Source organism: Cavia porcellus, unplaced genomic scaffold (assembly GCF_034190915.1).
Source record: "Cavia porcellus strain 051 isolate PalLab524CR breed Dunkin Hartley unplaced genomic scaffold, mCavPor4.1 scaffold_16, whole genome shotgun sequence".
NCBI lineage: Eukaryota > Metazoa > Chordata > Mammalia > Rodentia > Caviidae > Cavia > Cavia porcellus.
Window position 1 is genome coordinate 15,986,388 of NW_026947499.1, and position 144,179 is coordinate 16,130,566.

Here is a 144,179-nt window from a genome sequence, read left to right on the forward strand (position 1 = left end):
GGAAAGCAAGGACACGAAAGGAAAGTCAAAATCAGCCGTCTCCAAGATGCCTTTTATGTAACCAGTCTGGGAGTGGTCAGAGAGCCCAAGACAAAGGAGCTGCTGATGGGATTCTGCTCGGACCTGATTTTCTCCTGATTCATCATTAATTTTTTTCTGGATTTCCTACAGTGTTCATTAGTTGGCTTCATTAACAATAATAAGATCTTAAATGTGGAGATTTTCTGGAAATATGTGCTTGGATAGGGAGATACATTAATCAGTGTCAGCAGGAAGTGTAAAGATCTAAGGACTGGGGATCCAAGACAAGCAAGTTCTGATGGAGGCCAAGGTGGCTCCCTGAGAACTAACACATAAAATGCTTCCTATAGGAAGAAACTGAAATATGTAGGATTCTGGATACCCTAGAAACATGGTTGTTATATTTGCAGCTGAAATGCCCCCCAAAAGCCCATGTGTTAAAGCCTCGCCTTCCTGCTTGGCACTACTGGGAAATAGTAAAAGGCAAGTGAGAGGCACTAATAAAAGGTGGGGTCGAGTGGCAGGTCTTCTGATCCCTGGGGGTGTGTCCTTGCAGCCAAGACAGAGAACCTACCACCTCCCTTGTTCTCTGTTTAAGTTCCCCACCATGAGGTGAGTACTTTTGCACCACGTCCATGAGTGCTACTCCAGTAGAGGCCCAAAGCAAAAAGGCTCATCCATCATTGACTGACCCTCCCAAATCTTTGAGCCAAAATGGATTTTTTCTCTTTATAAATTGATTGTCTCAGATAATTGTAATAGTGAGACAAAGATAACATGGTGGTTTTTGAGAATGACTTTGGAGGAAGAGAAGGATCTATCCCAATTCTGGACTTATCTTAAGCCACGGAAAACTCTAAGAACTTCAGACTTTGGAACAAAAGGAACAACCGAAGTTACCATCTGTGAGGGGGGACTTAATTAACTTAGAGGGAGGGTAACTACATAGTACAAAAGCCACCTAGGGACATGGCATTTGCCTAAACTATAACCCCCTAATCATCTGCTTTTGGTGCTTGTTTCCATTTCTTGAAACCCACAGAGAAGAGATTCTTGCAAATTATGCTCCCCAGGTACCCTGATCAGGGACTTCCAAGAAGGTTCAGGGAAAAGGTGGTAGCGGAAAGCAATTGGAGGTGGGAGGAGAGGAGAAGCCAGGGAGTCTCCTCCTCCTCTCTCACTCAGCACCTGATGCACCAGCACTAAAAGTGAGTCTCCTCAGAGTGTGATCTCAGCCCAACAGCCGGATTCCAGGGCTGGCGGAGACTTCCTCTTCCCTTGGCCTTTGCAGCCCTGGAAGTGGCTTCCTTGGTGTTTACTGACCTCTAGCTTTTCTCGCCATCTCTATTTGATTCTTCAGGCTTTCCAACACCTTCGTAACTGCTCTGCACTATTAAATTCTATCTATTGAACTACCTGACACGAGCTCCAATTTCCTGCCTAGACCCTGCCTAATACAGTGTGTTAAAATAAACTGTTAACTTACATCATTCAAGACACTTAGATGACTCAATTTAAATCATCATTAAATATTTATACTTTGCCTGCACTGAGAGAAGTAGTCAAAACTGCTGTGCAAACATGAAAAACACTATTATTTTGTTAGAATAAATATAAATTACATCAAAATTAGGAAAAAGCATAACCAAAAAGTCTTTTAATTACTTACAATTCCACATCCTGTAGAACATCCTTATAAATGGCTTTCACTTCCAGTTTATTATATTCCTGCATAAACCCCTTGTCATATATCAAAATTTCAAAGCACCATTTGAAGGAGATAGAAGTTTCTACAGGGCTTACGAATATAGTCTTAATACTCTTGATGCTCTAATTTCTTTACATTTTATGACATGCATTTTTCACTTCAAATAATATTCTGTACCACCTTTCTACATCAATAAATGAACACGCACAGAAATATTGTGATAACAACAAAATTCAAATATTTCATATGCCATTGCCAGGCTAGACCATCGCTTATCCTCCCAGCGCTTGTTGCTGGACATTTAGGTGTTTTTCACTCTTCACACTGCAGTGATATACATCCTCATGGGTAATCATTTCATCTTTGCTGCATTGCTTGGATAGAAGTAAAATTACTGGGGTATGGAGATATATAGAGTTATGTCCCGCTTAATGGTAGAGGCACATTCTGAGCAGTGCAGTTAGGTGATTCCGTCATTGTGTAGGCATCACAGAGTGCCCTTGCACAAATGTAGATGATGTAACCTATCACACAACTAGGCTATGTGGTGTGTCTGTGTGTGTGTGTATGTGTGCCTGCGCGTGGTACTAGGGTTTGAACCCAGGCCCTTCACAATGAACCACAGCTTCAGCCTTTCAGTGTTTTTATCTAGATGCAGCATCTCATTCAGTCACTAAAGTGCCCAAACTGGGCTCTAACTTGCAGTCTTACTGCCTCTGCCCCTCAGAGGCAGACACCACTATGCCTGGTTTATCCTCCCAGGTAGTGATGCACAGTATGGTCCTGTAAATGCACAAAATAATAATGTAATATTTTATTACCATTATGTACTATACCTAACTGTTATAGCATTATGTACTATACCTAACTGTATGCACTTGACTTTTATACAGCCAGCGGCCCAGTGGGTTTGCTAACACCAGCAACACCGCGAATGAGTTGTGCACTGCACTGTGATATCGCTATGCAACAGGACTTTTCCAGCTCCGTTCTGGTCTCATGAGACTGCCAGTCAGTACATGGACTTTCCTTGATTTGAAGGTCACTAGATGGCAAATGACTGCTTTTTAAACTTTGGCAAGCATACTCCAAATTGCCCTCTAGAGGGGTGGTAGGAAGAGGAATTTTTGGGATGTTTTGTAAATAATTAATTTTGTTAAATACTGTTTGCAAGTGTCTTAATAATTAAGACTTTCATTCAATGCCAATTGTTACAACTGTTTATTATCAATATAATTAAACATCGTTCACCTCAAAATTATCTTCGTGAGAGCACACTAAAATGCTGATGTAATCGTAGTTTGTGGACTAACTTTGTTTTGCTAAATTTTTATGCAAATTATCCAGCACCAACTCAGATCCACACAAATTCACTCTTACACAATGATAAGAAAACCCTGACACATGGGCAACTATTATTACGTGATGTCTGAAAAAAAAATCTTGAAAGTTAGACACAATCATATCATCTCATGAGAAAGGTGACACTGAAGGTGTTTAACCCACGATAGTTATTTCAGTCTGGTACCCAGTAGGGTTTCAACCATGTATCTTTAGATTATCTTGCAGGAAAATAAGTGCTTACTTTTCCTTTGTTCACAAATAGGTTTAGTTCCCAACATCTGTTAAGAAAGTTACTTTGTTTCTGCATGGAAGGTCTAATACTCCAAAAAAAAAGTAAGATTAACAAAGAAAGTCAGTCTTGATTTCTAATATTTGCTGTCAAGGTGGCCAATCCCATTGTTTTTGCTACAAATGTAAACAAAAGACAGCTGATCTTGATCTCCCATGATGGGTAGAGGAAGGGAAGAAAGACTGGTTGAAATAGTTTTTGGTCTTTTGCTTGTCTCATCATTCCCAAGGAAGGCACACAGCTCAGATACAGATCTTGAGTTTCCAGGGAATAAAAGACCCAGTTCATGCTGCTTTAAATAATAAAGCAAAGGTGCACTTAAAAATCCAAGTTCTAAGTTTGGTCACTTAAACAAAGCCTCCTGAGACTGATTCTCCTCTCTGTCTCTTCCCACATCTTCTTATTCCTAGACAGGTTCTTCTCATGCGCACAAAGTGTTGCCAGCAATTTCCAGTTTTCACAATCAGTAAAGAAAGACAACATTTCTACCCGTGTCTCCTAGAGTATCTTCAAATTAACCTTCCAAAGAGCTTCTGGAAAATGTCTATTGCATCTCATTGCCCAGATTGCATCGATGACCAGCCCTGAACCAGCTGCTGTGCTGAGTAGTACTGTGGGCTGTTTGGCCTCAGTCAGTCCTTCAGGGTCAGCCCTGCTACTGGCACCTTTGTGTCCTGCTTATAAAAGTTTTGAGAAAGTTCTCCTGCAAACCTTCATATGCTTCCTTGAAGACAGTTCTCTCTGCCATCTTCACCCGTCTCTCCAGATGAACACTGGGGGATTTTCCATCAACTCTCAGCCAAAGGATTAAAATACTTAGTGTACTTAGATGAGCAAAATATATCACCCTGTAATTCACTGCTAACCACAGCTGAAGAGCTAAATGATTTCACTGTTTCACATCCAGTTGAGCTGATTCAAGTCTGCCCCCACATACTTCTGCATCCAAATATAGATGTTCCTCAACTTACAGTGGAGGAGCATCTGATTAAACCCATTATAGATTGATATATCATAAATTGAATGTACATTTAATACACCTAACCTGCCAGACATCCTACATTAAATGTGCTCAGAACACTTACATTAGCCTAAAGTTGGGGAAAATCATCTAACACTAAGCTTATTTTATAATAAAATGTTGACTGTTTTATGCATCATATTGAATCTGGACTGAAGGAGATAAATACAATGGCTGTATGGTTGTGCCTTCACACCATCATAACATTTTTAAAACTCTTAGGGTAAACCATAGTAAGTCAAGGATCATCTGTACTTTGTGGAGGGGGTAAGAAATAGTTGTCATCACAAATGCATTAGGAAATTACCATGGATTCTTCACTCTGAATCTCATCTTCCTTGCATGGATTATGTGCTCCTTACGAGGAAAATAGAGGAGAATGAGGTAGACCAGACAGTCTCCACCTTCCTCTTTGTCCCACTTGTCATTTGCCATTTACCTTCCAGAAAAGCCATTCAGCTTTGATACAACTACTTATCTGCTTTCCAAAGCAACAGGCATCAGAGCCCCGTTTCCTGACATCATCTGCAAAAAAAAATCATTCCACCTCCTCCCACATGATGTAGAATTTCCATTAGTGGACACCCAACCACCTCTCACCTTGCCTTCAGAAATCACTGTTAGTTCAGTACAACCAATCAGCTTTTGCCAAATTTCAGTTTGCTATTTTAAAAATATCTTCTTTTATTATGTACATGATTTATACTTATTGCAAAATCATACAAAATACAAATCACCTGAAAAGATGTACTACAACTTGCTATAACCCTGTTTTCAGAGAGATTTGCTACATTCGGTGGCTGTGATCATTAATTGTGATGCATCAGTGTAACTGGATTAGGGAACACCCAGGAGATTAGACATTTCTGGGTGTGTCTGGATGGGTCATGGAGGCACGACTCTGCATGGTCTGTGACCCCTTCCCTCCAGCACTGCTCCCCTACATGCTTCTGGACTGCTATGGACTAAGCAGATTTGTTATGCTCTCCTTCTCTGTTGTTTCTGCCTTAGAGCCTGTAGACCATGGACCAGATTCTCTGAAACCATGAGCCAAATAAATCTCTCCTTCTTTAAATTATGGATTTTTCCCAGCAATGAGATAGTTGAATAACACAGGGGTTAAGTCCTTCTATGATTCTTCTTGTGTATATCCACATAGATCACTTTTCAAAAACAAAAGCACAATCATACTAAAAATATTATTTTGTGAAATGTCTTTTCACTCAAAAAACTCAAACATCTCAGTATATCAATAAATACACTTTTGTTCTTGCATTGCTATTAAAATTCATTGTTCCATAGCATTCTATTGTTTAGATTCTTCATAACTGTTTAGAATTTTATATTATAAGTAGCATTATGGTTAACAACTTTGTTGATAAACCTTGGTGCCCATTTAGGATACGGTAGACATTAGCCCTGTGTGCCAGCTTGCCTCTAAAAGCACTTGTTATGCATGATCACTGGTCCTTCTAACAAACTGACACAATGTATTGTCCTAGCAGCATTATCTGAGAGTGCTTATTTTTCCCATAGCTTCATAATATTTCTTTCTTATTTAAAATAATTTTAAATGCAGAAATTAATTCCAAGACAGGATAATCGATAATATTCCGGTTAATGTTTCTGATAACCGGGGGAACTAAATAAAGTGACTTATACTAAAATCTGGGTAAGTAAACTGTCTTCTTTATGTTGACTTGGTATCAATCTCTCATTGACGAAGTTGTGAATTGAGAGATTTCCCCTAGCCCTAGTCAATGAAAATAAACAGGAAAATAAGGGAAAACCTCTGAACAACTGACTGAATAATTCCCTCCTGAAGTCCTGCTATGAGGGAGCAAAAAGGGAGAAAGTATACTTGTAACATTTTGGTGACCAGATTCAGCACTTTAAGCTGCCAGTGACAATAACAATAATAATGGTTTTAGGTGTAATATTTTGCTTTTCTTTAAGCAGAGTGCTAATGAGTCACTTCCACTTCTTATCATGTGCTTGTTATGAGTCAGGACTGGAGAATTCACTTAATCTTACAGCAGGGTAAACATTATTCCCTGTTCTACTGAAGAAACTGTGGCCCAGAGAGCTTGAGTAATTTGTCCAAGGCCTCACAGCTAATTATTGAGCAGAAGTAAGATCAGAGCCCAGATTCACTTGTCCTGAAAGCCCCTGCTATGTCCCCTGTCACCTGGCTTGTCTTGATGAAGAGAGGGACTCCGCAGCCCAGAACCCTCAGACTTGGTCAGACATAGCTCTGAGTAGGATGTTGAAAATCCCCCCAAAGCTCGTGTGTTAAAGGGTTGGGCCACCGAGTGGTACTGTTGGTGGAGGCTTTAGGAAACAGGGCCTTGTGGATGGATGATCTTCAGGCCCCTGAAGGTGTGCCTCATGGAGGATTGTGGAGCCTTATCTGTTTCTCTTTCTCTCTTTTGCTTTCTGGCCATGAGGTGAGCAGTTTTGCTCCCACCATGATCTGCTACCTCAGCTATTGGTCCAAAGCAATGGAATTAACCAATTATGCATTAGATTCTCTAAAACTATGAGCCAAAATAAACCTTGTCTCTGTATAAGTTGATGGTCTCAGGAATTTGTCACATTAATGGAAAGCCACTAACAGAGACATCACAGATGAATATATCAGGCTCTGTTGCTGGATTCTGTTTGGAACAACAGCATTAATATTTCTTTTTCTCTCACTTTTTCTCTTCCCATCAGGCCTCAGACCAACCATTGAAGAGCATCAGATATATGGACAAGGAAATAATTAACCTCAAAAAAGACCTTATACGAAGCCGGTAGGTAAGCCCCACAAGGAATGACTTAGGGACCACCTGACGGGGATGAGCAGGCTGTGGAAGGTGTCTCCAAGTCCTTGCCTAGTTCTGATGCTCCCTCACCCTAAATAGTCACCAGAAGACTTACAAGAGAGTAGCCTTGTAAGGAGCAGAGGGAAATGTCTCTTTCTTGGTTGTATGAGATTTGATCAAAACATACAGTGACTGTTTAAAAAACTTACTGTAGTAAAAGGCACATTGCCCCCTGGAAATACCCGCCCTTCCTCCAAACATATTTATCCTATCATTTTTTCCACTTTCTGAATAAGCTCTGGATATTCCCTAGTATGAGTGTCTTTACAAGTTTTGATTAAAAAATACATTGAAAGCCGCTGCCTGGTGCTATCCGATAAAAGGTAGGCTCATGAAAATATTACAGTGTGTGCTCATTCATACTTAATCAACAAACCTGGTACTGTGGGACTTCTGACTCCTCCCCAAAGTCAAGATGACCAGGAAAGCTAACCATTTTTAATTGATTCAAGACAGTGAGGTAGCTAAAGACTAAGACATTCATTAAAAAGACTTCTAGAACTGCTTCACAAATTAAGAATGAAAGGATAGGTGAATTCAAAGATAGGGGAGAGTATTCTGAGGGAGATGAATTCCAATGTGTCTTTTAATATTATATATATATATTATATATATATATATATGTTATATATATATATAATATATATATAATATATATATATATATATTGTACCAGAAATTGAACTCAGGACCTCATGCTTACCAGGCAGGCCCTGGGCCACTGAGTTACATCCCTGGCCCCAGTTTTCTTATAAAAATATAAACATTCACCATGTTTTGCAATGACATCACATACTTTTCAGAGAGAAACTACCAGACCTATCACCAGTGTCTGGCCTAGAACTCCTCTGCTTTCCCTTCTGGTCCTGAATCTAACTCAACAGGACTCCTACATGCTCCAGAAAGTTTCCCTTTTATACTTCAGGCCCACAGGATGATAGCAGAGTCAGTTAGACTAGGTATCAAATACTGACCCTTCCATCTACCACCTGATGACACAGGAGGAGTCACTGCACCACCCTGGTCTCCCTGTGCCTATCTGTAAAATCAGAATGAAATGAGGTTGTTAGAAGAAGAGAGTGAAATGACGACCATACGGATCAATTCCTGTGACCTGGAATATCCTTCCCCATCTCACTCCTCCTACCTTCTTTCCTTCCCTTATGGTGTGAGCAAATTGAGGTCCAGAAACAGGTTTTGTTCACCTCTGCATGGTGAGATGAGATTTTGTGTTTCTCCCCATCCTTCAACTCTTTCCTGGAAGTTGGAACGTCCAAAGGTGGAATCATAAGGTAGGGCTTCAGAAGATGCTACTGGGGGCAGAGTAAGGACTGCAGATGTTTTTTTCTTTTTAGCACAAACACACAAAGGTGTTTAGGGAGCCATGGTGCAGGCAAAGGGAAGGATCAGTATGTCTTTGATATCACCCATTCTGAGCCAGTCCACAGTGAGGGACACACTGGGACATTTCCTGTCTCCGCCTCCATCATCCAAACCCCACCCTGCCCTGTCCTGTCCAACGGAACAGCAACTAACTGATGACTGACCCCAGGAGAATGAAAGCAATTTTAATAACATTTTATTTAACCCAATATATCCAAAATACTGTTTTTCACCATGTAATCAATATAAAAATATTTAATAAGATGCTTTTTACCTGTTATTTGGCACCTGGCTGTAATCCCAACACTCTGGGAACCAAAGGCAGAACAATCACAAATTCAAGCCCAGCCTGGGCACCTGAGCAATTTAGCAAAGTGCTTTCTCAAAGTTTAAAAAGTTTTTGCAAGGGCTGTGGATATAGTTCCAGGTGAAGACCCTGTTTTCAGTCTCCAGTGCTGGAGGGAAGAGTGATGCAGACAGTGGCTTTTCTGCCACCCTGCAGGTGGCCAGTGCAGTCTGTCACTCCTGCCAGTGACATTTACCACAGCTCCAGAACAAGTCAGAATTTAACATCTTCATCAGACAGGACCAGTCTGTCCCACTGCTGGACGTGAAGGAGAAATGTGGAAAAGGACATCCAGAAAAGTCACAAGCGAGAACCCACAAAAGTATGGACAGAATACTCCACCTGACCGCGTTCTTGGATCCTACCGATGTCTAAAGAATCAGCAATTCCCCATCAGAAAGAAAAGTCTTGTTTACCAAGGAAAAATCACCTCTCAGGAGTGCAAACTGCCCCACCCATGGGCCCATCTTCCAGTATTAAATGAGGCGAGTTATTAGCAAAGAAGTTGTTGTCTTTTCCACTTATTGTTTTGTGAGTCCATTTCACCTCCTATTAGAATCTAGCCCACCTTGAACCACACACCCTGACTGTCTCCTGGTTTTTATTTAATACTTCAGCCCTCTTATAATTCAATTGCACCATCTCTGGTTTCATGGCCAATTTAACATGATGCTAAAAAGAATAAAACTCTAACTGCTTTCTTCCTCGCCTGTTCTGCCAGATGTTCAGTGGCACTAAGCATCACACTGTGCACTAAGTTGCTGAATTTCTGCTAGCAGAAGTTGATCATCGGGGCCTTTGCATGGGCCCTGTACTTGGCCCACTCTTGAAGTGGATGACATAGTTTCCTCTGAGGTCACCAGTGCTTGATACTGCACATGTCTTTAGAAAAACAACTATTTCAGCAACAGAGAAAAGAAAAATGTTGAACCGGAAGCCATGATTTACCCATGGCAAAGTTAAATTAGGTATAGGCATTGGCAAATAAACAGTGAGGAATTACCCGCCAAATCCCCTCCACAGCAAACTGTGTCAGGATCCAGTTTTGCAAGTATTTAGAGATGTGAGACTTTGCTTCCCAGCGGGACTTGATAGACAGCTGAAGCAAGGCCATTAGAAATAAGGAAAGTGGGATTTTTGGCAAAGGAAGCAACTACTTCTGGAATGTTGAGTTACACACTCCTCTCTGCTGTGGTTCATATGAGTATCCTCCAAAGCTTGCTGTGAGAGATACTTAAGATACCAGGATGTGCATCCTCCAAGGCACTTGGGTTTCTTCTTTTTCCTGGATCTTTTGCTTTCTTGGTCAGGAGACGAGGGGTTCTGATTTACCACACCTACCAGTCACGTTTTGCTGCCCCATCAAATGCCCAAAGAATGGAGCCTCAGAGTTGTGGCCTCCGAAACCATCGGCCAAAATAAACCTTTACTCTTTATAAGTCAATGCCTCGGATATTTCTCTATAGTGCCAGAAAGGTGATGGATACATTCTTGGTAACTTCTTATCCCTCGTGCTCATTCATTTTCTTCAACAAACATTTATTGACTATGAAGTCTTACCAGCTATATACCAGACATAGTTGCATGTAACAGAGACTTAGAAATGAACAAACCAGACAAAATTCCTGTCCTCAGGGAGTAAGTGGTATGTTGTGTGTGATGAATCAACTGTAGTGATGGGGGTTTATCAGAGGGACCGTGGGCTCACTGCCTGAATGGAGGGGAAAACGTTAGTGCACAGATACAGAGAAAGAGAGAGGCAGTATTTCAGAGAATAAATAGGGAATGGTGCCAAAGTTGGGACAAGCTGCAAATGCTGGAGGAACAGAAGCCAGGCAGAGGAGGCTGGATCAGAATGAGACAGGATTAGAAAATCAAGAGATAAGGTTGGAGCACTGGCAAAGTGCTGGTCCGTCCACGGCCTTGCAGGCTGGAGTAAAACATTGTGGTCTTAGTCTAAGTGCAGTCAGAACCCACTGGGAAAGGAGAACCGAGAGCAAGAGAAAGATGTGATCTAGTCTTTAAAAGAACATCCCCTTCACTGCATGGAGATCAGCTGGAGGCCACAGTGAGAAATGACGCTGTCTTGAATCGGAACTAGCAGGGAATAAGGAGAGGAAGGTGAAGTTGAGAGTTTTTTGGAAGTAGATCCCCTGGACTGGCACTAAATTGAATGCAGGAGCTGAGGGAAAAGTCAGCACCCATGTGCTACTATTGCCTGTTTCCATCTCTCCCTCCCTTGCTAAGATATAAGAGCTGTCACTGTGCAATATGAAGTGTGTCGTGGCCACTTTTATGGTCCTGGACAAGCGTGTACTGACAAGACAAAGTAATACTCTTATCCATCCTGAGAACTCAGTGTTTAAAGGAAGGAAGAAATTTTGTTTATTAACTTGAGTTTATGAGTCAGGAAGATAAGATGAATCAGAAGATGGTCCATCACTTGCAGCCTTTCAGGTCAACCTGCCAGCCTCTCCCTTTTCCACTACAATTAAAGTAGGATTATCCACTCCAAGTTACTGGTATCTTGCCTGTGGCTAGAAAGGGGAGCCATTAATGTGGAGCAAAAGCAAAGTCAACCTGTCCTGTGAGTCCCCAGGGTCTGGCTCAATGGTTGGCATAGAATAGGCACTTGAAATGCATTTGCTGAAATTCAAGTGTATATAACACCTTAAAATCTTCCCCAAGGCAGAAAAATGTCTTGTTACTGAATTTCTCCCGTGAGAAACTGAGACTGAGAAAACATCAGAGGTTTACTCAAAGTTGCCATGTCTATTAGCTACTGCTGCGTAACAAATAATCCCAGAAATATGGTGTTTTAAAAGAGTTAAGTATCTATTAGTGATTATGAGTCTGCAGTTGAGCTGAGGGTTTCTCTCATCTCTACTGGGCTCCTTTGTGCATCTGTAATTGGCTGAGGCAGGTGGGTGTCTCTGCTGATTTTGGCAGGCTCTCTTATATTTGAAGGTCAGGGGCTATATGGATGATCTTGACCAGAACAACACAGTTTCTCATTCTCAAAGAAGTGAGCTTAGTTTTGTTCTCACAGTGGCAGAGTCTTGAGAAAAAATGGAAGTTCATGGTACCTACTGAACTTTAGGTTAGGGACTGGCAAACATCACTTCTGCCATACTATTGTGAACAAAAGCAAGTCATAAATCCTGCCCAGATTATAGGCAAAAGAAGAGATTCTACTTTATGATGGAAAAAGTGGCAAAATCACATTGCAAAAAGATGGAGATGCAGTCCCATAGCTAATTCTGAGCTGGCTTTTAACATATGAGTTAATATCAAAAGGTATTGTGAGCCAAGTGAGGCGCAACATACCTATAATCACAGTAATTGAGGAGGATCACAAGTTTGAGGCCAAGTTGGAAAAATAGCCTCAAAATAAAAATTATAAAGATCTGGGGATGTAGCCAGCGGTAGAGTGCTTGCCTAGCATGCCCAACATCCTCAGTTTAATCACTGTTATCACAAAATAAATAAATAAATAATAAAATAAATGCCTCTTGCGTTGGCTAGCTTGCCAGCCAAGTATCCTGACTAAAATGATTTCCTGTCTCCTAAAGTGCAGAAAAATCAAGAGGAAATATAGCACTTTGATCATCCCATCCCATCCCATTTATTGGGCTATTTTATGAGTTAATAGCACTTTATAAAGTTAATGGCACTCACTTTGAGATATGGTTTACGGCTAGACTGGTAGACAGAGTGAGCTTCTGCCAACTATTTTTGAAACAGGAAGACATAAATTCATCACTGAACTGAAATAGACTCAGGATGTAAGGTATGTGGCACAAGAACCCTGAGGACTTTCTCTTGTGCCCATGGCAGACACCACTGGTGGATCACCACACTCTTGCCCTTCAAGCCCAGATTTGGTCTCAGACTCTCCAAGCACCTACCACTGAGAACTAGACTTGTGACATGAAATTTAAATTTATTTATCATCTCTAAATTATAGGACTCACAAGGAAACTTTGGTATCTGTAATGGCATCTTATTTACTCAAATTGAAGTTTGGAATGTAACAGAGGAGCAAGAGGAACAGACCTTCCCCAAATCCCTTTAGGAGTGAGGCTAAATTTATTTCAGTGAATTTAAGTAGTTGGAAAAGTTATGTTGACCTCAGACATTCACTGACTTCTCTCAATGGCTTCCAACATCTCATCATTCAATACTCCCCACCCACAACCATGGCCTGCAGCCCAAAACTTCATGGAGAAGTTTAACCCTGGTTCTTCCCACCGCTCCTTCTGTCAGAATGAAGACCTTCCTTCAAGCCTCAAAATTATTTCAGATCATTGGTTTACTTGCTGGTCAATAATCCAGATGAAGGCGTAGTGAAAGCTCCTGAATTTCATCTTTGTTGATGCTTCAAAGACCTATGTGACACCTACCCCACAGCCTGTAGCCCGTGAGTGGCCATTAATGCCCCATAAAGGTGAACACTTGGTCCCATGTTCTGAGCCCAGTATTGACAAACACCGATGCACAGCCAAGGGCTGGGACAAAGGTGAGAGCTAGAGGGAGCTTGGTCCAAGTCAACTGTGTTTTGTCATCTTGGAGATGACCCCAGTGGTGACACTGCCCATTTTCACTCTTTCTTGTGTCTTTGACACCTCTAGTTAACCTTGCTTCTAAGGCAAGTTTTCTTCTCTGCTTCTTCACACTGATCTCCACTAAGAATAAATATGTTTTATTCCTTTCCTTGTGATTAGGGCTGTCTCACTGGGCCCTACATTTTGAAAATGAAATTCACTAGAAAAACATGTTTTCACATTTAAGCTTCTAAATATCTTAGCCCCTTGAATCTGCTCTTGCATAAGGGTTTGCACAAAACTTTATTTTCTGAAATTCTTCCCTAGATGCCAAGCAGTACATACTATTTTTACAGCCAGGCTTGGGGATTACAAAGTTTAGTTGAAGGCTGTTTGCTTTGGAATCAGCTGTGAATTCAAGTCTCAACTTTATCAATTATTAATGGAGTAGTCACAAATAAATCAAATCTCCTCTCTCTACTTCGGTTCCTTTATCTAGAGTGTGAATAATAAGAGACCTATTTCACACTGTGCTTGGAATCTGTTAGGGATGTACAGTAGATAAATAAAAAGCAGTTGTAGTTTTAAGTTGGTTGTCCTGAGAATAAAGTATTCATGAGTGTCAATAACGAGTGTGAACCTTGGAGACAGAGACACAGCCCAGTATCTTACTGGATGGGTGACCCTGGGCTGGTCCACCACCTCGTTAAGTCTGTTTCTCCTCTTGGAATGGAATCAATGGCTTATTTCAAGATTTTTTATGTGTGGAGCCAAACATGAGACATGTAAAAGCCCTTATTTTCCTTCCATTCCTTCTTTTGGCTCCTGCCATGCCCTGAGAACAAAGGAAAAGCCAGATCCAAAGCCCATGACCCATATATCTCTGATGAGCTGCAGGACCTCAATCTAGCATCCTTCATTCTCTGGGCAAGGAAAACAGTCACCACTGCTGTGGAGGAAACGGAGGATGGCTCCTCTCTCTACAAATGCATCCTTCTCCTTCCTGTACAGAAATGTTAATTCAGTCCTTGTACTACCTGTAAAAATTTAGGTAAATGAGTCCTTTAGGTGAATATATACTGCTGATTAAACTGTGCCTGTTTGTGTGCGTGTGTGTGCATGTGTGTGTGCGTGTGTGTCTGCATGTGAGTGTGTGTGTGTGTGTGTGTGTGTGTGTGTGTGTGTGTGTGTGTGAAAAAGACAGAGACAGAAAGAAAGAGACACAGAGAGAAAGAAAAGAGAAACACTATTCCTCAAAACTCGGGGCTGGGTGATACTCAAGCCACAATTCAGTTTATTCATATTCCTACTTTACCAGTGAGAGAATGCAGATCATCTGGTCAGCAGAAAATGTTATAGCATAAAACATTGACATCAAATTACAATTACTACTCATTTAGTTTTCAGTATCATTGTAACAGTATTTACCTTTGTCACCCCAACATGAGCGGAAGGAGCTTATGACGTAAGGAGACACACTGGATTTTAGCGCTACAAGAAAACAGGTCAAGCAGGACACAGTGAAGCACAGCTGTACCCCAGCTACTCAGGAGACAACAAAGCAAGAGGGCCACAAGTTCAAGACCAGCCAGGGATATGTAGTGAGATTCTTTCAGAGAGAGAAAGAGAGAGAGAGAGAGAGAGGCATACAGGGAGACAGAGACAGAGAGAAGAGACAGAGAGAAGGTAGAGATGGAAAGGGAAACAGAGAGGGAGTGGGAGAAGGAGAAAAGTAGAATCAAATAAAGGAAAGTGGAGAAGAGAGGAGAGAAGAGGGGAGGGGAGGAGAGGGGAAGGGAGGAGAGGGGAGGGGAGGGGAGGGGAGGAGAGGAGAGGAGAGGGGAGGAGAGGAGAGGAGAGGAGAGGAGAGGAGAGGAGAGGAGAGGAGAGGAGAGGAGAGGAGAGGAGAGGGGAAGGAAAGGAAAGGGAGGAGAGGGGAGAAAATTTGCTGTATTCCAGTTTATGTTGAACAAGTCTCCCTTCCTGCAAAATGCAAGCGTATGTGTTCACATGTTTGAGAAATGTTGTGAATGGCATCCCTGTCTTACAGAAGCCTAATGCACAGCAATGTCTTAAGGCCCCAGAAAGTCCTCAAGAAGCCTATATGGCCCTGCATTCCCTAATTATGAAACCATGGGCTTCCATTTCTAGCTGTATGGCAGACCAAGCACTTTTAATGATCTTTTTAGGAAGAAAAAAAATCTAAACAAAAATCTAGATAAGATCCCCTGTTGTTCCTATGTGCTGTAGAATGGGTTCCCGGAGGAGCAATCTAAGATAAAGCCCGGGTGTGTGCAAGTGCCTTGCCGAGAACTGTTTTCAGGACCAACACCTGTGAGGAGGTGGGACATACGCAGAAGGAGAAATGGAACTGGGATGCAGCCACAAAGAGGCATAGGGCAACCCCAAAGGGAGCTCTAAAGAAAGGGTTGGCTTCAGGGATGTTCCACATTAACCCAAAGGAGTGACACCTCTGTACCCACGTACTTCCTAGGAAAGCTCTCAGGTGAGAATTTGCAGTGGGCAACATTCTTCACTGGTGGAAGATTAGATGTTTCCACTCTGGGAGGGGTATTTGAACAGTGTGACACAGTGTCCAATTCTAGTGCCCTTTCTGCTTCTGGCATCCATTTTGTATAATTTCATCCCCTTTGGGAACACTTTCCAGGACTCAGATCAATTTCTTTTTCTCGAGACATTTGTCAATAGTGATTAGTGTCTCATTAATTACTGTCCTCACCACTGCAGTTTGTTCTTTATAAAGTAAGAGTGTGAAATATTGTACCTGCCAGGGCACTTAACTTCCCCAGGTACCCTGATTCCACCACTGTCGAAAGTTTTAAAAACTGCACGGCTACAGCGTATCCAGTACCCAGTCTTCCACTAGAGGGAGGACCACTGAGTGCTGCTCATGGTTTACTCTCTGACTTCTCAGTGGGGGATTAAGTCTTGATATGTAGTGTGTGCTAATTTCTGAGGTGTAAGTATTCTCTCAATGGCCAATTACAAACCACCAATATGATGGTCCTGAGCACAGAGTTGGGAAGAGTTGTGCACAACTGGCTTTCACAAACCATTGCAATTTGTTTACTAGCTAATGGGTTGGATCTTCATTGCCAATGGGGACGGTGGCTAGTCCAGCTGCAAAATTCCCTTTTTGAGTCTGTTCCTGAGAATTGTTCCTGCACCAACTTTTATAGGTCAGTTTCCCTTGGAGATGTAGATTTATATGCAGATTGTAGATGTATATCCTGAGATGTAGATGTATATACAGATTGCTCATTGGGAAATGCTCTTAGGAGAAGCATCTGTGAACAAATACAGGTTGCAGGACTGAGTACAAGGAAAATTCAAGTTGAGACACAATCACAGAGTTCAGGGAGACCCACAAGCTGCTCCAGAGATGGCCCTGAGGTATACCAATCTGGGGCAAGAGGACCAGGCCTTTGTTCCCCTAAGGAAACCATCATGGGATGCAGGCTTTCCTGGGAAACAGTGGACAGGGGTTGCTTTTCTTGTAAAACAAAAGATACCAATGCAAGAGCTGTTTTTTCTAAACTAAAACCTCAATATCCAGGTTTAATTGCAGTGTTGGCACTTTGTGATAAGTTGGCACTTAGTGATAAATGAGTTTGGGGTTGCAGTTTGGACACTCGTCTGTAAAAGGTTCACCATCACTGCTGGGGAGGTGCACCCTTTACTGAAGCAGCTCCTTGCATTTAATGGAAGTTCCTGGGTTGAAGAACTCAGCTCTGATCCCTCAGTAGGCAACAACAACTTTGAAAATGAAGGCTTCCATCCAAAAAGAGAAATCTGGATGGCACATTCCAGCACTCACTGGAATATGTGTCAAGAAATAAAAGCTTAAGGAGGAAGGAGGAAGAAGTGTGAAAAACAACCAAAGTTATTTATTTGACAATGAAAACTTTTATCCTCATGCATAACAATGACATGGTTGTCAGTGGAAGCTACTCTGGAAACTGATGATGTAGTTTAAGGCCCTTGTGTTCCAAATAAGGAGGCCAAGATCAGAGACAGAGATGAATTGTCTTGTCCAAGACTACAGAGCATATCAGTAGCAAGGCCAGAAATTGCATGGACACCAAGGCCTTGGTTCCACATTCCACTGCTCCCTTAATGTATATAACTTGGCACTTTTGTTTAGTTATTTGACTAATGTTCATCTCCTACGCTAGGGTGGAGGCTCCATAAGAACAGGGCTATATGGGGTTTTGCTTGCTAATATATTGCCAATGTCTTGCACAGTGTCTGGGACTTACTTGGTGTTTAATAAATACTCGTTGAATGCGATGAATGAAAGCTTCAGAATTCTTTTAGCAGTTTTTAGGACTCTCGCTGAAGCAAGAGTTAGGAAAGAAGATGATTAGTTGCAACCCTGAAAAGAACAAGTAGTCAGGCTGTATCACAGAGGAACCTGGCAAGGATGGCCTAGCTTCTGTCTTCTGAGCGCATGCAGGCACTAAGCCAGGCTGCTTGGGCTCAAAACCCCAGCTCCACCACTTACAAGATTTGTGGTGATGAAGAAGATGCCTAATTTCTCTGATCCCCAAAGTGAGGATTGCAAAAATATTTTCTCCCTCTTCTGGGTCACTGTGAGGACTAATTGAGTTAATGCATTCCAAACACTTAAAGCAATCCTAACACATGGTAAGCGCGTGATAAACAGCAGCTGTTTGTACTCCATCATTCACATCCCCCGAGTGACTATAACTGTTTTACAGTATCATTCTTGTCTCCTAAATTTCTCTGTCACCAGTCTCAGGGCTACAAGCAGAGCTCAGTACCGATCCAGTGTGTTGTACCAGATCCCACATTCTGAACCATGGAGGTCCATGTTGTGAGGATAGCAGAAGCAAATACAATAGAAGAAACAAATTGTGGTGTTTATAAGTTTAGGCTGTGCAATTATAACTATTAGGACTGGATTTGCATATTAATTGTAAGTCTTTTTCTACTGGGATTACTGAACAACGCATTACACTAATAGATGTGACCACAGGCTTCCCAATAAAGCATTAGACCACCACTTAGACAATATACTGCATGCAGTAAACTCCTCTATTGTTTGGGTGTTGAATGTTTGTCAAAAGGCCCATGTGTTAAAGACTTGGTTTTTCGATTGGAGTACTACTGGGAGGGGATGGGGCCTAGTTGGATTTAGGGCAATGGAGACATGCCCTTTGGGGAATACTGGGACTCTGGCCCCTTCCGTTTCTCTCTTTGTATCCTGGAAGCCATGAGGTGAACAGGCTTCCTCCACTACACCCTCCTGCTAGGTTGTTCTACCTCCCTACAGGCCAAGGAAACAGGGCCAAGCAACCATGGACTGACACCCCTGAAACCATGAACTGGAACAAACATTTTCTCTTTTTAAGTTGATTACTTGTGCATTTTGTCATAGTGATAGAAAGCTAACAAACGTAAGCACTGTAATTTTCTTGAACTTTTCTTTAAAATACAGCATAATGTAAGAAAGTGCACAAATTATTAAGCACACAGGTCAATAAATTTTCTTTTTGTTTATTTATGAGAAGAAAACACAGAAAAGAAAAACAAAAAGCAAAAGAGACAAACAAACAATAACAAACCCAGAACAATAAGAGTATAAGTTTTACAGATGTAAAACCAGATGATAGGAATTTAACAGTAGTTGTAATATTGCACATTATTACCTTCAAAAGGGTTGCTTAGATTACCAGATATAGACATGTAAAGTTGATCTAATCATATGAGTATTAACTGTTCTTTTCCAAGAACTAATACAATTAGTAGCATAGTCATTTTAACTATTATATATATATATATATATATATATATATATATATATACACACAAATCAAGTCAATAAATTTTCATAAAAATGAACACACTTCTGTAACTTGCATCTGTATCAGTAAAAGGGACATGATCACAGTCTCAAAAAACTGCCTATGTCCACTTCTGCTCATTTATGTCCTAAAGAAAATCACTATTCTGACTTCTAACACTTAGACTTATCTTTCCTATTTTGAACACAAGGTGAACTGTGCAGTTGACATTCATTATGTCTATCTTCTTGGCTCAATGTTACTATTTTGAGATGTATCCATGAGATTGTGTTTACTTGGAGTTCATTCTGTCTGACTTGGTTTCTGTGTGGTAGTCACCATGTGAAAATAGCACAATTTACCTGTTTAGCATTGATGGGCACTGGGGTTGTTTCTACTTTAGGGTTATTATAAACAGAGCTGGTATGAATGTTCTTATCCACTTCTTTTGCTGAATATATGTATACAGTTCTATTGGAACCATACCTAGAGGTAGAATTGTTGGCCTATCAAGTTTACATATGTTCCACGTTAGCAGATACTGCCAGCTGTGCAAGCTCAACATTGAAAACAAACTTTCTGAAATTCACAAAGAAGACAGTCTAGCAAAACAAAAATGCAAGAACCCAAGTTTAAAATGTTTGGTAATTTTCTATGTGTACATTTCTACATGTGTAATATTTTGCAAAAAAAAAAAAACTCATTCTGAATATACTGCTTTGTGATACACTTTTTTTAATTTTCCAAAAGACTAGTATCTTTCAAAACTTTAAATGTGCATCCACAATTCACTTTAAAACATTTTAGTATGAATAATATAATAAACTGCTGGTTACTCACAACTCAATTCTTAGTAGATATTCTTTGCTTACACATTATACTCACCCTCATCATTTTGAGGTATTGTAGCATTTTACCAGTAAATATTGAAATAACTATACAAAAATGGAAACTTTTTAAAACTATAAACACAATGGCATATCTTTAAAACAATAATTAGGTATTATCAAATATATATGCACATATAATGACCATTTTAAGGATCATATTTCATTGTGAAAAAGCACTCTGATTTATCTACCTAATTTCTTATCATCAGATGTCTAGTTATTTTCAGTTTGTTCTCCCGTTATATAAACAACACATAGATGGAGTCTTCACCATTGTTTCTCTTGTTGCTGAGGCAAAATACCCAACACCCAAGTTCAATGGAGGAAAGGCTGATTTAGCTCACAGTTTGTGGAAGTTTCAGTCTGTAATCAGCTGGCTTCAAGACAGGGACAAGCTGGCAGAAGGCAGCAAAAGCAACAGGAACAAAAAGGGAAGAGCAAAAGAGGCAGCCTCTTTCCTCCCCTTATAGTGTATGCAGGCGACTGGCCCCACAATGGGTGTAGCATTCACACCTCTAATCTCAGCACTAGACGATGAATCAGTCACAAACACCAGATTTGGTCACCTCCAAAAAGCAACCCCCTGACAGCATGAGGCTTTGAATGGGCATCCAGACACAAACCATAACACTTCACTGTATACTTTAGCTCCTTATTGTAATCTCTTAAGATATGAGCTGTAGGTTTCTCAATCCTTAAACAAAGTCCTTCAGATATCCACAGTGTTTCAGTTGCTGAAAAGTAGCTCATTCATATGTGCTTGAAAGAAAAAACCTTTCTCATGAGAAATGGAAGAAAAGGAAGAAATATGCTCTAGTGGTTGAAAAACTTCAGATAGAACTTTTTGCCCTTGTCACTTTAGCATAGTCATTGTCAACCAGTAAACAGTTTACAGTGGCAAAATGAGAACAGAAAGCATTCATGAAAGAAACTCCCTTGAAATTTCCCTGGCAATGCCTAGCTAAGTCACAAAGTCAGTTTATATCCAAGATGTCATTTTCTAGTCCCAAGATTCTTCACCTGAAGTCTCTGTCCCAGAGACATCCTAGGCTTAAGGTTTTCTTTACTTCCAGTGTTTAGTCAGCTTCCTGTTATTATAACAATGTATCTGAGGTAATCAACTTTAAAGAAGAGGAAAGAAAACTTTATCTCACCCTACAGTTTTGGAAATTTCAGCTAGTGGTCTGTTGGCCCCTTTACTTTTGAACCTGTAGCAAGAACACATACCATGGCAAAACTTCCTGGCACTAAAGCTCCTCATAGAAATCAGGAAGCCAACAGAGGTGAGGAGTCCAGCTTCCTAATATCCTCTTCAAGATCATGCACCTGCTATCCCAAAGTCTCTCAGTAGGCTGTACCTTTAAATTTCCATTACTTCCCAGGAGCACCAACCTGAGGGGTAAGCCTTTAATGGATGGGCTTTTGGGGGAACATTCCAGTTCTAAACTATAGCACCTTGCATCCTCATGCCTGATTGTTTTCTTGATTTTCACTCAAATAAGTCCATTGTCAATGTCTATGACCCATCACCCATTCATCATGTCTAACAGGGGCAGTCTTTGACCGCTTCTTTCTCTGGATCATCTTTGTAATATTAACTGACATTTTGCAGTCAGTTATACTTAAAGTTATAAGTCCCCAAGCTAACCTTAGAACACCTGTGAAGTGCTCAGGTACAGCACAAGATACCAGACCAAAAAAAAAAAGTCACCTTCAGCCCACTGCGGAACACATGGTGCCTCTGTCAGTGATCCACTCCACAATCTAGAAACACAAAGTAATCACAGTAATAAAATAGCAGGCAGCTTGAACCATGTTATTCGCAAACTAATGCTTGTAAATATATTTCAAGAGGTATCCATTTCTTCCTCACTCTATTCCAAAAGTGCGTCATCCTTAAAAACAATTTCCTAATTCCCTGCCCCTCCATCCAGTGTGTGGATTGACAGGCAATGTGACATGGCATGGTTTTAGAAGCAATCTGAATCCTGACTCTGCTACCTAGTAGATGTCTGAATTCGGGCTAGTTACCTAATCTCTCGGAGCCTCACTGACCTCTTTTTAAAAATGGAAATAATAATAAAGTCTACCCCACAGGATTATTGTTAATCAAATGAATCATATGATGGTTTAGAGCTAAAATGTTCCCCCAAATTCTCATGTGTGTGGAGGGTGACTGGATCATGGGGCACTGTAGCCAGTGTGCTGCTGTAAAGTGAGCCTCACTGGAATTAGGGACCATGACATAGGAGGGGATAGTCTTATCCCCAATCTTCCCTTCCCTCTCTCACTCCTGGGTGTATGACATAATCAGCATTTCACTCAGCATATCCCACTGGCATCCTGTTTCTCCCTTGAAACCAGCTAAACATAGACTGAAACCGTGAGCCAAAATAAGCCCCTCCTCCTTTAAACTGTGGGTGTCGGGCATTTTGTTTCAGAGATGAGAAAGTAACTAAGGCCAACTGAGATGCATATGCCTGGGCTGGCACATGAATGGTGTAAGTGTGAAACACACACCCACCAGCACTCAATACTTCCGGTAACTGCTATTCATGCCTCACCCCAGGTACTTAGCCACCCCATGGATTTTATCTATTCTCCAGATGAGTTTTTTGCTTTGTAACACTTTTATTGTTTGTTTTTTGGCATTTGTTCAGTGACCCAGGGTTGTCATGTTCCTATCTGGTTGGAAAATCACATACCAAAGAGCACACGGCTTACACACTTAAGGAGCTATCATTTGTTCTTCATCTTGAAAGACAACAAGCCAGACATTTCTCATTAACTTTTTTTAATGGCACCGTTGGTTAGCACATAGGAGACGTTTAGAATGTGTTAGCCCTTGTCATTATTCATGTTCTTTCTTCTGTTGCTTTTACTGAAAAGGCAATGGTCGAATCAGTGGGAGAAGAAACAGCTAGATAGTTAAGGGCCAATCTATTTCCTTCTTCTGTACCACAATCCTCTCGTGGGCGGAGTGTGAGCAATTACGTCCTGAAGACCATTTCTTTCTCCTGTATCACGAACTGATACAGGCAAAACTATCATAAAAGCAAGCCACGCCTCTTTTATTTTTCCAAATAGCCATTAAGCCAGCCATGAATTATATTCAGGAGGTCTGGGGTTTCCCTCCAGGAGATTCACAGTCCTCTTGAATCGTCTAATAAACAGGTTTACTGGTGACTTTCCATGTCCAACCGGGAAAAAGCTGAGGCTGATGCATCCTCTGCTGCCATTGCTTCTCATAACCACTAGATGTCGCTGCAGAGAAGAGGCCTCCAAGGTTTTAAAGATTGGTCAGTGATCCACACCATTATAGCTGCAAAAGCCTGTACAGCATTCGGTGAGATGCCTTCGCCCAAAACCATCAGGCTACCTGCGTTAGAGAGGTGGCCTTTAGAGATTCCAGGATGCTCCAGTCCTACTCAGTCTGAAAGAAGGTACCCTAATATCCAACTAAAAAAAATCTAGACCTTTTTCTTGCTGAGAAATATACATGAGGAACATTTTTTTTTTCTGTTGAGATTCCTAGATATGTTACAAAAGAATTTCAGTAGGCTCACAGTGATGTGGAAGGAGATATTTTCCACAGCAAGAAATCAGCCTCGTCTCAGTTGCATCCCCTGTATCACTGGATTAAAAAGCCCTCTTAGAAATTGGCCTGAACTTTATCTACCCAAAATTTCCCATGAAAATGAGAATAAAATAAGCAAGGTTGCTCAAAACAGAAGAAGGAGAAGAAGAAGAAGAAGAAGAAGAAGAAGAAGAAGAAGAAGAAGAAGAAGGGAAATGAAACAAAATGAAAAGAAAAGAAGGAAAGAAAAGAGAAAGCACTGTTCTGTCCTACACTAAAAAAATCCAAGATAACTAAATCAAACAGCCCTAGAAGTACTAAGAACAATGTTTCAGCAAGTTCCCTCAGGTTGCATCTGAGGCAGACAGAGTTTGGAGAAAGGAGTTCAGGAAATTCTGATGACCTTGATGCCTCCTCTGCCAAGCCCAAGCATCCCACTTAGAGAAAGCACATGACTCTGCCCTTCAGCATATTGTGTGTTAAGCTTTAGGACTCATTCTGGTCAAATGAGATCCAGAAAGAGAGTTTCCTGGTAGGATACGGATACAGCGTCTTTAAAAATAGTAATTAAAACAAAACCAAAAAAGCCTCTGTAGGAGTCCTTCAAATAAAACCAGATTAAATCTAGGAGTCAATGAAAGAAGAATTGAAGTTTCTATCCCTACCCTGAGAGAGCTGACTATAGTTTACATCTAAAATGTCCCCCCAAAGGCTCGTGTGTTCAGAGGTGGGCCTTTGGAAGTGATCGTCTCATGGAGCTACTATCCTGATCAATAAATTAATCTCCTGGTGGTTTCAGAGCTGGGTGTGTTAGGAGGTGTGAACGGGTGGGAGAGGTGGGTCACAGGAGGTATGACCTGGAAGGGTATATCTCCCTCTGAGGCTCCTCTGTTGACTTTTTGCCTCCTGGATACTGTGATGTGAGCAGATTTCCCCTGCTGAACCTGTCACCATGCTATTTCTGACTTGGAGTCTGATGCCATGGACTGAAACTGTGAGCAAATAAATCTCCTCTTCTTTAAGTTGTGGGTGTTGGGTATTTTGTCCCAGCAATGGAAAAGTGACTGAGACACAGCTCAAAAATGCTCATTTGCTGAAAAGCAACCACTAGGTCACTTGAACTCTTCTTAGGATCTGTCATTACCCAAACATAAGATAGGGTAGGGTGGGGTGGCAGAGCTAGTTATATGTTTCAGGGCAGGGCTGACCCTGGATGGTAATTCTGGGGTGTTGCTCTTAATGTGTGCCGTAAGGTGAATGTCACCACAATTTAGAAAGTACAATGTCAAAAGTGCCCTGGGGTTGTGCAACTGAGCAGCTCCTTATTAATAGTTATATAAAGATAAAAACAAGACCATAAAGAGCTGGGGGGGGGCCTAAGAGATGGGGTTGAAGGAGAGAAAGAGGAGAAATCATAGACCAAATTATGAGTGACAGTGTCTAGGTATTTCACTAGACCCAGCTTTAGAAGGTATGTGTACCTGTGCAGGTTTGAGCACATTTCTACCTGCATGCTCCCTGTAAATTTTTTGAGCTTGTACTCTGAAAGCTTTTGAACTGGAAAAAAAAAACAGGAAATGTTCAGATTAAGGAATGTGAAGATTGGAGGGAGATATGCTAGGCAGAAAAAGTGGTTTTTCACAGGGTCACAGTCAGGGGAGGTCCTGGAAAACTGGATGAATTTAATAAGTTCCAGGCACTTTACAAAAACTGCTGGAGGGCCATCTCAAATGCAATAGCAAGATGACAAATAGTAGTTGAATCCTGGGCACCCAACAGTTAAGGGAATAGCTCAGTGGCCTTGGAGTGAAGAGGGAAGAACTAGTCATGGCCCTCAGCATCCCTGTGAATGGACCACAGGAGGACAAGGAGTGGCAGGCAGCCAGCCTGTGTCCAGGAGCATGGCAGCAGCCTTTCATAGTGATGGGCAAGGTAAGCTGTGAATTCAGAAAGACCGCCTCCAACTAAACCTGTCCCCTCCTTATTCCCTCACATTAGAACTTGTAGAAAAGTCATCGAGGGTTCCTGAGGAGGTCTGTGCATCCATCCAGTGGAACCGCCATCAGTCAAACAGAACACAGGTCCAATAATCATAGGCTGGTACCCTTGTGTCTTATCCCACTCTCTATTGTCCGTCCTGAAATTATAAACCAGAAGTGCTTCAGAAATTGTCTGTGTGCTCTGGAAAAAGCTTCTCTTCTTGCTAATGCATTTTTAAATGTCCACTTGGCAGATCTACCGGGAACAATCCCTCCCATCCATTTAGTCATTAAGCATAATAGGAATGGCAGGTATTTCAGGGAGGGGTCTGCATTCACATGTGTACATACGTGTGTATGCACCAGTTTGTCTCTAAATGCTGGTCTGCCTCCACGTACAATGTCACGCTGTGTCTTCTCATCGCAAGGCCCTGCCTGGATGCTGACAGGTGGCAGCAGTGGGAAAAAGAGACTTCTGAATCTAAAATAGTTGAAATTCTAGAAGCAGAGTGTCTTGTCACGGTCCTCATCACGGAGACATAATACCCAACACCCACAGTTTAAAGAAAGGAAGGTTTATTTTGGCTCACATTTATAGTCCATGGTCACTTCGCTCCAAGGCAGGAGCAGTATGGCAGAGGGACACTGCAGAGAGCTACTCATGTCATAACAGGCAGGAGGCAGACAGTCAAGGAAAGAGCTGGGAAGGGATATACACTTTTCCCTATCACATCTGTGGTGACCCACCTCCTCTAACAAGACCCTACCTCCTAGCAGCAAGTCAGCTGTCATGCCTGTGATCAGGTCACAAGTGCAAGACATACACACATTGTGTACATGCATGAATGCAGACCCCCTCCCGCAATGCCCATCATTCCTATTGTGTTTAAAAACTAAATAAAAAAGGGAAATACGTGATTCTGAATGTACTGGAACATGTCTGTAATCCCAGAACTCAGGAGGCTAAACCAGAAAAATCACGAGTTCAAGATCAACCTGAGTTACATAGCAAGTTTGAGACCAGCCTGGGCTATAAAGCATGACTCTGTCCCTAAAAAGAAAAGGGGAAGTGTATGAGGGGATAAATACATAAATTATGTTCACTGTGGTGGTTATTTCATCATATATATATATATATATATATATACATACATATATATCAGATCATCAAATTATATATCTTAAATACACACAATGTGGGGGGAGGCTTCAAGACCCTGGCATTTGTCACCTTCCTGTTTTGTGACATTAGGCAAATGACTTTAATTCTGTGAGCCTCAGCCTCCCATCTCTGAAATGAAAACACCATCACAGCAATGAAATGAGATATCAGGGAGAAGCAGGTCCCTGTGGAACACCTGGAACACATTCTCCTAAAGTGAGTTTCCAAGCTTGACCTTCCCCAGGGCTTTTGTCCTTAGGGAGATTTAGCTTCTTCGGCATTCTCCCCAACAAGCATAATTTACTTTCCAACATTACTAGGTTCACAAGAATGAGGTGGGGAGGGACAGAGAGCAGGAAGAGGCACATTAGGCTCCTTAACAAGGCCCACTTGGAGATGCTTGGTTTCCCTGAAGTGCAGAGCTTCTAACAGCAGTTGCCTAGAAACCAAAGCTGTGGTGGGCTTCTCTCCCTTCCCAAAATCACCCTAATTGGGATGCATATAGAACTGTTTGTTGACACTTGGCAGGCTTTAACTCTTCTTCCAGAGAAGATGCAGTCCTCCTGCACAAAGGCTGACTCACATTCATTAAACAGTGGCCGTGAGCCAAGGTACCTGTTTGCCACACAGAAGTCAGTCGGGTGGGGAGAGGAAGCAACACTGCAGCCTTGGACAGCACAGTCTAAAAAATGCTTGGTTTGGATTGCTGTTTCTGTGTCTGCATTTCAGGGGATAGGATGCTGTGTGTGTGTGTGTGTGTGTGTGTGTGTGTGTGTGTGTGTGTGAAAGAGAGAAAGAGAGAGAGACAGAGAGATGGAGAGAGAGAGACAGACAGAGAGAGACAGAGGGAGGTCACCAAGCTTACAAAGCCTGTGAAATTCTATCACCAAAATACAACCTGTGTCTGCTATGTAACCTGGCATTAAATACTGGATCTGCATTCCCTTTAGAAGCATAACTGCCACCTGTAGTTATGTAGCATAAGACAGGTCAGAGACTGCATCATGAGCTAAAGAAATAACTCTCCTGAGCAGCACATGGGAGCCTGTTTCATTTGATCACTTTGTCCAGAACATAACCATACTTTTGTTACCAGTTGAAAAGATTTATGTACTTCAAAGGCACCCATTTATCTCTATCCTGTCTGCATCATTCCGCTTCTGCATTTGTGGTTCCATAAACCATTCCACCCAAAGAGAAAGCAAACATACCACATTAGTGTGCGATTCTGAGACACAGAAAAGAGTTAGGGTGTGGTGTCGCATATCCCTGTAATCTCAGCACCTTAGAGGCTCAGGCAGGAGGGTCACAAGTTTGAGCCCAGCCTGGGCAATTTAGCAGCTTAGCAAGAAGCTGTCTGAAAATGAAAAACGTGGGGATGTAATTCTGTATGAAGGCTGAAGGGGAGGGAAAGAAAAGAGAGAGAAGGAAGAGAAGAGAAGAGAAGAGAAGAGAAGAGAAGAGAAGAGAAGAGAAGAGAAGAGAAGAGAAGAGAAGAGAAGAGAAAAAGAAATTAAAGAAGCTCTATCTGGTGTCGGGGTAAGAGGGAGGTGAGGTTGACAGGCAAGTCAACCAGGAATCCATGTGAACACAGCTCAGGGATGTCTGATGCATCCCAGGAAAAGCAAAGGTAGCTTACAGAGGGCATGGGACAGGGGTTCCTACCTGGGAAAGAGGATCAAGGCAAAGGAGGCCCATGAAGGGGGAGGAGCTACCTCGGGGTGAGGTGAAAATGTCTTGATTTAGTGCGGCAGCAGCCTGAGCGGGAAACTTTGACTATTCATCCTCACAGGGGAAAGCCAAGTCCAAGTTAAAGTGGGAAGGAAGTCCGTGACGGGGACATCAGTGGAGGACCGTGGGATGCATGTTCAGAGGATGTATATGTTCCCTTTTAGGAAAATAACTCTGCCACAAGATGGAAAATACCAGGGCATCAGATTGAGGAGGCTGAAAAATTTGGGGGATCCCAGTGCCAAGATTTCTGAATTCTAGCTAAACGGATACTGCTCTTCATTTCCTTGAGTATACTGAAATGGCCAGGGACCTGGGGAAAATAGACTGGCCCTGGGATCTAGAGACACCCTGCACGGCCATGACTGTCCGGGGTCAGCCTCTAGCTGCTACATGCTGCCTCTTCTCTTTGGTTTCCTGATCTGTAAAACAAGGATTTGGGGGCTTTCCAAGAGACCGTTTCACTTCCAAAATGTTCAATGTAGCTTCTAACTTGAGTCACAACAGCTCCTCGTACCAAGCTATGAACACAAGGATGCAAACTCTGGCCCCCAAATGCCAACGACAGTGTAAAGTTTCTGAAGGTAAAAGCCAAATATTAATGTTTTCATCTTTCCTCAGCCTTCCACAGCACCTTATGCACAGCTAGTGTCCAATAAATATATCAGGAAGGGAGAAATTAAATAAACTGCGTTTAAAACTAACAAAACATATGCAAAATTAGCAGAATAAATGCAAATGGCAAGCAGCGAAGAGATTTAAATACTCACTGACAGTAAATTTGTGAGTCATGAGAAATGTTGCTGGAAGCTGTTAGTCTCTAATTTTAGAGACAGATAAGAAGAAAGCTGACCTTCAACGCGATTCTATAATCAACATAATCCCTCACTTCTATTCAGTCAACTAACAATCTTTAAATTGATTATCAAAAATAATATTAGGTGTCAAATATATGCCAAAGAATGGAAAAGGAGATAGAAGTCATGAGTAAAATATGCTGTGTTTCACAAACGAATTTAATTTTTAGATATTTGTGTAACCAAAATTCAGATGCTATTTTGCATAGAGATACAAATTTTTTGGCATTGTAATTTTGCTCATTACCTACTCATATGTACCCTGCATTAATGGGAAGTCTTGTTTTTCTAACTATAGCCCTGGCAATCAGCAAACGCATGATTAGGTGGTAAGGATCAGTCACTTCTCTTTATAGAACAGTTCTGAATATTAAGAATTTCATCTTGTGTTCATATGGCATCATTAAAAACCTTCCCAAACTGCTATTTCCTCAATTTTCACCTTTAACAACAAGTCAGATAAGATAAGATAATATAGTCTTAAAGAACCAGCTGGGGAGATGAGCTCAGACTTGGGGAGCAATTCGAGTGCCACCCCACCTAATGACTTTGAACTTTATGCTTCAGAATTCTTGAGGGTCAATAACACTGCTAATAACTGTCTTGGAGGACTGTTTCAGAAAGCAAAAGAGATTAGTAGCTCTACAGTCTTTTTCACAGTTACTGGTGCAGGTAATTTTTCAGCTTCTAGTTGTGAAAATGAGGAAGAGGAGAAAAACAAGGAGAGGAGGTAGTGATGGTGGTGGTTGTGGTGGTGGTGTTGGTGTTGGTAGTGGTGGTGATGGTTGTAATGGGGATGGTGACGATAATGACTGTCATGGTAGAAATGGCTTTTTATTTCTATTTAACTGAACAGAGTGATTAATGGCTCTACCTATGTCATACAGTAACTTGTTGGCAAAGTTAGAATTATTATACAGATACTTATATGACATTGAATGACATTCCACTTTAGTTTGCCACTAAACCCAGAGATTTGATTGTAATCCACTGCTATAACCATGGTCTGCCTCTAAAACATCTACCAGGTTTAGATTCTTTATAGCTTTTCCTTTTCTTCTGAATTACACATTTTCCCACCCAAGAATACTTGACATCCTCAACTTAAAAGAGAGGCTATTTGGTTTGCAGTTTCAGTGGACTCAACCTATGGATGGCTGCCTCCAACGCAGAAATGGCATTGTGACAGAGGACAACAGCTCGCCCCATGGCAGCCAGGAAGTAGAGGGGAAAAAAGGAGGGGCTGAGGACCAGAATATGTACTTTGAGGTCACACCCTCAGTGATCCACCTCTTCCAACCACATCGTACCGCCTAATACCACAGATCTGTTGATGAGTATATGGCCCATAAGATCCAATTACTATCTAAAAGTCTCACTTCTAAATACATGAGATTTGAAGGAACTTTTTAGACCCAAAGCATAATATCTTTCTTCTTCACTTTCTTTAGTGAAGATCTGAGATAGAGATTAAATAAAGAACCCACGAAAGAAAATCACTTATAGTAATTAGAAGATTTCTGCATGTAACATCGTATTCAGCAGAGCAGAGGTTAATTCCCTCGCCTTTTAGCTTAATAAATTTCATTATTCACATGCTAACCAAGCATTCATCCTACCACCACTGTGCACAGCAGATCTACAGACCTTTATGAATTATTTTATAATGCAATTTACTAAATCCCAAAATAATTGCAGTCTAATTAGACCATTCCTGCCATCATCTGGGGAAGAGAACCCCCTAAGCTTTGCCACTTGAACCAAGTGCCACTTCCCAGAAGCCAGTGGGGTGGTTCACAGCCAAACCACCATCCTGACTGAGTGCACAGCAAGGGCACTGGAACAGCCATGGTTCATGGAGATGATGATCATAATGATGACCAAGAAGAAAACAATAATTGTTTCCATAGACTAGGAACCATCGGTGTGCTAGGCACCAGAGTAATTCTCTTACGTATGCTTTTCAATAACATCCTAGGATGGGTATCCATTTATATAGATTTTATAGGCAAGGAAAATGTACCTCCAAGGAGTGAACTGATTCATTCAAGGTCACAGATACTGCATGGCAAGGAAATGATGGCAAGTTAAACTAGCGCAGATTGTTTCCAAAACCAATGTGCTTTTCCCATGCAATACTTTGGAATCAGTCTGCCTGGGTTTACATTTCAGTTCTACCTGTTACTAACCCTGGGATCGGTCTCCTTAGCCTCTTTGGGACGTAGGTTTCCTATCAGTACAATGCTCACTTAGAGGGCTTTGGAGAGTTCAGGGAGGAAATGCATGTGGTGTTAGGCTTAGCGATCCATTCAGGCCACCACAACACAGCTCCTTTCACTGTTTAGACAGTGCCATTTCCCTCTAACTACAGCCGCCACCTCCCTGCCCTTCCGGCCATCTTTCCTAATGGACTTGGTCTTCCTTTCATCTATTTGTCTGCTGTCCCAGGCCCTCTCAGTGAAGACTCTCCCAGAACAAAATCTCTTGGAAGAGTTTCTAAGCTACTAAGTTTCCCTACCTCTTTCAATTTATCTAGAGCAAACCCCTCCTGACATCTGCTCTCTTCCATGGCCAGTGGTTTATCCAAGGATGATAACATTATAATTGTGAGAGTCATGTCAGTGTGATCCATCCAAAGTAGGGGAAGAAAGAGAGAAAAGGAGGAAGAGGAAGAGGGAGACAGAGAGATAGAGACAGACAGAGACAGACAGAGAGAGCATTTCACTTGGGATAATATCCTAGTGCATAAGAACAGAACCCTGAAATCACCATGGCTTCAGCAAGATAAAGGATTCCATCACTCACGTACCAATTTACTGCCTGGAGAAAGATGATCCAATAGTGGTATGGTGATTTCACTGTTATCTAGTACCCAGGTTCCCTCTATGGTTTAATTCATTATCCTCAGTATTTGTTTCCACTTGCAAGGATTCCTGGGGATTACAAAGTGGCTTCGAGGGCTGAAAGCACTATGGCCAGTTTTCAGGCATCGGGAAAGAAGAGAAACAGAGAATAAAGTTCATACACCATGCAAACCTATCAACTTCCCTCAAAGGATTTTCCCTGAAGCCTCGCCCAGTGTCTTCTGCTTGTTCTGCACTGGTCTGTCCTAGCTATAAAGCGAACTGGAAAATATAGCTTCATTTTGTTGTTTTTTTTTAAATTTGGGCAAGATAAGGTGGTCAGTCATTAAGGAAGCTAGGGAAATCAATATTTGGTGGATAACTGACATTTTCTGCCATTAAAAGCAAAGGAGGAAAGTTGGGAAGGAAAATGGATATTTCCCCTTTTTCAGGCACTGTCTTTAAGGAACAAACAGTCTTCTATGAAAGGAAAATGAGTAAACAGTCTGAAAATGAGTAAACAACTGTCATAGAGTGTGATGAGTGCAGTTGTGGGAGTACATGGGCACAGGGAAGCCATCAGTACCCCTGACCTGGCCTGAAGTTGGTGGGGGCTGTGGATATTGACTGATCAAAAGTTTTTCTCAAGACTTGAGAGACAGATGGAAACCAACCAAGTGAAGGAGAGAGAGAAGATGCTGCAAGAGAAAGAAAAGCATGTCCAATTTCAGGGACCAGAGAGATGCAAAGGGATGACAGGGTGAGTGGTCAATAGTAAGGCCCACATCTTGAGGATTTATTACTATGGAAAGGATGAAGGAATCTGGACTTGGCCTGAGGATAGTGTGGAGCTCTCTGATCAGAATGGAGACATTCATGTCTTAGTCTGGTGGACAATGGATTGGGAAAGGAAAAGATCAGGTAGGAGGTACCTTAAGGTAAATTAGGAGATAGTAAATGATGACTTCCAGTTGGTAGGCTTCTTATTAGTAGGGTGGCAGTATCAGCAAGCAAGTTAAGTGATGTTTAGGAAGTGGAGCTAACATAATTCTATGATCAATTGATTAGGTTGTAAAGAGGACAAAGGGGGCCCAAGAAAACTTATTTTTCAGGTAAAACAGAGTTTGACCACTCTAGTGATTTTTAAACAGGACACTTAATGCTGTCACAGGAAATATTTTAGGTTGTACCTTCTTTCTCCCAACTCAGTAGCAGTCTGCTACATGCATGAGTGCTGCCTGTCTGGACCTAACACATACCACATGAATTTTGCAAAGGAACCACAGAGAGCAAAACTGAAGCCACTCCACAACTCCTTAGTAAGATTCATGTTTTCTGTCCTGCCATCACAGTCCCCTCAGCATCATTTTGCAACCTGACTTAAAAATCAAGAGGAACCCATCCTCTTTGAGATGAGTCATTCAGAAAGGAGAGAAATCCCTCTGAGATTTTGATCTGAGAGGTGAAATCCTGATTCATCAAATCTTCCATTGTTGGACACTACAATTAGCAAGTGACCAGAGATGGTAAAGAGATGTTTAGGTATGATTTAATAAGACTGTGGTTATGATAAACGCTCAGAATATGTTTGCAGGCAATTTGCTGTATACACAATATGCTACCAAGCCAATCTTTTGTGTATGTGGTTGACCTTTATCTCTGGCAATCTTGTCCTATAAAGAAGAGTGAAATCCTCCATTGCAAATCATTAGTGCTCAGGAAATGGCTTTAATTTGCATGCTGACAAAGATATTAACTTGGAGGTGGGGGAAATAATACACAACACATCCTTTTGTCTGAGAGGCAGTTCAAAATCTGTGTTGTGACTACAGTTGACTGAAGTTCAATTACTGTAATAAATGTATTCCAAATTTCATCTCAATTGCATTTGCATTTTAATGAATGATTCTCACCTTCTTGTCAATTTGTCAGCCAGGCTAGATTTATTAAGTTATTGTATAAACAGGGCATTCTAATATGAGAAATTAAATGCAAAATATTTGCACGGGTGCATTTGAACTGGAGCTTTGTTATAATTTGCCTGTGCGGCTTCCCTGGAAATTCAAGAGTTTAAGGGTAGTGTTTCAGATTTCAGCGTTCTATCAGGTTTGCCCTCTGCTGTTCAGAAATCAATATGTCTGAGTAGGCTGACAAAGCAAGGCATGAACCAGTCAAATGAAGTGGGCTTTCCAAGTCTCCAGCCTCAACAAACTGGGAATAAACTGATTTATCTGCTATTATTTGAAAACAGTGAAATTTGTTAAGTGGAAATTTCCTATGTAGGCAATTCCCTCCTGCAAGAGCAGGGCATCCCTGAAATCGGATTGCCAGCAGTGTTTGTTCATCTTAATGTCATTCCGCCTTCCCCATCGAAGCACTCTTGGATTTATAGCCCCATATTTCTTGTAGGCAGAGACAGAGAATGTGAGTGAAAACCAGCTGGATGGGAAGCCATAATACCATTTAAAAAAAATTTTTTTAAGTGCATCTGGGCTGTTTGTTTTTAACAAAGTGATTTGAGGCAGTCAGTCCTATGCACCCCGGAATAGAAATGTTGAATGTGGATTCCTCTCACCGCCTCCTCGCACGCAGCTCACCAATATTCCACAGCTTCTTGCAGTGACCATGGCGGGTGATGTTCAGTCCCATCTACTTTAGTTCCCTTAGGATAAAAACTGATTCGGTTAATGCAAGATCTGTTGCAAGTCAAGTACCCTTGTGGGGTGAGAATGTTCAATACAGGTGTTCTTTAACAACTTCTCAGATGAATTGAGGGCTGGCATGTGTCAAAATTTTACTGCAGACTTGTAGGAGAAAAACCAGGCTTATCATAAAACCAGTTGGGAGATTTCTTGCTGGGAAATGTTTTTTTAGTGGGAGGGAAAATGTGGCTGGCTAGTCCAGCGCATCTTAAACTTCAGCCTGTCCTAGAATCCTTGGGGACCCATTTTAAAACAGTGTCTGACAGCAGGAGGTCTGACATGGAGCCCAGAATTCTGCAATTCAATGAGCTCCCACACGAGACTGAGGCTTCTGGATCACACTCCAGAAGCAAGGAACTAGATAGCATCACTTAAGGTGGGGATGGCTGGTTAAAATTTAATAGCCTTGTTACCAGTGTGAAGGGCTGGCTGTGTGAGTGAATGAATCTCACACTCCAGAAGAACTCAATCTCACAGGGAATATCAATCAGAAAATTGCTCAGCTATTTTACCTGATATCATACGTACTTCTCAGAAGAGGCTCTTAATTATTTTATGCCCCAAGTTCTGCTGTAGCCCATCTTTTCTCTAGTCCAAGGTGATTTTTTTTCTTAATATGTCTTATTAAGTCACTTTTTCACATTTTGGGAGGGTTTTCACATCTTTTAAAAAATAACTTGAAATGCAATGCACAATCACATCTTAATCTAACTGTCATGTGGTTTTCCTTTTGTGTAGTCCATAAACCAATGGTACCATTTTCATTTTCACCACGGGGCCATGTAACAAGCTGCCTCCCAAACTCAGTGACTTTAACATATTATTTTAATCTATAGTTTGTCATGGGTTGGGGTTTCTTGGTTCTGAAACATCTATTCCCTTCTTTTCTCACTCTTCTAGCTCTGGTAAGATATTTGTTTTGTTCTTATTATGGACCAACAAATTCATTTCACGCATCTTTTCAAGTTATATCTGCTACTAGCCCATCAAGCAAAGAAGTCACATGGCCAAGTAATGTCAGGGTGCTAGGAAATACATTCCACCCCTGAATGCAGGAGATGGAGAAGGAAGGGAGTAGTGGCTGATTACTGACCTTATCTGCCACCAATGATGTCTTGGATGGGGAAAAGCACGACCTAAAGGGGGAAAGTTGGGCCTCAGTGTCTGGAAGCCTAGAGAGATGACCTCAGCATAGCAAGCATTAGAGTTACCCAAACTCAAAGCTTGAAAGCTTCCTACTGAATGTACTTGCACTGGAGAATGCAGATGGAAAGACAAAAATTCTGGAATCAGTCCTACTGGCTTCTAATCCTTTCTTTGCCAATTTCCAAAAACTTTCTCCCTCTGTTTTCCCATCTATAAATTGCACTAACCTCTCTGGATGTTCCAGCAACTTGACAATAATAAAAATAGCACCCCGTTATTGGGTCTAATGTATGAGGCACCATGCTGATCTCATTATGCCCACTGCCTCATTAAGCCAGCCCACAGTCCTTTGAGGCAGGAGCTAATACTTCCCCCTTTGAAGATGAAGAGGTTGGGCTCCAAGCAATTTAAAACTCGCCTAATACCCATGAGCTTGGAGACTGTTAACATTAAGTGAAATAACTCAGGCACAAAAAGACAAATATCACATGTCCTCAAATATGCAGGAACCAAAATGTTGATCTCATAGACAGTGGGAATAAAATAGCTGTTATGAGAAGCTAGGAAGAAGAGAGACTGTAAAGTGTCGGGGTGGGGAAGAGTCTAATGTTTTGTAGCACGATAGGATAACTGTGATTGGCAACAACTAATTAAATATTTCAAAACACTAGCAGAATTTGGAAGTTCCCAGCACAAAGAAATGATAAATGTTGAAGTGATGAGTTTGCCATTTATCCTGATCTAATTATCACACGTGGTATATATGTATTGAAATGTCACATCACACCCCACAAATATGTATAATTATTATGTGTCAGTTAATTAAAAAAAACTGGAAACCCTACCAAGAGAGTGACAAAGCAAAGGCTGCACCCAGAGGCTGTCACCTTTAAAGCCTTACCACATATTGCCCCTGGAGTCCAAGGAGCCTGATTGTGAAGCCCCAGCTTCCTCCCTTCTGTTCCTGTGCTGGACCTCAGCTGAGCCCTACAGAGGCCCTCTATTGCTACAGCAACCACTGGGTACTCATCAGCTCCCACACAGACCCCTCTGCAGAGAACCTGTGTCCCTGAGAAAAAGAAGCACACCCCTCCCGTGCATTGGTTAAGGAGAAGTTGTATTGGGTAGAGGAAACTTTCCATTTTATAATCTGCTTTTTCCTCCACTTGCCTGGCGCAGTTAATTATCTTACTCCTCATCATCCCCTTGCGATGTCAGCCAGGGGAATTTTGCACATGTGCAAAGAAGTGAGCAGGAGGCCCCAGGTGAGTGGGTACAAAGCAAAAGCTGCTCTTCCCTGCAAATATCTCCCGTCACACAAATAGCCTGATAATCAGCAATAATGATGGAGAAAATGTAGGAAACATACAGGGAATTAAATGCGAAATTGCTAAAATTGTAAGCATTTTTAAATGGGCCACCGTGGTAGCAGGGAACAGTTCTGAGCTTACGAAGAACAACCCGCAATCTGAAGTTCCCGAACAGACTGCTGTGTCTGACATGAGGGCATAGACTCACTTCTCAACTTCGCTGATCTGTCACTGGGCCCTTCCAGAAGGTATAGCAGCTGGGAATCTGGCTGCCTTGGCTCAAGAAGGCCTAAAAACTTGCTTGCTAGATTCCTAAAATTGCCCAGCATCCACTCTCCACCTCTGTCTGTTACTTAGTTGATTTTTTTAAAAAGGCGTTCAGCACAGTATGTGCATTGAAGGCTTGTAGGTGGTTTTTCATATTATATTCCTGGTGTCAGTCCTGAAGAGGAATCTCTCCTAGTCTCAGCACGTCCTGCACAGCTCTTAAAAATGAAAAAGAAGGGGGCTGGGGATTTAGCTCAGCGGCATAAGCGCCTGCGTTGCAAGCAGGCAGTCGTGAGTTCGATCCCTGGTACCGATAAAAAGGAAAAAGACAAAAAAAAAAAAAAAATGAAAAAGACAAAAAAAAAAAAGCTACGACTTTCAGAAATCACTACCTTCTTTGCACTGGCTTCCAGGATGCTCCGGGCCAAATATATGCACCAAATCTTGTTCTGTGGTTTTGATAAAGGTCTTGCCTGATTTTGTGTTATCACTTTCCCTGCCTGCTGTGTGTCTCACTTTTTAAATTTCCTACCTCTAGTCCTTGTTGAATTAAGGACATAGATAAGTCTTCAAAGATCCCCTTAAAACCTATTAATTTTCACCAATAAAAGTAAATAACTCCAATGCAAACATAAAGAGGGAATTCTTTGAGGACATGTTCACCTCGAGAGCATCAGTGCCTTGAGGAGGGCAAGTGTTTATCGCAGAATCTGGCACATTATAAATGCCCTGTCCAGGTTATGGCACACAGCAGATGTTCAAATAATATTCAAGTGCTTTTTTATTTTCTGTGGCATGGGTCATCAGCCAGGCACTGATTAAGAAATTAATGCAAGAAAAATGTCATGAACCCTCACAATCAAAGAAAATAAAAAGAGGAGCCAAGCTCTTCTATTTAGACTGAGATAATCATACTGCATCCGTTGCTAAGGCCGCCTGAATAAAGCAACACAAACCATGTGGTTTAAACAAGAGAAACAGATTGTCTCACAGTTTTGGAGGTTGGAGGTCTATGATCAAGATGTTGGATGAGTTGGTTCCTTCTGAAGACTGCAAGAGAGAATCTGGCCCATGTCATTCCCACAGGTGCTGGTGGACAGCTGGCAATCTTTGGCATCCTTTGACCTGTGCATCCATCCCCCACCTCCACCTGCATCTCATGGTGTTCTCCATGTGTGTGTGTCTGTGTCCAAATTCTACTTTTTCATGAGGACACCAGTCAGAGTGGTAACTTCAGAGAGATATTTCACTAATTATTATATCTCTGACCACAGTATCTTCAAATAAGGTACCATTCTGAGATGTTAGAGATCCAGGCTTTGATATATGAACTTGAGAAGGATTCAGTGCAATCCTGTTATAGTCAGGGGTTACACAGAGAACAATTAGAATCAGGACATGGAGTTTATAATACTGTTTTATGATGGTCACCCAAAGTTAACACAAGAAAATGCAGGAAACACTATAGATTTAGAATATTTAGCCAAGGGCCTAAATCCCACAGCAATGTCCCACATGAGTCCAGATAAAGACCAGAGCTCATGACAGTGCCTCCCACGAGTCCAACTGGAGGTCTAGAGCCCACAACAAGGACTCACACCAGCCTCTTTTACAGATCCATGTTGGGAAGGCCCAAAGGTCAGCGGTGGAAGCTAGGAAGTCTATGCCAGCAGGGTGAAGGAGCTGGGCTGGTAGAGTTCTACGCTGGAGCTGAGAAGTCACACTCCCAACAAAGACCAGGGCTGTCCTAAAAAGCACCACAGCCATCCTCAGCGACAGGGAGGCCCCGAGCTCCTCCAACAACAAGTACAGTTGAGTACATGCCAGGAAGCCAGCGTGACGAGTTCATCCTGGAGACCAAGCAGCGCAGGTCTTCCTATCCAGAGCCAGGAAGCAATGCTTGATGTGAGGACCAGAGCTTCTCCAGGAGAACCAACAACTCAAACAGCAACTTGTAGGAGAACCTACAATGCCTCAACACCTCAACGCACCTCAATGTGTAACTTCTCCTTCACCACATCTCTATTTATGCTGGCAACTTTCCTCAGATAAAACATCTACACCCAGCGCTGTGCTGATGTAATCCAGCTGGCGTTAGATTGACCACCAGTTCTTATTCCATAACAAATCCCTAGCACATGTTTTGGCATCCTAGTGAGTCATAGCTGCTACAGAGGAAGAGAGAGACTCTTGTCCCAGTAACACATAGAAAGCAAAGCCCACAAGGTTGTTCTGTGTCCCTAGACCCCTCCTATTGTCATGTGCTCAGCAAGTATCCAACACAGGGATGCATCATTGTGATACCCATCCTGCTGTCCATCCAGGCAGGCCCTGCTCTGCCTTGGGTCCTGACAGATCTCTTCTACAGGCCTCCACTCTGGGAAATTCAGACTACAGCAAGGAAGGTTCACAGCTAAGGGGGAACCGCTGACACCTGACAGGCATTAAACAAACCACTGATGTGGGCCAAGCAGGCAGTGATCCATAAAGCCTTCAAGGTCAACAAAATGGCATTTGAAGACACAGGGATGGGACTTTCCAGTGGAGAAACTGACCAGCCATGTGGAGCATCATCCTGGAATTCTACCACCTGCCAGAAGCCATAACCAGACTCTGTGGTGTACCTTCTGCGCCTCAGACTGTCAGATTCCAGCTCTTCTCCTTTCCAACACTGTGACTTTGCCTTTACTTGCCTGAGTTTTCAGCTTCTTCATCTGAAAATGGACATTATAATAACATCACCTGTAATACAGAGTCATAGTGTTAATTAAGTAAGTTAATACAAGCACCCAAAAGTAGGAAGAATAGGGGGTGGGACACAGACATATCTGTGAGTAGCACAGAGTCCACCACACAAGGTAAATCCCACCATTGCCCAGGTCACTAAAAGGACCTCTAAGGCAGGCGACCTACCAGCTCAGGGAGAGGCTGAGAAGATGTTCAAAGTCTCATGGAGCCCAATGGCTATGGGCCCTTTACAGTTCTGTTGCTGGGATTCTGCACATGGGCATGTTAGGTTGAGTTATCAGAGATGAGATCCTTGACCACAATAGTAGAATCTAGAGTACCTGGGAGTAAAGATGTGGGGAAGCAGAAACCCTGAACATGTCCCCTGGTGCTTCTGTGTTTTTCCAGTCTAGGTCACACAGACTTTCCTCCCTTTATTCCTTCCTTTCTTCCCCTTCCCTCCCGTCCTTCTTCATTTCTTCCTTCTTTCACTCCTTCTTTTTCCTTCTTTCTTTTCTCCATTCCTCCCCCTCACTTCCTCCTCCCCTGTTCCTGCCTTCTTTCTTTCCCTCTTTTATTCCTTCTTCCATTTCCCCTTTCTTTTCTTGTTTTAAATTTTGCTTTAAAGACAGAAAGCATGTCAAAATACAAGAAAAACAAGAAACAAAAGAGACAAATCAACAACAATAATTAAAAAACCCAAAACAATAACCATATAGGCTATCTTTCTTTCTTCAGAGAAAAATATATCTCAGCTTCAAGTTTCACATTCAAAGTCCAGCTCTTCTATGTCTGTTTTCCACTTGGTGTCAACAATGTGTGGATGCAACATTTCTTAAAAGGATGCTCTCAGCCAGATATGGTGGTACGTGCCTCACTCTGCCTCCCAGCACTCTGGGAGGCTGAGGCAAGAGGAACACAAGTTAAACAGTATCTTCTCACTTTTGTGAGAAGATAAACCAATTTTTTAAAAAATATCTGGGGATGTAACTCAGTAGGAAGACCCTGAGTACAATCCCCAGTACGAAAACCTCAAAAAAGAATGCTCTGGGGGGGAGAGAGAACATGGCGGACAGACAGCAGCAGCTACTGAAGGCTCTCTAAAGGCTCGACTCAGAGACCAGGAATGATGCGGACTAAGGAGATACGAACCAGTAGAGATATGTTCTGCTGACTCAGGAACGAACTGGGCTGAGAGAATCTAACTTAGAATACAGTCCTGGCGCTAAAATAGGAACAGAAAAATCTCGGTGTGGAGGCTCGACCCCGCGCCATTGGAAATCGCGGTTTGGATTTCCCGCCGCCCAGCGGCTGGCTGCCTCCACAGCGGCTCGGCAAGGAGAGACGCGACCCCCGAGCTCTGGGAACGGGAGTCTGCGAACGGAGTCGGAAACAGGTAGGACAAGGAGGAAAACTGACTGGTGGCGAGGTGAGCAAGAAACTGATCCCCTACCACAGTTTGACTCCAGCGGAGGTTTTTCTGGGCACGGGCAGTCCTGTAAGAGCAGGGCGCGGTGACAACTCCAGCCGCACATTCCCCTCTCGGACGGGATTGGTGAAAGGTGCCTGGCCTGAGTGACGCTGCTGGCAGACTCCCTAGGCTGGCCTAACCCAGATCCCAGAGCCTGACGGTGGCCAGGAGGAGCGACCGACTCTCGCGTAGGCTGCCTCCTCCGCAACTCCCTGGGGCGCAGCGGTGGGCGGGAACAACTAGCCAGCGCAATTTGATCAGGCTGTGGCTGACAGGCAGGGAAGCCGGGCCTCCTATGTAAGATTGCATTTTATAAGGAACAGAAAATATGGGGAAGGGAAGCAACAAAAAAGGCTCCTCGGCCCCCAATCCTGAGAAACAGGCAATAGTGGACACTGCACCAATATACATTAAGCGCCATCTAGAGAGCCTCATAGACCAATTCAGGAATGAAGTTATCAATGACCTGAAGCTAGAAGTATGCAGAATAGTTAGAGAAATGCTAAGCACCACCCAGGAAAAAGCAGATGGTGGAATGGAAGAACAGAAAAAGAGGGGAGAATTGCTTGATGGAGAAAACAGAGAAAGCATTGAGTATGTGAAGCAGGTTCAAAGAGACTATCAAGAAATTAAGAAGTCTATCCAAGACTGGCATAACAGCTTGAAAGAAACTAAGGACAGACTATCTGAATTGGAGGGCAGACTTGAAACATGGGAGAATGAAATGAAAAACTTCTTAAAAATAACAAAGAAACACACAGCAATAATACAAAGACAAGAAGATGATAAGAGGATCCATAACTTAAGGATTAAGAACATAAAAGAAGAAGTAGGGACACAAACAAATGAACTACAAAAGCTACTCACAGAAATAATCCAGGAGAATTTTCCTAATTTAGAAAAAGGTAAAGATACTCAAATGTATGAGGCATACAGGACCCCAGCTACCTACAACCCTAACAGAGCAACACCCAGGCATATCATAATAAAAATTCCAGAAATTCAATACAAGAACAGAATATTAAAAGCTGTCAGAGACAAGAAACAGATCACTTACAGGGGAAGACCCATCAAAATTACAGCAGATTTCTCTTCACAAACCATCAAATCACGAAGAGCATGGGGAGAAATAATTCAAGCTTTGAAAGATAATAATCTCCAGCCAAGATTGATATATCCTGCACAACTGTCCCTGGAAATTGATGGAAAAACGAGGTGCTTCCAGGATAAAGAGGAACTGGGGGAATTTGCAACCACCAATTCAACCCTACAGAAAGTATTGCAGGATATTCTAAAAAAAGAAAAATACAAAGAACCCAGAAATAGTGGCGGGGAGGCCACAATGAATGGAGCAGAGAACAAAATGAAGAAGACAAACTGACAGCTACTGACAGAAAAAGAGCTCAACAGAAATGAGACAGAGAAGACTGGATGATAGGAACAGCTTTTTTTGGAGAAAATGACATCTTAATAGGTAATGCTGATTTAGTACCATCTTGTTTTGAAGTCTCATCTAGCTTTTGTTCTTCTGTCTCCAATGGTCTAAACAGGTTGTATCTTATTGGATTTTGTTATGTACGATAGTATAAGCAAAAACCTTTTAAGGACAAGGAGATTATACAGAGACCATTGTTCATTTTCTGTTAGTCGATTCTAAATACTCTATAATGCTGTCATTCTCTTAAATGGTTTTACATTGTTTTGATATACTTAATGCTACAGTATATGAAGTTGTACTCAAGGATTTCAGGGAGGGAGTCAATATGGTAACTATTTTTGGGTCAGGATTATCTGGTGGTGAAACACTATTCTGCTTAAATGGTTATGTTTTGATCTGCCCTGTTTCGCTGTTATGCCCTCTTTTTTCTCAATCTCCACTCCATTATTTACTTTTTTATTTTTATCCATTTAATTAAAGGGAAAAATATAGCAGGGTATAATATAGTAACCCACTTTGACATTCTATTATCTCGATTTGAAGCCCTGTGTTACTCTCACCATCTTGTTTTTGACTGAGGTTCCTCTATTCTGTTTTGCTGGACAGTATCAGGTTCGAAAGTTTAGGCATCAGCTGAGAAGATAATGAGATTCATTATAACGCCCATTCTCGTTGACTTTTATCTACTTTTGAAGACCTACAATGTCTCCAATGTTTTGGTTTTGTCGGTTTTGTTCTTTACGGTTTTGTTCAATTGTATAACAACTAATGATATAGGCAATTCTATTGGAAATAGCGGGAGGCATTATGGTAACCATTGTTGATCACCTTGTATTATGTTTTTTATATTATCTATTATGTCCACCCTTTTGACTTGACCGATTCTGTTCTGTTATGTCACATTTGGTTTTACTCTCTTCCAAAAAAGCAATAAGAACCATGGGAGCAATGAAACCCAAAATGTGCAATAGTCATTATACAAAAGAGAGGAAAAGAAAGTGCTCTAAACTATATAACTGCATGTATATTTAAATGTATAAGATAGAAAAAGATATCACAGAGTTTTATTGGATCATTGAACAGTATCATTGTTGGAATGTCCACTCTACAAGCTTTAATTTTGTGACTTGAACAATTATTTCTGGGATGGCAATATGTGGTCCATTGACTAGTGAAAAAAAAAAAAAGAATGCTCTGGACTGGGGGTGGACCTCACTGGAAGACTGGTTGCCTACTTGAGGCTCTAGATTGCATATAAAACAGCACTATAAAACAAAACAAAAAAGTGCACCCCATGATTGTCTCTAGGGTTTTCTTCCCAATTGCTGTTCCCAGTCTGAAAGTTTTGACACTAGCATTTTCATGATTTTACAAGAACATGTCAAAGGAAAAGACCCTTCCTAACCTATGGTCCAGAGGAAACTTGTTGACTGAAACATCAAGTGTTCAGTTGTGCAGACAGGCTACCAGAGTTACAAGCAAGTCTGAGCACATAGAAGCAGTGGAAGAAATGACATGACTCCCAACCAGCTGGCAATGACTGCGAGGCACAGTCACCCTCCTGCCCTTGCTCTGTGCTCTAGCAGAGCCCTACAACAATTCAACTTCAAGATCACCTCTTCATCTTTATGCCTGCTATTTTTGCTTCCTGGTGGGTCATTTCCCACCTTGTCCTGCTGCATTCTTAGATAGTCCAAATGTCACCTCCTCCCAGAAATCTCCCAGGGTTTCTCTAGGTTCCTGCAGTCCTTTGGAACACTGGGTGGAGATCGTGTTTGTGGATATGCTTTTGCCACTGTGAACTTGCTGGGGACAAATGCCTTTGCATCCCCAGCCCCCTGCACTGGTGACTGAAATAGCAGGTAACCCACAGAGAAATGAGTGAATGAATGAAAAGTTACCACTCAGCAGTCACTTGGATGATATGCTCTGAAAAATGCTGGGAAAGCCCCCTCACATCTGCCCGCATTTTCCCAGTGGGCATTTATAACTCACACAGTATAATTAAAATGTCCTTTATAGCACCTTAACTCTTACAAATAAACAGAGCTCAGTTAATCATATCAGAGCTGGCCATGGCAGCTGGCTGAAACTGTCCCCACCCAAAATTGAGCATAAGAGAGACCAGGAGAGAGGCAAAACTTACTCCAAAAGAGCAAAATAAAACATCATTTTCTCTAGGAAGAAATTTCTAGGCACCCTATCATCTGAATTAGACTTCCGCTCCACCACTCTGTGTTATCATTGACTCTTCACTCTTGCTATGTTAATTTCCATCACTGTGATAAAACAGCTGAGAAAATCAACTTAAAGGTAAAAAGGATGGTTTTGGCCCACAATTTCAGAAGTCTTAGTCCATGGTCCTGGTGGCTTTGGGCTAACAGTGAGGCCATTCTCATGGTGAAAGCTGATGGCAGAGGACAGCTGGTGGCCTCATGGGAGTCTAAAGGAAGAGACACAGATGGAGGGGGGAAGGAGCATGTACACAACTGAGAGAGCAGAGAAAAAATGCACCCGTCAAGGACGTGAGCCTAATGATCTTACTCCAGTGAGGCCCTTTCTCCTAAAGTTCCCAGCATCCCCAATAACCCATTATGAATTTGTGAATAGATTAACTGAATCATGAGGTCATGATACACTCACTGTCCAGTGGCTCCATCTTTGAACAACTGCTGCCTAGGGGCCAAGCCTTGAACACATGAGCTGTGGAGAGACGTCTCAGATCCAAATCGTAACACTCTGCAGGACTCAGGGTCTTGTTCATCACTATGTCTCCAATAGTCAGCCCAACACACATGGGTTGCTTATCAAATACTTGGACAATGACTGAAACTGAATTTCAGAACCAACATTTATATCAAGGGAGCATAATGGTAGTTAAGTACTGTGCCTTACAAGATCCAAGACAGCCAGACAGATGGACAGAGAGACACAAACACACCGCTGATTCACTCCTTCCACAGTGCTAACTCCAACAGTAAGGTAAAGATCAGCAACGGGGAACAGACAGACACCGGCCTCTCCCCATAAGTCAGCACCATTTGCAGACCAGAAGAGAGAACAAAGCCACACCAGCAAGCAAGCCCAACCTGGGAACCAGTGCCATGCATGGGCCACTGCCAGACTGGAACAGACAGATCCCAGCCCTTTCCAGTACATAGGCTGGCCAACAAGAACTACTAAGCCCACCTCCCAATGCCCATGCCCACTATAAGCAACAGGCTTATCTGGAGAAACACAGGCTGTGATGATAGCTATGGAGGTTCAGAAGATATTGGTATGCAGTGTCTAGGAGGGATCTCCTTCTGAGGGTTACAGCCATTGTGGATTCCCTATGGTCTACCTTTGAGGTCCTATATCATTTCCATTGTTTTGTTGGGTTGGATTTTATTCTCTTTTGTTTTGTTTGATTATGCCAAATCTGATGGCAGGAGCAGCTATTTCAAAGATAGCAAGATATATTATGGTAGCATTTTTGGGTTTGCTATTGTGCTTTGAAGTCCTTTATTGCATTCATTGTTTTGTTTTTATCATTTGTATTTTATACTGTTCTGTTTGATTTTTACTATGTCCAAAGTTATCTGCAGCTATTTTGAAGACATCAAAAGGCATTATGGCAACTATTGTTGATTTTGTAATGTTTTGAAGTCCTGTATGTTTTACACTGGCTTACTTTGATGGGTTTTATTCTGTTTTATCCCCTTTTAACTAAATAAATAAATAAGATCAGCAAAAGGAAGTGTGTGAACCATTATAGCACAAGATATTTGTGAATGAAGCTAATGTCAAGACTATTTAGGAAACAGTGAACTTGGCAAGAAAAAAATAGTAATAAAGTCCCAAAATATGTTACTTGACATAGTGCTTATATGTGCTCACAAATGTAAATATTCAGGCAAATCAAAGCAAAGGCAGCCTCGAGCAAGAGCCTAGACCCAGTAATACATGCTCTGTCATTCACGGACATGAGGAGGAAGAAGGCCCAGTGTCAGGCACCTGCTGACCCTTTCCATGCATGAAGGTCTTCACTCCTGTGGGCAGTGAACTCTTTTGCACATTTCATAGTACTTGGCAGAGTGCCTGGTGATAGCATGCACTCTATATATATGTGTTGCTGAGTGATAGAATGAAAAAGGAAATGAGTTTCAGAGAGAATAAATGATTTATCCAAGGTCTTCAGCAAGACCTGAATCTAAAATTCAAGCTAATGTCTGGCTCTGGAACTCTACAGCTGGAGGTTTCCACCCTAAGACATGGGAGATGGTTGGCCTCAGAGATGGTTGGTCCCAAGACATTAGGATACTGTCTTAATAAAGTCAACTTATCTTCTCTCTCTCTGTCTCTCTCTGTCTCTCTCTCTCTGTCTCTCTCTCTGTCTCTCTCTCTGTCTCTGTCTCTCTCTGTCTCTCTCTCTCTGTCTCTCTGTGTCTCTGTGTCTCTGTGTCTCTCTCTCTGTCTCTGTCTGTGTCTCTGTGTCTCTCTGTCTCTCTCTCTGTCTCTCTGTCTCTCTGTCTCTCTGTCTCTCTCTGTCTCTGTCTCTGTCTCTCTCTCTCTTTCTCTCTCTCTCTCTCTCTCCCCTTCCATATCTGTATTTCTATCTTTTTCCATCTCCCCTCATCCCCTTCTCTCTCTCTAGGTTACTGGTGCAGTACGCAAAGGCTGGGCGAGGATACTTTAACTTTCTTAAAGAAGAGTCCGCGACAAAAAGGAAGCAACAGCAACTGCAGAAACTGAAAGAGGAAGAAAGAAATAAATTCCAACCAGCCAAAAAGTTACCTGAAATCCATGAGGATGCGTTGCTGACGTAAGTGGACACAGCAGCTCTGGTGCCAAGGGTCTTGGGAAGAGCCATAGAGAGACAGCCCTCCTAGGCTGGGTTGAATGTGTGGCAGCTCGCTCAGGACAGAACCTTCTTCCTTAGTGTGAGTATCTCATGCCTTTTATTTTGATCCAACCTACTTTACCATCTCTGCCTTCTGGTATTTGGTGAAATAGCTTCTGCTGTACATATCTGTCCTGATATCCTGTCATGATAGTCAGCTTTCTGTCACTCTGATAAAATGTCTGGGAAAAACAAAGACAGAAATGTTTATATTGGCTCATGGTTTCATACAGTTCATCTTCAGGCTGCTCCAGTGCTTTAGGCCTTTGGTGGGGAAGAACATCACAGTGTAAGGACATAGCAAAGAAAACTGGCTCGCTTCGTGGTAGCCAAGAAGCAGAGAGTGACACAGCCAGACAGAAAGAATCTGGGAAGAAAATATACCCTTTCCAAGCTAAGCCCTCATTGACTTGCTTCACTCCATTAGACACTACCTCCCAATAAGCCTATTGAGCTATGCGTGAGTTTATTAGTGAGCTAATCCATTGGATGAAGTCAGAGTCCTCATGGCCCAATCAGTTTCCAAAACACCCATGAGCTGAAAACCAAGCTTTCAAACCTTTTGGAGACATTTTTAGACCCCAAGCACAGCACTGACACTAAGAAACTTTGCAAGTCCCCAATGTACCTATTTCCTTCTCCTTCCTAGGCCTTTTCCCATGTTGTATCTTGGGACTTAGAAACCCTTCCCCCACATCCTTGCTGACCAAATTTCTCTACTCATCATGAAACACCCAGTTTACAGGCTACTTTCCAGTAGGCACTCGCTGGGTTTCAACCAGGATGTCCCGCCCACATTTGCATTCCAGGTCCTCGTGGCCTGTGTTGTGTGTTGGCTCACTGTATTCCACTTCAGTATCTCAGTTCTAGGTGTTCAGCTGCAGCTCCAGAACCTAACTCAGCATCCATATAAAGTATGTGCACAAAAAATGTTTGTCTCTTTGTTGAGTAAAGTCTCTGCCTTTTTTGTAAGACTTTCCCCTGACTGAGAAAGAACCATCAACAGATAGGTCCATTGCAAATGCCCATGACTATAATAACAACAACAACCATAACAATAAAACCAATGATAAAGATAATGAGTGTTTGCTATGTGTTTTATGTACATCTATTTATTTAAACTTCAAAACAAAATTTCTATAAAGCAAGAACTTATTAGCTCTGCTTTAGAATAAGTCTTAGCGATATATTGATTTTACTCCAGGCTCATTAGTTAGCATTCCTGAGTACCAAACTCAGAGGCACCAAATTCCACAGATCTTACCGATCATCGTGCATAAACCTTAGGACACTTAGTTTGTGCAGATTGAATGAGGCACACATCAGGGATGGAAAGGGGAGCAGAAGCAGACAGAGAAGAAGTGTATCATAGAAATGGCCTACGGTTATAATTCTTACCCTGATAGCACAACCATCTCAATCCTTGCTAGGCATTAGAATATCTTGGAGAATTCTTTTAAACTGCAGGTGCCTATGCTACACTCCAGGATGGGCTCTGTGGGGATATTGTACATTCATAGTATTCTTTAAATTTCCCCTGGGAGATTTCAGTGTGAAGCCATGCTTGAGCAGTCAAAATTCCAGGTTGTTTGCTAAAATTAAAACAGAAACCAAGGTCAGGCATGGTGGTGCATGCCTGTAACTCCAACGCTTGGGAGCCTGAGACAGGAGGATCACTGTGAGTTCAAGGCCAGCTTGAATTACAAAGTGAGACACTGTCTGAAAATTTTTTTAAAAAATGGAAACCAAGGCAGACACTTCTTCCCCTCTGCACCATTGGTTAAACTCTGTCCTTTAGAATGTTAACTTAAAGAAATATTAACATATAACTTTTATGATCAAGGTCCTATTGATGGAATTGCATGATATGCGATCTTCTTGTGTTGGCTTCTGCCACCTAGCACAGTGGGTTTGAGGTTCATCTTAGACAGAAAGTTAGTTGGTGGTTACCAGGGGCTTAGAGGGAGAAGGAGGAAAGGGATTGCTTAATGCATGTGAGGTCTTCTTTTGGAGGTGATTAAAGTGTTTTGAAACTAGATAGAGGCGATGGTGGCACAACATAGTGGATGTATTACATGTCATGAAATTGTACCCTTTTGGTTAATTTTATGTTATGTGATTTAAGTAGAACAAAACTTCAGGTCTGTGAGGCCTTGGGTTATTAGGTGGAAGAGAGGACTGGACTCTGCTGGTGTCCTTAGAGCTCATGGGTCCAGAAGATGGACAAGAATGCAGCCTGCAGGACCATGTCAGGACTGGCATGCTTCCACTGATCTTCCTCTGGGCTGTGACCCTTGGTGTCCCTGTTTATTGTGGATAGTGTCCTCTTTGACTCTCCATTAGAATGGACCTTGGGTTGTGATTTCTGTCCTACCCTGTGAAGTGGTGAAGCAGGTCCAAACTGACAAATGTCCTCCTGCCCAAAGCAGCAACCACACTGCCATTTAGCTCTGGTTTCTATTCTCCAGTTTGAGCCCAGAGAACTCTGCTTTTTGTCAATGGTTTGCCACTTTTAAGGGTTTGTTGTTGGTGTTCTTGTGGTTGTTACTTCTGCTTTTGTTATTTTGTTTTGACTTGGTTTTTATTATAGTTGCTGCTGCTGTGTCCGGAATTTGTGTTACTTATACCCAAAGGGTTGATCTAAATGAACATTTGTGTGCCCATTTGTGAGTGGATTTTTTCATTCTGGGATGAGAGAAGATAATGATGATGCTTTCTCTGTGCCTACTAAGGGGTGGACCTCCTGCGAAGGAGCCTTGTCCGTTGAGCCAGGGGCATCTGAGTGAATGTGATTCATCCAATACAGAGGAATCAGAAAGTGGTTCCCCTCAGAGACAGGACAGAAACCTCCACAAGATGGCTGAGATAGAAGCCCAAGAAGAGAAGCAAAAAGAGGCAGGCCTCACTGGGAGGAAACAGATTTGTCAAATATGAATTTTCATGAGTGTTTGTGTCATGCTGTGAGATTTGAATCCATTCCTCTGCTTCCCCGCAGGTCTTTAATAAAATATCAGTGGTTCCCTAATATATCAGTGTTCAGACCTTTAGGTTGGTCAGATTCAAAGTCCATGTGAGGGCAATAAAGACAGTCTGTCTGGATCTGGACTCATATTCATGGCCAAGCTGCCATGATGTATGGAAGAACAGACTTGTACAGCCTAGCGTTAGCAGGAAGACAGGAAAAGAATGAAGACAGAACCTCTACCACAGGCAGAACAAAGAAATAAACACCACAGGGGTTACTCCAAAGTGCCCCTTTCTACCCCATCCCTTCCAATCGAAGAAGTGAAAAAGGCATCTAGGAAAAGAGAAAGAAAACAAGAAAACAGCAGTGTGATTATTGAGCTTGCAGGACGGTTAGTGCTAAATGGCTGTTGTTTGAGTGATACCAAGAGGCAGTGAGGAAACCCATCACCATCAAGGGCGGACGGGAAGTCTTGCGGTCTTTGAGTCTGGTTAAAGGCAAAAGCTGGAAAAGGATCATGGGACTGTGTTGTGTTCCTAAGAAGATTTTTAAAATTTTAATTTGCACAGTAATTAGGCACATTGTGGCACACAATGCCTAGATGCAATGTGCAGTGGTCAGATCAGGGTAATTGTATATTCGTTACCTTGGCTCTGATCACTGCTTTATATTAGGAATGGTCAAAATCTTCTCCGCCTGCTATGTTGAAATATACATGAAGTTGTGGCCAACGTATTGTGCTACTAAACATTGGAAATCATTCCTCCTAGCTAACTGCACCCCTGTGCCCATGTTATCTTTTGCAAAATGTCATAAACATGATGTTTAGAATCAAAATGATTAAATCCTCTCATCACCCCTTCAAGGAGTATAAGAGCCTGGAGATTTTTAATTCTTCCATGAGGATCCCCAGAGCGTGCCGTGAATTCTGCCTTCCAGCCCGAGTCCAGTGGCTCTCACAGTTGGGTGTTTACAGTGATAGTAGCAAGCTGACAATCTTTCCCTGGGATAAAGAAAGGGAGGGAACTCACAGCTCTTTTTTTGCAGGACCTACGCTGACACTAACAGGCTCAAAAAACCCATGCTGCAGGAAAAAGATGATATTAAAGATGCTCCCGTGCCTGTTTAAATGGTTCAGGTGGAACATGCCACTTACTCAGATAGGATTGTTAATCCACCTCCAGAGAACACAATTCTCCCTTCTCTGACCCGTGTTTCAGTGGTTTATTTAAAGTTTAATAAATTTAAATATACATGAGGTAGCTCCTTCTCATAGACATTGATCTGGTTATTGTTTTATCTGGTAGATTCTGTGAGCTATACAAGGTTGGCTATTGAAATAAAACTACAGGCCATTATGACAATGTACACATCAAAAGTGAGTGGGGAAGCGTGTTTTTAAAAGCATGACCAAGAGCCCAAGCCTTGAAATCAGTCAAGACTTAGATTCAAGTCCTTGCTTCCACTATACAACTGTTTCACTTTGAACAACTCCTTCTGCATCCCCGAGCCTTCTTTGTCTCCACCTACAGGAATGGTATCAAACCCCTAAACTTGTCATGAGGCTTATCTAAAATGAGGCTCAGCACTGAATCAGCATATGAGACCCATTCTGAAATTATTAACTATGATTATGCAATGCAATCAAGTGAATTTGATTTTCCTAGGCCTCCCTTACCTAAAATCTTTAAATCCAGGCCTAAAATAAATCTTCATTGTCATAAAAGCTGGGGAACATCCCGCATCTAAGAGTTATGCTTCTATAAATACAACTCAAACCCCTAAAAGTACAAATACACAAATATTCATGTATAAATACTTTTAAACCAAGTATTTGATCTTGCGCCCTATAAAAGCAAATGGTATTATTTTTCACCATCCCCCTCCCAAGATATAAGACCAGGGAATATTTTTTATTAGATACAAGTCCTAAGTCTGGCACACTACACAGGCAAAAAAGAAAATTAGGCATGTCCCAGAAGATTCCCGCCTGCAAGCAGTCTTTCTACTGCACTCAATGACCTTATTTTTCAGCTGCAAATTCAGCTAAAAAGGTGAAAAAAACAGTGCGTAGAGTTTGTTTTATTTTTGTGGTTGAGAAGACATAAAAGCAGAGTTCAAGAAGTGGAAAAGCTCGGTTAATTTCTACATTATTCTAAACTACCGGGAGACAGAATTGAGCCAGTAAGGTGGGACAGCAATGTATTTTCTTGTGGATTTCCTTTTTTTTCAGCTCTAAGGCTGAAGAGAATCCCTGGAAAGGAAAACTGAGGGACCAAGATTTGGATTCTATATCTTAGTTGACTCCATGACCCTAGAATTGTTCTCTAGTGCTGTACCCAGGGAGATGATAAATTCCTCACCTGAGTGCCAACATCGTCTCCTCTGGTTTCTAACTCATTCCCCGCACTACACCCAGAATGTTCTTTTCAAAATATAAATTTCTCACAGCACAGGATGCTTGGGAGCTTCCATTCCTCCACAAGACAAAAATCCGAGCAGGGGTTATAAGGTCCTCAATGGTCTTGCTCTTGTCTGCCTCTCCGGCCCCTGCTGATAACCCCTTCTAACAAATTCTGCTCCATCCACACTCTCTTATGTTCCTACTCATGATAATACCTTCTACCACAGGGCCTTTGTGCTTGCTATTCCATTCAAACAGAAAGTCTTCCTGCTTCCTCATTTTGCCTAGTTAACTCCCATTCCACTTTCAAATGTTAGCTAGAATCTGTTTCCATTATTACTGCCATGAACAACCACTCCAAAACTTACTAACTGAAGACAACAAACACTTCTTTCTCTCACAAATCTGCAATTAGAGGGGAAGGATTAGTTCTGCTCCATATGGTAGCAAATGGAGCAGTTCAATGGATCCATTTCCAGGCAGTTCGTCGTGGTGGTGGCTGTTAGGTGTGAGCTCCGTTCCTCTCCCCATGGCCATCTTCATGAGCTCCTGGCTTCCTCTCAGCATGGCAGCTGGAAGTGAGGAGCCAGCCTCCCAGGACACAGGGAGAAGCTGCCCGTCCCTGGAACGTGGTATGTTGTCACTTCTCACGCATCCCATTAGGTGAGCCAGTCACAGAGTCCAGAAACAAGAGGAAGAGAATACAGACCCACCTCTAAATTGCAACACTATCAGAGAAGTTAAGGGTCATGTTTCAGAAACTCCTCACTTTGGGCTACCAAAGCACCATGTCTACTTCCTCTGCACGCTTACCCCAAGTGTGTGTGTCACACACTAGACTCTAAGCTTGGGGGCAGGGTTTGCATCGGTCTCATTCATTGCCAGATCTGCCACCCCGAGCACAGAGAAGATGTTTGGTAACTATCGGCACAAGAGACCAAAGCAGAGAATCCATCAACAAGTCCGTGATGAAGTTTCTCTGACTGGGGCTATGAAATAAAAAGGCCTTCAAGGAAACAGGCAGATAGCATGAATCAGGAAGGGAGCTGGGGAGAAAGCAACCAGGGGTGACTGACTCTGGGGTGCATGCTTTCTGCACAGTGGGGAGTGAGCCTCAGTCCTCCGATCCAGCTGAGTCTCCGCAGTGGGAACACAGCCCCAGGGTGACTAGAACTTACAAGATTTTAAGAGTCAAAGCTTTTCAATTTTTGCATGAAATCTATCAGTTTTAAAATATAGGCCACACACACATAGAAAGCTAATTAAAACATGTCTGTGGGCTCAGTCTTGTTGCTTACGTGTCTTATAATACAAACCTGCTCCCCAAAACTTATTTTCTATAACTGAAATGGTCTGTCACTTACGTATGGTGTTACATTTCTTCCCTTAGAATACACTTAAAATATTTATCTGTTTTTTTAAGAAAATATTTCCAGCCCTTTGTTTATATCCCAGTATACCACACAAATTACCTGTTTTTCTTATTTATTCCCTTTGCTCTTCCAGTAGGATAAGCTCAACAAGGGAGGGGGTTGTCACTGTGCTCTGTTTACAAACTGAATCCGAAACCCTCATCCCTAGAGTTGGATACATAGTAGGTGCCCAGCAATATCTTCCCAGCGAGAGAAGAAGGTACTTAAAGCCATGTTGTGGCTTAAATACAAAGTATGCCCCCAGAAGTCTGATGTATTGAGGACTTGCTCCCCAGTACAGAAGTGTTCACGGGTAGGGGTTTAGAGAGGTGACGGGGCTATGGAGGATCAATCTGCTGATGAGTTCGTGGCTGAACACTCTCTAGGAGATGGGCCCAGTGGTAGGAAGCAGGTCGCTGGGCGCGTGCCTTGGAGAGATGTCTTGTCCCCGCCGTCTCCCTCTCTGGGTCTTCCCCTCTCGCTCTGCTTCCTGGCTGCCATGGAGGTGAGCCACCTTCCTCCACCATGTGCCTGTAGCAGGATGTTTTTGCCTTGGATCCATTCACCACGGACTAAAACCACTCTGCAACCATGAGCCAAAGTAAATCTTCCTTCCTTAAGCGTGTATTCTAGGCATGTTGGTCCCGGCAATAGAAAGCTGACAAGTACAAGTGTTTCCTGTTGTTCACTTGGTCCCTATCTTTGTGCGTTTCCTTTAGCACCTATGATGAGGAGAAGCCGAAGAAGGTGGAGGCCGGCCCGTTCATTCCGATCTACAACTGCATCCTTCTGCCCTTGCTGCCCAAGGCTCACATGTAAGCAGCCTCACCTCCTGTCCTTGCTAGCTTATAAGTGGACATTGAGTTCAAATGACTCCACAAGCTAATGAGCTGGGAGCCGCTGAGCTATTCCTTTGTCCTCTTCAAAGGACTTGGAGCCTGAAGCCAACAAAACTGTGACGTATAAAAAAATAACAAAAAGTAGGCACGGTGTTTTAGACCTAGGTAGCAAATCCGCAGGGACTGGCTCATCCCTTTCCTTACCAAGCCAGACACTGATGTCAGATGCTTTTTAAGGCCTGATAAAATCTGTCTGCAGCCCTTGCCAAGCCTGTGCAAGGCTGTCTCAGCCAAAACTCAGGGGACATGATTTTCCCTCAAGAGTTGAGGAGCTATTTTCCCGAGAAGCTTCTATGGTCTGATGCCCCAGGACATGAGCTCCTCACTGCACGGTATACAGAGGCTAATCAGTTCTCTGAAGAGCGTTCTTGCTTTCTAAAACCTTGACATCTCGTTCCCTTGTGTCTCTTCCAAAGAATTACAACTCCAATTTTTTTTTTCTTTTCCACTAGTTGGCACTTTTCAACCGGAAGCTTCACAGCATAAGCTTTTGACTTTTGGGCAGGGTTCTCAACCTCAGCACCACTGGCATTTTGGAAGCAACAATTCCTGGTCATGAAGAGTTGGCCTGTGTGTTGCTGGGTGCTTAGCACCCCTGGTCTCTAGATACCAGAAGCTCCACTCCCCCAAACCATGACAATCTAAGGATCTCTAGACACACTGAAGGGCCTCTAGGTGCAAAACTACTCCCTTGAACCCCCCAATGAAAATCATCGCTTTAGGGCAATAAATTCCTTTAGGCCAGTAGTGCAATGGATTCCAGACTTTTCCATCTACTCATCTGTCAGGTTATTATTGGGCTTTCCAGGGTGTTCATAGTAATATGGTCACTGCTGACCCCCCCCCAAACATCATTGCATTCAGTGTTCTCAGCACCCCTGTTGTGCAGGTATTTTATTAACCCTTCTGCAGGTGAGGAAGTAGAAACTCAAAGAGGCCTACTTACCTGCCCCTGGGCACACAGCTCAGTGCTGCACTGAAATCGGGCTTTTTTTTTTGAAAGGTAAAGGACTTAGGTAGTCTTTCTTGAGAGATGCAAGAAGTTTGTCACAGCCATTCTTTAAGCTAACTTAAATCAAACAACAATCTTAATATGTAAAAATACTGATTTTTTTCTGTCTATTAACTATTGACATACATTTAACATCTATCTCTAATTGAATACTGTCATTTCTGGGCTCATTTCACTATATTCGTAACTACCTCTTTCCCTGAAAATAAGACCTCGGTGGCAAGTGATCAGTCTTGAAACCCAGAGATCAAAACTGTGAGCCCCAACCAGCCCATCTCCCCACCACGTTCACTCTTCTCTTGCTGGATGATTCCTCTGGAAGGAAGAGCCAAGACAGTGCCAGGTGGTTGGAGCCAGCATGTTCAATCCCCAGTTTTCAAAGGTGACCATTTCTCAGCCAGGTCTTTTTTTTTTATTGTTTATTGATACCATTTTGATACACATAATGATCACATGAGAAAAATTTTAGCCAAGTGTCCCTCAGACAAAGGACTAATATCTAGAATATATAAAGAACTGAAAAAAAAATCAGACCCTTCCCCCAAATTTAAAGATACAGTTGGGCTTTAAGCAGCTTGGTCTGGCTTTAGACACTAATTTTTTATCAGCGCACACCACACAGAAAGTGTTTCCCAAGCGCTTTCCTGCGATGAGCCTGTGAATTATCTGGAGAGCCAAGAACCCACACTGAAAGAGAAAAATCATGCCAGAGTGAAATCATAAGACAAGATGGCAGGCAAAGGAGATCATACGGGACACTGCCTCGTCCTTCCCTAACAGTCCAGGCTGTGGCGAGACCCACTGCTCAGCACTTTCCTCCAATCGATTTTTGGTACCAGGAATCCAACTCAGAACCTTGCACTTGCCAGGCAGGCACTTGTGCCACTGAGCTAAACCCCTGACCCCTATGATTGGTTTCTTGGTAGACCTGTTTATTCTGTGTCATTCCACCTGGCAGCCTAAGCTCGATGTTCTAACAGCTCCTTGTAAAACCAGGCCTTGTGTATCTCAGAAGGTTCCTAGCAGTATTCCCTGCCTCTCTCCTGCACAAGCTAAAACCAGGGAATTTTCATTTGCATCTAAATCCTCTGAGGATGGGATGGGGGTGCCTGAGAAATCCAAACACCTTCCCCATCCCATTTTATTCACTGTTTGTGAACACACTCAAACTTAAATCAGCTGTGAAGAGATTGGGGAAAAGCAAAGCCCAGAGAGGAGCAGAGCTTGCAAAAGTCTCACAATAGGAATCGTGATCTTATGAGTCCTAAGTCAGATGTTTATGAGGTTTATTAGGTAGGTGTATCCATCAGATTTTCTATCACTGGACACAATACCAAACTCCCACAACTTGAAGGGCAGAGTTAATGCGGCTCATGATTCAAGGAATTCAGTCCATTGTCTACTGCTTCCAAGGCAGAAACCTCATCGTGGAAGGACGTGGCAGAGGAAAACTTCTCACCTCACTGCAGCCAGGAAGCAGAGAGACAAGAAAGGAGCTGGAGACAAGAACACATCCTTCCTGGTCACAACCCCAGTGCTCCACCTCTTCTGGCCAGACCCCACCTCCCAGCAACACACTCAGTTATGAACTCATGAGCCGAACAGTGAATGCAATGTCCCCTGTGATCCAATCACCTTCCCCAAGCCCCACCTCCCACCACAGGAGACTTTGGGGGCACATTCTAGATCTAAACCATAACAGGAGGCTGTTCTTGGTATTGTCATTATTACAGTGGGTTGTTTTTACTTGTTATGTCCTTAAAGGGCCAGACAGTAAATATTTTAGGCTCTACAGACCAGAAGTTAAATACTTAACCTTGCTATTGTAGCTTAAAAGCCACAGTGACAGGTTGCATTGGCCATGTTCCAATAAAGCTGTCTTGATAAAAACAGATGTTGGAACCCACTGGTAATAGCCTGCCAATGCCTGCCCTAGGCTAGAGACCGTCCTTTTCTTCTTCTTAGCTGTACAAAGGCCTTGGCCTCGTTTGATGACTGGATGGGTAACCTATTGCTGTATTCCAAACCAGTTCAACTGGAAATGCTTAAAACAAACCCTTCATCATGACTCCCAAGACTTCTGGTTGGCTGGCTGGGTGTCTCTGCTGGTCAAGGCTGGCTTGGCAGCTCCAGGCTGAGTTTGCTTAGATGTGTGCACTGAGCTGATGCATGAGCTGGGAGTTGCTGGTCTAGGATGGCCTTGTTCACATGCCTTTGGACCTTCGGTTCAGAATACACAGAGAGGCCCCAGACACAAGGAGTAAGAAAAAACCCACCTGTTGATGGGAGAGCACAGTAAAGTCACCCTGCAAACTGTGTAAAGGTGAGAGGGATAGAGGATGAGCAGGACATTTTTTATGGTCTACCAAAAAACATCAAGACAGGCCCAATCTAGGTAGCTATGGAACTGTATCTGTCATCACGTCAAACATGAATTAGAGCCTTGTCAGCCCTTCAATCCCAATGTGACTGATCCCAAAACTGACTAATAATTCTGAATACAGCCAAGTGTAAAGGTTCATGCCTGCCATCTCAACACTCTGGGAGGCTGAGACAAGAGAATCTCAAGTCTAAACTTAGCCTGGGCAATTTAGCAAGACAGTATCTCAAAATAAAAAATGAAATAAAAAATTAAAGGTGGGGGGGTTATAGCTCAGTGCAAAGACCCTGGTTCAATCTCCAGTTTGGAAAATAATAACTATGATAATAATAATAATCCTGAATGGATTCTTTAAGATGGGGAGGAGATGCTACATGGGAAGGGGACACTGGTCCTTGTTTCTCCTCTCTAGGGGTGACATAGCTGTCCCCATGAGCGTTTTGTGAACAGTTGTGCAGGAAAAGCAATGCTTGCAGCCAGTGTCCAGATTTGCCCTTGGCCGTCAGCGTGGGACAGTTGGAATGGCTTTGTCCGCAGCGACTGTGTTCCTTCATACGAGAAAAGAATGCTGGTCTCTTCACGGGTGTTCTCGCCCACCACTGTGCTCTGATTGCTACAGCAGCTTCGATAACGAGGCTGCTCTGCCGAGCTGACCCCGGAGCGCCCACCGAGTTCTGAGCTCCAGTGCTGTGCGGCAGGCTGTGTGCATCTGTCTCTCATGTTTTCTCCTCATCTGCCCAGCATTTCATTTGGTAAAAATCCAAGATATCGTGCTATGACCTGGCACATGAACAATCCTTAGGAGAAAGGACTCGTTTCTATTAAGAATGTTTCTGGGAGGATTTTGTTTTGTTTTTGTTGTTTTTGTTGTTTTATTGTTTTGTTTTTTTCTTGCCTTCAGTCTGTTTCATCACAGATAAGATGAATCATCACCGGGTTTCAAATTCTTTATAAACTGAGAAAAAGATGCAGACCCATCCAATGAAACTTGATGAAAAAGAAAGTCTCTGCCTAATCACAAGAGGCAACGTTAACATTAAAGTCAGAGCACAAATCTGGGAGCCAAGTTGGAATGTGGACTCTGATTCCAACTTGACCAACTGCTGGCTTTTGTGCCTTGACAAGTTCATGACTTTGTGCCTCAGTTTACTTATCTGCAAAATGAAAATAATAATGGCAACTTTAGAGAGATTTTTTTAAAGGATGAACTTAGTCCAAGGATGTTGAGCATTTAAAAATGCCCAGGAAAGTCAGCACCGTATGGGAAGTATTTACTATTACTATTATAGTGGTTGTGCAATAAGCATGGTGACCCCCATGTTAACAGCCCAGGACGGTATTTACTATTACTCAGTGGTTGTGCAATAAGCATGGTGACCCCCAAGTTAACAGCCCAGGACAGTGTCAGATCCAAACCAGTTCATCCTGACCATCTTTTATCCAGCAACCAAAACTATGTTGAGCTCCATCTGTGCCCAGTATGCAGAACCAGAGGGTCAAGGTAGGGTAACACTGTGTAATTTGTAGGTTCATGGGCTGGAGGAACAGAGAAATAGGTAGTCATAGCAGGCCAGTGTGGGGACAGAGGGACACACTGCAGGACGGGGGTGCTATAGAAGATCCTCAAAGGGAGCCTACGGATATAGAGAAATCAAGGAGGGCTTCCTGTTAGAAGTGATACCTGAGCTGAAGCCTGGTCGCTGAAAGCCAGAGAAGGAGGAGGAGGGGAAAGACAGGCCAAGAACAGGGAACAGTGCTGCACCCTTCACCGCACCCTGACCCTAACCTGACGAGGCAGGCACTACCATTGCCACCACTCTGCAAAGAAGAGAAGTGAGACTCCAGGTAGTTAAGTGATTTGGCCAGGGCCATGTATACCTAATCAATGGCCAGGCTAAAACCCTAATGCAGAGGCTGTGGTGAGCTCAAGCACCTGAGAGGGATCATCCTGGGCTGCAGATGGGAAAAGTGGACGTTGGAGAGGGGTCCAAGAGTCCCGCACGTGACAGCAGGTACAACTAGCTGGGACTGCAATAAAAGAGTGCCAGAGCGGGTAAGTTAAAGGCCTGAGGGTTGCAAGTGCAAGATGGAGGTGCTGTCAGGGCCTCTCTCCTCACCTTCAGTGTTCTGCCCTTGTCCTCGCCTGGGCTTTCTCCTGCCTGCAGTCCCTGTGCGTCCAGATTCCCTCGTCATACAAGGACACCTGTCACTGAGTCGGGGCCACTCTAATACCTTATTTTAAATGAATCACCCCCTTTTTGTGTACTGAGGCCTTTGCACTGAACTACATCCCCAGCCTCTTGTTTTGTTTCATTTGAGACAAGGTCTTGCTAAGCTCCTAAACTGCCGGGGCTCCATCTTGCAATCCTCCTCTTTAAGCTTCTGTCTCCAAATATGGCCACACCTACGTGTACTGGGGCAAGGACTTTAATATAAGGATGTTAAGGGTTCACAATTAAGCCTGTGACAGATGGTTTGGGAAGTCAGAAGACACTGATCAAGGGAAGAAGAGAGTCGGGTTTGCACCTATTTGTGTCACCTACAGAAATGAACCAAATGGTCACAGCTCCATGTCACCCACAACCAAATAGACCCCATCTCAGCAATTGATTCCTTCTGCTTCTTCCCTGTCCTGCTGTAAACATCACAAAGCCCAGGCCTACATGGGCTCTGTGTGGTGAAACGAAAGAGGGGCCTCTCCCCTGATCCTTCAGTTTTCTGGGGTTGCAGGGAGAGCGTAGCAAAGTGCTCTCACCCAGTGCCTCATGCTTGGCACACGGAGCCTGCTGGCTACATACTGGATATGCCCATGTGCCCAGAGCCACCAAGACCTACAGGTCCCCAGATGACCTGAGGGAGAGGAAAGCAACAGTAGCAGGAAGAGCCAGAGCTTTAAATTAGAAGTGGGGGAACAGTAGATGCTTACTGAATAATTTGTAGAAAAAAGTTAGCTTGTTTTTCTCCAGATTTCCAGCGAGAGAGGGAGAAAGAGAGAGAGAGAGAGAGACAGACAGATTGACCCTTAGTCTTCCTAAGATCCCCACAGGCACAGCCACCCCAGGCCCAGGGTATAAGAAGGGTGACCACAGCTCCCTTTTATGCTGAGTAAAGTAGACGCCTTCTCTCGGGAGAAAAGCAGGCAAATCTGGGTCAGCTCCATCCTTTGGCCCAGCACACAGGCTTACAGGAAACAGGGAAGGACAATGCCTTTCTGCTCTTGTGAGCATCAGGCCTGGGAACCCAGGGGAGACCGGGTGAAGGTGGGTGCAGTTTCAACTAAGAGCAATCACACAGCTCAGTAATGGAGGCCCCTTATCCGTAAGTGTGAAAGGAGAAATCAGGAGGAGAATGAGCCAGCCAAGACTAGAACTTGTTTCTAGGAAAGACACAGGCAGCAGGTTAACCCTCTCCTGACCTTGCTCTTAGAGTGACCACCACATTGGCTTCATCGGCCCTTAGAGCTCAGTCCTTCAGGGGTTAATTAGACCTCGATTCAAATCCTTGCTAAGCCCAGCTGTGTGACCGCAGGTAACTCCTTCACCTCTCTGAGCCTCAGACCATACCTCTGTAAAGAGGAGGTGGGAATAGTACCCTTCATATAGGAGAGTCGAGAAGATTAAATGAGATACTCAAACAATGCCTCTGTCACTAGCAAGCTGTGTGACATTCAGCATATTAACTGATCTCTCAGGTATTCATTTCTCCTCCTATAAAATGTAGGTAATAATTCATAGCCCAGTAGATTTGTGGGAAATTAAATACTATAGAAAAAATACATTAGTCATTGCTTGGCCCACTGTAGATATTTAATACAGATGTCTAAGAAACAAAAAAAATACACATTACTTCTATTTTCCTTTGGTTCTCTGAGACAGGATCTTACTTTGTAGTTCAGACTGGCCTTGAACTCACTATGTAGCCCAGGCTAGCCTTGAACTCACAGCAATCCTCCTGCCTCTGCCTCTGCTTCTGCCTCTTGAGTGCCAGGATTATAGGCATATGCCATCACGCCTGGCCTTAGATACATTTTTATCAGTGCTTTAGTTATATTTGTAAGTAATACGTGTAATGTTTTCTTCAATATCCAGCTACATTTTAAAGCAAAATTCTTAAACATTTAAAACAATGGGTCCAATTATTAATCTGAAAAAATACAGTTAATACACTAGCCTGCCTGTGTTTCCAGATTTTCTTGCACCCTTAATTTATTTTCTGCTTATATATCAAGTAACCAAACTGACACCCAGAGGATATTCATTTTTTCCAATTTTCTCATTTGTCTGAGTAAGGATCTGCAGCCTGGGGAACCCTCCAACAATGTCCTCTCGCTACACACACAAACTCCCAGAGTCTGGCGTGGAATCATTTTGTTTCAAATCATGGCTCAGCCACCTGCTGGCCCAGAAACTGCGGCGTGGCTCCCCACAGTCCTCGGAGCCCAGAGCCCTTATTTGCAAAGTGGGACGATCCCTTTGAGAAAGGGTGAATTTCACTGTGTGTGCAAAATAAAAGTTTCTGACTAACAGCACAACTACCACCTTATTGCTGTTATTTTGAAGATTATTGTTCTAACAGGATCCCTCTGTGTTTGCAGCGAACCTCTCTTCCGCCAACTGTGCGCTCTCCACTGGCTTCTGGAAGCCCTGACCATTGACCACACCCACCACATCATGAAGCCTGTGATCACCTGCTTCAATACCAAGTATGGCTCTGCAGCCCCTCAACTGACCATTAATTAACAGCCTGGGTAGGGAGGAAGAGGCTCCCATCCAGTAGCCCTCTCCTCTTGCTATTTTTCTAGGTGGGTGCTTTATGAGTTTTGGGTGCTCTGCATGATTCAAACAGGGTTGAGCTGCAGCCAGCTCACACAGATGCATGACAGCCAATAAAATCTATGCCTCTCCCTCAAGCATCTCTCCCCAGATCTGCATCCAGTGACATCACACTGGTATCTTGAAGTCAATCAGCTGCAGGGGGAGCATTTACACCCCAGAAATGCAGGAGCTATGCCAGCACACCATGGATGCACGGCTCGAGTTCTCGTCCACCCCTTTCATGGCCTGTGTCTTCCCCACAGTGTTTGTTTTGTTTTGTTTTGTTTTGTTCTCGCCTCTTTTTTTTTCTGATTCCACTTTTTCTTTTTATTCTTCACTTTCTCTTTGTTATGGTTTTCTACTTTACCTCATAATTTTATTTTGTCTGGTTTTATTTTTTTACTTTAAAAAGAATAATACAGGGGCTGGGATTTAGCTCAGCAACATAAGCACCTGCCTTGCAAGCAGGCGGTCGTGAGTTCGATCCCCGGTACCAAAAAAAGTTAAAAAAAAAAAAAAAAAGAAGAATAAAAAACAAAACAAAGCAGATCAGAACAAAACAATGCAGAGAACACAGAATTTCAAAACAAGATAACAGGAAATCAACAGTGGCAACCATAATATCTCTTGTTTTCTTCGAAATAGCTGTCCATACCTTCACACGTATTGTGTTGGTTAGTTTTCTCTCAGTTCTGGGACAAAACACCTCACACCCAACTTGAAGGAAGGAAAGGGTTATTTAGCTCATCGTAGAGGTTTCAGTCCATAATCAGCTGGCTCCAAGGCAGGGTGGCAGGACACTGGATAACACTTCAAGGCAGTAGCCAGAGCAAAAAGGAAGAAAACAAACCTCTCCTTCAGTATATTGTACACAGGCTGCTCCCACCCCTCCAAGATAGGTGTAGCACTCACAAAATCTCCTTGCCCTCCTTTACACAGATGAGGATATTTACAAAGTAAGAACCCTGCTTCCTGCTGAGTCTCTCAGTTAAACTTCTCAACTGCTGAAGTTAACACGATGTATCAATCATAACACATACGGAAATCAAATAATAGAAAACAAATCAAAACAAACAATAAATGCATTATTAGACTTCAAAACAAGATGAAAGAAAATAGCAGTGACTACTATAATGTCTTGTTTTCTTCAAAGTAGCTGTTCATACCATCGCTCGTAATAAAATCAATTATTATAAATTCTTTAGAAGTTCTAGGCATGTATAAGGCTCTACATGTACACCTATCCTTTCTGTATTAGAGAAAAAAATAAAATACAAGCAACAAAAGTGAGACAAATAATGACAAACAAAACAATAACAATATAGGTTTTCAAAAGGAAATGTTAGGAACATAACTAAGGTTGCATAGTTATCTTCAAGAGAGTTACTCAGAGTACCAGATATAAACATGCAAAATTGATTTAATCCTATGAATGTTAAGAACTAATACTGTTTTGTTCCAAGAATTAATAGAGTTAGTAATACAATCATCTTAGCTACCTTCAGTGTATATATACAAATTTCTTTTTTCTTTTCCCTTCCTTTTCCTTTCTTTCTTTTCTTTTTTCCCTATGAGTTATTTTTCCCCTTTGAGCTATTTCTTACCCTTTCACAATATTTATTGAAGATTTTATATCATATTTACTCTTTAGTTTCTTACACTAGGCAGATAGTACAGTATTTACACATATGAGTTTGATTTTTCACTCACGAGTATGATCTCAAATCTCATCCATTTACCTATAAAAGCCTTCTTTATAGCTGAGTAGTACTCCATTGTATAAAAATATCACATCTTTTTATCCATTCCTTAGTTGATGGGTATTTGGGTTGTTTCCAAGATTTGGCTATTACAAATTATGCTGCTATAAATATGGATGCACATATATCACTGTGGTCTGATGTTTTCGGTTCTTCTGGGAATATTCCCAGAAGTGGAATAGTTGGGTCAAATGGGACTTCCAATCCCAGCCTTTTGAGGAACCTCCAGAATGATTTCCACAGTGGTGGCACCAGTCTACACTCTCATCAACAATGCAGAAGAGTTCCTTTTTCCCCACAGCCTCTCCAGCATTTGTTATTGATGGTTTTCTCAATCCTGGCCATTCTTTCTGGGGTAAAATGGAATCTCGGTGTTTTTTTAAATTTGCATTTCTCCAATGACCAGAGATGTTGAACAGTTTTTCATGTATTTATTTACCATTTGTATTTCTTCAACTGAGAAGTGTGGTTTCATCTCAGATGCCCATTTTTGGATTGAGTGTTTGAATTTGATGTTTTAAAATTTCTTTTTATGTTCTAGATAAAAGTCCTTTGTCTGAGAGACAGTTTCCTAAGATTTTTTCCCAGTTCATGGGTTTTCTTTTCATTCTATTAGAGATTTATTTTGACAAGCAAGAATATTTTAAGACGATGAGATCCCAGTTATTTTATTTTAGATATTTTTCTTCTTTTGTATTTTTTTTGATGCTGCTATGATGGGTATGGTTTTTTATTTCTCTCTCAGTGATTTTATTGTTTGTGTACAGGAAAGCTATTGATTTTTGAGTGCTGACTTTGTATCCAGCTACATTACTAAATTTAGTTATTACAGCTACAAGTCTTTCAATGGTGTTTTTGGGGTCTTCTATGTAGAGTATCATGTCATTTGCAAGTAATGATAATTTAACTTCTTTCTTTCCTATTCTTATTCCTTTTATTTCTCTCTTATCTAGTCGCTCTGGCTAATATTTCCAGCACTATATTGAATCGGAGTCGTGATAATGGTCATCTTTGCCTTGTTTCTGATTTTAGAGTGAAAATTGTCAATGTTTGACCATTTAATATGATGTTGACTGTTGGTTTGTCATAGATGGCCTTTATCAGATTGAGGTAAAAACCATCTATTCCAATTTTCTATCGGGTTCTTATCATGAATGAGTGTCAAAAGCTTTACCTGCATCTAAAAGCTTTATCAAAAGCTTTTTCTGCATCTATTGAAATGATCATGTGATTCTTATCTTTGGCTCTATTGACATGCTGTATTACATTTATTGATTTGCATATGTTGAACCATCCCTGCATTCCTGGGATGCATCCCACTTGTTCGTGATGTACGATGCTCTTGATGACTGGCTGCATTCTGTTTGCCAGTGTTTTATTGAAGATTTTTGCATCTATGTTCATTGGGAGATTGGCCTGTAGTTGTCTTTTTTGGTTGAGTCTTTCTCTGGTTTTGGTTATTAGGGTAATACTTGCTTCCAGGAATGAGTTAGGGAAAATTGCTTCAGTTTCATTTCATTGAATTTGAGAAGCAGTAGAATTAAGTCTTTCTTGAATTTCTTGTAGAATTCTGCAGTGAATCTATCAGGACCTGGGATTTTCTCTAGTACATTTTCAATTTCATTCATTGAAACTGGGTTATTCAGCAGTTTTACATCTTCTTGATCCAGCTTTAGTAATTTATATGTATTTAGGAGTCTGTCCATTTCTTCTGTGTTATCAAACCTAGAATAAAGGTTCTCAAAGTAGGTATTAATGTTCTTTTGTATTTCCACAGGGTCTGTAGTGATTTTACCCTTTTCATTCCTTATTGCATGAATTTGAGTTTTTTCTTTCCTTTTTTTAATAAGGTTGGCAAGAGGCCTGTCGGTTTTATTTATTCTTTCAAAGAGCAACTCTTTGATTCATTTATTCTTTGTATTGTTTTGTTAGCCTGTATTGCTTTGATTTCTGCTCTGATCTTTATAATTTCCTCCCTTCTTTGGGCTTGGGCTTGACTTGTTCTTCTTTTTCTAGATGTTTGAAGTGTAGCATAACTTTATTTGTATTTGTATTTGTATTGTTTATTTGTATTTCTTCTGTTTTCCTGATGTGGGAACTCAGTGCAATAAATTTTCCTCTGAGGACAGCTTTCACAGATTCCAGTATCTGTATCCCACAGATTCCAATAAGTTGCATTTGTATTTTCATTTGCTTGTAGGTATTGTTTAATTTCTTCTTTAATTTCTCCTGTGACCCACTGATTGCTCAAGGGTGTATTATTCAATTTCCATGTGTTTGTAGGGTTTTTGCAGTTTCTTTTATCATTAAGTTCTAGTTTCATGGTACTATGATCAGATAATGTGCATGGAATAACTTCAATTCTTTTGTATTTACTTAAGCATGTTCAATGGGCTAGTATATGGTCTATTTTACAGAATGTCCCATGTGAAGCTGAGAAGAATGTATATTCTGGTGGTGTTGGGTGAAACACGCTGTACATATCTACATATCTAAGTCCTTCTGTTCACAAGTTTGATTCATTTCTGTTATTTCTTTGCCAATTTTCTGTCTAGTTGGCCTGTCTCTTTGTGTCAATGAGGTGTTAAGATCTCCCATTATAAATGTGTTATTACTTATTTGATTTTTCATTTCTATTAATATTTGTTTTATATAGGTTGGTGCTCCCATATTTGGTGCATACATATTTAGGATCGTTACCTCTTACTTTTGAAGTTTTCCCCTAACTGGTGTGTAGTGACCTTCTTTATCTCTTCTGATCATTCTTGGTTTGCAAACAGAATAGCTACCCCCTGCTTTTTTTTTTTTTTTGAAATATTGTCTTCCATCCTTTGACTTTCAGTCTATTAATTTCCTTTTAGGTTTAATGGATTTTTTTATACAGCCTATGGTTGGATATTGTTTCTTGATCCATTCTACCAGACTGTTTCTTTTAATTGGTGAAGTTAGGCCATTCACATTAATGGTTATAACTGATATATATTGGCTCATTTTTTCACATTTTTGCTCTACTATCAGTTCTTTACCTTACCCTTCTGTTTAATTGTTTGCCTTGCTTAGTGATTTTTCTGTTGGTATCCTTGAAGTTGTAGTTATTTCTATGTCTATCTAGAATATCTTTCAGTATTCTTTGCAGGGTTGCTTTGGTGGTCATGAAGTTCTTCAGCTGTTCTTTGTAATAGAAGTATCTTATTTCTCTATCAATTTTGAAGGACAGTGTTTCAGGGTACAACAATCTGGGTTGAAAGTTATTTCCCTTTAAGATTTGAAATACTTCACTCCATGCTCTTTAGACTTCATTGTTGTGGTGAGAAATCTACGGTAATTCTGATGGGTTTTCCTCTATAGGTAATCTGTCTCTGTCTCCTAACAACTTTTAATATTCTGTTCGTATGCTGAATTTCTGGCATGTTGATTTTTATATGTCTAGCTGTAGATTTATTTTGGTTATGGCTAATTGGAGTTCTATATGCTTCACTTATCTGTATGGCAGCTTCCTTTCCCATGTTTGGGAAATTTTCAGCTATTACTTCTATAAATAGTCTTTTTATATTATTTGTGTTGTCACCTTCTTTTTTGTTTATACCCATTAATCTTTTATTGTTTTTCTTTGCATCATCTTGTGACTGTTGAATTGTTACTTCCTTATTCTTGATTATTCTTCATATCTTTACTTTCTTGTTCACTAGCTGCAATCTTGTCCTCAAGGTCTAAAAGCCTATCTTCACATTCATTCAGGTGATTTTGCCAAGTTTCAATGGAATGTTTTATTTCCTGGATAGCTCTTTGAATCTGTTCCTTGCATTCTATTTCTTTCTTACATTATTCACTCAAGGTTTTCATCTTTTTGCAATGCTCCCCAGTTTTTTTAAACTACATCTTCTTTAGATGTGTTCAGCATTTCTTTTATTAAATTTATCATTTCTTCTTTTACCTGGGAGGTTATTTCTGATTGGAGCTCCTTTACAGTTTCATGAAGTTGTTTCTTTATTTCAGTTGCTGTCATTTCAGAAGTTTTAGGTGTATGGCTTACACTTTCTTCTATGTCCATGTCGCCTAAGCTTGTTTGGGATGAGCTGGAGGTTTGAAATTGCATTTTGCTCTTCAATTTTGTCATTTTCCTATAGTCCCCTGGGGAAGCCAAATGTAAGGTCTCAATTCCTTCCCAGGGTGACGATGTCTGTCCATACTGCAGGGAGTATCCCCAGTTGAGTGGATGTCATTAGGAAGGCTTACCAGGTCTCTATTGGCTCTTGAATGCTACTCAAATGAGGAGAGTATGTTGGACAGACCTTCAGCACAACCCATGTGGCACTCCAAAGCTCCCTGGCTGCTTAAGGTTGATAGGCAGGACTCTACCAGGTTCTAAGTGGCACACCAAGGCTGAACAGCTAGATGGAGTATGTTGTACAGTCCTTCAGCTCATGCCACATGGCATACAAAAGCTCTCCAGATGCTTGGGGTCACTGGGTGGGGCCCTAAGAGGTTCCAAGTGAGGTACCAAGATTGCACAGCTAGATGGTGCTCACTAGCAGGCCTTCCACTCACACCACTAAGTGCAGGAAGTTCCCTTGCAACTCAGGGTCACTGAGCTGGGCTTATCCAGGACCCAAGCAACCTATGAAAGCCCTCTGGTTATTTGGGGACACAGAGTGAGGCCCTACCAGATTCTGAGTGAGGTGCCAAGGTTGTATAGCTAGGCAGAGTTCACTGTGCAGCTAGTTTTATTTTCAGACTGTATTGTTTGGTTTGGTTTGGTTTTGGCTATGTTGTGTTTTAATATAGATCAGAGAATATTTCTCCACTTGGACCCAAGACAGTACTTGGAATTTGAGATCCTGGAACAGCTGGGTTTGCTCAGACAGAAGCTCCAGAACACATTATCTATGCCAAGAAAAGTGTTAGGAACATTATCACTAGGAGGCCTCATGCAAAAGCATTTAGGTCACTATTCCTAGAACAGATTGCATACTCAATGTGAAACAGGGAATGGACATACATACAAAGACATTGCTTCTTTGGGAAGTCAAGTTGCCTGCAAGAGTGAGACCTCCCCAAAAAAAGGGACAGAACCTTGGCTTGAGGAATTGGATTTGTACCATGAGAATCACAGACGGAGTTAAATAAAATAGTTTCCCCACTCCTATCCCCATGCTAACTGTCCTCATCCAGAGGCCCTGGAATGTTGCTACTGGGGCCCTGGCAAAGCCCTGCCTTCCAGCTGAAGTTGATGTTATTCCTTGTCCAAAATCCTGAGTCTTAATTAATTTTTTCCTACAGAAGACATTTAACCACCCATCCCTGAAATCGCTCCCATACCCTCACTTCATTTCTCGCACCAGGGACCCAACCAACTAACTTCAAGTGCAATCATAAATGTAACTCATGCATCTACTGACAGATTAGTGACTTTAATTTATTTGGTGATTTTGGTTGGGATGAATTTAAAACCATCACACAGTGATTTACAACTTTTTCAAGCAATAGTAATCTGTTTTTAAAACAGAAATTCCAATCATGTAAAACAGATTTTTCTAATTGTAGGTTTTCTATGAACAAGTTTGAGAATCCTAAAAAACTTGGAATTTTTCCAGCTTGCTCCCAAAACACATGACACCACAGTTATTTCCAAAATATCTTTGTAGTTTCCAGAATTTGTTTGAAAACTACAGCCTTAAAACATTTCCCATGCATTATTTAGTTTTCTTTAAAGTGAAACTACTTGTAAGTCCAATTTACTCCTATGAAAATTTAGCAAAAAAATCACAAGTATATAAAGCATGGAAGTTTTTATTCCCTCTTTGAAATCCCCTTCTTAGAGAAAACCCCTTCTAAAGCTTTAAGGTATATCACTCCAAACCTTTCTAATGTCATCCCTTAATAAATAGGTACAAACACACTATATTTTTAACATGAATGGGATCACATTTTGCATATTGTCCTCTATATGATTTTCCTCCTTTAACAAGAACTCATAGGCATTTTTCAGTGATGGTACATGCAAAGCTCCCATACTCTTTTAATATTGAAAAGAACACACAGTAAGGTATTCTATTCTACAGATAAAACATAATTCAGATAATCATTTTTCTATTGACAGACATTGAAGCCATTCATAAAATGTTGACACTTCAAGTATTATTTCATGGAACGTCCTTATACATATCTTTTATGCCCCATTGCAACTATTTGCTTTAACTAAAGTCTGTGAAGTAGAAAACACAAGGTCAGAGTAACATCCCATTGATTGCTTAGATCCTGAACCCCTAAGCCAGTTGATCTCTGGTAGCACTTCTTCTTCCTAAGAAAGCCACCACCAGCACATTTTGTCTCCAAAATATGGCACTCATCTTCCCAGACCAAGGAAAAATATCGTATAGGATTTAGACTGAGGGGGGAAAAGGATTATATTTTTCCCTTTGGCTAGTTTTTCAAGATGTGCACAGAATGTGATCCCCAAAAAATTGTTTACTGCAATAAAAGCAACAACAACAAAAATGTATCAGTCACACTAAGAGTAGCAAATGTTCTACTATGAATCTATCAGGTATCACAGGATATCTGTCTCCAAGACCAGAACCAGAACCAAACCTGGCCAGATCTGAGAGAAAACTGTGGTTCCAGCAGATTCCCATAGGAAGTCAGAGTATTTGTTAGGCTTTGTTGTTTTTCAGTGGAATATTTCCTCCTGATGAGGGCTTTTAGTTGGGGGTCAGCACTGCCATAGTAAATGTTTAACAGTCAGTTCTCTGGGGTCTGGAGAGTCATGATTTGTAACAGTGCAAAAAATGCACAATGTAAATACACCTGCCTCCCCACCATGGCTAATTCCAAGTTTATCAACATGATGTTACTAAACTTAGAGTTCAGAAAAGGTATGTATCTGTCTCAAGAACAGAATCAAGAGGAAGCTAACCACTTCCTGTGCACCAGCTTGCCTATGGGCAGGGAGTCAAGAAGCATGCGCACCAACCCTCCCTGAAGCAACCAGCTGATTTGGAGAAACACAGGCACAGATGATAGCCACTAAAGTAAAAAGCAAAATGAAACTTAATGTTTGTATTGTTCGATTCACTTTGCAGGCATTAAGCCAAAAGTCTGAACATGTATTTACAGCATAACCATATGCAATGTAGCAACTATGGGAGATTTTCTTCTGAAGGTGGTAGCCATTATTAATTCCCTATTATCTTGTTTTAAAGTCCTATGTCATTTTGTTTTGTTTTGTTTGATTTTACTTTATCTGATGGCATGAGCAGCTATTTTGAAGGTAACAAGATGTATGATGGTTGTTGATTGTTTTTTTTACTTTATTTGTTAATATTAAGAAGAAAAGGTAAAACAAATTTTCACAACAAAATAATAAAAAAGTAACAATTGTTGATAAGTTACACATCATTATCTTTAGTCACAAAATATGGGCATAAAAATTTCTTCAATATTAGCACAAGATAGTTGTTGATTGTTGTTGATTTCCTATTATCTTGCTTCCCTATTATCCTGTATCTCTTTCATTGTTTTGATTGGTTTTATTCTGTTCTGTTTGATTTCATTATGTCAGATAATACAGACAGCAATTTTGAACTAACAAGAGGCATCATAGTAGCCATTGTTGACTTCCTATTACCTTGTTTTGAAGTCCTATAACACTTTCATGGTTTTGTTTTGATTGGCTTTATTCTGTTTTATTTTTGATAGGGTTTTTGGTATGATAAAAGAGAGAATATAAAGTAAAATAGCCTTTATTTTAAGGACGTGGAGAAGCACCACACAACCAGATGGCCGGGCTTTTTCTGATCGGGATGTGGGGTATAGGGATATATATATATATATATATATATATATATATATATATATATATAACTTCTGATTGGGGTTTGCACTTAGGGTGGGCATCGGTGATGCACAAGCAGCTGATTGGGACTTTTTTCACATCACTGGTAGAAGAAAACGAAGTTGTCATAGGGGAAGGGGGAAGTGACCTCAAGGTAAACATCCTTGGCCCCACCTCCCACTGTCATAATATCATATCTAGGGCAAAATCCTTTTGTTCCATCTTTTTATTGTTAGGAAAAGGGCAAAGTTTCTTACTACTTCCTGCTGAAAGGGGGCACCATATTGGGGTTTAGGAAGGTTGACAGGATGATTGTTGATGTCCATGTAGAAGCTGGTGCCAGGTGTTTTAGCCAGGATAACTTTATCATTGGTGAATGCCTCATGTTAGACTGGAAAACAAAGAGACAAGGTGCTATGAAGAGGCAGGCCACTATCATATTTAAGGACCCAGGGGAGGTAGAAGGAAAGGTGTCTTTGATTTAAATATGCCATTTCATCAGGACCACAGTGAGGTAGAATTCTGAAAAATAAGTGTGGCATTAGGAGAAGTGAAGTTATAAGAGGTGATTTTTTTTATCTGAAAGGATAACAGTTACAAGTATAGGTATGTAGGGCTTGTCTCTGGACCAGGAGTTGAGCTGAAAAGAATTAGAGAGGTGGGGAGGGCCATGGCTATGTCACTATAAGGGAGATAAGAGCCTACACTCGCAGGGACCTTACAGTTTGACTAAACAGATGAGGGTAGAGAGAACTAAGACAGTTGTTGTGTAGAACAACATGAAGACGATCTTATGCATGATGTGCATAAGCCTTTAGGAAAGATTGTTAAGAACCCTGCTGTAAAAAAGATAATTAACTAATAGAATATAAGGGATTAGGAGCCAAACCGGATAACAAAACATGACTTAGCCTGAGAGTTGTGGTTGTGAGAGCTTGGTGAGATGGAGATGAGTGGGCGATAGGATGGTTAGATTTAGGGCTGGGAGGGCACTGTTTGAGTGATGTGGAACCAGGATGGCAGTCCAGAAACTTTGAGTGCTGTTGAGGTTGCCAAGAAGACCAGGTAGGGACCGCTCCACGTTGGTTGTAGTTCTTTTGAGTGATCTGAGAATAAAGGCTGGACTGTTATATGACAGAATACTCTGAGGAAGACCAAATTTTAGGATGATTTCCTGTAACAGGACTTTAGTAACTACATTAGCAGTCTTCCTGGTTGTGGGAAAGGCTTTTATCTATCCTGAAAAAGTACAGGCAAAGATGAGAAGATATTTGAGAGATTTGTGGCAGGGCACATGTGTAAAATCTACCTACCAGTCCTGACCAGGGTTGTGTCTGTGAAATTGATGAATAGGAAAGGAAGGTGATGCTATGTGTCCCTGAGGGGAAGTTTTACTATAGAGATGACAGGTTTAAGTTGTTGAGACTTCAGAGTGTCTGGGTTAGTCTGCATAAACACAAAGGAATAAAAAAGGCATTTTAAGATCTATGACTATAAACTGAGTGGTAGAAGGAGAGATATGAGAGAGCATGGTATAAGGGTTTGGCACCACTGGGTGGATAGGGATAATGGCATTATTAATTTCCCCAAGGTCTTGCACTAGATGATAAGACCCATCAGGCTTGAGTACCAGGAGAATGGGAGTATTATAGGGTGAATGGTTAGGTTTAAGAAAACCATTTTCTAAAAGGTGCTTAATTATAGGTGTGAGTACCTGTAAATGTTTGGGAGCTATGGGATATTGGGGAACACAAGGAAAATTGAACGATCCCTGAGATAAATTAAAATAGGCATGGCATGGGTAGTGCAGGTGGGATTGGAGGTATCTCAAACTATGGGATTGACCAGAGAAGAAGGGAGTCTGGAACCTGCATGGACTAGGCCCTGTCTGCAAAGGCTGCATAGGTTGGCCATCAAATACCTGCTATAGAGACTGAGGACTTAATATAGCAGCCTGAAAACACAGGAAGAACACTATACATGGCCTCTATGTCCACAAGTACAAAGAATGTCTTATCTGAGATCTCCAATAGGACTTGGGGCTCTGAGAAGGATAAATTAATGGAGGGCTGTGGACCCCCAAGCCCTATCAGTCTTCAGCAGCAAGTCCGAGTAGATCAGTCAGCAAGAATCCGGTGATGATGAGATCTCCTATGAGGGCAAGGAGTTAGAGGATGGCTTACCTGCTCTCTGGTGGCTAGGACAGTCGCTCTTCTAATGACCCTTGAGATTGCAATAGGAGGAAGGCCCCAGAAGAATGCCAAGGGTGGGGCACTCTCTTGCCCAATATCCTTCTTTGCTGCACTTGAAGCATTGTATGGGAGGGACTCAGGCAGCTCCACCTGTGTTGGTTTACCTGTCTCAGAGCTCCAAGTGCCACTGCTAAAAAATCAAATTGTTATTTTTCCTTTTGATTTTTATCTCTGTTGTTGAAAACATGAAAAGCCATATTAAGAAGGTCTCTCTGTGGGGTTTGAGGGCCAAGTTTAGCCTTTTGTCTTGGGATCTGGCCCACAGTGGAAAGTATCTGTCTCCTCCACAGTCACGAGACATCTGATTTTTATCTTGGGTAGGTGTACAGCTTTAAGTCTAAAGGAGACAAAGACAAAGAATCAATTAAATATGCAGGAGTCAAATAATACAATCAACAGGGTATTTATGATTATAACTTTAGCGATGGCTTCCCATAAGGAGGATAAGGATAAGGTCTAAGGAATTTTAGAAACTGACACGTCATTCACTCGTCATTCACATGTTTAGGTTTTACAACTGAATAAGTATGTCTTATGCTGTTAGAATGTGTAATGCCATCTGATTTTTGGAGGATGGCCTGTTTTATTAATTTTACCTTTTTATTTAGGAGAGAGATCAGCTGCAGTGTCATTTAACACTATTTGAGTGTATTAATTATAGCCCCAATATGCATCATATAATCTTTTTTGGAAAATATCTGATGGATCCCAACAAAAAGAATTTATAATTATCTCTTAATTTTAGTTGTTGAATATCCAGAAGATTGATAACAGTACAGTGCAGTAGAGGCAGTATAACCTTAAATGGAACCATTATTTTGTATTAACCATGGGTGTTTTAACATTTGAGCCCTGAAGACATTGTGACATTGTTTGGACTGCTCACTATTTAAGCATCTCTATGTATAACATAAACATTACATAAATTTTATATAAAAATTATAAATTATAAATTGTTAAAATTGACTGGTGACCTCATGTTGGTCTGACCTGAATCTCCTGGCTGGAGCACAAGAAAAAGGCAGACATCTGGATCTGAAAGAAAATACTTGTCATCATAAACAATCCCAATTTTATACCATCAGATCAGCAACAGTGAATTGTCTTAGTCTTGTGAACTTTAGTTGAGGTAGCTCCCATGCGCTATGGAGATTATTGGGGCCTCCAATTAATGAACAAGAGCTGGTTAAAGTTACCAGATGGCCACTCTCTTGTTTAGCAATTGGAGTCCTGTCCAGTGTCTCCTCACCCCAAGGGACTTTGTTTAACCAATTTTAGCATCATTTTGACCAGCTGGCAACCTAGGTAGAAGCATGTTTTTTAATCTATAACCCAAATAAACCTTGATTAAATGATCTGAAAATGTAAAAGAGGAAAAATTGTTGAGCTCAAATAAAAAGAAACAGCTGTTTACAGAGCAGGCAAAGGGACAAACAGACAACAGATATATAAACTGACAATCATCGTACAAAATTACAGTGCACTCAAATATATTTGGCCAATTTGAACTATAATAAATAGACTAGTGTGAACCTTTTTGTAGATCAATTAATAGAGATCTCTTGAAATAAGAATACCAGAAAAGGAACCTAATTCATGACTGATCTGAGATAGCTCAGAAAGGAAGAAAAAGAAACATAAATATCAGAGAAAATGTCATCGCAGGGGAAGGGGACAAATAACCCTCTGACAACAGATGGCTCAGGTAGTGGGGAGAGAGGATGGCGCAAAGGAACCTCTGACTGAGAAGACTGTGGGGTTGGTATGAGAGATACAGGGGAGGAGTGGTAAAGACAGGAGCCACATCATCTAAAGCAGTCCAGTGAGGAGGGACAGAGATCCTAGTGGAGCAGAGCAAGCCTTAAGTATTTGGGCCATCACAGAAGACACAGTGAGAGACGAACACATCCTTAAAGTGAAAAAGACGTAAAGACAAAGGGTTTCTGCCAACTTGCCACCATTGTGACAAAAGCATAAATAAAAGATCAGCTTTTTGGTTTTTATAGCCTTCTAGGGGCCAAGAACACCAAGATTATGAACCAGGCACCCCAGAGGTATGTTTTTCGGAGGACAGGAAGTGGTCCCATGACCAAATTATAAGTGAGCTGAGAGAACAACTTTGCCTCAGGATGTAAGAGCTTTAGCTCCCCCCCCCCAAGGAATGTGGAAGCTGTGCTGGGTCACACTTAACAAAAGAGATCATCAGTATTTTGAAAGTGTGACATGGGAAAGTCCCAACACCCATTCTCCTCCGAAGGGTCACCTGAAGAGTGCAGAGCGGGATGCCAGTGAACAAAAATGTCAGTCTTGCCTCAGGCCATATGGAGAGTGAAAACTGGTACCCCTGTTGGGGTTGGGGGGGGTGGTGGCAGGATGGGTTCTCTGCCACAAGCCTGCTAAGGAACGGAAACAAAAAACCCCAGACGGCAGCATCTCACCTGTAGGGAGTGAGGAAGGTGGCTGTTGCATGCGGATTAGCTGCAACAAGTAAACAGTCACAGAGGAAGACAAAGATAGTCCTTAGGAAGGGGGACTCAAACTGGGAGAGGCCCCAGGAACCGCTCACTCTGGCTTCCCAATAGGGAACCAAATGATAGGGTTTTCAGCGTGATAAAAGAGAGAATATAAAGTAAAATAGCCTTTATTCTAAGGACATGGAGAAGCACCCGACAACCAAAGATGAAGCACTCACAATCAAAGATGAAGGACCCACAACCAAATATGGCCAGGCTTCTTCTGATCAGGATGTGGAGTATAGGGATATATATATATATATATATATAACCTCTGACCATGGTTTGCACTTAGGGTGGGCATTGGGGATGTATGAGCAGCTGATTGGGACTTTTTTCACACCACTAGTAGAAAGAAAGGGAAGTTGTCATAGGGGAAGGGGGAAGTGACCTCAAGATAAACATCCCTTGGTCCCGCCTCCCACTACCATAATATCCTATCTAGGGCAAAATCCTTTCAATTTTGATTGGTTGTACTCTCAAAAATAAAAAAAAAAGAGAAAGGTGCCTATCAAGCCTTGATAGCAAGTATGAGCCAGTTCCAGCATGCCACCATCGAGGATTCATTTTTTAAGCCCTTATTATCATTAATGGAGTGTAAGCTTCTTAGAAACTATCTGAAAACATCTTTTAAGTTAGCAAGAAAGCTGAGGAATGACTTCTTTTTAATGTTTAACCCATGTTTATGATGCTTTGACTTTGTGCCATAGTGTGAATTTTCCCAAATCTTTAAATGTACATTTTTTAAATTCCATATTGATTCCAGTGACTGAAAGCAAAATTTTTGGCATCTGATGGTCTTTCATATGAGTCCAGGCCCTTCCACTTACTAGCTATGTGATTTTTCTTGTTGGTACAATTCTGCTTGGTGAAGTATGCAAAGCGTTTAGTCTGATGTCTGGGAACACAGTAAGTGCTCACTAGATGATAGTTATTGAACATAAAAATCCCTCCATTAAAGAATACTTAGGCCTGTAATTATCTATGCTTTTAAGATTTCAGGGTCTGTTCAGCTCGAAGAAGTCTGATCGGTCATTGTCCTTACCCTTCAGAGCAGTTCGGGTTACTTCTTCAGAGGGGGGATTGTTGCAGGCAGCTGAGTTAGTCAGAAATATTATAGGCAGTGAGTCAGGGCTAGGTCCTCAAAGGAGCCAGTGCAGAAGCCAGGATAGTTTACAACTGTGGGGGAGACAGACACCTCCTGCTGTAGGCCAGGACTCAAAACAAAGGGTCAAACAAATGCATCTACATCCTGGGGACTGATAATCTAATTAAGTTCCCTTTTACCCTGGAGTCACTATCCATCCCATCCCTCTAGGGGAAAGCTCACAGCTCCAAGAATGGCCACTTCCTATGTGACTCGCTTTCCCATTTGTCTCCAATGTAATCATTTTTACCTGAACTATTAATCTTATTGGCTAACTATAGCTATGTCCCACCTTATGCCCATCTGCTTTGTGAGGTCCCAGGCTTCCCCTTGCTTTGAGCCCATGGTTTCACTCCATAAAAGTCCCAGGAAAAGACAGAGTCTTGGGTAACCCACTTGGTTCCCCTTCTGTCTCTCAGATAGAAGCTTTTTTTCCTCTCAATAAATATATTCTACTATTAAAAATAAAAGAAGAGTTTTCAGGGTAGAAGCTGAGCATGGTGGTGCATGTCTGTAATCCCAGTACTGCGGAGGCTGAGGCAGGAGGATCACTGCACAGTGAGACCCTGTTTCAAAAAAAAAGAAAGAAAAGATTTCAGACTAGAATAAATTTTTGAGCAGAATTTTACCAACAGGTAAGATTCACAGTCACTAGTAATTGGGCAAACAGACAGGGATAAAAGGGTACCTAAGTCAACCAAAATCTAATTTCAAAGAGAAAGAATCCAGGAAATGACCTCAAAAAGGACAAACCTAATCTCCAGCCCCTGACTGTGCTTATTTGAGTTCCAAAGCCAATCTGTCAACTCCTCCTGTTATTGACACACTTTGACACTTACATGCTGGACACTGACATCCATACGTGTTTTTCTGATCCCGGATGACCTGCACGGCTCCCAGAGGCTTCATTTTCACCAGGCATAATGACAGTAGTAAATCCTGTCCTTCTCATGATGGATTTTACAGCAACAAAGTGTGGAGGTGGTTCAATACCTTGACATGAGCTCTAGCAGCCAGATTTCACACATGGCAGCTGCGAGCAGGAGAATGATCTGCTGGTCGTCTGCGGATCTCCTATTCAGATGGCCCAGGGGATGCTGGGTGAATGGACAGATGACAGATTGCAGGACGTTATTGTGAATTGCTCCTGAGTCTCCACTTTACTTGGGAAAAAAGACAACTTTTCATCTTTCTGATTTTACCATGTGGTAAATACATTATCATTTTCTGGCATCTTTATTATTGCTTATAACAAGAGAGATTATCCCAACTGACAAAATGGACCGGGTTCACAACAAAAGGAGAAACTGAGCCAGTAATAATGAATGTGCAAATCCCTCTTGCTTGAGAAATAAAAGCTTTTAATTAGGTGAAATAAGACTTGATTTTTTTAATAAGATCCACAGGTCTTTATCTAAACCCTTTGGGGATAACCATGTTCCAGAAAAAAAATATTTTTTGAGGAAGAAAAGATAGGAAACACTTACAGAGGGCTCTAAAACAGCACCCTGTCAGCAAATATAATATTTCTGCAGGAAACAAAGAAGTGACTATTCATCCTAAGAGCATAATAAGAGTAAATAAAAGCCTTTCAGGTCATATTTTGCTTCCACAGAAGTTACTTAAGTTGCTTTTGATTTTCACAAACCCTCTGGGTTTGGGATTAAGATAAAGTAATAGGGGTCTGTACTGGTATTATTCTTATTACAGACAAAATATCCAAGGACTAAGTAGAAAGGAGTGTGTTCCTTTGTCACGTGAGGAGAAAACAATGGGAAAAATGCCTGGCCAAAGGGGATAGAGCTATCAGTTTACCTGCCAGGCACAGTCCCCGACACCCTGTGCTGCCCCCTACAGCCACAGGAGCAACTCGGTTGTCTAGGTCTCTTTGCCCTGGGCTGTGCCAGGAAGATGCCCTTGGACCCAGTCTTAATTGGTGGAGGCATCAAGATGGAATCTTGGCTTTTAAAAAACATAATGCTAATGTATATGTTTATTGCTTGACATTGTACAAAACATTTTCATGCACCTTAGTTCAAGGCATTTCCAATGATAATGTGCCTACGAAACACCTGGGATTTTGTTAAAATGTAAATTCTGATTCATTAGGTTTAAGTTAGGTAAGAATCTGTATTCCAGACAAATCCCAATAAACCTAACATTTTTTGAGAGAGGTCCAGGCACTCAATAACTGGTCTGCCACAGGCATAAAAAACCTTCCTTCCTTGGGAAAAAGTACATATAAGGAGAAAAGCAACTGTACTTTAGTGAGTCAAATATGATGCAAACAGCTAAAGTCATCTGTTTTATAATCCGACAGCTCCATTTGCACACACGCTATGTCGGACACGGCCCTGGGTATACAACTTCTTGTAACTCATTCCAATTTACCAGTAAGGAAACTGAGGGTCAGAAAATTTGTGAAATTCGCCCCAGTTTCCATAGTTAGCAGAAGATAAGTCAGGATGAGAACACAGCTGGCCTGGTTGCAAAGCTCAGATGCTTACCCACTCACTGAGAGTTTCCAGTGCTATATCTAAAGTCCAAAATCTTCAATTAATTTAGATAATAATCTGCTGCCTTTCTTTAAAAAAGGGGGGGGGGATGTCTCATTACAAATTGGTACATTATAAAAGGGGCCCTGGGATACAAAAGAGACCCACTTAACCAAGATTATATAATGCATAAAATTTCATTTTCTTTAGTCAAATAGTGAAAAGTGCCATTCTGCACATAGTGCTTTGCAATGGAACTTCTGTACTTAACTGAATACATGAGGAGCATCCCACCACAGCTGGGCCTCTGCTATGGCACTTTTACTGCATAAGAACTTCACCTTCAATAGCAAGTTTTGTGCAAGTTTTCATTTTCAGGAAACAATGCAGCCTCATTAACAACACACATAACAGCATTTTTTATTTAAATTGGTTTCCCCTTGTCATGTGGTCCCATCCCCAACCAAGAAAGTCTCCTTTTTCTCCAACTGCAATTTTTCCATGTCCTGCTGGGTTTACCACAGTGAAAAAAACAGAGCATGTCCCTGTTTTCTGAAGCTTCCATTCCCAAGAAGGAGCCAAGGGAGAAACAGATAATAAATAGGCAAGATTCAAGATAATTTATAACAGCAATAAGTGTCATGAAGGAATTGATAGGTGACATTATAGTGATGGGGCTAGAGACTTTGCTTCTAAACTGGATTATCAAGAAAAGACTCAGAAAGTGACATCTGAGAGAAATCTCTGAGCTCCACTGCTCCGTTCTTTGCACTGATTTAATTACTTCCCTCCACTCTTGCACTACAGTAACAGCCCAGGTGGGAAAGCACACAGTGTGATCAACTTATCACAACACAGACAGGATTGCTCGCTGGCCTAGGATATCAGAGAATTTTGACGTATGCCCCCTTCCTGGTATAAAATCATTCTGACTGTCAGCCACAGACATGTGTGCACATCCTAAAACCAACCAACTGACCTCCCAACCTGAGAAGCAGATGTTTTACCCCAAATTCAAGTCTCAAAACTGCGAGTTAAGTATTTGGGAAAATTGCTCTGATCACTGTTGTGGGTAGATTGCTTCGAGAGACAGCGGGAACAAAACGTACTTGGTAAATTCAGTTAGATGAGATGAGATTACTCAGAGCCCATTTTCCTTGATTTCTGGCCAATAGAAACCCCTAGAAATCTTTAGCAAGGAGATGTGATGGTCTAAAAATGATAATGATAGCTACTTCTTTCTCATCACTGGTTCCCCTGCACCATCTCCTCCTTGAAACAACTCTAAGAGCTCTGTTGGATAAAAGCATGTTATTGATGTGATTAGCTGAGCTGTACTGAGCTCCCTGTAAAAAGCCTCCACCAAACCTTTAGTAAGCCCCAGTTCTTTTCATTGTTCCTCCACTTTACAGAGAGAGACCCTGAGGCTCAGAGAGGCTGAATAACTTAACACAGAATCACACCTGGTGGGAGAAGAAGATCAGAGAAATGACTTGAACACCCAGCTTAACACTTGGTTAATTCTGATACTCTGAAAGAGTTACCCAAAGAGTCTCAGAGACAGTCAATAAGAGGTATCAGTTAGATAAGCGAGGCTTAGCTACCACAAATCTCAGCTGCCTAATGTCCCCATAAGCTGGTTTCATCCTCAGTCTATGGGTCCAGCATGGGACCTCTGCTCATTAAAATCGCACAGGAAACCAGGCTGATGGAGGCTCCATCTCAAGCCACAGTTCCACAATCAACAAGACAAAACAAGCAGTCTTCAGGACGGGATCCTAAAGCATCCACCCAAAGTGCCACAAGTCAATTGTGTTCATGTATTTTTGAACAAAGCAAGACACAGAGCTATACCTGACTTCAGGGAGCAGGAAAGATGTGGGGGAGGCTATTTGGTAAGTGCCACTAATGATTTCCCCATCTGGCTGCAGGGAAGGAACGCCAGCTTGTTCTGCCCTTCGTCATGAGGTGCATGGTGGACCACACAGCTCGGGAGGTCTTATTCTTTCCTCCTTCTATTGATCTTCCTTTTGGTTTATTTGCTACTGAAAATGAAACATCAGAGAGTGCGATTCTGTCTAACCAGGGCTTTTGTTCATCAGTGTCTTTGCCAGAGCCAGGGCTCGGAGCTTTTGAAGGTCTGTGGGAATCTTGAAGCATTTTCAACTTATTTAGCCTGTCTCTTGAAGTTGCAATAGATTTCAGGTCATCTTGGAAGTCAGCATTAGTGGAAAACTTCCATCTTCCCGAATATTTGGGCCTGAATATTTAAGATTTTGAAAGCTCCACCGGGACCAGATTTAATTTTGAAGGGAGAAGGGGGTTGCTTTTGAACTTCAAGAAGAAGGCTGGCAGCTCAGCAGGGGCCGCCTTAGCAAAGGGAAAAGCAAAAAGCCCTGTGGTCTTAAAAGAAACTCTGCTTCAACGCGGAAATGCTAAAGCTTCCAGTTGGTGAGCCTTAAATCAGACTTCAAAAGCGCTGCTAGTTTAAATATTGTTTAGAGGACTGAAGTACTGCTCCCTTTTCCTCTGGCTGGATTTTAAATATTCCCTAATTTGATTACTCGGGGGAGAGGCAAGCAGAACCCACTTAAATGAGCTTCTCAATTAATTATTCAGAGGACTTTTTATTGTGTAATCAAACATAAAGTCTTACAAAAAGCTTGGAGGCATGTTCTCACCCCATCCTTCCCAGCCCAACTTCCACCTTGGGGTCTGTGTGCCTTTCTTGTGTTCTGGTTGTGAGCTGGTAGGTGTGCAGCAGGGCCTTGCTTGTAAGGAAGGTACGCCCCTCTCCTCATGTGGGTTCCTAAAAGTTTATGGTTCTGTCCCTCCAACCCCCATGCCATGAGAAGCCAACCTTAAATTAGATTTTATCTCAATCACATTTTGCCTCCTATAGTTAAACACATTCACCTACCACCAGCAATCAGCAGCTCCTGACAAGTCTAGACCTCTCTGAGTGAGCAAAATTGGTCTGCTCATCTTCTCGTTTCAAGTCCTTCTAGGTGAGAGACAGTGAAATGATTGAAAAGATCCAAGCTATCTAAAACTCCTTTCTGCAGAGAAAGAGAGGACAAAAAGAAATGGACAGATGATGGATGGATCGATCAGTCACTCAACAGAGAGATCACACACTGAGACTCTTTAATTGCTTCTCAGTGGAGAGCCACCTCCACCATAGCCACAAGTCCAAAGTCTAAAGACTCTGAGAACTTAGCTTTTTCATAATTCAGTTAACAGAAAAATAGGACATGAACCAGATGATTTGGTGGCAAAACCTTACTTGAAGCTATTTAGAGCGTTTATCTCACTGAGTATAAATATATATGTATTTTATCACAGAAATATTATTACATGTGATTATAAAATCTTCCCATGGACCCTAATGGAAGGCTTATGGTAATGGGTGATATATGCAGCCTACTTTCTTTCTGAAATACCAAAATTATGAATTTGACAATACATTTGATGCCATAGGTTTCAGGTGAGGGAGTATAGGCTTGTCATAAACAGAGAATGCTGGGGTTTTGATTTCCCATCCAGAACGCTCCCAATTTATTCTAAGTTTTATAGAGCATAAGCTTATTTAACTGGGGAGGAAGGCATTTTTTAAAAAGATAAGATTACAATATGAAATTATTGGCAGAATTCTCAAGCAGGGGCCCACATAGGCAAGGGCCCCTGAAGCTAACTTCAATGGTTTCATTATAAATCTACTTGTGGCTGAGTGGCTTAAACCCCCAAGTTTGTTCCCTCCTCTGCAAAATGGGCTGATGATGACTCTGTCACAAGGTTGCAGTGACTGAGATGGTTCAGTGAGAACCAACACACAGAAGTGTGTTTTGCACATAACATTCCAGAGAACTTTAACTCCATAAACCTCAAGTCAGTGATTTTTCATAACCCACCCCACGCCACAAGCCTCACCCAACCTCACCCTGACATACTTACTCTGAGTCCCTCATAGTAGGACCTTAGTCAAAGGAAAAGGCAAAATGTTAGAAACAAGCACACTTTTCAGTTCAGTCCCAGGAATAATCTCAGATTGGCCATGGAGTTCATAAGAGAATCTGAGTCTAAAGTGCAAATAGATGTAAAATGCATATAAATATAACTCACTCCCTCCACCTTCTCTCAGTAAGCGGTGGTCTCTACCATCCTTGATTTTACTCCAAAAACTCAACTATAGAGAATAATTACTCCCCCACCACACACTTCTGCCAAAGTCTAGGAGCGAGGGAAGGGAGAATACCAGAGACCAATCACCATTCATTCTCCATTTATTGCATTTGTTAAAAACAAAAACTTATAATAAACAGAGGCTCTGCAAATGGAAAACTCATTAAGCTGTTTCTCACTCAGGGACCCAGGTGGAAGCAAGAGCTCAATAAAAAAAGTCAATAAGGACAAGTCCAGGGAACAGAGGTGGGAGCACTTCATCACTGCTTCAAAGGTAACCAGCGGCCCGGGATGTGCCATTTGGGGACCTGGCCCCCCGTCTGTGTCGGGGAGCACTGTTGCCAATCTTTTCTCCACTGAGAATTTTTTTTTTCCTTCTGGTTGGTTTTCTGAGTGAAGAAAAGTCAGAGCACATGCTGTTGGAGGGTTTTTGTACGTTTTAATTAAAATGGTTATCTGGGGATTATAGGAAAAGTGACATTTGGCTGGACGCTTGATGGAGAAGGGAGGGGCTGCTGAGCAGCTGCTTAATAAGATGTCACCAGAAGGAAATGGACTCACCTCGCTCTGTCTTTTAAATCAATAAGAATCCTCTCTCTCTCTCTCTCTCTCTCTCTCTCTCTCTCTCTCTCTCTCTCTCTCCAGTGAAATAATAAAAAGTAAGTGACTTGACAGGATTTTTTTACAAAAGAGAACTTGCATTTGGGTTAAGAAGATACTATATGGTATATTGTTTTCAACCCAAAGCTATTCATAACCCAAAATCTCCCTGCTCATCTGCTCAACAAACAAACATGTTCACTGTAGTAATAGCAACACACAACCACACAGCTCGAATGTTTGCTGAGCCTGTCCCTTACCCACAAAAGATGTGACACTCATCCCTACCTACTTCATGTTAGTGAAACCCACAAAAATGACACACAAACTCACTTTGAAAATAGTGAGCCTCATTGTGCTTATGTGACATTTTTAGAAGTCACTTCTCAGTGTGCTTACAAAGGGGCTGGGGTCTGTACTAAGGAAGCCCTTTAGCTGTAGTACCCACTTCTGCCTTCTAAATGATCCCACAGGGCACTATTCTTATCCTCTGATGGAAGGGGAAGAAGTTGGATCTCCAAGAGGCTAAGTGACTTGCATAAGGTCACCCAGCTGGGTTGGGATAGAGCCAGGGACTCATCCTGGTCTGTTTACTAATCACCAAGCTCTTCAAATGCCTGTTCTCTATGATACATGACTGTCACTGCCCTCACAGTGAGTTTCACTGTTTTCTTCCTTTTTCATCAGGCTGTTCCTAGACCTGAGACATAAGAGCCTTTGTTTTATCACAGCAAGTTGCTATGGAGATACCGTGTGCATCCATCTCCAGAGATGCACAAACAAAGCAGCAAGAGCCACAAACCTTAACAAATGTCCTTCAGGAATATTCACAACTAAAACCAGAGGCAGGGAGAGTGAATTGCTGGAGTTGAGCTCTTACAGAAAGAAATATGCCAACAAATTTATGGATCAAACCCTGGGCTGCAGTGTGGTCCTCTGGAGGGGGCACTAAATTAGGATGTGGGAGGCCTGGCTGCTGTGACTCAGTTCACTGTGTGACCTTAGACAAGTCTTTTCTCCCTCTCCCAACTTGTATTTCACCACCTGTAGGATAAGGTTGTGGGAAGCAGCTCTGACCAACTCCCACAGGCGCTGGGTGTACAGATCTTCCAGGTCCCAAGGCAGTAGGCAGTGTTCCTGAGGGACTGGAAAATTGTGTTAATGGAAAAATCAGGTTGGTGGAACACACTAGGGGATAGTGAGGTCTATAAAAACTGATATCCTCCAGCACGACTGAAGAGACGACATCTCCTCAGCTGGGCTTGTTTTTATAAATGAGAGTGGGAGCCTGGGGTTTATCATTTTCAAGAAAAAGCAAATACTTGGATTTTTATGTCAAAAACCTCCCAATCTGTAAAATTCTGAGTAAACATGTCTCCCCATAGGCTGTAGTTTGCAACCCCTACTTTGCAGGAAATGTAAGGAACCATTCAGGGAAATCTTTTCCACTGTTACCAAAAATCAGCCCCTACTGAGAGGAACACAGCAGCTGGTTAACATTGCTCCTGTGTGCTATATAAAAAAATTAGAGAAGCATTTGGAGATTTAAGTCAACTCAGGGAAAGTGGCTCAATAAAGGGCAAGCAAGATGCTAGAAACTGCCTGTCACATCTTCTCCTTGCATTTTATTTTTTTCTGCCACTCTCAATTAATCAGAAGTGTCAGCCCTTCACTTTGAGTTTCCTGCCTGGGGTGGTTAATTGAATTTAATTAATGTAAACTTTAGGAGCACATGATGAAATCCTAGCTTAAGGAAGATGTACACAGAGCTGTAGATGTGGAAGGCATTTCTAAGATCATATCAGCCCATCTCTTTCATTTTATGAGTGAGGAAACTGAGGCAGGAAACTCTTGCACAGGGTCCCTTAGCTCTGAGTCCAGAGCTCACAGGCAGATTCCAAGCTGCCCTTGTGACACAATCTGTCCAGCTTTCAAAAATGATATTGATCTGAAGAGCTTGATTTCCAGCACCCAGAATTCATGTTATGTGGATGAAGCAGAAAGAGATGACCTCCAAATTCTGATATCATCCCTTCGCAGGGAAGCAGGGAGTCCGGGGGTGTTCTGTCAGTCTGGCAAGCTCTTGGCTAGGTACAAAGTCAGGACAGAAGGAGCCTCATACAGGACTCCTAATTTATCAGAGTAGAGAAAATGCTAACTCTGGTGTTTACTTTTCCTTCTATTCCAGTCATTTTTTAATCCTCGTGTCTTCTTGAGAGTTCACTAAACCCTAGTTAAACTCTAATTCTCCAGTCTGATACATCCTGAAGAATTTTGCCATTTGTGTAGAATTTTACTAAACATTTGGGGGAAAGTGAACCAAAACCAGAAAGAGATCACAACTTATACTGTATAGCATTCCTCTCTCTCTCTCTCTCTCTCTCTCTCTCTCTCTCTCTCTCTCTCTTTCTCTCTCTCTCTCTCTTTCTCTTTTTCTCCCTCTGACTCTCCCCCTCCCCCCCCCAGCCTGTTTTGACCTTTCTCTGGAGTAGCCAGGGCCTAATAATCAGCGTGGGCATTAACCTCAGTTCTGTTTGGATCTTGGCTCTGCCACTTGCTGTTGAAGTGAAAGAAGCTCCTCAGAAATTGGCTCATGAGTCTAACAAGAACATGACCTCAGTCAGTCCATTTAGAAGTGACACAAACCATGAGCGTGCATGCACACACACGTATGTCCTTAAACAGTACTCTCCGGCTCCTTCCCTCCCCCAATCCACATTCCCCTCACAGGACTTCCCTACCTCTCCCCTCCCTTCCAGGGCTTGCCATCCAGTCCCACCCACCCACTATAATCATGGCTCCTGCCCCCAAGAATGCTGCCCCTCCAGAGAAATCTTCTTCCCCCTACTACATTTCCTCAGTAATGTTCTCTATCTTGGATTCTTTTAAAAGCAGCAAATACAAATCATCGCCCTTAAGATCCAGGCACCAACTCAATGAGGAAGAACCTAGTATATATCATTCAGGATTAAAAGGATGACTAGCTAAACACACTCATCCCATTTTTTGGCTACAGTTAGAAGTCAACTCCAGTAGTTATTACAAAAGAAAAGTCAAAACCAGTTCCAGAAATACACACAGGACTTCCTGAGCTGAAAGGCTGGGTGCTCATTCAGCACAATAAATCTTGTCACATTTGCTTCAAATCACACACATTGTTAAATTATCTCAATTGTGACAAAATGTTACTCCACATTGACAATGTCCTGCACGATATGTGGAAGGGTCCAGAAAGAATTCACACCCAGAGCCAGGTTTGCTCACTTTTTCTTTCCTACTTTCCTTCCTTTCTTCCTTATTTCTTTTCTTCTTTGCTTCTTCCTTCCTGTCTTCTTTCTAATCTCTTTCTCTTCTGCCCTCTTCCCTTCATCCTTCCTTCTTCCCTTCCTTTTCCCCTCTCCATACCTCCCTTCTCCCCTCTTTGATTTCATCCTTTCTTCTTCATTTCTGAACTCTCTCCTTCTTCCGTCCTTCCTTTAGACCACGAAATTCAAACTTCCTGTCATACGAAACACCACCCACAAGCCAAGCCGGCGTGGCTCTGTACTCAGCCTGTCTCGGGCCAGCGGGGGCTCCTCCCCGCAGAGCAGCATGATCTCTGTGAATCCTGGCTCAGATGAGCCCCAGAGCTTGATCACCCAGGGGACTGGCAGCAAAGACATTGAGGATAACGAGTCTTCTTCAACCAAGCCAGATGAGGAACCTCTTCACATCTGTAAGTTCTCCCCAAGATGTACTTCCTTCCTATAGGTCTTTACAAGCTCGCCCCATGCCACCTCCACTCGCACTCATTGAGTGGAGATACAGAAATCCTCAGCCCTGCTCAACCTTTTTGGATCCTTTTTTTCCCAGCAGAGATCAGAAATACACTTTATAATTTGTATTACTTTGAACCTTCTTCCTAAGTTGGCACTCCGTGGCCATTTGTTGACCTTTTTGAATTTTAAAACTGTATTTTATTTGCCCTGAATTTATTTAGAATACTATCATTTTGATGTTTAATCAATATAAAATTTAGTGAGATGATTTAAATCATTTTTTCACACTAAGTCGTTCAGATTCAGTACCCACTTTTAAACAGCCTTGGTGAGGGATTCTTTGCATACCATAAAATTCACTCATTTTAAATGTACAATTTGCTGATTTTAGCAAGTTTACAAAATTGTACATCCATCACTACAATCTGATTTTAGGACATTTTCATCAATTTAAAAGAAAATCATGCCCATTACCATTTTCTCTCCCTCTCCAGCCATTTCCAAGCAGCCACAAATGTGCTTTCTGTCTCTACAGATTTGTGTTTTCTGAACAGAGATTCACTTGTCTTTTCTGTGATCCCTGTCCCTGAAACAAGCCTTTTCAATAGCCCACAATGTTGGAGGCACAGATCCTTTTGAACATCCATTGAACATTATAGGCCCTGGCTTAGGAAGAAAATTCACACACACACACACCCATGCACACACGTATCTGCCTACATGGCTAACATTCTTTCATACTATCTTCATTGCATGTGATAAACGAGGATGGGAAGAGCTAACAAATATTAGGTGTAGCATAGATCCAAAGAGAGTGTTAAGGAGGTCAAAATAGACCAAGAGTATACACAGGACTGTGGGAGTCAGGTTCAGAGGTGGGCAGAAATGCAACCACCCAGAAAGTGGCTAGGACTCTGAGTAGAAATGGCAGTAAGAGAATCCCACCACCTTGCCTTGTCAGCAAGGGGTGAGAAAAGTCCCCAAGCCATGAAAAGCTGTTTTCTGAACACAAATATAAAAAGGACCTAAGTTCAACCATTCACAGATATGTGATTCTTCTGGATTTCTTGAATATGGCTTTCCTTCAGCACCTGTTTGTGGAACACCTGCTATGTGAAGGGAACTGAAGCATAGTATGTTTTAGAAGAAAGAGGAAGACTATAGGCAAGAAAACCAGAAGCAACAACATAATTGTAGATAGTGCATGCTCAGAAAATAATAAAACTGAGTATCGGGCTGAAGAGAGACTACTGGTTGGAATGGGGATGATGCTTCCAGGATGGGCAAGGGAAGCCTCCAAGCTGAAGCCTGAACAATTGAAGCTGAGGAGGGAAATAATAATAAAGTTCTGTCTCTTTGAAGTCACTATAATAATAAACATAATAATTCTCTAGTCTCCTTGCTCCCTGTCCTGCCTCCACCCATCAATTTTTCTCTCTGTTGTGCATCAGAGAACTTCCTAAATTAGATGTTTGACCTCGTACTGTCCATTTTAACATCTCTCAATGACTCCTCGTCGCTGCTAAGGCATTGCTTCTGACCTTCTCCCAGACTTCCGGTAAGTGGCTCAGATTTGGCCACACCATCCCTTAGACAGGGAAATACAACCTCACCACAGAATATTCCTCTTTTTAAACAATCCATATTCATAAATAATTTACTTGAAATTCTCTTTCACCCTGACTCTTGAGGCTGGTAGATGCCAACTCAACCCTCGAGGCTGAACTCACATGTTCCCTCCTTTCTGAAGCCTCCCCTGACTCCCCTGGGATTTCCACTTTTCAAGTCTCTTAGAATTTTATATTGGTTTTTATTGAGTACTTAATTTTAATCTAAAGCTATATCTCACTGTATCAAGTAGGAACTTCTTTTAGCTAATACAGAGATCTGAAAAATAGTGACTTCAAAGAGACAGAACTTTATTTTTGAAAGTGAATCCAGGGGTTGTGAGGTGAATCCAGAAGATAATCGTGGATCCTATTTTCCTCTATTTTCTCTGCCATCCTCAACAGAACTCCTGATCCAATATGGCTGGCACATTCTAAGTTTAAAACAGAAAGAAAGTAGACAAATATAAAAGTGCCCACACAGCTGGACAGGGTGGTGCACTCTTGGAGCCCGAAAGAAGAACATTGCAAATTCTAGCCTAGCCTGGGTAACTTAGCATCTATCAAGACGCTGTCTCAAAATTATAAAAGAAAATTTTGAAGTCTGAGGATATATTCAGTGTAAAAACCCTGAATTCAGTCTCTAGTACTGCAAAAAAAAAAAAAGTGCCCACATTCAGGTGTAGTTGAGCAGCCTTCTCAGGAGCTCCATACGGCACTTCTACCAAAATCTCATCACTCAGAAACTTCATCACCAACTGCAAGATTTTGTCCAACTGCAAAGAATCCTGGAGAAATTAGCTGGTAAATCTTTCCTCCCACTACATAAGAAGAATTACCATTCTATTGCTAAGGAGAAGTGGGGAAAGGAATATGAGATCTGTGCAGGCATGAATGAATGTCTTACCTTCAGCATGGTATAAAATAATGGCATTTCCATCAGAGATGGAATGCATTTCCATCAGAGACCTGCTTCTAGAAAGAAAAGTCCTACTGGAGTCCTCTCTTCCTTCATTTATATATTAACCTCCATCCTATTTGTCAGAGCCTTGACAAAAGTAGATTAATTTCCTAGTCTCTCACTGCCTTATAAAACTTCCTCAAATTGATTCTGAATTCATGAATCCTATTCTGAGAGATGCACCATTTAACCAAGGTCTAATTTCCAGGGTGAGCTGTGTAATGAAGTCTTTGTAGGTGCGAATCACTAGGGATATCAGGTTATGGCCTCTCTGTGAACAGATACCTTCTCCAAATCAATGGCAGGGGAATCCCAAGAAACTATTGCTATTCCTTCTACCAATTTTGGAACTATTAGAGGAGAAACTTGCTTAAATAGCAACTCAAAATGTGGCCCCTATACTGTACAGTGTTCCCTCTCAAACCAGCTCTCTTATTTTCCCCAAAGGAGAAGAAAAAAATGAATTCAGTCATTCAAAGGTTAGGTTGAATTCTTAGACAACCAGAAATTAGAAGGTAGATGAAGAAAGTTAGAATTTCTTTTCTTGGATGACATGATTTGGCATTTGAGAATGTGACATGTGATTTTCTCTAAGCCAAGGGTCATAGAACCCCACACTTCTACGAACTGAGAACTGAGCAGGTCCCTCTGTGTGTAAGCATCCACCATGAGATGACCTCTTCCTCTGGGAAACTCCACATTGTAACGTCTGCAGCCTTCCCAAACAAATCCATTCTCCAGGTAACAATGAGAAGTCCTGAGATTCTGTTCGATTTTGTGCATGTCCAACCTCAGCTGCATGACACATCGTCCTTCATATTGGTATCATTCCTGCTCAGAGGCATGTATCCAGCAGGAAAAATATCTGTGGTTTGCTGAGCACAAAGCCTTACATGTAATTCCCTAGTGGCATTGCCCAAGGCGCCAGGTCACTGGGGCCATTTGCTATATCCACCCATCCCTTGTCTGGTTTGCTTTTGTATAGCAGGAAGGGGAACAATGTCCATTGTTGCTACTGGGTTCCTACGTGAAAAAAGGAAGAAAAGGAATCAGTTACCACTCCCTCACTTATAGGCTTCTATCACACCTCCCAAGGATTCTAGGATGTGTGATGGCAGTGTATGTGGGCATGAAAACACCAAGATGAAAGCTAGATTCAGACAAAATGAAGATAGAGTGGGAAATGGTTGTATCTTGATATTTATCACAGCAGCCTAGATGGTACCAAAGTGACTAAGAATTGGCACTCTGTCTCTAGCACCCAGTGATTGCACTTATAAACAAGGCTGGGCAATTGATCCTGGGAAGATTCAGGCCTTGGGCCTCCCTTCCAAGTATGGCTTTTAAGATCTGAGCATGATTTGACTACAGGCACCCTGTAAGGGATTAAAATGTGTTGACTAGCATTACTTTCCTTCAGGAACACCCAGATACTAGCTCAGTGTTCCCCAGATCCCTGAGTTTTTGCCTCCTTTGTTCTTCCCTGATCCATTCTGCAACTCTTGACTGAGATTCCACATTCCAAGAACTCTAACAGTGTTACCAACAGAAAGACAACTAAGATATGACTCCTGACCACATGAACTCACAGGCTAGAAGTAAAGGCCCACAGGTGAATCAGAGATTGCCATCCCATGAAATCAGTGCTATCTATGAAGGCGGTGAGGAGAATGGTGACCTGAAGGAGTCCACAGCAGGCACATTGCCAGGTGTGGGGATGGAGAAGGAAGAGAATATGCTTTCAGCATCCAGAGAAGGAAGAAACTGAGAGAGGCCTATCAAAAGTTTACAAATGCAGCATCAGCCCCTCTACTCTCTATTCTGAGACAGTACAAACACCACCAGTGTTTCCCATCAAGATAAAAACTAAAAATCAAAAATTAGTTTTATTCTAGCCATGTAGCATGGAGCTAGCAATATAAACAGCCACGTAACATGTTTGCTCATTTCGAGACCCAAACAGATTGCATTGCTAGTAAGTAGAATGTGTCTAGGACTCACCCTTGAGTTGCTTAAATTCTATTAATTGCCAGTGTAAGATTTTTTTGCTTCTCAATTATTCTAAAATTATCTCTGTTGTCCCCTTTTTTTATTTCCCAGGAAGGCTCTGATCTTCCAAAACCTGTCTGCATGTGTAGCTCCTCCTGTCCTTGTCCTAAGCCACTGCTGCTGCTCCTTCTTCTTCTTCTTCTTCTTCTTCTTCTTCTTCTTCTTCTTCTTCTTCTTCTTCTCTTCTTCTTCTTCTCTTCTTCTTTTCTTCTTCTTCTTCTTTCTCTCTCTTTCTCTCTTTCTCTGTCTCTGTCTGTGTCTCTGTCTGTCTCTGTATCTCTCTGTCTCTCTGTGTCTCTGTCTCTCTGTCTGGCCCTCTCTCTGTGTCTCTCTCTCTGTCTCTCTCTGTCTCTCTCTGTCTCTTTCTCGCTCTCGCTCTCACTCTGGCTCTCTGTCTCCTTCCTGAATCGGGGGAGAAATCCTGGAGAAGACATTCACCACGTTACAACCTGCCACGTGTGTTGTTTCAGGACCAAGGATAGCTCCCAACTGGCGGGAAAGGAAGTGCTGAAGCCCCAGGTTTTCTTCCATCAAGTTCCAAGATAGGGAGTAGAAATAAGTGGAGGGACTAGAGATTTGCATCTATATATGCACAGAAAGCATGACCATTTACTACCAATTTTCACTTTCTTAAAAAACATAGTTCATATTTCATTTTTCAGCTTCTGAAAGTGTTGGTACATTAATTTCCTAACAGAATGCCACAGCACAGGTGGATTAAAGCAACAGAAATGTATTGCCTCAAAGTTATGGATGCTTTAGGTCCAAAATCAAGGTACCAGCATAACCATGCTTTATCTGAAATCTGTAAGGGAGAAGCCTTGCTTGAGTGTTCCAGCTTGTGGTAGTTGCTGGTAATCTGTGGCTTCTAGATATATCACTCCAATCCCTGCCTCTAATATCACATAACCCTCTTTTCCCTGTGTATGTTTCTCTCTCTTATTAGTATAACATAAATCATAATGTATTAAGGGCCTATTGTACTCTGATATGATTTAATCTTAATTCATTATGTTTACATTGACTCTATTTCCAAATAAGGTCATCTTCCAAGTTATTAGAAACCAGGACTTCAGCATGTCTTTTGGAAGACATCATTCAATCCATAACAACTAGTTCTGAGGAAAAACTTCCATGCTATATAAAAACCAATAGCACTGAGTATGAAAATAAAGGCATCTGGGTGAAGTGGTGGAAGCCAGAGGGAACTGAAGAGCACACACTTATCTAAAGGCTACGCTCAGTGCACAGCAAGACTGAGGACAATGTAGCCCCATCTCAGATCCTTTCCCAGGGAAGCTGGAGCTCTGAAATTTTATGCAAAATCTCCTAGCTTTACAAGGTTGGAATACACCTCAAATCAAATAAAATGTATCTGTGAGCTTTATTTAGCCTGTGAATCAACAGGAAAGTCAGGCTTATGGAGATCAGAAGGGGTTACCTGAACAAAACTTCTTCTTGGGATCAGAAACAGTTCTCTCTGCTTGCAGCAGAGTTTAATGTGAGTAAAGGAAAAATTAATAGTAGCCAGATCCTCCAAGGCCTCACAGGCCATGTAAAGTTGCCAAAGGAAAAATAAAAATAATTGATAGGTTTTAAGCAGGCAGTACATGGTCAGATTTATATCCCATGGTAAGCCACCTCTTTTGGACCCCAGTGGGATCCTTGTCCAGCTCCCCTGCACTCAAAACCAACCTCAGTCTAGAGTCTGGTCATGCACAATCCTACTTCAAGTTATTAATAACTTCTGTTCCTGTTAGATCTGCAGAAGCTCCTGGAAATGGTTCGAGAAGATGCCCATAGGACAGTCATAATGGAAAGTGAGATGCAAAGAAAACCTCCCAGGTATTTCTCTTGACACACAAAGGATACCAACCTTGTGGTTTTAATATTCACAATAGCAGATACCAATACAGAGTACTTTCTCTGCGGCAGCACTGTCCTATATACTTTGTTCATATGTCTTACCTCCTGGGTTTTTACAACAACCCTACACTGTGGATACTATTATCTTTTATTTTACACATGAGGCAACGAGTCTCAAAGAGACTAAATGATTTGTTCAGGACCACACAGTAGCGAATGGTAAGATCATGACTTCAATTCAGGTTTTCTCATTTCAAAATTCATCTTTATCACTCCACCATACTGCCTGTTGGGAATCCTGTCCATCATTCTTAGCATAAATATTTATGAATATGTATTGAAAAATTTGGAAGTACGAAAAGGAAAAGGGTGTATTTACCTACTCTGGGATGAAGATGAGGATCAATTTCTTCCCTTGGAAAAATACTTTAAGATTTGGATAAAGCAGGAAGCCAGAAACAGTGAGGCACAGACAAGACGGGAGGGGTAAACGTGTCAGGCAGCTATGTGTAAGTGTGGTCAGAGGGAACCACAGGACCTCCGAGGAGCAGAAATACAGTCAAAATGGGATCGAGACAGACATATACTGGTCTGGGGATCTCATATTAGGAAACCTCATCTCCAGGATTCTGAGTAACAAGTATCTGTGAGCTTTCAAAGCAGAAACCAATACAACTGTCTCGTTAAGAGACAAAGTTGGACATGAACCTAAGGTGTCACCTTCTGATAGAAAGCCCCATCCTTCTGACCTCTAAAAGCCTCAGGGAGAATGCAGGCTAGAGTCAGAGTTCCCTTCTCAAGTGTAGATCCCTCTGAGCAAGCAAATTACCACTTGTGAATAAATGAGGCAGGAGAAGAGGTTCATCATCGCCTTCAGCCCACTGAGATGCATGCTATAACTTATTGGTTATTGTTATTACCATAATTACAAATCACTGAGCACTTTCATGGCCATCATGTCCTGCCTCTGCCTGTTAATTAGGAAATTGTCTTCTGTGTCTCAGCTTCCCCTGAGACTCTGGAAAGTGGCACTTGGAGGTCCTCAGAGACAATGTTGGCCCATTAGGCCCACACTGCTGACCCTGATTTGTCAGCATTAGAGGTAGACCATCATGAACATCCACCTGACCATGCCTCTTCCTTGCTCATAGCAAGGGCATTGGCTTTGGAGTCAGGCTAACATGGGTCCAAAACCTGGGGACTTTGGAAAAATCACTTGGCCTTTCTTGAATCCTCCTGTCTACTTCACTTTCCCATCACTATGGCAAAATATTCAACACTCACAAATTCGAAGAGGAGGGGTTTATTTTTGCTCACAGTTTCAGTCCATAGTGAGCTGGCTCCAAGGCAGAAGCTGCCTGATAGAAGGGTATGGCAGAAGAAAGCTACTCATCCTACAACATCCAAGAGGCAGAGAAAGGAAGGGGTTCTCGGGGGCAAGAATACCCATTTTCAGATCATGCCCCAGTGACTCACCTGCAGCCAGTTTCTACCTCTTAGCAGCCCATTCAACAATGAAACTCAGCAATGGCTGAATCCACTGATGGACTGTCCCCATGATCCCCTCATCTCCCAAGCACAGGAGACTTTCAAATCTAAGTCATAACACCTTCATTTTCTCATCTAAAAAATAAGATTGTGTAGCACCAAAGTATTGGCTTCAGAGCCAGACACACCAGGGACAATCTCCATCCCATCATTTAACTGTTGTGTGATATTAAGCAAATTGTTTCACCTCTCAGAGTCTGATTCCACTTCTGTAAAGTGAAGCTAATTAGCTATCCAAAAGAGCAGGAGTGTGAATTAGATGATGTTACTCTTGTGAAGGATTATGAATGTTATGGAAACGATGTCTATTTCAATAAATCACTTAAAGCATTTAGTGAGATAGTGAGATAATGCACTTATTTAATGTAACAGCTTATGCCTGGACTAGAGTAAGTACTCAGTAAATGACATTGTTGATGGAGGGTAGGTGCTGTCATTACTTTTATTTCCTACATGATGCCCTGTGAAATCTTTACAGCACCTAGCTGGACAAGTGCATTAACTGTCACTGATGCTCCATCTCAAAGATGGGGAAGAGTAGTGATGAGTGACTTCCACATAGGTCTTCAAAGACAAAATCACACTTGAGCCTGGGTCTCAGAAGACCCATCACGGGGCCCTTGCATTCAGTTTAGTGATAATATAGCCATGGTTACTGAGCAAGAACAATTGGAATTTCCCTTCCTTATTAATTCCTCCAGGAAAGTAACCTCCCTAATCTCTCTCTAAGGCAGCAACCCAGAAGGCTTCTGAGGAGCTGCAGGGAGACAGGAGCAACAGCATTTTCTGCCCCTCACCTTAGAATGGGGGCTTATTTCACACTTTGCACAGCAGCTCCATTCCCAGTGCAGTTAACAGGAAACCCTGAGGTGTATAGGAACCCCTAAAAGCCAACCTTGACCAGTCCCAGCCTCTAAGCCAGACTGGTGCCAAATCATGTAAGATGACCAGCCTCTTCATAAAATCTGCCAAATGTCCCCAGCAATCAGAATCAGCTTGTGATACTGGTGAAATACACAGATATCCAGACCTCATCCCAGAACAATTGGGTCAGAATCTCCAGAGGAGATTGCATTTTTTAACAAGGACTTCAAATGTGTGCACACTGCTTCACTGAGTGCTGAGGAGTTCTACAGGTGTGTGCATATGCATGTGTGTGTAAATTATATAGGGTAGATATATGTGCTTGGAATTCTAAGGCTATATGTCGATGTGTGATTCTAGGTGTGTATGCATGTATGTGTGTCAAGTTCTAGGAGTATGTTTATGTGTGTGTGGAATCCTAAAGGGTATATGTGTGTCTACACATATGTGCATGTAGAATTTAGAGATGTGTATACATTTGTGTGCAATTCTAGTGTACAAATATGTGTGTGAGGTAGGATTCTATAGTGTGTGTGCATGTGTAATCCTTGAATGTGTGTATATGTGTGTCAGTCTAGGGATGTCTGTTTGTGTGCATATGTGGCTTCAAATGCAGCATCTATTGCCCTCACTGCCAGGCTCAGTGAATACAAATTTCTGGTGCCATAATCCAGCAGCTATGTTCATACCAAATTCCAGGGAATTCCTCCTAGTCCATGTAGCTCTGAAGTTTCCACTCTAGGAAGCGGACACCCTTCCATTCTCCTTCCCACATTAGCTGCCACAGGAGCACAATGTGCTCAGCACCTTGTTGACAGTCCCTCTTGCTTTGCAGCCTCCTATCCGTGGTCCACAAGAGTGAATCCATCATTAAGGAGGGGCAGGCTACCCACAAGTCAAGGTAGGAGGGCCCCCCCAAAGCCACAGCAGGTGGGTAGGTTGACTCCCGCCTATTACAGCCCATGGCAAGAGCAGCAGAGAGAGGCCCTTTTCCCTTATGAACTCACTGGGAACAAACCTCATCCTTCAAGAGGCTAGGTGTGCTTCCACAATGTCCTGGCGCTCATTGAGAGGGGCACAGCCAAACTCCAGGCTGCTGTGGTATTGAACCCTGGCTACTCCTCCATCCCACCCATTTTCCAGCTCTGTTTGAACTGGAAAGGAGAGAAAACCAACAGCAATGATGACAACATTCGGGCCATGGAGAGTGAGGTCAATGTGTGCTACAAGGAGCTCTGTGGTCCTCGGCCCAGTCATCAGCTTTTGACCAACCAGCTGCAGCGGCTATGTGTGCTCCTCGACGTCTACCTGGAGACTGAGAGCCATGACGACAGTGTGGAGGGACCCAAGGAATTTCCCCAAGAGAAGATGTGTTTGCGGCTTTTCAGGGGTCCAAGTAGGATGAAGCCCTTTAAATATAACCATCCTCAGGGATTCTTCAGCCATCGATGACCTCCCGCTCTCCGCCAGTTACTTCCCCCAGGATCCCACCTCAAGTACTGGGCTTCTGTTTTTTGCTTTGTTCATATGTGGCTCTTAATAGTCTCCAAAGACAGTAGCCAATAAAAGTGTCACCTGACCAAAAAAAAAAAAAAAAAGAGGCTAGGTGTGAGTATTCGGGCAGTTGTCCCAACAATTGTATGTGAGAAACTTTAACTCCTCCACCAATGAAGAGTTGTCTGGAGCATGTAATGCAGGTCTAACCCTCTGCTCTGTTTGGGTTTGTTTTTTGTTTTATTGTGGGGTTTTTGATAAGTTTTATCCTGCATATTGGAGGTTTACAGCATGATGCTGTGGGATACAGATGGATGAACCAGGAAGACCTCATGCTAAGTGAAATGTGCTTCCCTGCTTGGATGGTTTGTAATGGAAAGGGGAGGGCTTCCCTCGGTTGATTTACTCATTTGGAGAGTGTTCCTAGATCTTCTCTATATCCTGGGATTTGTGCTAGGCTCTGAGGTTTCAGTAGCAAACAAGCAAATGCAATCTTCCCTCATGGCTCTCACTGTCTGGATCTTTTTTGCTCCATGGATCCTTTATCAATTCAAGGAGGCCTATGGATTCCTTTCAGGAAGACGCTTTAAATGCATATGTTTTAAATGCACAAATTACAAGGCACTGCTCAATTTGGATCATAGTAATCCCTGGGCTTCCTTAGCAAAACCTTATATAATGAGACATAACAGCAGGTCTAATACCTGTTGTAATTTTGGATTAGTGTGTGGTGTAAACAGTTCTTCAAAATACTTCCCACAACTGTAATCCACTATGCAAATATCTGTGATTTCTGTTTCAGTTAAAGGTTAGTTACAATAAAGACGAAGGTACATCTACATTGATGGTCCCTTGAATTCTGCTCATGCTTAAGAATCACTCGTTTAAAAAGAATGTCACACATTTCTCAAATAATGAGCCATGAAATCACGTTTATGAAAATGTTCTGAAGAAGAAAGGAGGAGGATTGGGAGAACTTTTAGAACCAGGATCTGAAACAAGGCAGAATTTGACATTTGGAGAACAAAGAATTGGCTTGTTTGTGGAAATGATATTGAAACAAGTGCAAAAGGCCTGAGGCAGGAGAAATCATAAAGGCACTGAGAAAAGACCAACGTGGTTGAAACTCAAAGAAGACTAAGGGAAGATGGGGGAGGAGGGAACCAAAGGAGCCTTCGTTTTTCTATTTGTTTCGCTAGCTAATAACACCACTTCTCTCACCTCCCAACTCCTCTCCTACTGTCAAAATTCTAAAAGAAAGCAGGAGAAAAATAGGAGGTGAGCCAGAGTATATAGAGTCTTCAAAAGATTCATCTGCAGGAATCAGGGGGCAGTTAGCCCTGTCTTCCTCCAAAGCAGAATAAAAAAGGTGTTCAGATCAAGGATCCAGGTTGGAGAATTCTGATGTCTGTAATCCCAGCACTCTGGGGCAGAAAAATTGCAAGTTCTAGTTCAGCTTGGGCTATTTAGCAACTTGACAAGATGCTATCTCCAATTTTTAAAAGGCTGGGGATGTAGCTTAGTGCAAAGGCCCTGGGTTCAATCCCTGGGTGGGAGACGAGGGGTAAGGAGAAGGCAGACTCAGGAGGAAAGGAGGCAAAGGGAGGGGAAGGAAGGAGAGAGAATCCTGTAATGAGGCACTTTGGGGTTGGGGACACCGAAGACAACATGGCCAGGAGGCCTCAGCCATCCTCCTACCCACATGCACTAGGCCCCATGTTCAGGCTTGAGTGAGAAGAGGAGGAAAGAAGAGTCCAAAACAAAGTTATCCTCCAGTTGGAGAGACTGATTTTATACAAACAAAACTGAGATCCAGAAATAAATAATCCTTTCACATTGTGCAGAGGCAGAAGCTCAAAGATGGACTGAAGAGTCCATGTGCACAGGGCATGCTGTGGATCATAAAATACAGTAGGATCTAAGCAGGTGGTGAAGGAAAAAAGGAGGGTCCTCCAGGCATGGGATAGGGCAGGAGAGAAGGCCAGGAAGTAGAGGGAAAATGCGCTGGGTTCTGGGGCCTGGGCTACAACCACCTTACTCTTCAAGGCTTGCAGGTTTCACGGGGGCCACAGAGGGAGGTTGTTTCTGAAAAGCAGGTTCAACAAAACATGAAACCATCCTTTGGTGTTTCAGTGAGAAATCCAGCACTACAAGTGGAGAAAGCCACACCCAGACAGTCCAAAAGAAGACAAAAAGGTAAGTGGGCAATGGAAGGATCACTACTGTGACCCCTCATGCTGCCTTCCCCTTCCCAGGATTGTGGAAATGACCCAGTGCAGACCAGACCCCCAGAAGCCATGGACAGTGCAGAGGGACAAAGATCCTGCAGCCCAACGGGCTCACAACCAAGATGCCAAGTGAAAACAGACAATAGCAAGAAGGTCTTCTGCTGTGTCACGCACAGTGAGAAGCATTCTGCATTCACTGCCTTGTGTATTCTTTGAAAGCAATCTTATCATGCAGGGGCACATTATCCCATTTTACAGAGGTGCAAACTGAAAGTCGGCCAAGTTAAATATCTTGCCAGTTCCCACACAGCTAAAAAGGAGTGGCACTAGTATTAGAGCCTGAATCTTCCAGATCCAAATTCCATCCTGCTGTCCTGAACATGTGACACCCTCAAGTGACCAGCTTTCTCACTTGTGGGCTCACTTAATCCACCAGCCTGGTGTTATTGGGAAAATCTATCCTTCTTGCACCGGGGTCTGAGGGAGCTCCAGGTGAAGGCAGAGAATTAAGGGGCCGTGGGAGGACAGAGTGGGACCCTTGAGGCCACTAGGGGGTCAAGCCCTTTGGCTCCACCATTCAAATTCTTCTCTTTGTTCACAGCTATGCTCACCGTGACATCGCTCAGTACAAGAGTGGACTCTGTAGCCTCATGAGGGCCAAGTTTTACAGCATAGCCCAGGAGGCTGGCTTCTGCCTGCAGGATAAAATGGAAATCCTGATGAAGTAAGGACATGCCTGTATCTAATTCACTCACAGAACGCTTACCTAGTACATGCTGTGTGCTCACTGGGTGATAAGTGCTCGGATTATGCCCATAGCAACAACAAAGACTTGCTGCCTTCCATCAAGGAGCTAAAGGTGTCCTGCAGAATAGAGGCAGCAACCAAATAACTGCACCCACAAAAACAGACATAAAGAGTTACAGATTGTAATCATCTTATGCTGGAAGACAACAGGGTACTCTATCAGAGAGGGATGAAAAGGCAGAGCGGGCAGAAAGAAGGAAAAAGGAGAGAAGGAGACAAAGAGAGGGAAGAGGGGGAATCCACAGTATTATGGAGGAGAGGGTGAAAAGGAGTAAGAAGAAAAAAGGGAAGAGGAAGAAAGAGGGGAAGAGATAGTGCAAAGAAAACAGTGGAGGAGAGAAGGAAGAGAAGGAGGCGGTAAAGAGGAAAGATGAATGAAGAAGGGGGGGAGAAGAAGGAGGAAGAGGAGGAGCCAGAGGAAGAGGAGGAAGAGATGAAGGGGGGAGGCAGAAGGGGAGGAGGAGATAGGGTGGGGGAGGAAGGGGAGGAAACAATTTGCTAATCCGTGATGCTCTCTCTAAGAGATGACTTTCTGCTGGCCCCTAAAGGATGAGGAGGAATTCATGTTGCGATGAGAAGTGGCCTTCTAGATGGCCAGGAAAGTGCATCCCAAAGCTGGCAGGGGCACAGGGAAGGAGTGAGACACAGCACTGAGGGCTGCTTCACGCTCAGCCACACGTGTGATAATTGGGACTTGATTTCAAGAGCACCACTAGGCCACTGGGCCCTTGTTCATTTCTGGAAATTCCAATAGCTGCCCCTCTTCCTGTGCCTTGACTGCAGGGTCCATCTGCCGCAAATGCAGTCCTCCACTCAGTGAGGGCTGTAAGGCGACATTCTGTACTCTCATATTATAACCCAAATATTGAAATCTCTTTACTTGTTCACATCACAATCCAGAAAGTTATATTTGTAATTCTATAGAAATGTTATGGGCACTCCACTTGAGTTAACTCCAATCTACCACCTGCAATGCAAGACTAAAGACACTAAAACATATTCAAAGTTATGGGCGGCCACGGCATCCTGAGTCTGATCCAAGTGGATATACAAACAAAGGCCTTGATGCAAGGCCTCCCCCAGAATTTATTGTCTGGTGAAAAAGGGAGGGGCTGGAGGATGAGTGACAGTGCGGCAGGCTGGAACCATGTGAGCAAGGTGAACTGAGCTGGCCAGGTGGGGAGAAACCACCTCCACAACAGGCAGAGAAGAAAATACAGAAAGACCAGTGTGCGTGACTTTATTAGAACAGCATTTGAATGGCTCTTCTGCTTCCGTTTCTGATATGTAAAGTTTTGTGCCCTGTGAAGTCATAGCCTCTTAAATTGAAGCTCATACTCCGTTGACATTCCTGGAGCTATATGGCTCTGCAATCCTGCTGGGTTAAACCATTTATGGGCACCACAATGTGAGTCTCAAGTATTACCTGTCAGTACCTCAGCTGGCCTTATTTGGTTAAAGCCAATTGCAGGAAAAGGAAATAGCTTAGCCATTTCTGTACATATCAGTACATGGAGACAGAGCCTGGTTTAATTCATGTGGTGGTATTAGTTCTGCATTCAAGGAGAGCCGTCCACGTGGTCTTCTACACTCTCATCCTTACTTCAGTGATCAAATGGCTTCCTGGGTACAAGAGGAGTGGAGGATTCAGCCCTGAACCTGCCTTTGGGGAGCTCCCCATCAGGTGTGGGAGACAGACAGTTAAATAGGCAGTTTCTACACAAGGGGAAGGGTCAGCAGGATAACAAGCAGGGGGCTGAGGGAACACAAGAAAAGGACATTCTTCCTGACCTGAAACACCCATCAGAAGTGTTCCTGGAAGAAATCACATTTTTAATTCAACAAAAAATAGAAGGCATTTCTGAGACACTCTGTTAGTCAGCATACTCCTTGGAATCATGTACAACTTGCAGATATAGTGAAAGCTTTGAGTTTATGTATCATGGGCTCCTCACAAATGAGGGAGTAAGTGCTAGAACTAGACCCACTTTATAGAGGGGAAAAGTGGGCTCAGAGATGTCTCTTATCAAAGTTGCCCCACGTTGTTAGGTAGTAAAGGTAGGATTCAAACTTAAAGAGTCACATTGGAAAATTTGAGGCCAGGAGTTCCATGAAAAATGATTAGCAAAGTCTCTGAGGACAGAAGTGAGCCAGGAAGCTGCCAGGAGCCAGCATGCAAGGTGTCCAGAGAGTAAACAGAAGCCAGGTCAGAAAAAGCTTTACTAGCCCAGTAGCAGAGGTTAAACTTTATCTCAGAGATGCTGATCATGAGCCAAGGCATAAAATTCTGGGCACAGTGATGAAGTTGAAAAATGTTGGAGAAGGTGAATGGCCTGGTGCCTTGGAGGACAACTTATTCAAAGTTACATATTATGAACAAAATGAAAAGCCTATGAACAGTGTGTAAGGGGGTTGGCATGGTTATATTTAAAATGTAAATTCTCCTGGGAGTGGGGATGTATGCACAAAATGAGAAGGGAGAAGAGGAACCAACATGAGCTAAATGCCTACTCTGTGCCTCGCAGTAAGCTCAGTACTTTGCACACATAATGCAACCAATCTTTACCTCTGAGATGTAGGAATCATTATCTTGCATTTTATAGGTGAGAAAACACAATCAGAAAACAAAAGAGGGAACGATCAAAAGAGGCTAGTTTAGCAAGAAAAATGTTTCAGATCCACAGAGAGTTACATCACTTTTCCCAGAAAGTAAGACCATAAATTAAAACCTTGAGAGGGTTAAGAAGGGCCCTGTTAAGTAAAAAGTGTTTAAGTCAGATCTCCAATGGCAGCCAGGAAGGTGAAAGGAAGAAATGTGATTCCTCTTCCTCTTTCTCATACAACTTTGCAGGCGCCAAGAAGAAAGAAGTCTCCAGAAGTTCCACGCTTTTACCCTCGTCTCAAATTTTAAAAAGGATATAGCAAAGATGAGACAACACGTCGCTGCAGTTAGAGGAGATGCAGACGAAATTGCTGATCACTGGTAAAGACCCTGAGAACTAGCTAAGGTGGTCCCTAAAGGGGGAAGGGAGTTATTATTATAAGACCGTCATTTATTTCCTTGTCCTTTGAGGCATAGAAAAGCATCACCCCAAACTATCCATGGCCCCCAAGAGGGTGCACCAAGCAGGCTAACTCCAGAGCATAATCAGACTAGAACGCATCGGTTTCTGAACCACAGATAACCTAACTTGTGATAATGTCCGTATTTACCTTATGTTGGATTCTGATGTATGAATTAGGAGAACTAACTTGCTGGCCACAGGGGAGAAGCAGACAAAACATCTCAACCTGAAACTTTCTACAGATTCTGAGGTCTATAAGGCCATCAGTACATTTCTGAAACAACTTAACCCCTCAAGGCTACACCACAAGCAGACAGACCCAAGGAACATCAAGGGGTAAAGACAAATGACAACAAAAAGCAGTACACTTTTTGGTGTTCCCCTGCACAATCAAGTAAGCATAGCCAGCAATACTATATTGTAAATTTCAAAATAATGAGAAGATTTTGAATGCTCACCACAAAGAAAGGTTTGATGAATATGTTAAATATCCTGGTCGGATGAGTACATATCCTGTGCATGTACTGAAATGTCACAGTTTACCCCTTCAATATGCACAATTAAAAGTAGAATAAAACTTTTAAGAAACATCATAGCATTGAGCTAGTAATGGGCTAGGGGTGAAGCCCAGTGAGAGAGAACTTGCTTATTAAGTGCAAAGCCTCGAGTTTGATCCCAAGCACCACAGAAAGAAAAGAAAATGCAGACCAACTCAAAAAATCAAAAACATAACTAATTGAGTAATTGTTGGGTGGCAGGCACTACTACCTTAAATAAATTTATTTTTTGTTTGTTTTGTTTTTTAAGACAGGATCTTGCTATGTAGCTCAGATTGGCCTTGAACTCACTATGTAATCCAGGCTGGCCTTGAATTTGAAGCAATCCTCCTGCCTCAACCTCCCAAATGCTGGGATTGTGGGTGTGTGCCACCACACCCAGTTACCCTAATAAATTTAATGAAATATTTCATTCTTTTCCCCTAAATCCTGAAAGGCACATACTAACTCCAAATCACAGATAAGGAAACTGAGATCTGGGGCAGTCAGTTCACATATCCCAGGTTACCCCACCAGCAGTGAGGAGCTCAGAATGGGAGGCCCTGTCTGCCCCTCACTGCTGTGCTCACTTGCAGTGAACAAGTAGAGTCCGGGGAGCTGTGATATCACAAACCCAATACCGGCAGGATGAGTAAAGCAAAATCTAAGAACAAGAGGAGAAAATAGAAGGATGAGCCCAGACTCCCTCCCCTGATATTAATAATGTGCCACAGCCAGGTCCCTTGGGGGCTGAGTGAAGTTGTGGGACCTGCCACGAATTCACATTCCCAGAGCATCGCTTTCTCACAAGCTGGCTTACATGAAGCTCTCAAGAGGGACACTCCTGAAAGCAGAAAAGGGTGAGCCTTTCGCAAAACCTCTCCCCTCTTTCTTTTCACATTGCTGGGGACCAAACCCAACACCGTGGCATTGAGCTGCATCCCAACCACTTCTCCTTTTTTAATTATGAGACAGAGCCTCCCTAAGTCACTGAGTCACCAGGGCTGGGGTCGAATTTGCGATCCTCCTGCCTCAACCTTTCTCTTCTTTTGGAGGGAGGTAGAAGAGAAAAAATGAGAGTTATAAAGTAACTCACAAAAAGTGTTATAGTGGGAAATTAAGGCCGATCTTCCCACAGGAAGATTCAGCTCACATTTCTAGTGGTGGAATTTCTGGCATCATTGTGGGGGATGCAATTGCCCTCCATAGAAATATCAAAATTGAATCACCTGAACCACAGCCTCGCAGCAACGATGTTAGGTTGTAGCTCTTTGCTCATTCTTTCAAAGTGTAGCTACCGAGAACCTACTACTAATTAGGCACAGTTCTAGCACTCAAAGATGAATAACTCAGGCTAAGTTCCTGTTCTCATGGGGATTCCATTCTATGCAAAGAGACATGAATATATTACCATCATACTCTTCCATGACGCTGAAATACACAAGCCCTGGATCAAGCTTACTCATTACCAGACAGATGGAAAACACACACACGCCCACACACATGCCTTTGTTGTCTTTGGCGTCTTGAAGGTGACTGTCTCTGACATCCTAGAAGACCTCCCCTGGATGTCTGCACACTCATCCTGGCAGGATGAATGCTCAGAAGAAAAGCTCCAGAATCCAGATATTTCCTTCTTTTCTCTACCTTTACACGTTGACATAAAACCTATAAATTCACCCCCTGAAAACATGCCCTTCATTCAGTCATGCTCTAGCTTTTCCAATCTTTAAAAAAATAAAGTCTTACCTGATCTGTGGGACTATTAACACTGTGAGATGGAGGAAAGGCCCCCAGACAGAGGATTGGGCTGCCCTGGAATACCCTATGAGTGGTAGAAAGAGAAGGTAAGACCCAGCAGGGCCAGGCTTCCCCTCCTAGCACCTCTCTAACTGGCCATTTGCTCTTCACTTGAAGGTACTTTGATTTGTTGTCCAAACTCCCTGAGGATCTGAAGAACTATCGCCCTGCCAAAAAGATCCTGATCAAACTCCAGAAGTTTGGGGAGAACCTCGACCTGAGAGTCCGGCCCCATGTTCTCTTGAAGGTGCTGCAGGACCTGAGGGTCTGGGAGTTGTGCTCCCCAGATGTTGCTGTGGCTATCGAGGTAACCACCATCCCCTCCCTGTCACAGTGCCTTGCAGGCTCTCATTCAGTCATTTGCTAACACCCAGGCATCATTTTGAAAATGGAGGCATCGCACACAAAAGACATAGAGATTCTACATCATGGTGATCCCAATTTAATAGAAGAAAATTAGGAATTCTCCGAATGTTAGATTCTATGTAAACAGTGCTCTCCAGAAGCTAAGAGGCTTTGTGGAAATATAAAGAAACAGATAATCGTAAGGAGCTCCCCAAATCTGGCTCTAAAAGCATGGTCCATGAGCCAGCAGCATGGACCCCACCATGTGATGTGCAACAGACACAATCTCAGGTTCCAGACTGTATCTGCCAGTTCAGAGTTGGCATTTTTATAGGATTCCAGGTGTGTCGCATGCACAAAAAATTTGAAATGCTCTGGTTTGAAGTAAATTAACAGGAGCCCTAGTTGCTAGGGCAACTGGGGAAGTGTTTTTTTTTTGGTGTTTGTTATTTTAGTTTTTTGTTTGTTTTGGGAGTGCTGAGGACTGAACCCAGGGCCTTTGCACTGAACTACACCCCAACCTGTTTGATTCTTTATTTAAAAGCGAGATCTCACTAAGTTGTTACATTGCCCAGACAGAGCTTGAACTTGTAGTCCTCCTGCGTCAGTCTCCCAGAGTGCTGAAATTACACACATGGCACCATCATTCCTGGCTGAAAGGTGACTTTTACGCTGATGCCAGAATGATGAGCATCACATAGAGAAGGGGAGACAGCAGGTCAGGAAGAGAGGCAAGGGCCACAGGGCAGGACAGGACTTGACTTGCAAGAGTGGGAGCTCATTAGGCAGTCAGTAGGGGTGGCGAGAGGCTAGCAAGGGGGTGCAGGGAGCCAAGAAGATTGGAGAGGCCATTCTGTGCAGACTTGTGAAAGTCAGGGTAAAGATTTAGTCTCTATTTCAAAGGAGCTGCAGAGTCATTGAATGGCTGATTGGAAGTAAGCTACTGAGTCATTGCCATCACTACCAGAAGTTGCTGAAGCTGTAGTTCCTTAGGGCATCAAAGTCATCAGCAGTAAGGACTCCACAGCAGAGATTAGAGGTACTTATGTGCTTCCTTAACTTTATCAGATGCCATATGTGCCTTTAATCAGGACTCAACGTCTGCAAAGAAAGAAAGAAGTGACTCAAATGTTGGATTTCTCCAGCTGGACAGATTTTAGGAATCTTGGCCATTTTATACAAGATTGACTCTTCCACAGGGTGACCTTGGATTGTGTGATTAGGACCAAAGTCAGAATCAAGGGCAAGTGGTAACTCTGTAGCAAATTCAGAGGTCTAGAATCTACTCCCTATGTTCTGTGAGGCTCTTTCAGGAAAGATTCTGGCAGGCTAAGCCAACACTAACTCAACCTTGCACAGGCCAGTCATGGGTTTCTGCTTCTTCCTACCATTTCCAAGGGAGCACAGAGGAGGTGGGTCTTGAGTGGGTAAGAGGAAACGGCTACAGAAGCTTCCTCTTTCTTTGAGATACATCTTCAGCCCTGAGGAATAAAACTTAGTACTCTCATCTCCAGGGGAACATTTGTAGAACTTCTGATAAGCTGGACATAGAGTCTCTAATTCTAGACTCTATAGGAAACAACATGTTTTATGTGTCTTAAACTCTTTCCTGAAAAGCAAGCCCAGAGCTGTCATCAATTCTCAAAGAGATCTATGAACAAATGGTTTTTTTAAAAAAGAGAGAGAGAGATTAAGGAGTAGAAAAGACAAGAAATGCATTCAGCTGAATTGTCCTACTCTTCTCAGACAGCAATAAGGAAGGCTTAAAACTACCAAGGCTCTGGTCCCTTTTTCCAGACCGATCAGCTCAGCCTGATGACAGCTGATCCTGGGTCATCAGGCGCCTGTGAGTCTCAATGACAAACCTTCCAGGATCTTGAAGGGAGGTGAATAGGGATGGAAGCTAGCTTTTGAACTAAATTCTGAGACTGTCACTGTATTTAACCCACAGTTTGTTCGAGAACACATCATTCATATGCCTCGTGAGGATTACGTCACCTGGCTGCAAAGCCGGGTCAGTATGACCATCCAATCCCACAGTAACCCGATATAGTCTTAGGACCGGGTCAACCAGTTATCCCAATGGAGGAAGGTACGCCAACAGCATGTTCTTGTGTCCTAACTGTGTTATTGCTCCCTGTCTACTCTCCTTGATGGTCCAGTGAGATCAACTGGAGACTGACTCCTGGAAACAACAGAGAGAGAGACTCCGGAGTGGCTCTCCCCTCCACCCCATACCCCTGCCTCAACCTCCCCATCCCTGTTCATTGCTCCAGCCTGGCTCTACCTACTTCTCCAGATTCCTTCATCCCATTTCTTTTCCATGCATTCTGGATAATAAAATTGAGATAAATGTTTAATGTCTGGCTGGGAAAGAGTTGGAGCTATGATATTCAGATTCTAATAAGGGCAATATTTATCACTTACTGAGCTTTTATTATGCAACTGATCCAGTCCTGGGTGCTTTGCCTTATAATATTTTTTTAACTCACAATAATTTCAATAAATGAGTACCAATGGTATTGCCATTTCACACAGCTGGAACTAGGATATATTCCTCAACTTTATAAAAACTGTTGTGAATGGAAAGATGGATGAAATGGGTAAATGGCATTCTCTAGCAAGACAATAGTGTGCAAGAAGACCTTAGCCATAAGAATCCTTGTGTATTTTCTAATGGCTTTGGTTGCAAGAGGAAGTTTGTCTTCCTGTCATCTCTGAATATGTGGGAGCTCGTTGTCTTGTAACCCCTTTTCTCATCTTGGCCTGGCATTCATCTACATTCTCAATAAGCTAGGAACTGCAGATGCTTTAATTCTCTCAATTTAGCTAAGCTGAATTGACAATGGACAAGTACATTTGTTTTGCATTAGATCAGGATTATAGAGCATCTGTGTGGGCTGGGTTTCAATGTCTGTCCATGAAAATCCAAAGATAGGGAGAGGAGTTGAATCATAATTATTATTCAGTGTAAGCAACATCTCCCTTGTATATTCACTTATTCAATCATGTACTTATTCATTCAGTGAATATTTAACAAGAGCCCAAATATGCTCCAACCAAGTTCAGGTACTAAGGGTACAGGGGTGCACAAGTCAGCCAAGATCTCTGCCCTCATAGAGTTTACATGTGCACCGCTCAGCAAGATGTGACAGGGGGACTTCCGGGAGAACATGGCGGACAGATAACAGCAACTACCGGAGGCTCTCTGAAAAACTAGGCTCAGAAGCCAGATATGGTGCAGACTAAAGAGACATAAGCAGATGGAGTTATGCTCTGCTGACTCAGGAACGAATTGGGCTGAGAGAAACCAACTTGGAATGCAGTCCTGGTGCTAAAACAGGAACAGAAAAGTCTCGCTGCTGAGGCTGGACCCTGCGCCATTGGAAGCCACGATTTGGGTTTCCCGCCGCGCAGTGGCTGGCTGCCTCTACATCGGCTCGGCAAGGAGAGAGACGCGCGGAAACTCTGAGAACGGGAGTCTGTGAACGGAGTCGAAAACAGGACGGGCAGGGAGGCATGTTCTGACTTGTGGCAAGGTGAGTGAGAGAAACTGACACTCCACCACAGTTTGACTCCAGCGGACTTTCTGGGCCCGAGCAGTCCTGCGGGAGCAGGGCGCAGTGGAGACTCCAGCCACACATTCCCCTCTCGGGCGGGATTGGTGAAAAGTGCCTGGCCTACGTGACGCTGCCGGCAGACCCAGTAGGCTGGCCCAAACCAGATCCCAGAGCCTGACGGAGGCCGGGAGGGGCAGGCCCCCGCGTAGGCTGCCTGGTGCACAGCGGTGAGTGGGAACACCTAACCGGGGCAATTCGATCAGGCTGTGGCTGACAGGGAGAGAAGCTGGGCCTCTCATATAAGCTTGCATATATAAGGAACAGAGAATATGGGAAGAGGCAGCAACAAGAAAGGCTCCTCGGCCCCCAATTCTGAGAAACAGGCAATAGCAGACACCGCACCATTACACATAAGGCGCCATATAGAGAGCCTCATAGACCAATTCAGGAATGAAGTTATCAACGACCTGAAGCTAGAAGTATGCAAAATAGTTAGAGAAATGCTAAGCCCCACCCAAGAAAAAACAGATGGTGGAATGGAAGAACAGAAAAAGAGGGGAGAATTGTTTGATGGAGAAAACAGGGAAAGCATAGAATACGTGAAGCAGGTTCAAAGGGACTACCAAGAAACTAAGAAGTCTATCGAAGACTGGCATAACAGCTTGAAAGAAACTAATGACAGACTATCTGAACTGGAGGGCAGAACTGTAATATGGGAGAATGAAATGAAAAACTTCTTAAAAATAACAAAGAAACAAACAGCAATAATACAAAGACAAGAAGATGATAAGAGGATCCATAACTTAAGGATTAAGAACATAAAAGAAGAAGTAGGGACACAAACAAATGAACTACAAAAGCTACTCACAGAAATAATCCAGGAGAATTTTCCTAATTTAGCAAAAGGTAAAGATACTCAGATGTATGAGGCATACAGGACCCCAGCTACCTACAACCCTAACAGAGCAACACCCAGGCATATCATAATAAAAATTCCAGAAATTCAATACAAGAACAGAATATTAAAAGCTGTCAGAGACAAGAAACAGATCACTTACAGGGGAACACCCATCAGAATTACAGCAGATTTCTCTGCACAAACCATCAAATCACGAAGAGCGTGGGGGGAAATAATTCAAGCTTTGAAAGATAATAATCTCCAGCCAAGATTGAGATATCCTGCACAACTGTCCCTGGAAATTGATGGAAAAACAAGGTGCTTCCAGGATAAAGAGGAACTGGGGGAATTTGCAACCACCAGTTCAACTCTACAGAGAGTATTGCAGGATATTTTAAAAAAAGAAAAATACAAAGAATCCAGAAATAGTGGAGGCCACAACTAATGGAGCAGAGAACAAAGTGAAGACAAACTGACAGCTACTGACAGAATAAGAGCTCAACAGAAATGAGGCAGAGAAGATTGGATGATAGGAACAGCTATTTTGGAGAAAATGACATCTTAATAGGTAATACTGATTTAGATCATCTAGTTTTGAAGTCTCATCTAGCTTTTGTCCTTCTGTCTCCAATGGTCTAAATAGGTTGTATCTTACTGGATTTTATTATGTACGATAGTATAAGCAAAAACCTTTTAAAGACAAGGAGATTATACAGAAACCATTATTCATTTTCTGTTAGTCGATTCTAAATACTCTGTAATGCTGTCATTCTCTTAAATGGTTTTACATTGTTTTGATATACTTAATGCTACAGTATACGAAGTTGTACTCAAGGATTTCAAGGAAAGAGACAATATGGTAACTACTTTTAGGTCAGGATTATCTGGTGGTGAAACACTATTCTGCTTAAATGGTTATGTTTTGATCTGTGCTGTTTCGTTGTTATGCCCTCTTTTATCTCAATCTCCACTCCATTATTTACTTTTTTAATACTTTTTAAATTTTTATCCTTTTAATTAAAGGAAAAAAAAATAACAGGATATATTATAGTAACCCACTTTGACTTTCCATTACCTCGATTTAAAGCCCTGTATTACTCTCACCATCTGGTTTTATAACTGATGTTCCCCTATTCTGTTTTGCTGGATAGTATTAGGTTCAAAAATTTAGCCATCAGCTGTGAAGATAATGACATTCATTATAACGCCCATTCTTGTTGACTTTTATCTACTTTTGAAGACCTACAATGTCTCCAATGGTTTGGTTTTGTCGGTTTTGTTCTTTACTGTTTTGTTCAATTGTATTATAACTAATGGTATAGGCAATTCTATTAGAGATAGCGGGAGGCATTATGGTAACCATTGTTGATCACCTTGTATTATGTTTTCACATTATCTATTATGTCCACTCTTTTGACTTGACCGATTCTGTTCTGTTATGTCACATTTGGTTTTACTCTTTTCCAAAAAAGTAATAAGAACCGTGAGAGCAATGAAACCCAAAATGTGTAATAGTCATTGTACAAAAGAGAGGAAAAGAAAGTGCTCTAAACTATATAACTGCATGTATATTTAAGTGTATAAGATAGAATATGATATCACAGAGTTTTATTGGATCATTGAACAGAACTGTTTGCAGTATCATTGATGGAATGTCCACTTTACAAGCTTTAATTTTGTGACTTGAACAATTATTTCTAAGATGACAATATGTAATCCATTAACTAGTAATTTCCTACTGTTCATTTTTTTTCTGCAAATCTGTATAACTTGTACCCTTTCTCTGCTTTTTTTTTCTTTTCTCCTTAAATAAAATTTTAAAAAATTAAAAAAAAAAAAAAGATGTGACAGGGGGACAGAGGGACTGTGTAACATCACTCAACTCTCTGTGTGAGCATCCTAGGTCTTAAACTGGGTGTGCAAGGGTGAGACAGATATAGAAGATGGCAAAATTCAGCAACCCTAAACACCCCCGTTAAATAGAGTTTGAGAAGAAGCAGGAGAAAGGCAAAAAAAAAAAAAAAAAAAAAAACGAGTATAGAGAAAAAGAACTAGAACAAGAAAAGGATGAGAGGAAGGGGGAAGAAGTGACTATTTAACAGGTGAGCAAGAAAATCTCATGAGAGAAACCAACCAAGGAAGAATTCCTAGGGTGGGGCGGACTGAGGGTCTCTAAGAACTGAAAAAGGCAAACCATCTGCTCCACTGTATTGCTTAGACCCTCAGTAATTTCTACTACAGACCCAAGAATCCTCTGGAAGCTGTGTCCTGGGGAAATAAAGGACAAAGAGCGTATTCCACATCTGAGATTGCTTGGGAGCAAAGAGAAGACTCCAGGGCTCAGAGTCTAGGCACAATAAAAAGTTCAATAGGAACCAGCAGTCAAAGCTAGACAGACTATGACTATATAATATCTGTAGGTTTATGGACATCTTGAATGAATGGCTTGGTTTTTCAGTTGAGTAACCAACTGGATTATGTTTCAGTTTAGAGGTACAGGATAGAAGAAGGCAGAAAGGAGGACATGGAGGCAGACAGAAGCCAAACTTTTAGATGTTTCAACAGTCAAGTTATGAAGTACTAACTTCATCCTACCAGCAATAGAGAGCCACAGCAGGATTTGAACCAGGGACTAATGAGATCTGCTTTCATGGGGGAAATGGCTACCAGGCAAGTGAGAGGCAGGAAGTAGGGGAATAAGATGAGATTGCAGCCATGATTTTGGGGGAGCACTAGCAGGGACTATAAAAGGAGAAATCACATTGAAAGAATGTTCAATCAACAGAAGCAACAGAATTTGATATGATGGATTATAAGGTAGGAGGAGAGCAACAGTATCAAGAGTCCCCATGAGCAGAGAATGATGCTTTTAATGTACCAAGAGGAGAAATAGGGAAAAGCTCATAATGAGAAGGTGAAGAGCTACGTTTGAATCTATTGGAGAGGCCTGGCCGACCATGGAATTAAGGGGCATAGAGCTCCAGCGAGAGGACTGCGCTGGACATAGAAATGTGACAGATCAGGATGGTGAAGGCAAGAAGGACAAGGAGAGGCCAGGAAAGGACAGGAGAAGGAGTCTTTGGTGACAGAACCACAGAGTACATCACGCAGCCCACTCGTGGTGTGGCATCCATTGACGGGCTGCTGTACCCCACCCTGTGACACACACACTCCTACGCCATCTTCACCCCCCTGCCAGGACAGGCTGTTATCTTCTTCCTGTGCTGCACATGCTGAGACAGAGGCTCCAAAATGTGTTTTGCATTCTTTTGTTTTTTAATTTAAACTAAATTTCCATAAGTGGTACACAAAGCATAAAACATGTTCACGCTGGTACCCTGTGGTGCTTTTCTGCAGATACACATTGTGGGGATTTCAGACCATGGTAAACATATCCATCTCCTCACACGTCACTTTCTTTGCTTTGTTTGTTGTAGTACTGGTGATGGAACTCACGGCCTCACAAATTCTAGGTATCCATAGACACCATTTATCATTTCTTTATGGTGAAAATGTTCAACATCCTCGATTCTAGCTTTTTGAAAAAAAATATGGCATGTTTTTGCTATCGATAGTCACCCTGCTGTGCAATAATAACACATCAGAGTGTGCTACTTCTGCCTGTCACTTCTTACTCACTGTACGCCACCTCTCCCTCCCCCCATGTCCAGGTGACACCACCTACACCTGGTAAATGCCCCTACAGCTCCTCTACCCCTGACCCCCAGCTGTAATACAGGCAGAGTTATTGAGCCTTTGCCATGGTGCCCAAGAAATGGTGATAATAGTGTGGTTCCTGGGCATGATGGTAACTTGCATTTGTACGGTATTCTAGAGTTGTCAGTTTCGTCTCCAAGTTTATCTTGACATTAACAGCATCTTTCAATTGATGTTCATGCACTCTACGTTTCACAGCTAAGCAGAATGAGCCTTAAGATTGTCTTCCAGCAGTCACCAGCAGGTACACGGCAGAGCCAAGTGTAGCATGAGGCCTGTCTGCCAGGACAAGAAAGATGTTGGAATCAGGAGACAAGCTCGCCCTCCTGTGTGGTGCTTTCCAAGCTTATTTCGCAGGGCTATCACTCCATCTAGTGGTTATTGTTGGTATTATTCTCCAGTCCTGCACTCCTGCAGAATGTAACCATCTTGACTAAAAGGAGGAAAGCAAGTTTACTGTTCTTACTTAGACAAAGAGCATTAACTCAAGGGAAGATCTTTCATTATTAAAATAGATCAGGAACTAAAAGGAAGTATGAGTGTTGTAACTGAACACTAGCTAAGTGCCAGGTCTAATGTCAGGTCCCCAGGTGTCACTGCCCCCTGTTCTGACCATGCCTGCTGAGTGGGTATGATGAGAATCTGGAAAACAACATTTGCCCTAGAGAAATGTTTTCAGTGAAGGACCAGATAGTAGTGTGTGTGACACATTTTTTTAATATCTGAAATCCTTTAAAGTGCAGAGAACATTCTTAGATTGTCAGGTTATATACAAAAGCTATCTACAGGCTCTGGCACCTCTGTTAGAAAATCAACTTAAAGAGAAGAATTTCCTAGTCTTCCCAAAAGCAGACAGGGTGGAGCTGATTTTTAAAAATATGGTGGATATATAGACAAAGGAAATTTTTTTGCTCTATTTGTGACATTTTTTGTCTTTTTATGGGAAAGGAATGTATATCTGGGGTAAAATTTTGAGCAGTGCAAAGGGACATAATCTAAATAGTAGTCTTCTCTCCTTCTCCAGCTCCCAGCTCCCATTTTCATTTAGAGAAGCAGTTGCACCTCGCCTAGTAGATTGTGTATCTTTTGGGGGCTATTCTGTGCATGTGCAAACAAAAACGTTTTTAACTAATCAAAATGAATTGTGTACTTGTATCTGTTGTGTTCTCACTGTGTGGTAGTCACAGTTCTAAGTGCTTTGCATGTTAATTTTAGTTTATCTTCAAATAGAGGAACCTAGAGATGCAGAGAAGTTGAGAATCAGCCTAAGGCTGTTGAACTTGGGGTTATATCCTGGTTTCATTTTCACAGACATAGTGAGCATAATAGACAACGCCTGAGTTATTTCATTTTGTGGGTTAGTCCTCTCACTTTTTAATCTTCCTACTTTATAAGATGGAGGAAAGTGGCCAAAGTTTCACATCAGTGTATTGAAACCAAAAGCCAGACCCTCATGATGACCCTTATTGATATTTATTTTAACAGATCCCAGCTCAGGGAGGTGCTAAACCAAATGTTAAAAATCAGTTGTAAAAATGGTATCCAGATAAAAACTTAAGTTTAAAACGCCTCCCATATCACTTCCCTTTTTACCCAACACAGCTCATCTCAACCTCTAAGATTCACCTGTATGACTCAGATCAAATGTCCTTCCTGTCTTGACATCTAGAGCTATCCAGATAAATGCAGATGCAGATAATATAAAATAAGAACTTGATAATGCTGTAATTTTTTTCTAAATGCCTTATGCCAAGCACTACATCATTAATGATTCTCTGTGGGAGTCCTTACAACTACTTTGAGAGACCAGCATTATTGGCTTATTCCCAGTTTGCAGAAAACAAAAATTGGAAGCTGTCTTGGTTACTTTCTCTCTTTGCTGAGACAAATTACCCAACACCCAAAATAAAGGAAAGAAAGATTTTTTTAGCTTACAGTTTGTGAATATTTCAGTCCATAATCAACTGGTTCCAAGGCAGAGTGGAACTGCACTGGGTCAGCAGTTCAAGGTGATGGAAGACGGCAAAATCAGCAAGAGCAAAACAAGGGAGAACAAGCCTCTTCTCCTCCCTTATATTGTAAGCAACCCTACCACCGCCACTCTAGGGTAAACGTAGCATTCACACCATCTCCATGCCCTCCTCTTACACAGGCTGAGGATGTTTACAAAGTTAAGGACCGTGGGTTGCTGCTAAGGCTCTTAGTTAAACTTCTAAACTTCTCAAATTAACATAACACATCAACCATAATAATCCACCCCTTGTCAACTTGGCAATCAAACACATTTCTTTTTTTTTCTTCTTTTTCTTTTCCTTTCTCTTTTTCTTTTTCTTTTTTTATGGTGGTACCAGGGATTGAACTCACTTGCATTTGCTAGGCAGGTGCTTATGCCACTGAACTAAATCCCCAGTCCAAAGACATATTTCTCTAAACCGGTTTCCAGATACTAAGACATACTTATTATTTCACAATTTGAACATTGTAACACAGATTTAACAATCCTTAAGAACTGGTATTAAGTCTACCAACATTATGTTATATTAGAATCATAACATTTTGCTTCTGGCCCCTTAAAGACTCATGTACATCCCTTTATGCAAAAGGCATTTAGCTCATCTGCAAGAATTGCCGAAGTCCTAACAATTTCAATATTTCTGAAAGGTCCAAGTTCCAAGTCTCATCTGAGATTTAAAGCAAACTCTTAGCTAAAAGTCCCTATACAAAACAAAGTAAACACTTCCAACATACAATGGCACAAGATAAATATTTTCATTCAAAAAGTTTCAAACAGGGACACACAAAGGATTGGTATCAAAGCAAGTCCAAAATCCAGTAGGACAAACACTAAGTCCTATAGTTCCATGTCTAGTAATTGAAGTAATCTGTGTCAAATTGTGATCTTTAGAGAGCTTGTGTTATTCCATAGCACTTTGGGTAGTTACAGCTCCCACAGGCTCTCTCTTAGGCTGGTTTTGCTCCCTCCTTGAAGTTTTCCTTAAGCAAGCAAGGTTCTGAGGTCTCCAGTGCACCTTTACGTTCACACTCACAGTTTCACAGACTACCCTCTCAGGGGTATACTGCCTGGCCTGAGAGGGCTTCTGAAATTGGGGAGGAAGCTACCTTAACCCCGTAACTCTTACATTCTGCATGCACCTAAAACATGAACCATGATGGAACCATGGATAATTCCAAGGTCTGCTGCCACCTGGAGCAGTAAGCAGGCTTTCCTCTCTCTTGTCTGTAGGGGTCAAATATCTGGATCACCGAGCACTCTGAATCAAATTCTGAGGAACAAATTCTCTATGCTGCCACCATCCTGGAACACGGTGCTCTATGGATTTCTCTTCAACACAAAGTCTTTTGGTTTTGCAGTCTTAAGGCTACAAAGGTTGGAGATTGTTGCTTCTTATGATGCCCTGAGGCCATCTTTTATATTCTTCTGTTCCTTCTCAGCAATTGAGATTTCCTCAGCCATATCTTTACAGTCCAAAACTTACCTGGAGCTTCCTTTCTAGGCAAACTCGCAACATTTTAAATCATTCTGCTAGACTCTTTGCTCTTGATTCTCAACATAATTCTGGCTGAAATCCCCAACAATAGCCATGCCACTACCTCACATTCAACTGCCTTGAAATTTTTCTGCCACTTTAATTAGTTAGTCCACCACCCTTAATCTTAATCTTAGTCTCAGGAAAAGTTTATGACATGAGCAAAATATGGACAAAATTTTTGTCAAACCTTAACATACATCATCTAGAGTCCAGCACCCAATATAGTCCTTCTCAGCAGAAACTGTTGGTTCTATCCAACAGTTATTTCTCATTCTTCCTTTTCTAGAAGTTCTGGTTTTAATTCAGTGTCTACTCCCACTCCATGTGAATCAGGGTAAGTCTTCATCTCAATTCAGATTGGGAATTTGCAGGATTGATTTATAAATGGTCCCTCTGTCTAGATTTTTATGGGGAGTGGAAGAAACTGGAGATTAATCAGATGTACAAGGCCAGAGCAAGGCAAGTTCCAAGAACAAAGAGCAACCAATGCAAGCCATATAAACAAGCTGTTCCAGTACCAAGAATAGCCAAGCAAATAGGTTACCTGGCAGTGGGGTGTCATGTGACATCAACCTGCCAAGTGTATTAATAAATGCACTGCAGTGGTTGAGCAGTTCCTTTCCTCTCATCTAGAGAGAGGGCTCCATCTGATCTCAGCTTTCATTATTCTGACTCTTATCTTTATTTCTCCACCCTTTCTTGGGAACTTCAAGAATTGCACTGGACAGGGAAAGGTTTACCAAGGAGAGGCAAGAAGAAAAAGCTTCTGAGAAAGAACATTTTAAAGACAGACACAGGAGGAACACAGTCCTCCTCCCACTAAAGATCATCGTATCTTTGCAGAGTTATGCAGACATCTTGCTGTTAATGGGGGGTGGGGTAAGTCTAAGAGAACCCTTTGGTCAGACTTGCTGTCTGTGGAAATTGAATATGAATTTCTCTGCCACTTAAAACTAAAAACACTCAGTTACAGAAACCTAGTATAGTGACATTCTCATTCTTCTCCCCTAATTCACATCTGCTGTTTTAGCAGCCATTTGAAAGACAGTTCACTCTTCCACAAACCTCAGAGAAGGCCTTTGATTGCTTTGTGCAAGACATCATTATGTCAAGAGAATCCAGATGGATTATTCTTAGAGATGTAGTATGTCTTGACAATGACAAATTAACTCTGCCAAAACCTTTCCAAAGATGTGAAAATTTGAAGTCACCAAGGAGTTGGGGGTATAACAGGGGACATGAGGCAGGGCAAGGCCTGTTACGGTTTGTGTCTAGATTTCTCCCAAAGCCTCGTGTGGTCATATAGGGCATTTTCAGAGGTAGCTGAATCTAGAGTGTGTGATGCTGGGGTTAAAGTTGTGTCATTAGCAAATCAGTCCACTGATTGGTATAGTTCTAGATAGGATAAAAGTTGTGAGTGCTACATCTGCCTTGGAGTCAGGCAACTAGGGACTGAAACCCCTACAAACTGTGATCTAAATAAATCCTTCTCATTTTAGCTTTGGGGATCAGGTCTTTTGTCTCAGCAACTAGGGAAAAGAAACTAAGACCAGGCCCAAAGTACCAAGAAACTAGAGATGAAATGAACAAGAAAAACTGATACTGGAGATTTTCACCTTTGATTTTAAGAAGCTATTCAGAAGGACAAGTATGTAAATGAAGTGACAAACAATTGATATTGATTAGACAACAAATCTTGAAGGTAGAAATTGGGTGACAAAAACTAATGGGCAGTGGGCTGAAATTAGACTGATGGAATTGTCACCCTCAGCGCGACCCAGATGAAGGTGCAGAGGGCTGCTCCTCCCACTCCTTCTCCACAGGTGAAGACACAGAGGATGGCCCCTCCCATTGCCATCTCCACAGCAACCCAGACAAACCAGGCCAGAAGACTCAAAGAACACCCCCACCCCCACCCCACTGTTCCAGCCACAACTGAGATGAACCCATGAAGACAACCCAGGGACCAGATAGAATGCCAGTGACACAGTAGGATCCCAAACAGAGCGCACAGGGTTGACAGGTACGACCTGTGGCATAAAACATTCAAAGCAACAATAACAATGCATGCCAAGCAGTGGTAAGTTAGGTAAGCCAGTATTGTACTTGAGGACAAAGACACATGGAATAGAAGCAGGCTGCTCTTGTTCTCTCTCTCCCTTTTTCTTGTTTTCTAATTTGCTTTTTGTTTTCTTTTTCTTTTTCCTTCCTTTTTCTTTTCCTGTTCTCTTTTCCTTTTTTCCCCCTCTTTTCTAAACAGCTGGAGAGAACTCCAGCCACAGACAGCCGCTCTCACCCCACAAACCCAGAGGCCAAGTTTAGATAATCCCTTGCTTGCTCTCTCATTCTTTCTCTCTTCTGCCCTCTCTGCTTGTTTCCCAAAGAGTGCGTGATCATCCTTGTCCTCCAGCCTTGCTTCTACTTTTCTTTGTTATCTTTGATTTATCTACTACTCTTCTTAAATCTCCCCACCACAGAGTAAAACCACTCTCTCAAGGGGAAACACTTGGAATACAGGTTTGAATATGTTCTGTTATGTAATTGTAGATTTTGCTCCTATGATTTCAGGTACAAAATTAATACCTAACACAGTTTGTCAGTTTCTAAACTGTGATTCATGTTATCATTATTGCTAATTATACTACTTTAGATAGGATGTCATGTCTGCTGTAATCAGTGGTTCTCCCTTCTGTAACAATACTGGGAAACTGTGAGGTAATGACCTCACCACAGCCCAGCCCAGAAGAACTGGGGACTGAACCAAACAGGTACCAACACCTCACACTTAATTAACTGGGAAGGTAGGGTCTTAGGGCAGATAAAAGCAAAAAAAAATAAATTTTAAAAGTCTCTATACACAGAAGACATCCCAGAAGAACAGACTTTTCCTAGAGAGGCCTTGATACTAGTGACATAACTACCTACTACAAAAATCTACAAGGATCACCACAGGAAACAAGCTAAAAAAGTTTGAAATAGCAAATGACAAGACACAGAAGCAAGAGTCAATCTCACACCTCTAGCTCACCCAGAACAAGTCCAGGAGACAACAAAATAAAATAAATTAGAAGACACACACCTGAAATTTCTGAAATGACAGCAATTGAAGGAAAGAAACAAATACATGAGGCTATAGAGAAAACCAATCAGAAATAATCTCTCAGGTAAAGAAAGGACTGTCAACATGTACAAAGGAATTTCTCAACAACACTAGAGTAAAGAGATAAAAAATGGAGGATGATATGAAGAGGACAGAAAATATGAATGGTCAATACAGGAAACAGAATGCATGAATGAATGCCAACATATATCCAGGAAATTAAAAATTCCATTGAAAGTTGGCAAAACTGCTTGAACAAACCAGAAGACTTTCAGATCTTGAAGGCAGGATTAAGGATAATGACTGAGAAAGCAAAGATCTCTTAAAAATAACAAAGGTTCAAGAAATAACAATTCAATAGCTACAGGATAATACAAAGAAAACACTATAAGATTGATAGGTGTCAAAAAATCAAAAGTCACATAAATGACATAAAAAATTGTTGCAGAAATAGGAGCAAAAAAAATCCCAAACATGAGAACAGAATCTGACATTCAGATAAGTGAGGCATAAATAACACCAACTAGACATGACCAAAATAAATCTACACCCAGACATCTAATAATCAAGATCTCAGAAATTCAGCAGGAAAACAGAATATTAAAAACTGTTAGAGAAAAGAAACAGATCACCTATAAAGGAAAGTCTACCAGAATCGTGGCAGACTTCTCAACACAAATATTCAAATCATGAAGAGCTTGGAGCAAAGTATTTCAATTCCTGAAAGAAAACAACTTCCAACCCAGACTGATGTTCTCTACAAAATTGAGAAATAAGATACACTCATGACAAAGAACAACTGAAGAAATGCATGACCACCAAACCAACATTACAAAGAATAGAGAAAGATATTCTAGATACAAATAAAAAATGATCACAATTCCAAGAAAAACAACAGAAAGATACCACTAGGCAGGGCAACCAATTAAGCAGCAGGAAAAGGCAGGGCGCCAATAATGTGAAAATATCATGACAAAAATAAACCAATACATATTGCTTATAACCATCAATGTAAATGACCTCCATTCATCAATCAAAATAAACTGCTTGGCTGACCAAATCAAGAAGCAAAATACAACAGTGTGCTGTATACAGAAAACAAATTTAACTCAGAAAAATTATACACTAGAAGTCAAAGGATGCAAAACAATGCTCCTTGCAACAGGAACCCAGAAAAAAGCAGAGGTAGCTATTCTGTTTGCAGACAATGTGAAGTTCAAACCAAAAATGATCAAAAGAGATAAACAAGATCACTATATACTTGTTAGGGGAAACTTCAAAAGGAAAAAATAACAATCATAAATATGTTTGCACCAAATACAGAAGACCCAACTACATATAAGACAAATATTAATGGACATGAAAAATCCAATAAGCAATAACACAATTGTAACAGGAGACTTTAATACCCCATTATCTCAAAGAGATAGATCAACTACACAAAAAATCAGCAAAGAAATAACAGAACTTAAACATGTGAAGAAATGGACTTAGCAGACATTTCCAGAGTGTTCCACCCAAAAGCATCACAATACACATTCTTCTCAGTTGCACACGGGGTGTTCTCTAAAATAGACCATATACTAGCCCATAGTTTAAGTAAATTCAGAAGAATTGATGTTATTCCATGCATATAATCTGACCATAGTGCAATAAAATTGGAAATCAGTAACAAAAGAAACTACAAAAACTCCACAAACACATGGAAAATAAATAATATCCTCCTGAACAACCAATGGGTCACAGATGAAAAAAAGGAAGAAATTAGGCAATCTCTACAACTAAGCAAAAATGCAAAATACAACATGCTGGAACATATAGGGCACAGGGAAAATAACCCTGAGAGAGAAATTTGTAGTGGGGAATTCTCACATCAGTAAAAAAGAATGAGAACAAATGAACAGCCTAATGCTGCACCTCTAGCTTCTAGGAAAACAAGAGGAAGCCAAGCCCAAAACCCATACAAGGGAAGAAATTATAAAGACCACAGGAGAAATTAATGCAGCTTAGACTAAGAAAACAATATAAAGAATTAATTAATCAAAGAGTTAGTTCTTTGAAAGAACAAATAAAATTGATAAAGCCCTAGCCATCCTTATCAAAAAAGGAAAGAAAAACTCAAATTCATGCAATGAAGAATGAAAGGGTGAAATCACTACAGATCCTGTGGAAATTCAAAAGAACATCAATAACTACTTCAAAAATCTTTACTCACATAGAATGAAAACAGTAAATGGGAAAATTCATAGAAACCTTTGAATCATCAAAGCTGAATTAAAAAGATATAAAAATCTGGGGCTGGGGATTTAGCTCAGCAGCATAAGCGCTTGCCTTGCAAGCAAGCAGTCATGAGTTCGATGCCCGGTACCGATAAAAAGACAAAAAAAAAGATATAAAAATCTAAATAACCCAATATCAGTTAATGAAGTTAAAAACATAATTTAAAATGTAGCAAAAAAGTAAAACCCAGGTCCAGATGGACTCGGGATTGAATTCTAACAAGAAGTTTAGAGAAGATTTAATGTCAATATTCCTCAAACCCTTTAATGAAATTGAAAGGGAAACACTTTCCCTACCTCATTCCTAGAGGCAGGTATTACTTTGTTACCAAAACTAGAGGAAGATCCAACCAAAAAAGAGAACAGCAGGCCAGTATCTCTAATAAACATAGATACAAAAATCCTCAGTAAGATGGAATGCAACAAATCATTAAGAAGACTATACACCATAACCAAGTGAGATGCATCCCAGGAATGCAGGGATGGTTCAACATATCCAAGCCAATAAATGTAATACACCATATCAGTGGGGGGAAAGAACACTTCTCTGTTGTTGGTATGAGTGTAGACTGGTGCAACCCCTGTGGAAATCAGTGTGGGTATTCCTCCAAAAACTAGGATTAGAGGTCCCATTCAACCCAACTATTCCCCTTCAGGGTATTTTCCCAGAAGAATTGAAAACATCATACCACAGTGATACATGGGCACTCATGTTGATAGCAGTATAATTTATAATCATTAAATCTTGGAAACAACCCAAATACCCATCAACTGGGTAATGGATAAAAAAGATTTGGTAATTTATACAATGGAGTACTACTTATCCATAAAGAAGAAAAAATTGAAGTTTTTATAGGTAAATGGATGCAACTAGAGACCTTACTCATAAATAAAATAAATCAGCCTCGCATGTGTAAACATGGTATTGTCTCCGTAGTGTAAGAAAATGAGAATAAATAAGATCCAAAATGTATAATAGATATTGTAAAAGGAAAAAAGGAAGGAACTGCTCAAAAGGAAAGAACAACTGAGACGGGGGGAAAGAGAAAAGGAAGGGAAAAATATATATATACAACACACATATACATATACATATACATATACATATACATATACATATACATATACATATACTATACAAGCTAACATAATTATACTACTAATTTCTATTAACTCATTGAAAAGAACAGTTTGTGCTGATATTGTCTGATCAGTTTTGCATACCTATATCTTGTAAATCTGAGCAACTACTTTGAAGAACAATATGCAACATATTAACCATTATTAATTTCTTACCTTGCTTTGAAATTCTATAACATTGATTTTATTGTTTTACTCTCTTTAAAATAAAAAATTTTTAAATTAAAAAAAAAAAGAAATCAGCCTGATGGGAGGCAGGCAACTCAATGATGTTCACAGAGTGTTTGTACCAGGCGAGATCTTGTCTAACTACTGAGCTTGTGTATTCATTCAGACCTACGTGGGTCAGGCCACGTGAGAGATGCAAGAAGTAGAAAGATAAAGCTGTCTCCTAAGAATTTTAAATGCGGTAAATGCTGGTGTTCTGCAGTGGCTAAGAGGTGAGGATTGGTTCACCCTGAGAAAGGTCAGGCCCTAGCTGTCCTCTCATGAGCTGCATCACCCGACTGGTATCCTCATTTGTTGGTTGTTATGAGGAGATAAGTCCTGAAAACAAAATGTGGCAGGTGAAAAGAAAACGAGAGAGAAACAAAGTTATGGGAGGGAGAGTAGCGGGGAACGCGATCTCTAGGACCAAAGCCTGGCTCATAGTTTTCTCTGGCTTTTATTAAAGTCTTTTCTTTACAAAAAGCAGAAGCAGAAAATGGGAGGGGTAAGATACAGAAAAGTAACAACTTCATTGTTTAACTATCCCAGGGACCATCTCTGGCTACACCTGGCCTTTGCGTTTACCATCCTTGAGGACACATCTTAGCAAAGCATCTCGTGGTGTCCCCACAGCATGGCCCTGAGACCCAAGGTCCTATATTCATTTCCTTAAACCCAATGTATTCATAAGGCTTCTTCCAGATCAAACAGTCATATGGCCTAGTAGAACACAAAGTTCCTGGGGTATCTTCAGGTTAAACTAGTTTAAAGTAATCTGTGACCCACATTCATTCCTAGGTAGCTTGTCTGTAAAGTGGGGGTACCACTAAGAAGTTCACAAGGACTCCCGTGCAGCACACCCAGTTCACTAGAAGAACTAAACCCATACTAGTTCTGACAACAGTGGCACTAAAGACAGGAAAAATGATGCCAATGAAGCACACAGAGAGCCACCTCCCCAGTCTGGCAGATCAAGGGAGTTACACCAGTCAATGTATTTATGAGTAATATAGTCTGATTCTGGCTAATCTGGCCTTGAGTCTTTACATCACAGGCTCTGAGAACATACAAAGATCAGATTGCTATGGCTAAATCACATGATCACCTCCTAGAATAAGGAACATTTTAGCTGAGTTAAAAGTAATCTACCCACATTTTATCAATAAACTGAGACATACAGAGGTGGGATTTTCCTAAAACCACAAGCTTTACAAAGAGAGAGTAGGTCTGGGAACAGGAAAAATGAGGGAGTGGAAGAGAACCCAGAGGAGGGTTTTGATGGGATGTGAGAAGAAGCTGAAGTCTCAACTAGAGATGGGCCTAGGAACGGTGGCAGACACAGGAGAAAATAAATAGTGGACTGTAGATATCATCAGCCCTGGGAAGAATACAGGACCCAGCAAAGAAAAGAGTTGTGAAATGAGGTGTTTCTATGTTGTTTGTTCCCAGTCCCTTGAGTGTCAAGTGACAGAGGTACTTTTGTTGTTACCCATAGGCCCTGATCACTATGAGTGATCTGCAGTAAGACCTCAGTTTTATGTTGGGGGCCAATCATGTCAGAAGAGTCACCATGTAATTAAAGGGTTGAAGCTCTGTGCCATGGGGTATCTATTCACCCTTTGCTCCTTGGGAAGAGGAGGAAGGCTGGAGATCAAGTTCAACTACATGGTCAATGTAGTTGGTCAGTGGTCATGGTCAATCAAGCACACAATGAAGTCTTAATAAAAACAGCATATCCAAAAGGAACTTCCTTGGTTAGTGGTCTTAGCTCAACATACTGGGAGACTGGCGTCTTAAGGATATGGAAGGTTGGCATTTGGGACCTTCCCAGACACCACTCTGAAAAACTCTTAATTTGGATGATTGTGATTTGTTTTCTTCAGAATAAAACTGTAATCACAGATGCTTTGCTGAATTTTGTAGGTTGATCTAGCAAATTTTTGGATCTGAGGGTCTAATCAGAATCACTGAATTATAGTCAGTTGATCAGAAGGATCCTGGGGCATGCTGAATGTGTGGTGTCTTCAGTATATTCTTGTGTGTGACTGTGCCTTTTGCCTGCGAAATCTGACCTAACTCTGGATAGGCAGCATCACAATCACACTGCAAGAAGAAAATGGTTATCCATACAAAGACCAAAATCTCCTTCCAAGCCTTGTAGTTGAGACTTGGACAAAAGTCCTAATTTGACAGAGGAACCCACACAGATTGTGCCCTATTTAGTTGGCAATGCTCTTCCCCCTTTTTCTCACTCATTAAAGATTGGGTGGTGTTTCATCCAGTGATCTTCTCCGGAACCAGGAACCAGGAAATTCAGCTGGTGGCTGAGGTGAATCTGCTCTCCATTCCGAGTCTGGGAGACTGTGTTAAGATAATTGCTCCCAGAGCTCAAGGACCTGCGCAGAGCCACCACAGTAGGCTGAGCTCACCTGGCAGGTTTCAGACCTGCCCCAGGACACGCCCAGTAACATTCTCTGGAACCAGGAACCGAGAAACTCAGCTGGTGGCTGGGGTGATTCTGTGTGCCATCCCGAGCCAGGGATATTGTGTTAAGATCATTGCTCCCCGAGCTCAAGGACCCATCCAGAGCCCACCTCACTAGACTCGCCTTGAGAGGTTTTGCAGGCTATTACCCCCACCAACCTTCTTCAATAAAGGGGTCAGGTGAAGTGAGATTCAGGGCATTGGTCTTTGCCCGGGGAGAGCTTTAGCCCATCATCCACAGTGGGTAGGTGCCTGCGCAGCTACCTGGAGCACTGAAGGTAGCATGGGAGGGCCTGAGGGCCTGACTGGACCACGCTCAGCAACCTCCATTTAGTCCCAGGAGCCTAGGGCATAGGAGACGATTTCCAACACATCCAGGGGAAGCCTTAGAAAAACACTTGAAACACAGAAATATAGGAAAATGACAAAATGAAAGACCAAAATGCAATCTCAAACCTCCAGCCCATCCCAAGAAACCCTAAGAGCCATGTACATAGAAGAAGATATATGCCATACACCTGAAATACCTGTAATAATAGCAACTGAAATAAAGAAGCAACTCCAGGAAGCTTTAAAGGAATTCAAACTAGAAATAATCTCCCAGGTAAAAGAAGAAATGATAAAAGTAATGAAAGAAATGCTGAACATATCTAAAGAAGACATAGTTAAAAAATTAGAGCAACAAAGCAAAAAGATAAAATCCCTGGATGAGCAATTTAAGAAACAAACAGAAATGCATGAAGCAGATTCAAAGAGATATACAGGAAATCAAAAATTACATCGAAATTGTCAAAACCAACTCAACAAAAGTGAAGATAGAATTTCAGACCTCAAAGCCAAGATTGCAGCTAGTGAACAGGAAAGGAAAGATCTTTAAAAAAAAAAAAAAAACAAGGAATCAGGAAATAACAATTCAACAGCTGCAAGATGATGCAAAGAAAAACAACATAAAATTAATAGGGATAAATGAAAAAGAAGGGAACAGTACAAATGATATTAAAAGGCTATTCACAGAAGTCATAGATGAAAATTTCCCAAACATGAGAATGGAAACTGACATTAGGATTAGTGAAGCATACAGAACTCCAAATAGCCATAACCAAAAATAAAACTACACCCAGGCATATAATAATCACCATCCCAGAGGGGCTGGGGATTTAGCTCAGCGGCATAAGCACCTGACTTGCAAGCAGACAGTCGTGAGTTCGATCCCCAGTACCGATAAAAAAGAAAAAGACAAAAAAAAAAAATCACCATCCCAGAAATCCAACATAAGAATAGAATACTAAAAGCTGTCAGAAAGAAAAGACAGATCACCTATAAAGGAAAGCCTATCAGAATCACAGCAGACTTCTCAACACAAACAATGAAGTCAAGAAGAGCATGGAGTGAAGTATTTCAGATCCTAAAGAAAAATGATTTTCAACCTAGACTGATATACTCTGCAAAACTGTCCTTCAAAATGGATGGAAAAATAAGATACTTCCATGACAAATTACAGCTGAAGAACTTCATGATCACCAAGCCAACCCTGAGAAGAATACTGAAAGACAGTTTAGATACACTTAGGAAAAAACCACTAAGCAAAGCAGACAATTAAACAGAACAGAAAGATAAAGATGCAACAGCAGAAAGATAACATGTCAACAATAAACCAACATATAACAGTTATAACCATTAATGTTAATGGACTCAATGCACCAATTAAAAGAAACAGACTGGCAGAATAGATCAAGAAGCAAAATCCAACCATATGCTGTCTACAAGGAACCCATCTAACCCAAAAGGATACTCACAGACTGAAAGTCAAAGGATGGAAAACAATATTTCATGCAACAGGAACACCCCCCCAAAAAAAAGCAGGGGTAGCTATTCTGTTTGCAGACAATGTGAACTTCAAACCAATAACAATCAGAAGAGATAAAGGTCATTACATACTAGTTGGGGGAAAATTTCAAGAGGAAGAGATAACAATCAAATATATATGCACCACAAATTCCAGGGCACCCAGTTATATAAAACAAGTATTAACATAAATGGAAAACCAAATTAGCAATAACACAATTATAACAGGAGACCTTAACACACCATTGACACCAAGAGACAGATCAACCAGCCAGAAAATCAGCAAAGAAATAACAGAACTGAATCACTCATGTGAATAAATGGACTTGATAGACATATACAGAGTGTTCCATCCAACAACATCAGAATACACATTCTTCTCACAGTACATGGGTCATTCTCTAAAATAGACCATATATTAGCTCACAGAGCATATTTAAATAAATGCAAAAGAGTTGAAATTATCCCTTGCATGTTATCGGATCATAGCACCATGAAATTAGAAATTAATGATAAAAGATACTGCAAAAATCCCACAATTACATGGAAACTGAATAAAACACTCTTGAGTAATCAGTGGGCCCCAGGGGAAATTAAAGAGGAAATTAAACAATACCTACAAGCAAAAGAAAATACAAATACAACTTACCAGAATCTGTGGGATGCAATGAAAGCTATCCTCAGAGGAAAATTTATTGCACTGAGTTCCCATATCAGGAAAACAGAACGAATACAAATAAACAACCTGATGTTACACCTCAAATATCTAGAAAAAGAAGAGAAAGTCAAGCCCAAAGCCAAAAGAAGAGAGGAAATTATAAAAATCAGAGCAGAAATTAATGCAATAGAGACTAAGAAAACAATACAAAGAATCAATGAATCAAAGAGTTGGTTCTTTGAAAGAATAAATAAAATTGATAAGCCCCTAGCCAACCTTATTTTAAAAAGGGAAGAAAAAGCTCAAATTCATGCAATAAAGAATGAAAAAGGCAAAATCACTACAGACTCTGTAGAAATACAGAAGATCATTAACACCTATTTCAAAAACCTCTACTCTCATAGGTTTGATAACACAGAAAATAGATAGATTCCTAGAAACATATGAAGTACCAAAGCTTGGTCAAGAAGATGTAAAACTGCCTAATAACCCAATCTCTATTAATGAAATTGAAAATGTAATTAAGTCCTTACCTACAAGGAAGAGCCCAGGCCCAGACGGATTCACTGCAGAATTCTACAAGAAGTACAAAGAAGACTTAATGCCAACACTTCTCAAACTCTTCAATGAAATTGAAAGAGAAGCAATCCTTCCTAAGTCATTCCTGGAAGCAAATATTACTCCAGTACAAAAATTGGAGAAATATCCAACTAAAAAAGAGAACTACAGACCAATCTCCCTAATGAACACAAATGCAAAAATCCTCAATAAAATATTGGCAAATAGGATGCAGCAAATCAAGAAGATTATACACCATGATCAAGTGGGATTCATCCCAAGCATGCAGGGAGGGTTCAACATACATAAATCAATAAACATAATCCACCATACCAATTAAATCCAAAGTAAGAATTACATGATCATTTCTATAGATACAGAAAAAGCTTTTGATAAGGTCCAACATTCATTTATAATAAGAACCTTACAGAAAATTGGAGTAGATGGTTTTTAGCTCAATATAATAAAGGCCATCTATGACAAACCAACAGCCAGTATCATACTAAATGGCCAAAAATTCAAGGCCTTTACTTTAAAATCAGGCACAAGACAAGGACGTCCCTTATCACTGCTCCTATTTAATATAGTACTGGAAATACTAGCCAGAGAAATTAGACAAGAGAGAGAAATAAAAGGGGTAAAGATAGGTAAAAGAAGAAGTTAAATTATCATTATTCGCAGATGACATGATACTCTATATAGAAGACCTCCAAAACTCCATTGAAAGACTCCTAAATATAATAAATAAATTCAGCAATGTAGCTGGATACAAAATCAATATTCAAAAATCAATAGCATTCCTATACACTAACAACAAGATCACAGAGATAGAAATAAGAAAAGCTACACCCTTCACGCTAGCAACCAAAAAAATGAAATATTTAGGAATTACTCTCATGAAAGAAGTGAAAGACTTATACAAGGAAAATTATAATACATAGAAAAAAGAAATTGAAGATGATCTCAGAAAATGGAAAAACATCCCTTGCTCATGGATAGGAAGAACATTTATTGTGAAAATGGCCATTCTCCCAAAACTGTTATACAGATTCAATGCAATCCCAATAAAAATATCGTCTACATACCTCATAGATCTAGACAAATCACTCCTAAAATTCATCTGGAGTGAGAAGAGACCTAGAATAGCAAAGACAGTTCTAAGCAGCGAAAGCAAGGCAGGAGGTATCACAATCCCTGACTTGAAGTTAAACTACAAGGCAACTGTAGCAAAATCAACATGGTACTGGAATCAAAACAGAGCTGAAGATCAATGGGATAGATTAGAAGATACAACCACAACTGCAAACACACTCAACCACCTTATCTTTGATAAAGGGGACAAACAAGTTCACTGGAAGAAGGAAAGTCTCTTTAATAAATGGTGTTGGAAAAACTGGCTCTCCATATGCCAAAAACTAAAGCTAGACCCATGCCTATCACCACGTACTATATTAAAATCTAAATGGATCAAAGATCTGAATATTAAAACAGAAACACTAAATCTATTGGAAGACAAATTTGGTAAAAACCTTGAAGACATAGGGGTAGAATTCATGAACAGGACTCAAACCGCACGGGAAATACTTCCCAGAATCAATAACTGGGATCACTTCTTATTAAAAAGTTTCTGCATGTCAAAAGAAATCTCCAGAATAGTGAGAAGAAAACCCACAAACTGGGAAAAAATCTTAGTGAACTGTCCCTCAGACAAAGGACTTGTGTCTAAAACTACAAAGAATTTTTAAAAATCAGACCCCCAAAATTCAAAGACCCATCCAAAAATGGGCATCTGACATGCATACATAATTCTCAGATGAAGAAATACAAATGGCAAATAGATCCATGAAAAAATGTTCATCATCATTACTCATTAGAGAAATGCAAATTAAAACCACACAGATTCCATCTCCCTCCTGAAAGAATGGCCAGGATCAAGAAAACCAACAACAACAAATGCTGGAGAGGCTGTGAGGAAAAAGGAACTCTCCTGCACTGTTGGTGGAGTATAGACTGTTGCAACCATTGTGGAAGTCAGTCTGGAGATTTCTCAGAAAGCTGGGATTGGAAGTCCCATTTGTTCCAGCTATTCCACTTCTAGGCATATTCCCAGAAGAACTGAAAGCATCGTACCACATTGATATATGTACACCCATGTTTATAGCAGCACAATTTGTAGTAGCCAGATCTTGGAAACAACTTAAGTGTCCATCAACTGAGGAATGGATAAAAAAGTTGTGGTATTTTTATACAATGGAGTACTACTCAGCTATAAAGAATGAGCACATTGAGATATTTATAAATAAATGGGCATAGCTTGAGACCATACTCATAAGTGAAATAAATCAAACCCACATGTATAAATAACGAATAGTTTCCCTAGTGTAAGAAATGATAGCAATACATAAAAATATGTGGTAATCATGATTCCCCATTATATTGCTTTGAAGCCTTATAATGTTTTCACCCATTAAGTGTCATGGTTTTATTCTGGGCTGTTTGATTTTATTGTCTGTGATGGTATGAACAGCTATTTTGGAGAAAACAAGATATCATAATAGCTAGTGCTGATTTAACATCATCTTGTTTTGAAGTCCCATCAAGCTTTTGTTCTTCTGTCTCCATTGGTCTTAACATGTATCTTATTGGATTTTATTATATGTGATAGTATAAACAAAAACTTTTATAGACTAGCAGATAATAAAGAAACCATTGTTCATTTTCTGTTAGTTGGTTCTAAATAACCTGTAATACTGTCATTCTCTTGAATGGTTTTACATTGTCTTGATATGTTTGATGCTACAGTATACAAAGTTATACTCAAATATTTCAAGGAAAGAGACACTAAGGTAAGTACTGTTATGTCAGGTTATCTTGTGGTGAAACACTATGTTTCTTAAATTGTTATGTTCTGACCTGTGCTGTTGTGTTGTTATGTCCTCTTTTATCTCAATCTCCTTTTTTATTTTTTATTTTTATCTTTTTAATTAAGGGAAAAAATCAATTAAAAATAGCAGGATATATTATAGTAACCCACTTTGATCTCCTATTAACTTGATTTGAAACCCTGTATTGCTCTCACCGTCTTGTTTTGACTGATTTTACTCTATTCTGTTTTGCTTGATAGTATCAAGTTTGAGGGCATAGGCGACTACTTTGAAGACATTAAGATTCACTGTGATGCCCATTCTGGTTTGACTATTATCTTCTTTTGAAGTCCTGTAATGTCTCCAGTGTTTTAGTTTTATTGGTTTTGTTCTGTACTGTTTTGTTCAATGTTATTATAACTGATGATATAGGCAATTCTTTTTAAGATAGCAAGAGGCATTATGGTAACCATTGTTGATCACCTTGTATTCTGTTATTACATCATGTACTATGTCCATCCTTTTGATTTGACTGACTCTGTTTTGTTATGTCACATTTGGTTTTATTCTCTTCAAAAAAAAAGTAATAAGAACTGTGGGAGTAATAAAACCCAAAATGTGTAACTGTCATTGTAAAAAAGAGAGGAAAATAAAGTGCTCTAAAGGATATAACTGCATGTATATTTAAGTGTATAAGAAAGATAACCATGTTACTGAATTTTTGTTGGATCATTGAACAGAATTGTTTGCAGTCTCACTGTTTGAATATCCACATTGTATGCTTTAATTTTGTAACTTGAACAACTATTTCTAAGATGACAAGATGTAATCTATTAAGTAGTGATTTCCTACTGTTTATTTTTTGAAATTCTGTATTACTTGTACCCTATTTCTGTTTTTTGTTTGTTTGTTTTTCTCCTTAAATAAAATTTTAAAAAATTGGGTGGTGTTTCAAACCCAGTGTATGGTGGTGTGCTCAAGACTCAGGTCAGCCCAACCATTACCCTTCCTTGGTCATAGCAAATGCCTAATGATGGACACTCAAAATAATCTAGGAAAACACAATGCATGCACCTCCATTGGGACTGGAAGAGAGAACAGAGGACATTCTCCTTTATTGCTAGGAGAGAAAATAAAACAAGGGTTTCTGGGAGCCCCTACACAGAGACAGATCTGACAAAAGAAAGGAAAGGAGAGCTAAAAATCGTCGGGTTGTGGTTCTCTTTGCTCTAGCCAGACCTTTGAACTATTCAGCTATGGAAATTAACAAATTATCTTTTCTGCTTAATCCAGATTAAATTTTTTTCCTTCAAATGTGATGAAAAGATGCTTAATTAATGCAATAGGAGAAAGAAAAGGCAGCAGGGATTTGTGTACTGGCAGAGCCAGTTCTAGCCACCCCTACCCCTTCCTCTAACAGGACAGAAAAGGCAGTCATGGAAACACCCATTTATCATGCACGTAACACTGAGATAATTCTGAGTTAAATCCACACGTCAATCAAAGGGAAAGAAAAGACCAAGAACACAGATGTTTTATCTCCCACTTTTGCAGCAGATGTGAAAGTACCAATTTGGATTTAAAAGAGCATGAAACCAGTACAAGGTGGGGATAGTTATCAGAGCCAATCCTCCTGTATCTGCCACTGCAAAAAGAAAATAAATTTCCTAGCTCAGTGGCCTCCAAAGTGGAGGTGGTGTGCAAGATGGTCCATTAGGGAGCAAAAGAAAATACAAAGAATATTTACTGCTATCTTAGTGAAAATATTTTAAGCTTTGTTAGTAGTTTAGTTGTGGATCGACTCTGTCACCCTATTCAATCTATGATGAATCTAAGCCCTGGGATAAGGAGAAATAACATCTGATTGGCTGTAATAAAATAGTTTCCAGTCTCCCCATTATTCTGGTTCATCCTGCACCGTGTGTTTGGTATCAGTCAAGCCAGGAAACCTCATGGGATAAGAGAGTTCCACAAGTATGAAAGAGACAAGAGGGGCATCCTCCTCTCACCCTGTCTTGCTTCCAGTATATAAGTTCTACTCCTCTACCATGCCTTGGCTTTAACGATCCTCCCATATTCACAGGCTTCGAGTGAGCTTATGAAATCAGTGTTCTCTTTGTACTCTGGATCTGCAGATACTGGAGGATGAGTTACCTGTCCTTGCACTCAACAGCCCTAGACAAACGCTTTTGTAATTATTTCTTCTTTTGTCTCATCCCTGACACTCTAGCTTATCTCCCAGAAAAGCTGGTGTTGCCAAGGGAAATAATATACCAAACTTGTTCAGCAGAAATCTTAACAATAAACAGAATTATAGATATAGGCAGACATACAACCACCTGAAACTGAGCCATAAAACAGCAGCTTCTGCGTTCCTAAAATCTCTTATCCAAGCTGATTTTCAGAAGGTAGTCTCAGAATCCTAGGATCTGGCCTCAATGACCGTGAGAGCCTGTAAGACCCAATAGACCCCCACAAGCAGAACTTTGAAGAAAGATGACAAGGCCTTGCAGCCCTATATTAGAAGCACAGCAATCAGGTGCAGGATGGACCAGAATAATGGAGAGACTGGAAACTATTTTATTACAGCCTATCTCCTCTCCCCAGGGATTCAATTGCTTGACTATTGTATTAGTATTTGCAAAAGAAACACATTTAATGCAGGACACAGAAATTTACAAGGTTGTCTGACAATATCCACCTTCAGAGTCAAATGTAGAATAGTGCAAGAGATCTGTCCGCAGCTAGGAATCCAGCTGAAGGTCTGAAGCCCACGGTAATGTCTGTGAAAGTCTGTATGAGGAGGCCGGGGAATCTGCAATGGAAGACTGAATTATCTGCAGTGGAAACCCCAAGGGCTGGCGCTGGAGGTTGGAGTCTGCACTAGCAGGCAGAAAGACCAGTTCTGGAAGCTGAATAATCTGTGCTGAGAACCAGGAGATGATGCTTAGGCAAAGGTAAAGTTCAGAGCTCCTCCCAAGAGAACAGCAGCCATCCTCTCTGAAGAAAGGCAACTGGAACAAAGATCAGCAGCAATGAACTCTTTCAAGGGAAGTCAACATGAAATCCTTAACTGTTGTTCTCCTTTTATACCATTCCTACAACAAGCCTCTTTAAGTGGGTTTTCCACACCCAGGTCTGTGCTGACTCCACTCAGCTGGGCATTCCCACCCAAGGTGACAACTGACCACCACAACTATCTTCCAGGATGCTGGGGTTGTCAGGGTTGGGGAGCTAAAGGGGTATTTTTGTAAGTGAGATTCCCAGAAAAAAAGCACACAAAGAAGACATCTACACACATTAGCAAGCAAAAAAATGAAATATTTAGGAATTACTCTTACAAAAGAAGTGAAAGACTTATACAGTGAAAATTATAATACACTGAAAAAGGAAATTGAAGATGATCTCAGAAAATGGAAAGACATCCCTTGCTCATGGATAGGAAGAACAAACATTGTGAAGATGGCCATTCTCCCAAAACTGTTATACAGATTCAATGCAATCCCAATAGAAATACCATCAACATACCTTATAGATCTAGAGAAATCACTCCTAAATTTCATCTGGAACCAGAAGAGACCTAGAATTGCAAAGGCAATTCTAAGCAGCAAAGACAAAGCAGTAGGCATCACAATCCCTGACTTGAAGTTATCCTACAAAGCAACAGTAGTAAAATCAACATGGTATTGGAATCAAAACAGAACTGAAGATCAATAGAATAGATTAGAAGATACAACCACAACTACAAACACACTCAACCACCTTATCTTTGATAAAGGAGCCAAGCAGGTTCACTGGAAGAACGACAGTCTCTTTAATAAATTGTGCTGGAAAAACTGGCTCTCCATTTGCCGAAAACTAAAGCTAGACCCATGTCTATCACCATGTACTAAATTAAAATCTAAATGGGTCAAAGATCTGAATATTAAAACAGAAACACTAAATCTATTGGAAGACAAATTGGGTAGAAACCTTGGAGACATAGGAGTAGGTAAAAAATTCATGAACAGGACTCAAACCGCACAGGAAATACTTCCCAGAATCAATAACTGGGACCACTTCTTATTAAAAAGTTTCTGCATGTCAAAAGAAATCTCCAGCATAGTGAAAAGAAAACCCACAAACTGGGAAAAGATTTTAGTGAACTCTCTCTCAGACAAGGGACTCTTGTCTAAAACATATAAAGAATTAAAAAAAAACTCAGACCTCCAAAATTCAAAGATCCAATCCAAAAATGGGCATCTGAGATGAATACGCAATTCTCAGATGAAGAAATGCAAATGGCAAATAAATACATGAAAAAATGCTCATCATCATTGGTCACTAGAGAAATGCAAATTAAAACCACACTGAGATACCATCTCACTCCTGAAAGAATGGCCAGGATCAAGAAAACCAACAACAAATGCTGGAGAGGCTGTGGGGAAAAAGGAACTCTCCTGCACTGTTGGTGGGAGTGTAGACTGGTACAGCCTTTGTGGAGATCTGCCTGGAGATTTCTCAAAAAGTTGGGATTGGAAATCCCATTTATTCCAGCTATTCCACTTCTAGGCATATTCCCAGAAGAACTGAAAGCATCATACCACAGTGATATATGTGCACCTATGTTTATAGCAGCACAATTTGTAATCGCCAGATCTTGGAAACAACCCAAGTGTCCATCAACTGAGGAATGGATAAAAAAGTTGTGGTATTTCTATACAATGGAGTATTATTCAGCTATAAAGAAGGATCACATTGAGATATTTATCAATAAATGGGCGCAGCTTGAGACCATACTCATAAGTGAAATAAATCAATCTCGCATGTGTGAATACCGAATAGTTTCCCTAATGTAAGTAATGATTCAAATATATAAAAATATGTGGTAATCATGATTCCCCATTATGTGGCCTTGAAGCCTTATAAAGTTTTCACTCATTAATTAGAAAGGCTTTATTCTGGGCTTCTTGATATGAAAATATTTGAAGCTATAGTATATGAAGTTTTATCCAAATATTTCAAGGAAAAAGACAGACACTATGGTAACTACTATTAAGTAGTGTTATATGGTGGTGAAGTACTAGGTTGCTGAAACAGTCATGCTTTGACCTCTATTGTTATATTGTTATGTCCTGTTTTATCTCAATCTTCCCCTTATTCTTTAAAAAAATTATTTAGTTATTTCTTATGTTTGTTTTAATTAAGGGGAAAAATTTTAAAAATTAGGATATATAATAGTAACTCTTTTTGATTTCCTATTAACTTGTTTTGAAGTCCTGTAATACTCCCACGATCTTGTTTTGACTGATTAGACTCTGTTCCATTCTGTATGATAGTATCAAGTTTGAGGGTATAGGCAACTACTTTGAAGGCAATAAGATTCACTAAGATGCCCATTCTGGTTTGACTATTGTCTCCTTTGGAAGTCCTGTAATGTTTACAATGCCTAAGTTTTATTGGTCTTGTTCTCTACTGTTTTGTCCAACTTTATAATATCTAATGAGATAGACAATTCTTTTTAAGGAAACAAGAGACAATGTTGATAACCATTGTTGATAACCTTGTACTCTGTTCTACACCATGTGCTATGTCTATCCTTGGTTTTGACTGACAGCTTTGTTTTGCCATATTTGACTGTATTCTTCCCCCCCCCCAAAAAAGTAATAAGAACTAAGGAGTAATAAAATCCAAAATGTGTAAATTTTGTTGTAAAAAAGAGAGGGGAAAAAAAGAGCTCTAACGGATATGACAGCAAGTGTGTTTAGGGGTGTTAAATAGCTGACTATATTAATGTTTTTGGATCATTGAACACAGCTGTTTGCAGTCTCCCTGTTTGAATGTCCACTTTGTATTCTTTGATCCTGTGATTTGAGCAACTATTTTCAAGATGATAATATGTAATCTATTAACAGGTGATTTCTTACTGTTTTTTTTTTTTTGTAGTTCTGTATTACGTGTACCCTTACACCGCTTTGTTTTGTTTTGTGTTTTTCTCTTTTTCCTCTTAAATAAAATTAAAAAAAAGAAGACATCAACAACAATGACAAGCAGCAGCGTCTTTATTGTTTGGCTCATATATTAGCCGCAATCAAGTTTACATTCTGGTGTACTATAACCATGTAACACATGCACAATTGTCTGTGCTAAACCATACCTATATAACTGCATACCTGTGCCAAACAGCAGAGCCATGTCATATGCCTTCAGATACCCAGGCCTTTGAAGGGCTCTGCTGTGGGATCCCCACATCCCATGCTCCTCAAGGTCATGGAAATTGTCTTCTTACAAGTGGGCCATTGTTGTACCTGGGCCTCTATAAAATGGATTCCCTGGTGAAGACACTTATCTTGGTGGCACCCCACATGCAGCAGTGAGTTTTCCTGCTCAGAAACTATCGCTTGTGGCATCCCATCTGCCCTGGTCAGATGCTATTCCTAGCAGCATCTCACACACAGCAATCAATTTCCTTGGCAAGAGTAGGGGCTCCTGTTCTGAAACATGATACACTACATGCTCAGTTGTTAGGCCATAGTCCCATAGATCATGAGTCAACCCAAACTGGGTGCCAGAGAGCCAGCCCTCTAAATATAGCCCAGCTGTCTGCGCAACCATGTAGAGGGCCTTCTTCATGTATCACAAGTAAGTACATTGCCTGCAATTCCACTCATTGATTTGACCTGCCCATTCCAGTTTCAAACCAGAGAATTTCTGTATTGGGCTGAGCAGCAGCTGCCATCCATGGAGCTGTGCCACAGCTGGACCCATTGGTATACCAGGCGTCAGCCAGAGGTCACGCTTTCCCTTCTGCATAGAGGCTGGGTGTCATGTCCCATAGTTCATCCTCCCAGATGGTTTCTCACACCATGTACATCACAGGTCCCAAAATTGCTGCCTATTTGGTTGCCAATGGGCTAGCAGAAAAGAAGACCCACTGCTGCAAATATGCTCCCCAACATGTGATACTGGGGGCCTGTGCCACCCTATTTCTGGGGCTGGATGTCCATATACGTATCTAACCCTCTATCAGGTATTTACTCTGTATTTCCACTGTCTACTGCCCAGTGATACTGTCATATACATACAAAGCAGCATAGAACACTGCTGTTTCTTGGTCAAAGAATATCAGCTTTTGGTTCCCTTTCATAACTGTGACCAATATCCAACAGGGTGCTCCCACTTACCTTATTTTTTCCACTTACCCTATATTATCTATACTGACTGTTAAGGTAAATAGCAGGTTAGGGTAAATGACTCAGAGGGCTTGTATCTGCACGACTGCTCTGCTGCATCTGTCCAGTCCCATGTCACTCCCTTCCAGGTCCGTATCTAGGTGTGGTATGAACATCGGCCAAAAGCCCATTAGACTCACAATTGGCATACCTTCGTAGATCTGATGTCTGGATTTT

The 144,179-nt window shown here is 41.5% G+C and overlaps 1 protein-coding gene across 1 annotated transcript; it reads left to right on the plus strand.

The window, feature by feature from the left end:
- Positions 1 to 3,936: 3,936 nt before the first annotated feature.
- On the plus strand, positions 3,937 to 111,983 carry Ccdc60 (coiled-coil domain containing 60). The gene is made up of 14 exons (XM_003477930.2): positions 3,937 to 3,993; positions 7,099 to 7,178; positions 48,088 to 48,255; positions 55,834 to 55,929; positions 64,000 to 64,107; positions 86,586 to 86,676; positions 90,483 to 90,717; positions 97,138 to 97,222; positions 100,491 to 100,556; positions 103,283 to 103,345; positions 103,979 to 104,101; positions 107,036 to 107,167; positions 109,703 to 109,892; positions 111,882 to 111,983. Exons 1-14 carry the CDS (start codon positions 3,937 to 3,939, stop codon positions 111,981 to 111,983), a joined length of 1,596 nt encoding a protein of 531 aa, XP_003477978.1.
- The last annotated feature ends 32,196 nt before the right edge of the window (positions 111,984 to 144,179 follow it).

Excerpts from the sequence above, each read along its gene's own strand:
- Ccdc60 (XM_003477930.2), top strand. The coding sequence starts at position 3,937 with ATGACCAGCCCTGAACCAGCTGCTGTGCTGAGTAGTACTGTGGGCTGT. Across the intron at positions 3,994-7,098 it reads CTGTGGGCTGTTTGGCCTCA|GCCTCAGACCAACCATTGAA; the intron begins GTCAGTCCTTCA and ends TCTTCCCATCAG. Across the intron at positions 104,102-107,035 it reads AAAATGGAAATCCTGATGAA|GCGCCAAGAAGAAAGAAGTC; the intron begins GTAAGGACATGC and ends ACAACTTTGCAG.